Source organism: Poromitra crassiceps (genome assembly GCF_964638095.1).
Source record: "Poromitra crassiceps genome assembly, chromosome: 10".
NCBI classification, from domain to species: Eukaryota; Metazoa; Chordata; class Actinopteri; order Beryciformes; family Melamphaidae; genus Poromitra; species Poromitra crassiceps.
Window position 1 is genome coordinate 47257753 of NC_139631.1, and position 144179 is coordinate 47401931.

The following is a 144179-nucleotide window of genomic DNA, read 5'->3' on the forward strand; positions in this document are numbered from 1 at the left end:
TGTGACCAGCGAGTTGGCCGAGCTGCTGCGTCAGGCCGGCCAGGGCTTCTCCTCCCCCGCTGTTTTATTTACTGCATAAGGTTAACGCGATTGGTTCATTCGCCGACCGGAGTTTGAGCTCAAGTTTATTGGAACACAAATTACAACCAGTTTCACACGGATGTAAACACAGGAAGTCCTGCAGTGCACCGGTTGCGCACAGATTTCCTCGTTGATGGTCTCATTTGATGATGTAGGTAAGATGTGAGGCATATTTCATCACCAGTTAAAAGTTCCCTGTAGCTGCTTTAATTGGGAATGCTAACAATGCTAACAAGCCATTCAATGGAAATTGAAGCACAGGGTAGAACCCCCCCCCCCCCCACACACACACACACACCCCATGTAATGAGAACAAGTGCCTTGTGGGGATAAAAGGCAAATAAAATTCAGAGAATCCGTTTAGCGCACTGAAGCCCAGGAGGCGGCCGGGCGGGCGGAGAGGTGTTTCTGCTGTTTCCTCCTTGATCCAAGACTCATCAGTCTGTGTTTCTGCAGGCTGGAGCACATTCCACCAGTCCTGCTGGGCTTTGTTCCCCATAACCTCCAACAGAACAACAAGCCCCCGAGTCCCGCAGAGCGCAGGGCTTCAAACACAACCAAAACACAATCAGCACTCTGTTCACACCAACCTACTGCTTGAATGGGCTGAACTAAACGGGTAAGTGATAGGTGAACAACAAAAAAATCCACCAAACAACATGGGACCTCAGGTGGGGTGGACCGATCCCCTCCGTCGGGTCTGGGGGGTGGCCCACTGCGGCAACTCACAATAAACGCCCTGTTCTATTTTATTTCTCACAAAAAGTAACTACATTCATTTTTGAATTGGTGCTCGCCCCGTCCTTCCTTGTCTCATTTTGTTTAGTCATTTGTCGTTTGCATTCATTTCTGCCTCTGGGTCATGACCCCTGCTGCGGCGCCCGTGTTGGCCTGACCCGCGGGTGGGTTTGGCTCCTTGACGGGGCTCACAGCCTTAAACGCAGTTTCTACGCCGATTGCAACGATAGGGCCCATAATGTTTCCACCTAGCCCTCGGTCTGCCCCGTGGTCTCCTCCCAGCTGGACATGCCTGGAACACCTCCCTAGGAGGCCACTAGGAGGCCAGTAGGAAGCATGTTCACCCGTGCTTTTACCTCTATACTCCCCAGATGCTCCAATAAGCAGTCATTTTGATGGGGAAAAAACAAATAAAAGAGCAGTTGAACTGCAGATTGGTGGCTTTGGACTGAGGAGGTGCTGAGCAGGTCGGGTCGGGATGGGGCGGTGCAGCGCTCCTCTCCTCTGTAATCTGCTGCTGTGGAATGAGCGGAGCCATTTCCTCAGGTGAAGCGATAACGGACTGTGGGGCCGGCTGTGTGTCCACTGGGTAAACAAGAAAAGAAAAAATGCTTTCATACTGCTCACCTGGCGTAATCCAAGTCACCACAAGCGCTAAGATGCCAAGTTGACTTGAACACCCTGTTTGTAGCTGAAATCTGCACTGTAGCAGTAGGAAGAAGGAAGGACCAAGAAGATGGGGAGTAGCTGTAGCCTGTAGACCTGCCCCCCATCATATGTCATCATATGTCACTTTAAAGGACTGTAGGCTATATTTTGCACCTTATAATTTGAGATTGTTTTTCTGTATTGCTTTGCGTCTCGACTATTGATGTAACCGCTTTGCCTCAAATTCCTCGTTTGTAATCGAATTACTTAGTGCGGCTATTAAAGTGAATCTTGAATCTTATCTGAGCACGACTGACATGTACGCTTGCCTCAGGTCTTTCTCTTCGTCCTCCCTCTTTTCTCTTTGTTTTTCTCCTTGTTTTTTGTTTTGTGCCTCCTCTTTTGCTTTAATTATACCTCTACTCCTTTTTCCTAATTTTACTCTGCTCTATTCTTTTTTCCCCTTCCACCTTACATTTTTCCCAAGCGGCAACCTCCCGGGCTGAAGCCAAAGTGCAAGTGCCAAAAACAGTTCCTTCCTGCAGTCCCTTGAATGGCCACTTGAGGCTGGCCCCAAAAGCGAGTCAATTCCCATAGACCCCCATGTTAAAATGGCCAACTTTAATGCACATGTTCACGGGGGGGGGGGGGGTGGAGGGGTCTATATAACTCACCCGTTTATACATTCTTCGGCAAAATAGACATCAAATAGACGATAGTCCACAAACCACTGGGTGAGGTCACAGTCTATGCTTGTCCCACTTTATAGACTACATGACACAAACTGATGACCAAAGATCAAAAGAAAGATGACCACTGCTACTTAGCGGGATAGAGAGACCTCAATGAACGAGGCATGCACTTCTGCTATTTTTTTATTATAGTGTTTAGGTAGGTAGGTAGGTAGATACTTTATTGATCCCGAAGGTGTTTGTCTTGTCATGCGCCTTATCATGCCTTGTCCTTGTGCCTTGGCCCCCCCGGACCCCTACAGTAACTTAACTTATATAGGCTATTTCAACTCCTAGTATTTTTATTTATTTTATGTTTTATGGTATTTTTATCCTAGTATTTTATGCACCTGTTATTTTGTCTTCTACTCTATTGACTGCATCGTGGATTGAGCGATGCGGCATTTCGCTGCTCTGTATGTCCTGTACATGGTAGTATTGACAATAAAACTGACTTTGACTTTGCATGGGGGGGGGCTACCTGTATGTTTTGATTGATGTTTTATGACTGTTCAAATTAATAAACCAAGCTAAACTGATGACCCCTGTTGTTCTCTCAGGGTTTGTTCCAGGTGTCTGAAAAGTTCCACGACCTGAAGAAGAAAGGTCGACTTACTCACCCTCAGGACTTGGTGAAGGAGGCCAACAGCACCGGCGTGTGGAAGCGGCCTCGCTGCGGCGTCCCGGACTACCCCGCCCAGGAGCTCCACTACCGGCACCGACAGAAACGCTTCGTCCTGTACGGAGGCCGCTGGGAGAAGACCGACCTCACCTACAAGTACGTAGGCTACACTCTCTTATATTACCATTAGCACACTTTGTTGCTTTGTTCAACATGCAATTCTGCCAATGAACGCATTCTGAGGTCTGTTATTGCCGAGTAACAGGCTGATGAGCTGAACATAGCACTCTGCAGCACAGAGGGGGACGTCACTTGAGGCTTTTGAGGACACATCTGAAGTCAAGCCTCAAGTTTCAAAAGACTTGAGACTAAACTCGGACTCAAGGTTTGGGACTCGTGAACAATCTTTATTTATTTATTTACTTATTTATTTATATATTTATTTATTTATTTATTGGTGCGTTAACATTAAGGAAATGTCCACTACTACTACTACTAATAATAATAATAATCAATAATAATATTGAATAATAAGTGAATAATAATCAATGCTGATACTGTATGCTAATAAAAGAGTGAGGCTAATACAGTACATGCTTTGAATTCCTTAGTTTACTTTGATCTATGCAGTGTTCTAAGCAGCAGATAGAACACTCATCCATAAGAGATGTGAGACTTGACTTGGACTTGTGACCAAAGAATTGAGACTTGTCTTGGACTCTGGCTCAAAGACTTGAAACTTGACAAAAAATTACTTGCGAGCATTTCTGTTTCGCAGTCAAAACATACGGTTAATTTTGCTTGACTTCTAATCAAATTAAATTATTTGTGGCTATTACTGTTTGGTTACTGACTGAGGATAGAAACATGGACGATTTAATTCATTCAGAGAGCAGCAAACTTTGGATTGCTGTTTAGAAGCTGATGCTAGCTACAGATGTTTCTATGGTTACCATTGTGCTACAGAGTAGCATGGATGCTATAGCTACAGACATTTATGGTTACAGTCCTGCAACAATTTTTTTTTAGCAAGTAATACCAATATCTTTTGTCAAATTATATTATATTAAGTTAAATATTTTCCCAGAAAATGTATTGGCGTAAGACGTAAGACATTTCCATTAAAAGTGTGATGACAACTTTTCAAAACGCCTGAGCTAAATTTAGACTCTGCATTCTTATCATTCCTATCATAAAAGGGAGCATGTGGGCAATCTCTGTTCTCTCTCTGTTTCAATTTATGTCCCACTGATGATGTCATAAATCACTGATGATGTCATAAGTGATGTCATCAGTGATTTCACTTAAGCAATTGTGCATTGTGACATCAGTGATGTCATAGAGCAAGTGAGCCCGTACAGTGGTCGAGCTGCAGTGTGGGTGAGGCCACGCATCAGCCGAGCTGCGTATGCAAGCTGCAGGGCCAGCTCAGCGAGCTGCAGGGCGGGTGACTCTGCGCAGGGGCTGAGCTAGCGAGCCCGCGCAGCGGCCGAGCCTAGGAATCGAGCGCACGTAGCGGGTGAGATGCTTAGTATTTTCAAAGTTAAGAATAGAAATAAAGAGTTTTGCTCCAAAATGAGATACAGTATCCATGAAAAAAGTGACATATATTAAAGGATAATAGGTAATGTAAGCTCTTGGCAGAAAAATAATGAGCCTGCTATAGGTGAGATCTGCTATAGATTTAAGAGATATTGAATGATTGACTTCAGGAAATCTCTCCTTTTTTTCAATGGGTAGACCTTCTGCAAAAGGGGGCAACCAAAGAAGGTGTTGTTTTTCTTTCATCTGAGGCCTTGGCACCGTCGAGTCTGCTGTCTGTGTCTCCTGGGGTCTCTTTCATTGTAGCTATCCTTCACTTTAACGTAACAGTATATAAAGACAGAGAGAGAGGTAGTTACAGAGAGAGAGAGGGAGAGAGAGAGAGAGAGAGTGAGAGAGCAACAAAGGGGCAGCCGAGAGCTATAATAACAGCGCTGGCTGCAGACTAATAAGATTGTGCTGGTTGAGGGTAATAAAGCTGTCACAGTGACACCTGACAGAGGGATGTGGTTTAGTCTGGATCATGTCAGCACTCTGTCTGTTCCCCTCACTCCGCTCCTGCACGACCTACTGGGCACTCCGCCAAGATTATGGTTATACTGGTCACCTCCCTGCTATGAATGTCTCTAAATGAATAAGTGAGAAGCAGCATGTTGTTGATAAACAGGTTGTCTGTAAATGAATAAGAGAAGCAGCATGTTGTTGATAAACAGGTTGTCTGTAAATGAATAAGAGAAGCAGCATGTTATTGATAAACAGCTTGTCTGTAAATGAATAAGTGAGAAGCAGCATGTTGTTGATAAACAGCTTGTCTGTAAATGAATAAGTGAGAAGCAGCATGTTGTTGATAAACAGGTTGTCTGTAAATGAATAAGTGAGAAGCAGCATGTTGTTGATAAACAGCTTGTCTGTAAATGAATAAGAGAAGCAGCATGTTGTTGATAAACAGCTTGTCTGTAAATGAATAAGAGAAGCAGCATGTTGTTGATAAACAGCTTGTCTGTAAATGAATAAGTGAGAAGCAGCATGTTGTTGATAAACAGCTTGTCTGTAAATTAATAAGTGAGAAGCAGCATGTTGTTGATAAACAGCTTGTCTGTAAATGAATAAGTGAGAAGCAGCATGTTGTTGATAAACAGGTTGTCTGTAAATGAATAAGAGAAGCAGCATGTTGTTGATAAACAGCTTGTCTGTAAATGAATAAGTGAGAAGCAGCATGTTGTTGATAAACAGCTTGTCTGTAAATGAATAAGTGAGAAGCAGCATGTTGTTGATAAACAGCTTGTCTGTAAATAAATAAGAGAAGCAGCATGTTGTTGATAAACAGCTTGTCTGTAAATGAATAAGAGAAGCAGCATGTTGTTGATAAACAGCTTGTCTGTAAATGAATAAGAGAAGCAGCATGTTGTTGATAAACAGCTTGTCTGTAAATGAATAAGAGAAGCAGCATGTTGTTGATAAACAGCTTGTCTGTAAATGAATAAGAGAAGCAGCATGTTGTTGATAAACAGCTTGTCTGTAAATGAATAAGAGAAGCAGCATGTTGTTGATAAACAGGTTGTCTGTAAATGAATAAGAGAAGCAGGGCTCTATCGTTACAACAGCCTTAAATTAGCACTTATCGCCAGGCGCAGCGCATATTAGTGGGCGTGGACCAGCGCACTCGATATTTTCGTGTCCGCACTACACGCGGCCTTAAGCATTATAACCACGCCTTTTAAGCGTAGAATTATTCACAACTGTGCTCATTGGTGAACTGCAGTTACTCAATGACATTCCTCCTTTCGAAGCTCCGATCCACTTGCTCCATGTCCGGGTTTTGGCTGCATGCTGTCATCTCTTCATGCCAATTTGGATATCTCAGCACATCACAGATCATAGCCTGAATAAAACAAGTCAACCTACAGCCAGGCAAATACAGATCTGTTCAGCAGGGCTGATGCGGTCTCCCTGTAGCCCACAATATAGAACGTTAACTATCAGTGACATTCCTGATACCATCCAATTCCATGATCTTTATGTTGTAAACATAACTTTCACAATAGTGAACGAGCACCCCCACTCGGCTCATTCAGGGCAGGTAGTTTTATAACTTTATTATTATGTAAAGTCATTGCACATAAATATAGCCTATATTATGTAAAGTCATTGCATGAATGTGTTTTTATTGTAAAAGTACATGTGAAGTAAGCCAAGTCTTATTGGAGCGGACAGCACAGTAGAACCGTGTTACGGCTGTCACTCATCTAAATCACGTTAACTTTGCGAGGGATACGGTGGTGCAGTGGTAAGCGCTGTCGCCTCACAGCTCGAAGGTCCTGGGATTGATTCCGACCTGGGACGCTGTGAACGCTGAAGGAATGCGTGCCCGTCCGCATGTCCTCGAGTGCCCACCGCCCGGGTGGGGTCGTCAAAAGGGCCTTTCTGCGTGGTGTTTGCATGTTCTCCCCGTGCCTCCCGGGGGTTTCTTTATATAGGAACCCCCTTCACCAAAACATGCAATATCCTGGTTGCTAATGTGGTTCCTCCTCTGGTCGTTAAGGGTGCCTGTTCAGAGGGAGGGGAACTGGTTGGAATAGCGTGAACCTCCCACGTGCTATGTCCTACCAGTGAAGCTTCCTCTGTCAGGTGAAAAGAAGCGGCTGGCTAACTGCCCATGTCTCGGAGGAAGCATGGAGCCAGTTTCGGCTCTCCCCAGATCGGTAGAGGGTGGAGCAGCAACCAGGATAAATAAATTAAAACTAGCACTAATGGGGGATAAAAATGGGATACAAAATCAGGAAAAAAGAGAAGGAAAAAAAAAACTTTGCGAGGGATATACTGTATATACCACCTGGATTACATATATGTTTCACATAGGGTTGTGTTTTAATTTTTATGTTTTATTTTGTCCAATATTGAAATGTTCCAGAATTGCATCTTATGTTAACATACATATTATTTATATCTACCACTTAGCCTATTTAGGCTGATTTGGTTGCTATTTCTTGTCGAAATGTATTCTGTATGTATGCCTCAATGCATGCTGGGAGATTTAGGTAGGGGAGCGCACAGGTAGGATGATGCAACAGCCTCTGAATGACAGGGGCTCAAAACTACGGTAACAACTTTTTTTTCATCGGTCATTGTGCCTGTCTGATGCGCGAGAGAGAGGGAGTGAGAGAGAGGGAGTGAGAGAGAGAGGGGGGGGGGGGAGAGAGTGAGATGGCAGAGGAGAGCTCCGCGCAATTACGCACAGTAATATAAGCGGCGCACTGAATAAGGCCTGGTATTGAAAAGCGCTAAGCACTAAATTAACGCCAGGGGGGAAGATAGCGTTAGGCCGGTATTTAAGGCCGGAACGCCCATTCTGGCCTATTCTGGCACTGCGCCATGCCTCTTCGGCGTAAAGCGCATTTCGGGGCCTAACACCATGATGCTATCGTCCCAAGGCAGGCGCAAGGCGGGTTCGTTTTGCGTTTAACAGCAGTTTAGCGCCTAAGGCCAGTGGGAAGATAGGGGCCCTTGTCTGTAAATGAATAAGTGAGAAGCAGGCTGTTGTTGATATACAATTATACGCTTAAGAAATATTCCTTCTGCAAATAAAGGTTGTAGAAAATATACGAGCTCCTCCCCCACTGAAGTGCCTTAGTCTTTTGTTCAAGTTCAGGTTTGTTTATTTCTATAGAGCTAATTCACCCCATGTCTCAGAGAACTTGACAGAGAATGTCAGCTAATGGTGCCGTGGACGTGTGTATTTCAGAAGCCAGCGTCTTTCTGCAATTCATTCTCTATGTAAGGAGGCGCTAAGCGCACTGCTGGTCAATGTCACTCCTCCTACCCCTTCTCAAAGTAGGTATCGGTATATAGCTAGATTGTTTAGCAAGTCAAACAATCTTGGTATTCTACAGCCTAATCTACCCGGCACGCCAGTCTTAGACCCTAAATGCACACAAGCAAAAACTCTCAAGAAAAAAACTTAGTAGGAGAAACTTGGAAGAAACCTTGAACGGGCCGCATGCAAATAGAGAGACTCCCCTCCTTCCCACCCCTCGAGAAGGCTGATTGTGCACGAGCTGCCGGGCAAAACACTGACAGTCATAGGCAAAAAAAAAAGACAGGAGAAAACAAAAGAAAGACAGGCAGCATGTGGGTGGGAAGGGACTGAGGTCTGCAGTAAAAGTTCAAAAGGACGAGGGCTGCAGATCAACCAAACATCACAACGGGTGAGATGATCTGTAGCGGCTTTGAGTGTGGTCTGGCTGTTGGTTCAGCAGCTCAGAAAGAGAAGCTGCCCTCCTGGGACTTCCACACTACAGTCTGTCGAGTTCACAGAGAAAACAGTTTGTTGAGATGAGATGAGATGAGATGATCCACTTTGGGAAATTCGGGTGCCACAGCAGCAACTCGCTGACAATGCCAAGGAAGTTAGGTATGTTTCAAGTACAGCAAGGTAATATAAGAAGTACATACTTAAAAATAAAAGGTAATGTACATAACTCGATTATCAGCCTTCAAATCTAGTTTGGTGGGATTCCGGCCCCTTGTTGTGTGTGTTTTGTGTGTATGTGTGTGTGTGTGTGTGTGTGTGTGTGTGTGTGTGTGCATGAGTGTGTGTGTGTGTGTGTGTGTGTGTGTGTGTGTGTGTGTGTGTGTGTGTGTGTGCGTGAGTGTGTGTGTGTGTGTGTGTGTGTGTGTGTGTGTGTGTGTGTGTGTGTGTGTGTGTGTCTGTTGTTGTGTTTGTAAGGAGTTGGCACCTCAGGGGTTAATGGGGGGTGGCGTGGTATCGGCTGGGCTGACATTACAAAACGGGACTTTTGTGACACAAATCGTGACTGACAGACACCGCCCGCCCAGTCCACCTAGGCAATTTGATTCAAGATTCAAGATTCAAGATTTTTATTGTCACTCCATAGTACAAGTATCACGTGTGAAATTCTTGTGCTGTAGACTCCGTTACAACATAGTGCAAAATAACAGGGCATATAGGTGCAGGAAAACAAGAGAAACAACAAGCAATACGGCAGTAAAGCAATAAAACAAGCCAAAAAAACAGTGACATATTCACTGCACATAGGTGCAAATAGTATAGACATAATTTAAACATAATTCAACATTCTGTTTGCACAGGTGCAGATAGCATAGGCCTAATTAAACATACGTAATGGTAGCAGCTGCAGTACAGCTACTACATGATTGTTGGGAGTTTATTTGTGTATGTTAAGGAGTCTTGTGGCCTGCGGGAAGAAACTGTCCCTCAAGCGATTTGTGCGTGCTTTTGGGACCCTGTATCTCCTCCCTGAGGGTAACAGGGAGAACAGGCTGTTGTGGAGGTGGTTTGTGTCCTTGATGATCTTCAGGGACCTCCTGAGGCAGCACTGGTTGTACAGTTCCTGCAGTTCTGGCAGCTCACATCCTGTTACGTGCTGGGCCGCGCGCCTCACTCTTCTTAGCGCCCTGCGGTCCATGGTGGTGCAGTACCAGGTGGTGAAGCAGCCAGTCAGCAGGCTTTCAATGGTCCTTAGCCCAAATTTCTTCAGGCGCCTGAGTCCGTGTAGTCGCTGTTGGGCCTTTTTGACAACAGTGGCGGTGTGGCTGGCCCATGTCAGGTGCTGGTGGATGTTGACTCCCAGGTACTTGAAGCTGTCCACCCTTTCCACCACGGTGCCATTGATGGTGATTGGGGACGGGGGTGCGCCCCCCCCCCCCCCTCCTGTAGTCTACAATGATCTCCTTGGTCTTGGAGTCACAGTCAGAAGGTCCTGAGTTCGATTCTCGCCTGGGACACTGTGGGCGCTGTGGTTGTGTTCCCCCCCATATCTTCAGTGCCCACTGCCCAGGTGGGGTATCTCGTCGTAAGGGCCTTTCTCTCTGTGTGGAGTTTGTATGTTCTCCCCGTGCTCCCCCAGGGGGTTCCTCCGTATATAACCCCCCCACTAAAAACATGCAGAAGATCAGATTGTCATCGTCATCCGACCAGTGACGACAACATCCGAAGTTGGTCCCCGGGCGCTGTACGAGAGAAAGCGACCACTGCTCCTGGCCTGCCCCCCGGAGGAAAGGACATGCCTGGATGGGTTAAATGCAGAGGACACTTTTCACCGGCCACCGTCAGCATGAGTGTGTTGTGGCCGCATGCATGTATTGTGGTGTTCGTGTGACAATAAAAGACGGGGACGGGCTTGTCCGTTACGGACGGGCTTGTCCGTTATGAGACGTTTAGATCGAGGAGGTTGTCCTGGCACCATTGTTCCAGGGCCTCCACCTCCTCTCTGTAGGCCGTCTCGTCGCTCCTGGAGATCAGCCCCACGTCTGCTGTGTCATCTGCAAACTTCACGATGGTGTTCGAGGTTTGAGTCGCCACGCAGTCGTGGGTGTAGAGATCGTACCAGAAGGGGCTTGAGATGCACCCCTGGGGCGCTCCTATGCTATGGTAAATGGTAAATGGTAAATGGCCTGCATTTATATAGTGCTTTTATCCAAAGCGCTTTACAGTCAGTAGGTACATTCACCCATTCATACACCGATGGCAGCAGGTTACCACGCAGGGTGCTGGCACACCAACGGGAGCAATTTGGGGTTCAGTGTCTTGCCCAAGGACACTTCGACATGCAGACTGGAGGAGCCGGGAATTTAACCACCGACCTCTTTTATCCAAAGCGATTAGTGGACGACCCGCTCTACCTCCTGAGCTACAGCCGCCCCTATGCTGATGGTCAGTGGGGAGGAGGTGAGGTTGCCCACTCTCACCACCTGGCGGCGGTCTGTCAGAAAGTCCAGGATCCAGTCACACATTGCTGTGTTTAGTCCCAGATCCTTGAGCTTGCGTACCAGCCTGGAGGGTACTATGGTGTTGAATGCTGAGCTGTAGTCCACGAATAGCATTCTCACATAGGTGTCCTTCCCCTCCAGGTGAGAGAGGGCGGTGTGGAGCACGTGTGCTACTGCATCCGCTGTGCTTCTGTTGGGGCGGTATGCAAATTGTAGCGGGTCGTGGTTCGGGGGGAGTGTGGGGCGGATCTGTGATATGACCAGCTTTTCGAAGCACCCAGCTTTTCGAAGCTGGGTGCTGATTGATTATAGGATATACAACAATAGAGACAGTGCAAATAAATGCAAATAATATATGCAAATAATAAATGTCAGTTCATAGTCAAAAGTTCAAGTGAGGTCAGAGTAGAAACGAACAAAGGAAAGGACACAAAGGCTCCAGTAGTCTTGATACCATGTTCTGGGTCAGTACTATGGGTTGGCCATCGAATCACCAAAATTATTATTCTAAAGGAATCTAAACTCCAGAGGAATCGAAAATTGATTCCTAAAGCATTCCTGATTCCTGAGTATATGAAGTCGTGGACACACCTGAGCATATTAAGTCATGGACACGCACCTGAGCATATTAAGTCATGGACACGCACCTGAGCATATTAAGTCGTGGACACACACCTGAGCATATTAAGTCCTGGACACACACCTGAGCATATTAAGTCATGGACACACCTGAGCATATTAAGTCGTGGACACACACCTGAGCATATTAAGTCGTGGACACACACCTGAGCATATTAAGTCGTGGACACACCTGAGCATATTAAGTCGTGGACACACACCTGAGCATATTAAGTCATGGACACACCTGAGCATATTAAGTCATGGACACACACCTGAGCATATTAAGTCGTGGACACACCTGAGCATATTAAGTCGTGGACACACACCTGAGCATATTAAGTCGTGGACACACACCTGAGCATATTAAGTCGTGGACACACACCTGAGCATATTAAGTCGTGGACACACACCTGAGCATATTAAGTCGTGGACACACACCTGAGCATATTAAGTCGTGGACACGCACCTGAGCATATTAAGTCGTGGACACACACCTGAGCATATTAAGTCGTGGACACACACCTGAGCATATTAAGTCGTGGACAAACCTGAGCATATTAAGTCGTGGACACACACCTGAGCATATTAAGTCGTGGACACACACCTGAGCATATTAAGTCGTGGACACACCTGAGCATATTAAGTCGTGGACACACACCTGAGCATATTAAGTCGTGGACACACACACCTGAGCATATTAAGTCGTGGACACACACCTGAGCATATTAAGTCGTGGACACACACCTGAGCATATTAAGTCGTGGACACACACCTGAGCATATTAAGTCGTGGACACACATCTGAGCATATTAAGTCATGGACACACACCTGAGCATATTAAGTCGTGGACACACACCTGAGCATATTAAGTCGTGGACACACACCTGAGCATATTAAGTCGTGGACACACATCTGAGCATATTAAGTCATGGACACACACCTGAGCATATTAAGTCGTGGACACACACCTGAGCATATTAAGTCGTGGACACACACCTGAGCATATTAAGTCGTGGACACACACCTGAGCATATTAAGTCGTGGACACACACCTGAGCATATTAAGTCGTGGACACACACCTGAGCATATTAAGTCGTGGACACACCTGAGCATATTAAGTCGTGGACACACACCTGAGCATATTAAGTCGTGGACACACACCTGAGCATATTAAGTCGTGGACACACCTGAGCATATTAAGTCATGGACACACACCTGATCATATTAAGTCGTGGACACACCTGAGCATATTAAGTCGTGGACACACACCTGAGCATATTAAGTCGTGGACACACCTGAGCATATTAAGTCATGGACACACACCTGAGCATATTAAGTCGTGGACACACCTGAGCATATTAAGTCGTGGACACACCTGAGCATATTAAGTCGTGGACACACCTGAGCACACCTGAGCATATTAAGTCGTGGACACACCTGAGCATATTAAGTTGTGGACACACACCTGGGCATATTAAGTCGTGGACACACACCTGAGCATATTAAGTCGTGGACACACACCGCTACATTCAAAATGTGATGCAAAGAAATTAGAAACTGTTTAAAAGTTACTAATAAACAACAAGCAATGTTATGATAATATGGACATGACTGAATATGACTTGTCTATTTTTACTGCCAGTTCATCACCTTATATGATCTTAAATAAGTAAACCAGCCATTTCAAAGTGATATACATTTAATACATCACAACTTAGTGTTATTATGTTATTGAAAACAATACGTTTAAAAATAATAAAATGTTAAATACTTTACAAATGAGACAAGTTAACATAGGCTCTCATTTCCCCCCTCTCATCAGTAAAATAATATACACATTAAATAAAAGACGATGGAAGAGATTCCTCAAATGTATTTGGTGACCCAAATCACCTGCGACCCACCTGTGGGTCCCAACCCAGTCTTTGGGAAACACTGTGAATACTCAATTCTGATTGGCTGCAGGGTGTCCATTAATTCTTGATACTTGACACCTCCTGAAGGGCATCTGAACACTCAAGTAATTTATCTTTTTTCAACTCTGAATCAAATGTTTTATGCTCACGATTCTCTGGAAGACTGGTTGGCTTGGTTCCTGGCTTAAAGCTTTTTCCAAACGTGAAGTACTCTTCCGGAACGCCACGTGACTGTTGAGCTCTATAGAGGATGGGTCAAATGCAGTGGATAAATTTCCCCACAGGGATAATAAAGGATAACTTAACTTAACTTAACTTAACTTTACCCCCACTTTCAGTGATCATCCTGGGTGGTTTTACCTGAGAGGAAACGGGCTGTTAGAGAGCCTGAGGTCATTGGTAACAGCACAACCATCTGCTAATGAGATGGCTGCAGATATCAGATCAGAGGGAGGCGTGCAAGGCCGGTGGTCCCCGATCTGCCTCTACAGATTCTGTGTGTGTATGTGTGTGTGTGTGTGTGTGTGTGTGTGTGTGTGTGTGTGTGTGTGTGTGTGTATGTGTGTGTGTGTGTGTGTGTGTGTGTGTGTGTGTGTGTGTGTGTGTGTGTCAGAGATGCTCACGTAATTTTTTGCAAGTCCAAGTCAAGTCTTAAGTCTCTTACAGATGAGCGTTCTGTCGTCTGCTGGATGTCATCCGGTCTGCTTAAAACACTGCATAGCTAAAACGAAGGAATTAAAAGCATGTACTGTATATCCCCACTCCTTTATCTGTTAGCATACAGCATCAGCATTGATAGCTGACAATGTAGACATGATAGTAGACATTTTCTTAAAGACGACATGAAACGGGTTTGAGAGAGGGTCAGTGACATATCAGACTGGAAACAAACATTGCTCTCACTGAAACAGTGCAGAGAGGCGGGACATAGCGTGTGGATGATTTGATTTAACCGTTCTGGGGACTGGAGTTGACGTTGGCCAATCCTGGCACTTGTCTGGCGTGTTCTGCCCCCAAATGGAGTGGGATTCAGTGTGTTCTGCCCCGACGCGAGTGGGATCCGCAGAGAACCGGCAGCCTTAGTTAGGGCAATTAATCTGCCATAATAATAAAAAATCCGGCTCCGTCAGGTCACCCGGCATGGGTGCTCTTTACACCCCCTGAAAATTTCAGCCCGATCGCACGTAAAACAGCATAGCTGTGGCCGGCCAAAATTCTTGAACAGAGAAACAGACATTGCCAAATTGATATACTAGCGGACCTGTGGGGACCCCCCTGTGAGTTAGGCCCCCCTGGTCTGGAACATGACATCATCACTGATGACATCATCATTGAACTTATTAGCCTCAGCCAGGAAGGATGATATCACATCATTAGGTAATTAGGCCAATCATCTAATTAAAAAATCTTTTTAAAAAATTAAAAAAGGGTGCTCTTTACAACCCCTGAAAGTTTCAGCCCGATCGCACGTAAAGCGGCACAGCCTGCTCACATGCACGCATGCACACAGACACTTCTCAAATTATAATAAGACAAATAAGATAGATAGATATTAACATTTATGGACTCGAAAAGTCTGCCCAGGTTACAGGCACTACTAGGCAGCCATCTTGCCTGCTCAGAATGTTCTCCTCAAAATGAAGATTGATTGACAGGTGTCATGTCGTGATGTGATTGGTTGAAATGGGGTAGAAATGTGATAGTAGTGAATGATGTCAGAATACTGTAGATTACAGTTATGAATGAAATCCTGAGAAAACAAGTCCCAAATCTCGAGTCAAGTCTCAAGTCAAGTCTCAAATCACTGTGTGTGCGACTTGAGTGCAACTTGTGTCCAAGTCCCCATCATCTGAGCGTGTGTGTGTGTGTGTGTGTGTGTGTGTGTGTGTGTGTGCGTGTGTGTGCATGCATGTGTGTGTGCGGTGTGTGTGTGTGTGTGTGCATGCGTGTGTGTGACACCTGCATACCTCTGCCTGCAGGATAGTGCGGTTCCCCTGGCAGATGAGTGAGGAGAAGGTGCGGCGCGTCTTGCAGGAAGCGCTGAGGGTTTGGAGCGACGTCACCCCGCTCACCTTCACCGAGGTCCGCAGCGGGAAGGCAGACATCGTCATCGACTTCACCAGGTGGGCGATATTTATAGATGTTGGGGGGAAAACACACACCATAAAACAGGGGTGTCAAACTCAATCTCACCCCGGGCCACAGCAGCATTATGGCTGCCCTCAAAGGGCCGATTGTAAATGTAACATGATATAAATGTATCTCATATTACTATTTGGCTCTGATTTGATTATTATTGGTTTTTAGTAATAACTTAATAATGAATAACTCTGGCTCTGAAAGCAGAATTATAGGAAAAAAATAATATCAGACAACTAAGTAGCCTACAATTGTTAGAACTAACTAGAATTAGAATTGTTTGGCGCAAATGTTATTCTTTGCTAGCTCTCACGGGCCACATAAAATGAGGTGCCGGGCCGGATTTGAGGTTGACATTATGTGCCATAAAACATCATCTGATCTGTCTGTCTGTCTGTCTGTCTGTGTGTGTGTGTGTGTGTGTGTGTGTGTGTGTGTGTGTGTGTGTGTGTGTGTGTGTGTGTGTGTGTGTGTGTGTGTGTGTGTGTGTGTCTGTCTGTCTGTCTGTCTGTGTGTGTGTGTGTGTGTGTGTGTGTGTGTGTGTGTGTGTGTGTGTGTGTGTGTGTGTGTGTGTGTGTGTGTGTGTGTGTGTGTGTGTGTGTCTGTCTGTCTGTCTGTCTGTCTGTGTTTGTCTGTCTGTCTGTTAGCAGGAAATACTACTGAGCCTATTTTCATGAAACTTGGTGGGACGGTGTAGCATGGTGCTGCAACAGTGCAACAGTGCTGCTTAATCCAGGACCTTACTTCCTGGAACTCTTGAGAGTAAAAAAAACGGGTCCATTGGAGTGAATGGAGATGTCGCGACTCTTCTATATACACGGCTCTGAGTAGGGGTAGAGGCTGGGGGTGGGTGGTGGGAGGCAGTGTGGTGAGGGAAGGGGGCGGGGCTAGGGTAAAGGGGCCGAAGGTCATAGAGAGTCAGAGTCGGGGTTCGAGGGCTGGGTATGGGGAGTGGCTGGGGGTGTGTGTGGGTGGGTCAGGGTTCTGATTCGACTCATAAAATCTGCATATCACAGCCGACTGGAGGTCTGCACTCTCCGAATGCACTTCTAGTTGTTTATCATATCAGCTTTTTTATTTTCTACATTTTTGTTGTCCTCAAATGATATTGAGGAGACTATGGATCGGCCTCATCCATTGTCCATGTGTCATGAGCATAATCACACAGTGCTGAGTGGATTTTGACCACACCTGATATCTGATGTTTGTGTCATAACAATAATTTTAAAATGACACTGGGGAGCACATTATGTAAATTTACAATCAAAACAAAGCTGACCTTGTTAATCCATCTGCTATTTGTAACTGTTATTTCTGTCATTGAAAAGTGCAATAAAGAAAGTTCATGACATTGTTATTATTATGATACACCTGTAGGTACTGGCATGGAGACAGCCTTCCCTTTGACGGGCCGGGGGGGATTCTCGCTCACGCCTTCTTCCCCAAAACACACCGGCAGGGCGACATCCACTTCGACTATGATGAGTCCTGGACCCTGGGCAACAACATGGGTAAGCCTGGGTCTGACTGGGCAACAACATGGGTAAGCCTGGGTCTGACTGGGCAACAACATGGGTAAGCCTGGGTCTGACTGGGCAACAACATGGGTAAGCCTGGGTCTGACTGGGCAACAACATGGGTAAGCCTGGGTCTGACTGGGCAACAACATGGGTAAGCCTGGGTCTGACTGGGCAACAACATGGGTAAGCCTGGGTCTGACTGGGCAACAACATGGGTGAACCTGGGTCTGACTGGGAGGCAGAAAGTGTGTGGAGGTGGAGCCAAAGTTTGCAATTGAGCAAAGAAGGAACCCAGGTCAAAGTATAAGTCCATGGGGTCAAAGGCGAAGCTATAAGATGCATCAAACATTCCTGTATCTTATACCATGGTCTGGGTGAATACTCAATTCTGATTGGCTGCAGAGTGTCCATTATTTTCTGATAATGTACACCTACTAAGTAGTTCCAGTCAAACTGTCTGTTCACCAAGTCAAGTCAAGTCAAATCTATTACTCTAAATTAATGCACTGCATTGGCTACTAGTAACAGCCTGAATCTCAAATGACTCGATGGGTAACTGCAGTTACCCACAGGTGGCGACAAGCTGCAAGAAGTAGGCTACACTGCACTGCCCCTCTGAACTTACTGATAGTAGCATCACACGTCTCATTCACTAGTCAACTCTGAACTTACTGATAGTTAGCGTCACACGTGTCATTCACTAGTCAACTCGCTAACGTTACTTCAGGCTGCGGCCGACAGCGCCATTGTTGTGCCATCTCATTGTTCATGAAAGTCTTGATGTTGCTTTAGGGTCAATGACATGGCTGGATAGCTAGCTGGTGTTGCTGTTAAACATACTGTCAGATTATATTTAGGCTACTGTTTGTCAACCGTACGCAAAATTGCTAGCATAACATTAGCCTTCTGGACCAGAAGGCTAATGTTATGCTAGCAACCCAACAATCTAGTCTGCTCAGCTCATAGAACCAGAAGTTCTGGTTCTATGAGCTGAGCAGACTAGATTGTCTCTGGTTGTCAACTCGTATCCAAGGTTGGTCCTATTTACTGGAAAATCAAAGATAGCGCGCTCAACTCCTTACTTTAAGGCAGGCTGTATAAACTGGGTGCTGGATCCCTATCCCTATTCCTATCCTAGCAATGAATAATGTTTCCATTGCAGGTGAAGCTGATGGGGGTGGTAATGACAGCCTGATCTAAAAAGAAATTGGGACCAACGTTGCTGTTACAATTTCGGCTCCGAAATTGTAAAATGGTAACGTACGTTTATACAGGGGTGGGCGTGGTTTCCAGAGACTTTAGGCCCCCTATCGTTGCATCGGCGCTGTTTCTAGGCCGAGCGCCTGGCGCAGCGCAAATCAGTGGGCATGGACCAGCGCACTTGATATCGTCGTGCTGGCGCTACACGCAGCCTAAAGCATTACAACCACGCCTTTTAAGCGTAAAATTATGCACCGTCATGCTCATTGGATAACTGCAATAAACGAATCGCACGCTTGCCTTTTTAGCTCCAATTCCACTGGTCCCGCAAAACCAGACGAAAGCCAAGCGCTCTGCCCCCCCCCCCCCCTCCCTTCATCCAGTCTTGTCTGTCTCCATTATAGGCTATTATTCCATATTATTATGCTTCTCAAACCAATCTAACTGCAGTTTAAATACTGCAAGCATGTAAATACACTACACTATAGCAAGATCAAAGTGAAAATAATGTTCTAAATGCATCAGCTAGAAAAATATAGCCTATTAGATTGGTGAAAGTTTGTCCAGAAAGATATCATTTTCTCTCGCCTGCTGCAGGAAGGATGATGCACATAAATATAGCCTACATTATGTAAAGTCATTGCATAAATGTGTTTTTATTGTAAAACTAAATGTGGAGTAGGGCCAAGTTATTGGAGCGGACATCACAGTATAGCAGATGACAGTAGAAGCTTCCGAAACGCGTTCCGCTGTCACTTATCTAAATCACGTTAAATCGACAAGGGATATTTATAGCCCCAGTAGGACATATATGTTTCACATAGGGTGGTGTTTTCATTTCGATGTTTTATTTGGTCCAATATTGAAATGTTCTACAATTGGAGGTTGTCTTACCATTACACATTATTTAGATCCTCCCTTCATATAGGTTTTCGGCTCATTTGGTTGCTATTTAGTAGCGAAATGGAGAAACACAATGCATGTTGGGACATTCACATTGCAGTGAATTTACAGCTTATTTTTTCTATGGGACTCTGAGCGAGGGAGTCAGAGACAGTCGGTATTGTGCCTGGCAGACTGAGGAGAGAGGGAGAGAGTGACACAGAGAAAGGTGACAGAGGAGAGAGCCAGAGGGGAGGGAGAGAGCCAGAGGGGAGCGCTCCGCGCAACTGGCGCGCTCTGAATAGGCCTGGTTTTCAAAAGCGCAAAGCGCTAAATGTAGGCCAGGTCGGAAGATAGCAGTACGCCGGTATTAGGCGCAAGGCATGTTTTTTTGCGTTTAAGGCCCGTTTTAGCGCCGAAGGCTTGTGGGAGAATAGGGCCCTAGGTTTTCTAACCTCTCCCAGACCCTAACCCTAAACCTAAAAGCTCCGGAAACCACGCCCACCCCTGTACGAACCTACATTACCATTTTACTATTTTGGAGCCGAAATTGTAACATAGCAACGTTGGTCCAAAACGTTGCTATTTTACAATTGTCTATGAGACTGTGTTGGGTAATGATTGTTCCAGGTACTAGGGAAACAGAGATATGGATGATGAAATTTGAAAAACTTCAGATTTTGATTGAAAAACAGATAAAACATATAAATTACTGGTCTTATTTTGTGTCTTTGGCAAGTGACCATGTTATAAGCTAGCCTGCTATCCTTGAATGCTTCATAAGGGTCTGGATGCAAGCCTGTCCACCACTGATTCAGCGAGGCATATATATATATATATATATATATATATATATATATATATATATATATATATATATATATATATATATAGGCATATATAGGCATCTTTTAGCTCCAACTTGATTGGTTGCTGAACATTGATTGTTTGATATATATGAAAATTCTTGTATTGATTATTGATTTCTGGAATAATATGACCAAATAAACTAATCAATTCAATTCAATTCAATTCAATCATCAAAGTCTTTGGTCAGTCGTAGTATCAAAGCAGGCCGACTCATAGCTAGAGCAGCAAATTGGATTCATAGGGCCTGGACACCAGGCTAGGTATAAGGGGTTACTACCTTTGCATGTGTCCATTATCACAAATTAATGGACTTTGTGGAGGTAACCGTCCGAGGCGGGTTCACGCCTCCACGTCGTCCAGTATTTTCTGATAATGGACACCTCGTCATGCCTATTATTAACCCTTACTGTACATGTAACAGACAAGTGCTTGGAAAATAAATACGCAAAATAAGAGCCAAGGAGAGTAGAAAGGATTTTTTTAAACTTCAAGATGAGAGTATATCAGAGCGAAGAGGAAGGTAGATAATTGCGAGTGGATATGACTCAGCATGGAGAGGTGAGGTAGCCTACTTCTTGATGGAAGCTTGGATAGTGTGGTGTTGCTTCTGGCATTCATTGTATTGTCTTCCATGGGAACCCCCCAGCACCTGTCATGCACTCCCAGCAGGTCAAAACAAACGCTCAGCACTATTTTCAGACACTCCTTGCTCCAGGTGTGGTTGTGCATGCAGTGAGGCGTGTCCGTCTGTCTCCCCGCCCCGCTGCAGGTACAGACCTCCTCCAGGTGGCCGCCCATGAGTTTGGGCATGTCCTGGGCCTGCAGCATTCCCGCGAGCCGGGGGCCATCATGTCCGCCTACTACAGCTTCTCCTACCCTCTGAGGCTGAGCGAGGATGACAAGCAAGGCATCCAGTACCTGTACGGCACCCGCCCGCAAGTCCTGCCGCCGCCCCCGCCTCCCGCCAACCCAGACAACAACGAGATCGTCAGCACAGTGAGTGGCAGCCTCCTAAAGCTCGTGGCACACAAATCAAACATTCTCCAACAACTGCCAACAACAATGTCGGCAGTTGTTGGAGAATGTTTAATTGGTGTGCCATGGGCTAAACACAGACAATAAAGGATTGTGGAATCTGACCAAACATCTCCAAACAAGGACAGACAGCCATGGCACACCAAACAAACATCTTTGTTTGTCTGTGGTGTGCCATGGGCTTGAAATCGAAAGGAGCAGTCAGGGGGGAAGCTTTATAGGAAGAGGCAGTCCTACCCATAGAAACGGCTGGGCCCCAGATCGGCAGAGGGTGGAGCAGCAACCAGGATAAATACATTAAAATGAGCACTAATGGGGGATAAAAAAAATATTAAAAAAGAAATGGCTGGGCCCCTGAAAAGGTTCAGTGAATGGGCCCTCCCCAAACCTGCTTTACTCATATCATGCGCATCGATTAGCTAGTAGTTTAAATCAGTAAATCTCTCAGGTGATGAGGCTGGTGTTACGCTATATTTGGTCCCATCAGATTCTGTGACTTCCCCTCACCAGCCGCCCACTGTCACTGTGTAGGTTTTCAAAGTGGGAGTTAAGTTATATGATTTCCCCCCGATTTTCTCCCCAATTGTACTTGACCAATTTCCCCCCTGCTGCCCTGGTCGCTGCACCACCCCCTCTGCCGATCTGGGGAGAGTCGTAGACTAGCACCATCCTACCTCCGACACATGCGCAGTTGCCAGCCGCTTCTTTTCACCTGACAGCGCGGAGCTTCACCGGCACGTGGGAGGATCACGCTATTCCCACCAGTTCGCTTCCGCCCCGAACAGGCACCCAGAGGAGGCACTAGTGCAAGTTAAGTTAAGTTATCCTTTATTATCCCTGTGGGGAAATCAATCCTCCTCTTTATTTGACTCATCCTCTATAGCAGAGGTTTTCAAAGTGGGAGGCGGGCCTCCCCAGGGGCGCTCTAAGCAGTTTCAGGGGAGGCTCAGTGAATGGAAGTGAAAAAATATTACTTTAGTTGTTACATTAAAAGGAGATCACATAGAATAACCTAAAGTGATTTGGTTAAAGATAGTCAAGAGATACGGTAGTTTTGGGAATTTTACTGTTTTTCCCACCTTCACAGAGGTAGAAAGTAATGCCATCAGACAGACTCTTTCTATGTATTTTGTGTAGTCTGAAGTATTTCAAACAGCAATATCAAGCTATATTGGCTACAAATTGCCTCCATCGGCCCCCCTAGCAGCTGTGCCCCACAAAGTCAAGAGCCCCCCCCCCTTCCCCCCATGATGGGTGGCCCTGGAAAGAGGAGATATCCACTGTAGTGATAATCTTCAACAACTGATAGATGCTTTCAAAAGGGTAGTTGGGAAGCGAAGTCCTTTGTGACAAAATCCAACACTGTAGATTATATTGTTTATCCCTTCATAATAAAAGGTATTGCATGCATAGCTCCACCTAGAACTTTTTTTAACTCCATGTTTTCCCCCCCAAAGAAACAACAACAAACAGCAACAACTTGTATAACCACTACACATTGTCTGCTGTTGGCCAAAGCAGATCCACTGGAGCAGTAGGGGATTAGGTGCCTTGCTAAACGGTACCTTGATAGTAGTTATTGAGAATGGGCAACCTATCTTTAACCTTTAACCCAGTGATACTCAACCCGAGGCTCTAGAGCCACATGCGGCTCCTTCATGGGTCGTTGTGGCTCTTTTAAGTCCTACTTAAAATACATCAATAAATACATAAAAATCTAGAAAAATAAAGAGAGGAAAGGGACTATTTGTGGATTGCGGCTCTTGCAACAATTTTTTTTGTCATTGTGGCTCCTGAGCATTGTTGGGCAAGTTACTCAGGAAGTGTAATTAGTTACTTATTACTGATTATTCCTTTAAAAAGTAATACAATTACTTTACTTATTACTTGGTTTCAAAAGTAATTTGTTACATTACTCGTTACTTTACTATATTACTTTCGCTACGCCAGTTCCGAAAACTAATGAATAGTTTGACAGTTATTGAGAGTTGATTTGAGTTAATGAGTTATTAATTTGAGTTAGTGTGGACCAGTGATGTCACTGGTCCACACTTTAACACTCAATAACTGTCAAATTAAATGACAGACTTCAAAACCGTTTACAGTTTTCTGATATACTACTGATGTTCTAATGATACAAAGCTGGTTGAAAATGGGCGGAGTGTTCCTTTAAGCTCAAACACAGCCTTCTTCAGCTGTGTCATTTACGGTTCAACTGCTCCACAGCGCAGTTCGGTGCTCAGTGGTGCGAGGGTGTACTGCAGTTTACAATTTAGAGCCTTGGCTGCACTTCCTTGAATATCTGGATATAAGACTCGATCCAGTTGCTGTAGCCCTTTTTTTTATCCTGTACACATTCATCTGCCCATTTATGGATGTGATCAAATGAAATTGGTGCGACAGAACTCAAACTTTTGGTCTACTGCTCCATGTTCACACATGGTTATCAATGGGTTTAGATGAGAGCCTCTCTGGCTTTCCCAACCAGCTGGTGACGTCATCCCAAGATGGCCGCGCTGTGAATATGGTCTATTGCTGCTGCCACCCCCACATTTTCTGTCATGCAACAGTTCACATAGAGGAGAAGTAGTAGGCCTAGTAATACTAGTAGTAGTCTGTTTAGTAGGCCTAGTAATACTAGTAGTAGTCTGTTTAGTAGTAGGCCTAGTAATACTAGTAGTAGTCTGTTATACAGTAGGCCTAGTAATACTAGTAGTAGTCTATGTTGTAGTAGGCCTAGTAATACTAGTAGTAGTCTATGTTGTAGTAGGCCTAGTAATGCTAGTAGTAGTCTGTTTCGCAGTAGGCCTAGTAAAACTAGTAGTAGTCTATGTTGTAGTAGGCCTAGTAATACTAGTAGGCTAGTAGTCTGTTTCGCAGTAGGCCTAGTAATACTAGTAGTAGTCTATGTTGTAGTAGGCCTAGTAATACTAGTAGTAGTCTATGTTGTAGTAGGCCTTGTAATACTAGTAGTCTGTTTAGTAGTAGGCCTAGTAATACTAGTAGTAGTCTGTTTTGCAGTAGGCCTAGTAATACTAGTAGTAGTCTATGTTGTAGTAGGCCTTGTAATACTAGTAGTAGTCTGTTTAGTAGTAGGCCTAGTAATACTAGTAGTAGTCTGTTTCGCAGTAGGCCTAGTAATACTAGTAGTAGTCTATGTTGTAGTAGGCCTAGTAATACTAGTAGTAGTCTATGTTGTAGTAGGCCTTGTAATACTAGTAGTCTGTTTAGTAGTAGGCCTAGTAATACTAGTAGTAGTCTGTTTCGCAGTAGGCCTAGTAATACTAGTAGTAGTCTATGTTGTAGTAGGCCTAGTAATACTAGTAGTAGTCTATGTTGTAGTAGGCCTTGTAATACTAGTAGTCTGTTTAGTAGTAGGCCTAGTAATACTAGTAGTAGTCTGTTTAGTAGTAGGCCTAGTAATGCTAGTAGTAGTCTGTTGTATCACAACATTTTGAGCCACTAAAATATAACAGAAGAATGAAAGTCAACAGAAGATGTCAGCTCTTAATCCCAATGTTTCTCAGACAAAGGTCATTTGAAAAGGTGCCGCTGAAGTTTATTTCGCGTCGTAAATCTTGTATACGAGCGATTTTTCACTTTCACAAATTCCTCGGGCCTGGCTTTGTGGCAATAAACGTGGTCTTGCACTTGAACTTCAGAAGCTCAAGAACTCTCCCTCTCAGCTTTCCTCTGGGTTCCTTTCATGCAATAAAAATGCTTCTAAAAACAGAATGTACCACGTGCCATGGCCCTTAGGAACGTTACATTTGCGTGTACAGTATGTGGAGCGTGAACACGTGATCTCTCTATCTTCTCTCCAGCCTGACGCCTGCCAGACGGACTTTGATGCCGTGTCTATGATCCGAGGGGAGCTGTTCTTCTTCAAGTCGGGCTACGTCTGGCGACTCAGGGAGGGGCACCTGGAGAGGGGGTACCCGGCGCTGGCGTCCCGTCACTGGAGGGGCATTCCAGACAGCATCGACGCCGCCTTTGAAGACCAGTCAGGCAATATCTGGTTCTTTCAAGGTGGGCAGTGGAGACGCTTGCGTCGCTGTTATGTGGTTTATGGTTTCATGTGCAGGATCAGGATCAGGGAAGCCTCAAGGTAATTACACAGTCTGATGAAACAACTTAAGTCAAGCAGCTAAATAGGTATAAGAATGTTAATGAATACAGGGCTGTGAAATTGTTGCAGTCAATGTCTTTCATGTGAATATTTCCATCCAGACGTGGGCAGAATGAGGAGCGTTTGTTTTAAGCACCTTTGAGTGGGATATGGGCGGGTTTTGCCACAGGGAAATTCATGGAGCGCCCACAATGTTTAGACAACCTCTGGGAGGAATTTAAGGTGAATTTACTATCATTTTTGTGATTGATTGCTTATTTTGCTGTGGCTTAATTAATGTGGGTATACCCACCTATCATGGGTGCCAAGAAGTTGAAAACAAACACATTTACTGCTACTAGGATTCCATAGGCACAGCACTATCTTGATTTCTTGAATCTGTATTTTCAAACACAATTTGACTCAAACCTGATTTATATTCATCAACTTATTCTGAAATAGAAAGAGATGAGATGAGATAAGAAGAGATAGATGAACTACACAACAAACTCAATATGTAGATTATTTTTTTAGTACCTTGTCTTGGAGGACACTTCAATGGATTACCAGTTTCCGCATTGTTGGCATATTTGGGTGAGGTCTTGTCTTTTCTGCTTTGATCTTCTTAACGACCAGCTGCACTGTTGAGAGCTGCTGCGTGGTTGTTTTCGTTCCTCATACAGTAGCCTACGCTATAACCTGCACATGAAAATATTCATGTAGGCTACTTAATAGGAGGAGCTGGGTGGAAATGTAATTTGAGGCTACAACTCAAATTGTGCTGAGATGGGATTATTTTCACTGGACTTGGTGACCAGCATCATTTTAAGTTGTCGGACTTTGATTAATTATAATAACGGAAACTCAGCGCCCATGGTTCACGCCTCATTTCAATCCGGGAGGGGTTGATGCTATCGAAGAGGCCATTTACAGCTGGCATTGTGTTTTCTGTGATCAGATTGCAATCAGATTGTGTTTTATCACTTGAAAGTACAGGTGTAAACACCCCCAAAACGTATTGAAGAAGGATTGCAATCTGATCTGCCAAACCACCTCCGGAGGTGGTCAGGGATGCATTGTGTACACATTGAACACAAGTGTAAATGCAATGTGTCCTCTCAATCTGGATACAGCAACTTTATGCGGATTGAGAGGACACCCATTTCTGCCATCAGATTGCAATCAGATAGCAGAAAACGCATGTTAACGCCAGGTGTAAATGGAATCAGGATAATGTGGTCAAGTACAATCTGATTGCAATCTGATGGCAGAAAACACATGTTAATGCCAGGTGTAAATGGCCTCTAAAAGCGGGACTGCTTGGTTCTGTGTACAAGCATTTTGTGTGGCCTTCTGAATGGCAATATTGCAGGATGGCTGTGTCAAAGTGGCTTGTGTCTGTGCCTCGATTGCAGGTGAAAGCTGATCTCTGTCTGTGCCTCGATTGCAGGTGAAAGCTACTGGGTGTTTGATGCAGAGAAGCAGATCAGAGGCCCGGAGTCGGTCAGGAGTCTGGGTCTGTCGGTGTCCGGCCTGCAGGCGGCGCTGCGCTGGGGCCAGGACTCCAACTACAACACCTACTTCTTTAAGTCAGGCAGCTACTGGAGGTTCAGCCCCCGGGAGAACCGAGTGGACTCCGTCTATCCTCGCAGCATGCAGGACTGGAGCGGCATCCCTGACGACGTGGACGCTGCGTTCAAGGACATTTACGGTACGAAAAACACCCAGTGAACGCACCCGAGTTCTGTTTCTAAATAGAGAAACTCTGTAAATCAGAAAAGTTGGCAGGTATGGTAAATCCCCATTGACCCCATATTAAAGTTTCAGAGTTTACAACAGGATTAAACATGATTACAGCCTCATACAAAACACAGTTTTAGTCTATAGTCTATGCACCTTTCATAACAACTGTATGGGGAGTGAATTTTTTTATAACTCACCTGTTTAGAGTAAAGTAGATGATGCAAAAGACTATGTTTTGGGGGTGATTGACAGGTCGACTGTCCAATGATCGTGCAGCTTGCCGATCACGGACCAATATCAGGCGGAGCTGCCGCTCTGTGGGAAACCCCTGAGCTCGTACTGCGCAAGAACCCCAAGATGGCGACACTCCCAAATACATTTTTATAGCATTTCCAAGGAATCCTTAGCTTTTAACCTGCATGGAGTACCGGACCTCATCCAGTCAGTTGAGAATCATTTGATTTCCCCAGTACAATTAAGAGATTTTAATGAATTTTGTATTCAAAATCCAGTATGCTATTTTGTTTTTCCAATCTCCAACCTGATATTTGGGTGTATCTCTGACTGTTCACATCAATTAACTGAGTCCTCTGTCTTTCAGGCTATGCTCACTTTATCCGAGGGAGACAGTACTGGAAATTCGATCCTGTCGGCATGAACTCTCTGGAAGGCTACCCCCGCTACATCGGCGTGGATTTTTTCGGCTGTAAAAATGTGTGAACGTCTTTAACTGCGGAGAACGGGAATAACAGATTTGTGGTGATGAAGAGGATTTTTTTGTATGTTGACACTGTGGATTGAAGCAGACGACGGACGACGAATCACCTCAAAGTCCGCCGATGCTTTTTGATACTCAAATCAATCAATGACACCGTCTTCTCAGGAAAACCAAGTGATGTCTCCTCAGACGTGGCACCTCCTGTGCAGCTATATTCATATTTATTTTTGCACATGTTGTCACCGTGAGGCTGAGGTCTGGGCCCAGATATCATGTTGTGAACTGCATACTTCTCACCTCCTTTGCTTGAGTTGGAAAAGAGGGAACCAGTGTTTTATTCCATGTAGCGGACGCCCTCCATTTCCAGCTGTTTTGTTCAGTCAAAAGAGTGACATCAATACTTACGTTGGCAGCAAGAGGCAACAGTTTTCATTTTGCGACTTCATAAATGCAGAACCTCGTGTAAGGTTAGAAAATTAAGTGCATTCTTTTAAGGGAGCGATCACACCTTGCACTTCATTTAGTTTGGTCTGAGCCAAAGTAGAAATGTTAGATATTAGAAAAGCGAGTCTCAAAAAAAGAAGCCGTTTGGACTTGCCTAACCTTGTGGCGTCATTATCATTTTTGTAAGAAATAATAGACAAACATTTTGATTTTGTTCTTTCAAAGCTGTTGAGCGGTTGTTGTCTTGCTTATTATCGGAGAGCTTTCCCTACTTGTCTCACTTTTCACTCTTGAAACGGTCAGCCAATCAGAACAGAGGGTCATTAATAGTAATGAGCCTTGAAGACGCGGCGACAGAAACAGCCTGTTCTTGGTAAGCAGAGAGATGCTGTGAAATGAAGGTGAAGAAATGGATTGAGAGTGTTTTGGGACATCACACCACACACACACACACACACACACACACACACACACACACACACACACACACACACACACACACACACACACAGCTTTGACACTAAATAAAACTCTGGAAAGTGGGAGAATATGGGACCTTTGAGACTATAATGTTGCCTGTTCATCCCTGACAAAAGAAATAATTTCTGTATGGTGATTGGCTTCAAATCAGGCTGTAAAAGGGAAAAAACTAGAATACCAAGCACAACACCCCAAAGAAATCAGATGTTTTCTCTATTTGATCTGGGAGGAAGAGGCAATAATGTCATAAAGTGACGTTTTGATGTCACTCTTCCAACATGGCAGTATAAATCTCTTAAGTATAAAGTGCTGCAGGGATGGCATGTTTTTGTACTGTAGGCCATCAAGGAAGTTAGCATCACCTGGTTCCCTTGTCTGGAAGTCAATGGGCTCGCTATAGGCCTCACCCAGCCTGCAGCTCGCCGAGCTGGCCCTGCAGCTCGCATACGCAGCTCAGCTGCTATGCAGCCTCGCCCGCCCTGCAGCTCGAACACTTCGCGGGCTCACTTGCTCTTAAGACAACTTTGCATCACTGATGACATCACAATTGCTCTTATGACATCACTGATTATGTCACAATGCCTATGACATCAGTGATGTCACAATGGACAATTTCTCAAATGACATCACGACATCACTTCCAGTTGGCGACATCAGTTCCAGGACAAAATTTTATTTTTTTTAATTTTATATAAAGACTATGCGCGCTCGATTCCTAGGCTCACGCGCCCTGCAGCTCGCTGAGTTGGCCCTGCAGCTCAAATACGCAGCTTGGCCGCTGCGCGGCCTCGCCCGCAGCTCAGCTGCTGCACGGTCTCGCCCACAGCTCGGCTGCTGCACGGCCTCGCCTGCCCTATTGGCGCGTGTGCGATGTCTCCCTCTCTCTCTCCTTCGGTCTCTCTCCCTCAGCCACTCACACCTCTCTCTCTCAGTCTCTCCCTCTGCCTCAGTCTATCTCGCATGTGTGTGTATCACTGATGACATAATCAGTGATGTCACAATGCCTATGTATGACATTATCAGTGATGGTATGATATCACTGATGACATCAACAGTGATGTCACTATGACATCATCAGTTGCCTCAAGTGACGTCACTTATGACATCATCAGTGATTTATGACATCACTGATGACATCAGTGGGACAACAATTTAAACAGAGAGAACAGAGATTGCCCACATGCTCCCTTTCATAATAGGAGGATGCCTGAAATAAGGATTGGTTAACACAAGTTTATGAAACAGAGACCTTTGTGTCCAGCAAAATAATCTTCACAAATGAACACTTTTATTATGTTTGAAGCGTAAATGCCATCACCAAAAATCACGATAAAAAAATCACTTCAAAAATCATAAAAGTTGTGTTTTTGAAGATTATCGTGCTGAACACAAAGGTCGCCTATTTTTTGTTTTTGCTTCAAGTTAAATGTTTTGTGGTCAGTGACGATTCATTATTGGTTGGCTTGGTTCCGGCCTTAAAACGGCCATTTTTCAAGATGTCGGGGCAAGAAATGTCACATGACTGTATTGACTTCCAGACGTCACATGACTCTTGACTTCCAGACGAGGGAACCAGGAAGTGCTAACTGCCGGGTTTTAGGACTGATTCCTGTGGCACTCGCACACAGAGGTTCAATATTGGTAATCTCTCCCATCTGCAATGCATCAGGCGTCTGCTGCAGGGAAGCACCAGTGTGCAGAAAAAGCTCTATGCTGCCATCTAGAGTGCAACACCGGTATAATGCAGGGGAATTGTGATTTTTCTTTTATTTTCTCTCTCAGAGAATGTCCTCATTGTTTTCTCGTCCTGATGAAGTCGTTGCTTATCAATAACATGGTGCTATTCAGGTCCATCAGTAGAACAGATTCAGGGACAGCAGCTGCACTGTAGATCACTGCTTCTCAACCTTTTCAGCTTCTGACTCCCCCCAAAAATACCTTGTTACATCCTGCAGACAGTGTTAATTACGTCTAGGACGAAAAAATGTCATCGACTACCTACTTTCACTGATGAAAACTAAACGTTAACTAGCCTAAATAAAAACTAAAACTATTAGGATTATTATTGACATTTTCCTCAATAAATAAAAACTAGATGAATTGGGAACAGATCCAATCAGAAGAGAAGAAGTTAAACAGTTAAATCTGTGTCTGTATTGCACGTTCAAACCGTAATACCATTCCCCATTCAGATTGATCCCGTTTGAATTGTGCCACGGGAGTACACACGTCATGTTTGTCAATGTAAAAGATAACTGCATGGCCACCTATTTTCCAAGCGTGACGCGTGAAGCTGCCAGGCATGAAGACAATGGGAGTTGTGGGCGGGTTCAAGGCTCGCCGAGCGAGGCGCTGAGAGGAAAAGAGAAGGCTTCTTGTGTGACCGGTTAAGCGTCAGCTCAGCTTGAGCCTGCCTCAAGCTTCAGTTCTGCATTATGTTAAGCGCCATGGTGTGAACAGAGGCTAAGATATCAATCAGAAAGACGACGCACAACCAGTCGCGTAAGTGACATCTCTCCCGCCAGTTCATTGTTGTTGATGGTGTGACGTATGTGCGACACGAGATGTAGTTGATTGACAAAACTAAACCTTACGTTTCAGTTTCAGGACAAACTGCGACTTGCTTAAGATGCATAGTTATCATTTAAATTTACAAAATGTAACCTTTGTACCCCGTGGCACTGGTACATGCTGGTACACACTGGTACAGGGAGAAAATCAGGAAGTGACGTTCACTTTGGCTCTCTATAACAGATTAATAGATCTTTCCAATGAGTTTGGAAATTCTAAAGAAACAATAGTTAAGGTTTTCTTTGACTAAGATGAGACTAAAATACTTTTAGTCTACTAAAACTTGACTAAATAAAAACAGGATGAGGTTGAGTAAATATGATAAAAACTAACAAGGACAGTTGACAAAAGACAACACAATTAACACTGCCTGCAGAGTTTTGACTTTGACTCCAAAGTGATGATTTTGAATTACTAAAAGCAAAGCAAAGTAAATATTGAATATGCGTGAGATTACAGAGATTACAAGCATTAGGCTCTAATAATGATCTAAAAACATGACGGTGAACCCCAAAACTCAACTTGTGACCTCCTGTAGGGTCGCGACCCCCAGGCTGAGAACCTCTGCTACAGGTGACCTGAAGTTGCCTCTGCTGTGTCTGTGAACAAGATGACAGTTTGCCAGTGCAGGACACTGACATGTCAGTAATAACCACCCAGTCTTCAGTATTGGTCTACAGTCTGTTGTTATTTTGTCTTTTTCCTGTAACTGTTATGTGTTAAAAAACATTGTATTTATATGCAAACAATTAAGCAAACATTTGTACATACATGTCTTTTTTTTTTTTTACTTATATGTAGCCCATACCCTGTACATTGAAATGTATGTCCTGCATATTGTTTTCTTTCTAATAAAATCCTAACCTCCAAACCAGACGTGCTGATATTAGAGCTATATAAATAAACACACTTGAAACTTGAACTGTCAGTGGGTGGGAGGAAGATGAATTAATTGAGAAGCAAGTGTGATTGGCTGGTGCGGTGAGGGTGCGTGTGATTGGCTGCTGCTGTCAGCGGGGGCGGGACCAGGCGTCAGTGGGTAGAATGGTTGACATGCGAGGCAGCAGACAGCTATGGCACACAGCTTCACCCAGGAATACTTCCAGATCCCCCTGGTGACGAGAGCTTACACCACCGCCTGCGTGCTCACCACTGCTGCCGTGGTGAGACACTCAACATTCACACCACTATGTATTTACACTACTGAGAGAGGGAGAGCTGCTGCTCTTGTGGTTATGGTGTCGGCCTAGTGTGTAAACTGACTCAACTGTGACCTCAACATTAGGGAGGCATCTACTACTCTAGAATGAACAAAAGTTCTGTGATACTCTCAGAAAAGTATTCGCACAATTCATGTTTCTTTTCCTTTAAAAGAAGCAAACCTCATATAACTTCAATCAGTTACATGATACTTTACATGGCTTTACTTTTGTATTAATTCATGTCCTTTATTTGCTCAATCTTTGGTATGTTGTATTATGGTAGCATGCATGCATATTTTTCATTCATTTCTCATCTCAATAGATTCCACTATTACCAATGCAGCTATTTTGCACACCAACTGTAATCCATGTATTTATATAGTTCTACTTAACATGGTCTACTATTAGGCTACATGTTTACAACACTATTTTATTTTATTTATATAGTTCTATTTAACATGGTCTTTAGGCTACATGTTTACAACACTCTGTTATTTTATTTATATAGTTCTACTTAACATGGTTTACTATTAGGCTACATGTTTACAACACTCTTGCAAATTTCTTAATTTGTATTTCATTTTTGTTTGCTGTGTCCAATTCCATTTCGCTGTTGCAATGGACCAATGTTATTCATTTTGTGTGTTTTTCTTTTGACTTCTCCAAAGTTTTTCAAGCCAACACCATTCAAGTTTTATTTATTTATTTTTATCTCATAAAAACGTATGTCTGCCAGTGATACTCAACCCGAGGCTCCATGCGGCTCCTTTATGGGTAGTTGTGGCTCTTTTAAGTACTACTTAAAATAAATAAATACATACAAATCTACAAAAATAATGTAGGAATCGGAAAAGTAGTTTTTTGGATTCTGGCTCTTTAAAAGTTGTTTTGTTGTTGTCAATGTGGCTCCTGAGTACAGTGAGTAGGGCAAGTTTGTCTAAGCCTTAAAAAGGAGTCTAAACTGGGCGTCCGGGTAGTGTAGCGGTAGATTCCTTGCCTACCAACACGAGGGTCGCAGGTTCACTTGGTCGGGCGTCCATTCAGGCACGATTGGCTGTGTCTGCGGGCTGTCGCTGCACTATAGCGCCTTCCCTGGTCAGTTGAAAAGAAGCGACTGGCAACTGCGCATGTGTCGGGGGAAGCATGGTGCTAGTCTACGGCTCTCCCCAGATCAGCAGAGGGGGTGGGGCAGCGACCGGGGCAGCAGGGGCGGAAATTGGCCAAGTACAATTGTGGAGAAAATGGGGGGGAAATAAAAACAAAAAAGGAGTCTAAACTCTATTCAACAAATAGAAAGTAATCCGATTTGAGTGGGTTTAGCCTCCACTGCATCCCAGTCAGGTGATACACTACAGCATCAGAACTCTTACTGCCTGCATAGGCAGAGCAAGAAGTTCACCTGCCATTTGGTCTAGTTTATGGCTGTTACCTGCAGAGTAGACCAACTTACCAGCCACTTTCACTGCTTCATTAGCCAAGAATGAAGAGAATAAGACTTCAAATGGCAGTTGGTTATGTGCTCACTGTATTTCCCTATGTAAATAAGGCTGTACAAAGCTATGGTGGCTGGTTAACTGCCAAAGAAGACTGAACTATATCGTAGCATATTGTGCGCAAAAAGTTGTTGTTCATTGTGGAATAATAAAAGCACAGTAAATTAATATCCTGTTTGCAGGCACTTTTTGCCTTTAATATTGTTTATATGACTCTTATTTTTCTACTAGCAGTGGATTTAATATGGGGGGGGGGGGGCTTGGGGGCATTGGTTAAAAAAAAGAAGGGGGGAAAAACTCACCATTGTAAATCTCCATGTCACTGTCTGGCTGAATATGAACATAAAATGTATACCCACGTTGACAAGCATCACAGGTATCTCTTTGCTAAAGCAGGGGGCCCTCTGACAGGGCCTTGCTGCAGCTGCCCCTCCCTCTGGAATGCCGTCCCCAGTCACATCTGACAGGCCAAAACTCATTGTCTTTCATACTCATGTCATCTTTCCAAAAAACCCTTCAAAACCCACGTATTCAGTTTTTTTCACCTTTTCACCTATAAACTTTTTCTCTCTCTCTCAATTCTATTTTAATATTTTCTCTTTATTAAAGTTGTTTTATCCTGTGTTTGTAAAGTGTCTTTGAGCACGGTCAAAAGCAACAGTGAAGCGCTATATAATATAAATGTACATTACATGTAAATGTAGTGTACAACATTACATTACTAAACATACAATAATGAGTATTAATGTTCTGTAATTCTACACATATTCTAATATTTCTTATATTTATATTAGTATACTTATTAAACAATAATTACACTGATTGATAACACTAACAATAATAATAAAACAACAATAACAATAATAATGATTTTATTATTAGTAGTAGTAGTAGTAGTAGTAGTAGTAGTAATAGTAGTAGTAGCAGTAGCAGCAGCCTATTATTATTATTATTATTATCCAGAGACTAATTGTTGTAATTATTGTACAATAATTCCCCTCCCCCTTTCAGCCCTGTCCGGTGCCCCCCCCCCCCCCTCCCCCAAGTATGTCAAACTCCGCCCCATAAGCATGAGGTTTGTTTTTGTTAGGATAGGATGCTAAATTAAGATGGGATAAATTTACCAGCCACCGCCAAGATGTTCTCTAGCGATCTGTATCTGTCCCTATTCAAATAACACTGAGTGGATTAAACACTGTGCAGCATTTGGATTTTGGCCTGTGTTGATTTCCTATGATGATAGCATAAATAATAAATAATCCACGTCTGTTTGAGAACTAACCTACTGTAGGTTCTCAAACAGACGTACTTGATTAACCTGTCTTATTTTTCAGCAACTGGAGCTCATCACCCCTTTTCAGCTTTACTTTAACCCAGACCTGATCATCAGAAGATACCAGGTAGGAGGAGGCAGAAACTCAAAGTATAGTTAACCATAGGCTACTGCAGTGATTCTCAACTTGCAGCCCGGGGCCCAGATGCCACCAATGATAGGGTGCCGAGCGGCCCCCCGACCATTTTCTAATTCACAATGAAAACTAACGTTAAATAAAGTTTGACTGAGCTCCAGGTAAATTATCAAATATCACCGCCTGCTTGCCACCCTGGCACTTACAGTATATGTCCTTAACTTAACCTTATAACCTAACCAACTATCCTGTGTGCACAACGTCGACCAACTGACAGTGTTTGGTTCATTCTCTTTTTGGAGAGATGGAACAAGCGGAATCTCTAGCTTTTGCTTTCTATTGTTATTGTTTGTTTTTATCTCTGACATTTTTGGTGAATAACATCTAGTTTGGTTGATTCATTGGACTTGCCTGTAAGGGACTTTTTCTTTTCCGAGTGGTTTTCATTCGATCTCCAATACGCTGATTTATATTGAACTGTGCTTCCATTGTCACTCTGATTATTTGTGATTTGTTTGGATTCTGCTTGATGGTTCAGATTGATGCTATGTGGGTTCACTGTAAAAAAATCTTAAACGTTAAAATTGTCACAATAAACTCCAGCTGGCACCCCAAAAACCTACAGTACAATCCAATACAGAAAATAATATTATCAGAATCACAATCAGAATCACTTTTGATTGAAAATAATATAATGAATGGTTGTTTATTAACTGACCCCTGGCCTCCTGTCATTTTGCAAAAGTGGCCCCCGGCAAAGCAAGTTGAGTGTCTTATATAGATACTACAGTATATACGAGGGATCAGCCGAGCAGCATTTTGGTAAACAAACTGGGTGGCAACAGCAATGGAACCCTATGGAACCCAAGTGGGGCGAGGCTTGATTGTCTCAATCTAGCCGGCTAACTCGGTTTACATTTTAAAAACTGCGACAGTTCACACAACTTTAACACGACACACATATATTCTACATCAAACTCTTGAGCTACTTCTGCTCTCACTCAGAATGTCAAAATATAAGCGATGTGATGTATAGTTTTTGAGATATTAACGTTTGTTTGGCACAACTCATACTATTAACTGCCGCGGGGGTTCCGCATTTCTGGGTGTCAAGTGACGTCACGCTGATTCGTCCTATTACTGCATATACTGTATGTCCTGAACTTGGTTTTAATCTCTCTCTCTCTCTCTGCTTATCCTAGATATGGCGCCTGATCACCAACTTCCTCTTTTTTGGCTCTCTTGGATTCAGCTTCTTATTCAACATCGTCTTTCTGTATCTTTTGTCGCTGAATTTCCTCTGACTGAAACCAAACACCTCAGCTGCTTTGTTCATGTATGAAACAGTACATTGATCAATGCCAGAGGCGTGACCAAGTCCGCTCAAGCCCAAAGTCAGTCTCAAGTCTAAATTTATGCAGATTCCAATGTCAAGTCCATGTCAGTAATGTCAAGTCTCAAGTCTAAATATAGAGCATCGAGTCAAGTCAGATTCAGAAGAAAACCAAGAGTCCAGTATCAATTTAATATCTAACTATCTAGGACTTTTCAATGCAACGTGGTTCAAATAGGATAAAAACTTGGCAAGAGCATCATAAGTTTGATTTCTATCATCAGTTTCAACTTCGATAGACTTTAGAAAAACCTTTTCAAGTCATCAGAGTACAAGTCAAAGTCAAGTCCCAAGTCACCAGAATCCAAGTCAAAGCAATAAAAACTGACTGGAGTGAGACTTGACTGCAGCTTTGATCCTTGACCAAAGCAGGTATCGATATTGCCGGATGCTGGAGGAAGGCTGTTTCCGGGGCCGGACGGCCGACTTTGTCGCCATGTTCCTGTTTGGAGGTGTCCTGATGACTGTATCCTTTTAACACTCACCAATACCAAGTCTTTTGTTTTACTGTAATACTACAGTACTGCACTGTGGCTCCACCCCAGGAGTTGTTTGGAGTTTTTGGAAGTTACCAAGGCAGTCTGACAACTAGATGTTTGAGAGAGGAGTTGGTTGAGAGTATTATGTTAGAACAGGTACATTAGTTGTTCTGTATATTCTGCTGAAACACGACTTTCTGCAGTGGTGAAGCAGGATTTAGGAGGACGTGTACAGTAGCTGCCCCTGTTACACAGTCCTGCTGCAGGGTAGCAGCATGCTGCCTGTCTCTTTCTGATGATGTCAGCAGTTTGTAGCTGTAGCCAGAAGCTCTAGGACACATTCCAGGTTAATGATACGGTCCTGGACTTGTTTTGCACACAACCCCCTGTGGGCTGTTGTGAAATGGTCAGTGTGCCGTTTAAAGAGCTGTGTTATGTTTCATAGACGCGGTGCTAACTATAGGTGTATAAGGACTGATACTGCTGTAATGTCAGCCTGGCACCGGCTCGCGTTTCAACAAGGCTGTTATTATGTCACTGAGATCATTTGCTCCAGCTAAGTTGTTGTCTGAAATGAATGGAATGTCACAATTAGCTGTTATTCTGTAGGAAGTTTGTTTTTCTATGTACAGTCTGTGTGGCAGGTTTATTCCCAAATCACATATACAGCATTTGATGAGATTTTTGAGCATGGGGTTCACAACTGTCGATGAAGTAATTTTTCCCCCTAAAAATGTGTAGCATTTTAAATGCAGATTGGAGTTTTACTTATACAAACGTTTCATGAGGCAGATATAAAATCCTTGGTTGAGTTAAGAATTAGTTTTTGTTGATGTTTATATTTTGACCAGAGTTTGCAGTTAGCTAACTGACGCGCCGAAAGGTGTTGTTCTTTGGCTCCGCCCACTGAGGCTTAACTCAACCAAAGAGATTTTTTCCGCCTGCAGAGCAGCTCTGCCTCTGAGAAAATGTAAAACTCCAGTCTGCTTTGAAACACGTAGTCCATCTGTTTGCCTGGGCTCATCATGTGTAGACTTTCCATGCAGAAGCAACAGGCAGCCTGTCAGCGGTCTGTGTTGGTTGGATTTAACCTGTAGGCTGCAGCTGTTCGGTCTGTTCTCCAACCTGTTCTTCCTGGGCCAGGCCTTCACCATCATGCTGGTGTACGTGTGGAGTAGGAGGAATCCCTTTGTACGCATGAACTTCTTCGGTCTGCTCAATTTCCAGGCTCCATTTCTCCCCTGGGTGCTCATGGGGTTTTCGCTGCTGCTCGGCAACTCCATCGTGGTTGATCTTCTAGGTACAGTACAGACACTTTCCCCAAAAACCCACAAGATCTGATATAACCATACCTTCTTTTATTCAACTAGGATGAGCATTAGGCATGGGTCGATTTCCGGTTTTACCGGTTCGGTTCGGTGTACGAGCCCAAACCGGTTTGATCACTTGCGAACAAAAAAAACAAAAAACAAAACCCAAAAATAAAATAATAATTATGCCAATCCATTCTGATTGGACTATTTTTCGTATTAGCCTCTTCTCAAGTTGCACTAGTAGGCAAAAGTCTTATTTTGTTTATTATGTTGATGTATGAAGAAAAGTTAAGCTGAATAGTTATGAGAAATAAAAACAGTGTGTTGTTACAGTTAAATGGTTCTGCTTATTTTTATTCAGTGTTAGTGCTGGTTGGCATACCAGCTTAGAGGTGCATTATCGCCACCAACTGCAGTCGCATTACAGTCATTTATGGGGTAGCCTACACAATTTTTTTTTTTTGTGTCAAATTCGATATACCGGTTTGATACGGTTTTTGGGGGAATATCGAACCGGTTTCAAAATTTTCAAACCGACCCATGCCTAATGAGCATCTGCTCAGAAACCTGGCTTATATACTGTTGACTGCCAAGGACTAGGTCATATAGGGCTGCACAATCAATCGCAATAAAACTACTTCAATTTCCAAATTGCAACTGGCTCCAATTACTTATCAGAGTGGCATTTGTGTAAAAAAAGGGAAAACGGCATGATCTTGCCAAGTCATAACTCAAAAGAACAACTGTTGGGAAAGGTCTTGTTGCCCAACAACATCCTGTTGAAAGTCAGAGTCAATGGAATCGGCCTTCAGAACAGAGGTTAAAGCGACAGTTCACGCCCAAATCCAAACTACCGTACATATTTTCGTGTGCTATTTATCCATCTAGGTTGTTTTGCCGGGTTTTGGAGATATCCGATGTCTGCCTTCTCTCAAATACAATGGAACTCGATGGCACATGGCTTGTGGTGCTCAAAGCGGTTCTTTTGAACTAGTTCCCACATGAAACTGCTCACGACAAGTTCTGTGGCTTATCTTGATTTCTGGAAAGAGACATTGCTGTTGAGTTTTTCAAACATACTATTTTTTGGCACTGTCCCCTTAAATCCCATACTGTCATATTGGTTTCTGCAACAACAGACACACTGTTGCCAGCTGCACTGATGGCTCCTCCCTTCCTCAGGTATTGGAGTCGGTCACATCTACTACTTCCTAGAAGATGTGTTTCCAAACCAGCCAGGAGGCAGGAAGCTGCTTAACACACCAGAACTTCTGTAAGAACCAGATTCTCCTGTTCTCATTGGAATAATATGAACTGGGAACTGTGGTTGTACTGGGTGTTGCCCAGAACAATGGCCGAGCTGCATGTGTATAGCGTGCGAGGCAGGGTGAGCATGCGGGCCGTGAGCCCGCACCAACGAGGCACGGAGGTAGGAATAGAAATGAGCGCTGCCAGTTGAGTGGGCAAGCACACACAGCGAGGGATGCTAGAAAGGAGCTCGCGAAGCACGCAAGTTTTAGTTAGATTGAAAATGATGCAATCATTTTCATAAAAATTTTACATAGTGGATCTTAAAGCAGCTACGAGCAACTTTTTCGATTGTTATTAAACAGTATAATTACAATATTGATGCATCACATCTTACCTATAATAGTAGCTGAGACCAAAGCCGTGTGAATCGGAGATTGCTCCCTTAGATTATTATTAAGTCTGTGTCTGTCTAAACTCGCGTCAACAGGGGGCTCTCTCTCTCTCTCTCCTTACCGCCGGACCGGCTAAACCCGGAAGTGAAACCCGGAAGTGAAACGCAGCTGCCTGCCTACCCCGTTTGTGCTGCCTAGCAACATAGCATAAACAATGTGAACGCCACGCATACTCTCGCGAACATCTCTCGTTATATTCTAACAGGTTTTTTGGAAGTTATTTTGTGGTTATGGCCGAAGTGGCTGCTGCAAACCGTTTCATTTCACTTCCTGATCTTCCCTGGCCACAGACAGACTACACTGGCCGATTCACTCGGGGTTCAAGCGAGACTACTCTGCGTTGGTCTCGTCTACTATTAGAGGTAAGATGTGATGCATTGATATTAAATTTATACTGTTTAATAACAATCGAAAAAGTTGCTCGTAGCTGCTTTAAAGTGCCTTGCTCATGCAGTGGCCAGGTTCAGTCACAACAGCCACTTGTCCTGTTGAATTTTTATTGAGCTAACCGCTGAAGACACTTCATCCCCACCTGCTCTATCACGTTATTTTAACCCACATATGGGCAAAATACAGCCACAGGCCCGCGATGGAATTGCAAGAAAAAAATCTAAATCAAAATGTACAGTGCACCTGAACGCAACATGCAAGATACCCGCTGCATAAGTGTCCAAATGTTCGTGTCATTCTGGCTAATACTCCACTTCTGTTATAACATTTCAGTCTGGAATATGGAATATATTTCAATAATCTTCATGACTAAAAGGCTAAAAGTAATCTCATGTGTAAGAAATGTCTGTACTGATCTACAGTCATTTCTTGCGGCCATGGGGCCGCATTTTGCCCATGGGCCAGACTCAAAGAAAAACAAAACGACCCCCAAAAACTCAATAAAAGGCAGAATGATGTTAATAAATCTCATCTGCTACAGCCATTGGATTTGTATCACTATTATGTGAGGAGATTAACAAGAAATTATCAATCACAATGGGAGAGAGGGTTAAAAAAAATCAGGAGTGTTGGCAGGTATAATCTCCAATGTGTGGCCCTTCGCTTACTTGATGTAAGTCAGTCTGGCCCTCAGGATTTTTTGTTTTGCCCACCCCTGAAAGACAAATTCTGTAGAACATTCCGTGTCCCATATCATGTACTGTGATTCATACTGCAATATTCAGTAAATACATTATGACTTTCTGTCACGAATCACGATCATGACATGCGACCCTGTTCTCTCCTGCCAGACGGGTCATATTTGACCAGCCAGAGGAACCAGACTACCATCCTGTCCCGGAGCAGTGGGCAAGGGAACGTCAGCCAGATCAGGAGGACGACGAGGAGCCGGACCAGTAACACCGACACACCCAACATCCAGAGACAGCACCAACATCCAGAGACATCACACAACATCCAACATCCAGAGACAGCACCAACATCCAGAGACATCACTCAACATCCAGAGACATCACTCAACATCCAGAGACATCACACAACATCCAGAGACAGCACCAACATCCAGAGACATCACTCAACATCCAGAGACAGCACCAACATCCAGAGACAGCACCCAGCATCCAGAGACATCACTCAACATCCAGAGACATCACTCAACATCCAGAGACAGCCCCAACATCCAGAGACATCACTCAACATCCAGAGACAGCACCAACATCCAGAGACAGCACCCAGCATCCAGAGACATCACTCAACATCCAGAGACAGCCCCAACATCCAGAGACATCACTCAACATCCAGAGACAGCACCCAACATCCAGAGACATCACTCAACATCCAGAGACAGCCCCAACATCCAGAGACATCACTCAACATCCAGAGACATCACACAACATCCAGAGACAGCACCAACATCCAGAGACATCACTCAACATCCAGAGACAGCCCCAACATCCAGAGACAGCACCCAGCATCCAGAGACATCACTCAACATCCAGAGACATCACTCAACATCCAGAGACATCACCCAACATCCAGAGACAGCACCAACATCCAGAGACATTACTCAACATCCAGAGACATCACTCAACATCCAGAGACAGCACCCAGCATCCAGAGACATCACTCAACATCCAGAGACATCACTCAACATCCAGAGACATCACTCAACATCCAGAGACAGCACAAACATCCAGAGACATCACTCAACATCCAGAGACATCACTCAACATCCAGAGACAGCACCAACATCCAGAGACAGCACTCAGCATCCAGAGACATCACTCAACATCCAGAGACATCACCCAACATCCAGAGACATCACTCAACATCCAGATACATCACTCAACATCCAGAGACATCACCCAACATCCAGAGACATCACTCAACATCCAGAGACAGCACCAACATCCAGAGACAGCACTCAGCATCCAGAGACAGCACCAACATCCAGAGACAGCACTCAGCATCCAGAGACAGCACCCAGCATCCAGAGACATCACTCAACATCCAGAGACATCACTCAACATCCAGAGACAGCACCAACATCCAGAGACATCACTCAACATCCAGATACATCACTCAACATCCAGAGACATCACCCAACATCCAGAGACATCACTCAACATCCAGAGACAGCACCAACATCCAGAGACAGCACTCAGCATCCAGAGACAGCACCAACATCCAGAGACAGCACTCAGCATCCAGAGACAGCACCCAGCATCCAGAGACAGCACCAACATCCATAGACATCACTCAACATCCAGAGACAGCACCAACATCCAGAGACATCACTCAACATCCAGAGACAGCCCCAACATCCAGAGACAGCCCCAACATCCAGAGACATCACCCAGCATCCAGAGACAGCCCCAACATCCAGAGACATCACCCAGCATCCAGAGACAGCACCAGCATCCAGAGATTTCACCGGGCAAAACACACTTTTTTGCTTAGCGCTACAAAGGCCAATGGATTTGGGGAGTCTAAGCCTTTGTTCACACCATACGCCAAAGCCACGCTGAAGCGGAGTGTCACGCTAAACCGGTCACACAAGAAGCACTCTCTTTTCCTCTCTTTGCCTCGCTCGGCACTGCCTTGCCTCCGCCCACAACTTGCATTGACTTCATGCCTGGCAGTTCGGGTTCAGTGCGCGGCACGCTTGGAAAATAGAACAGAATCCTGAACTCTCGCTTGAGTCGCTTCAGCGCAGCTTCAGTGTGGCTTCAGCGTGGTGTGGCATGCGGCTGGTGTGAACAGCCTCGCCTGTTAACAAGGACGCCAAAATGAAACTGCGTGGCTTCAGCGTAGCTTCAGCATGGCTTTGGCGTATGGTGTGAACGAGGGCTAAGGCTGCGTTCACACCAAGCAGAGACATTTAATCAAACTCTGTGGCATTTCATCCTTTACTAGTTAAGGAACGTTTGTCCAGGTGGCACCAAATAACGGCACAGAGAATCTCAGTCCTCTAACAGGAGAACTGTGCTGCGGTTTGTTAATCCAACTACAGGAACCACCCCAAATACACAAGGGATCATGGATAGGAGACAGACGCGGTTCCCCATGCTTGGAGAGCCTTGCAGAAGTAAATGAAGTCTGGACTGATGCTCATACCTATATATGTAGCTACTTCTTCATGTTCTTAACTGACATGAACACCACAGAAGAAGAGACAGATGAGTCCATCATGTAGCTACTTCTTCATGTGTTCTTAACTGGCATGAACACCACAGAAGAAGAGACAGATGAGTCAATCATGTTAGACTGATTCCCTTTGCTGTCAAAATCTCTAATCTGTAGGATGACAGGTTTCCAAAACTCTGTCCAATAAACAAGCTACTTGTGAGTCACGTGACGTTTGTTTCACTTGTAAGTGGGCAGTGTGAATGTTAACATTCCAACCACAAAAACAACAAAGCAAACTTGTCCACTGTGCTAAATATAACTGCTATTTCATTGTGTGATTTGGAAGAGTCTAAGTAAAGTCACAGAGGGACATTTTGAAATCAAAAGAAGAAGGGACACCCGCAACTGTCTTCACTTGCTCAAACAGGAATGTAATACGTTTTGGTACAAGACCTTTTTCAAGTATATGCTGACAGGAGGAATAGACAACTTTATATCCAAAAGGCTGGCTTCACACTGACCAATCAGACATCATATCAGTGGCAGAAGCCTTCACCTTGTGGCTCACAGTGAGCTCCTCTTCAATTACAAGACCTCAATTGGCCTCAATTAAATAGGTATATGTTCATCTTGGAAAAATCACATCTGTCAATTTAAATAGCAGTAAAAGTAGATACACCAAGGCATCAAACAACACTAACAATATATATAGAAATATAGAAAAAAAAGTTGAACAAAAGTGAACAAGATACATAACATTATTTATAAAACAATTCTTCATTTCATAACATTGAAGTCAGATAAATAAGACGCACAAGTGATCACACTTTCAATGTGGATGCATATCTTGAGTTCGGATCCTGAGTTAGCACCTAGTTAGCACAGTGCTTACCTTCGGTATGTTTTCCGCATCGAGTAATCCACAATTTGACTGCCTGCAGAAACTCCGCCCCCACCAGCTGGTATGGCTCATTAACGCTCGTTAAGGCTCTCCATGCATTCTGGTGCACGTACAGAAAAAATAAAAAGAAACAGTAACAGCCGACTTGAAGCTGCCCTGGAGCAACATCTGTTCACTTCCACATCCAGAATGTCCAGAATGATGCATAACGTGTGGTTCTGGACATGGAAGTGCTGGAATAAACTGCAGAGCTCTCGGTGCAGGAAAGACAAGATAAAAGCTGCCCATCTTACCATTACTGACACTGTAGTGATACATAGCGGGTTGAAAATCGGCAAAGCATCCCTTTAAAGACCCCCCACTTTTTTCATTTAGACGGGAAAAACCTTCGAGATCCAGTCAGATTACTTAGTTCATGCTGACTTCCAGGTTCAGAGCACTGCAGCACAGAGTCAGACACTGATAAATCCACTTCCAAATGGAAATGATCGTCTGCATGACCCAATGTGGAAAAGTTTATCTGACTTCAGTGTTATGAGATGAAATGAATTGTTTTGTAAATGTTCTATTCCTCCTGTCAGCATATACTTTAAAAAGGTCTTGTACCAAAATTTATACAATTCCTGTTTGTGCAAGTGAAGCCAGAGTTTATTTCGGCAAGTAAATAGACTCTGGGACAGCCGTACTTTTTTTTTAGGCTTTCTGTACAGCGCAGATCTTCCGCCCGGGACTTCCACTTCCGTGGAGCGCTGCCTTTTATAAACATACATTGCATCGCTTTTATTTTGAATGCTAAACGTCAAAATCCTTGTATATTCACTAGCGTTCACTATATATATATATATATATATATATATATATATTATATATACTGTATATATATATTCACTAGTGTTCGGAACCGGTACAACAACAAAGCGGCACTGCCCGGAGGAGGAAGTCCCGGGCAGAAGGTTCGCGCTGTACAGGAAGCCTCAAAAAAGGTACGGCTGTCCCAGAGTCTATTTACGTGCTGAAATAGACTCTGGGTTCCCAGATTGGTGTGCAGGTGTCCCTTCTTCTAAGTGCATCTACTTCACCTCAGCACCTGCCATTGGACCATAACTTTGCCTGACTAGTGTTAAAACCTGAAGCGGTGTACCTGTTTTTGTATTTTGCTTGGGGAAAAGCAAAAAGGAGGAAAACAGAATCAGGGTTCCTACACATTTTCGATTAAAAAAAAGTCCAAACTTTTTCCAGACCTTGATTTGTTTTGTAGATGTTTATCTGTTGTTCAATATGATGTAGGCTATGCAGATAGACATCTTGCACCTGCTATATCAATGTATAGTTGCAGATTGTTCTTCACAGTGACAAATATCAGAATATGTGAGGTGATTGACAGGGTTCCTAGTTCCTACATGGTCCTCCCCTCTTTCAAATTCCCCAAATTATTCAAGACCTGGGAATGATCACATTCATTTCTTCATACTTTTCCAGACTTTCCAGACCTGTGTAGGAACCCTGCAGAATGCTGTTGTGTAACTGCCGCCAGGCAAACTCATTCACAGAACTGCCGACTGCCTGAAATCCACCAGGGCCGTCTGCACCGTCTGCACTTTAATTCCCCCACTGCCATTGTGGCTGGAACACCACTGGCCACATAGAAACTGCTTAGTACACAACACACAACCCAGTCTCTGTAGTACACAACACACAACACAGTCTCTGTAGTACACAACAACACACAACACAGTCTCTGTAGTACACAACAACACACAACACAGTCTCTGTAGTACACAACAACACACAACCCAGTCTCTGTAGTACACAACAACACACAACACAGTCTCTGTAGTACACAACAACACACAACACAGTCTCTGTAGTACACAACAACACACAACCCAGTCTCTGTATAGTACACAACAACACACAACCCAGTCTCTGTAGTACACAACACACAACACAGTCTCTGTAGTACACAACAACACACAACACAGTCTCTGTAGTACACAACAACACACAACCCAGTCTCTGTAGTACACAACTACACACAACCCAGTCTGTGTAGTGTAGTACACAACATGCAACCCAGTCTCTATGGGACCAACAAAACACACAATTCAACATCGCTCATAATCCACAACATCATTACGTTTATGTTTTTAAAGGCAGATAAAGATGCCAATCTTTTAGACGGAAGCTGCTGATAGCCAAGATTTTGTACTGATATTCAGTAGCTTTAAATTGGACAGAAAACAGCTATTCAGAATTCAGAGCTTCCCGGGGTGGAAAAGTCTCTGAAACAGCATTTAAGAGCAACATGGGACACTAAAACTGAGGTGGCGTTGAGCAAGGCCCTTAACCCCAACCGCTCCAGTGGAGCTGATCAGTGGCCAGCAGATCAGACTGTGGTTGTAGTTGTAGTAATCAGCTCCCAGGTGTGTGTGTGTGTATATATGTGTAATGTATATATACATACACATATATAGCCCCCCCCACCCCCACCCGCAGTGCATGTGCGTGAGTGTGTCTGTCTGTATGTTGGGTTTTGGGATTGTTTTTTTGTCTTGTATATTATTTAAAAATGTATTAAAAAATATAGTAAAACAAATCATACAAGACTCATACAAACATTCAATGATCAGGATTCAAGTGTACAGGACCATTTCTCATAAACACGAGCCTTACCTTTTGAAAATAAATGTTGTGAGAGCTTAACTTCATCTAGCTGCAGGAGCACGAGCACATCAGCCTGAGCACAGCTGGTAGGCCGAGCCGATCTTCCACCCACACCACCACAACAATGTTCCCTTAACATTAAGAGGATATCTCAGCAAGGAAATGCGACTATATATAGACCAGAACAGCAATATGGCCTCACCCCTTTTAGGGGGAAAACACAAGCCACTCACCGTTGACTTGACAATGTAAAAAGTAAAAAAAATAAAAAAAATAGTAGAAAAAAAAGCAGAATTAATTTACTTTATAAATGGCCCAAAGACACCATGACATGACAATATATTACAACTCGGCCGGCCATAGAATCGGAAATCTTCGTAGTTACATGAACGCTGTATCCAGCCCACTGATGAGTTTCCACCAGGTTACATGCATCCATATCCACATTGACTGTCACCCCTACTCTATTAAAAAACATCACAGATCCAGCTTTTTTTTTAATATTGTTAGTGAAACCAACAACACAACAACTCTTCGGCATACCGATATTAATTTCAACCATTTTAAATAGTTTGTTTGTAGTATTTTCCTGTAGTGGGTTTCCCTGTAAAAGGGGCAGTGGCGCAGTAGTAAACGCTGTCGCCTCACAGCTAGGAGGTCCTGGGTTCGAGTCCCACCTGGGACGCTGTGAGCGCTGAAGGAGTGCGTGCCCGTCCGCATGTCCTTGAGTGCCCACCGCCCGGGTGGGGTCGTCAAAAAAAGGGCCTTTCTGTGTGGAGTTTGCATGTTCTCCCCGTGCCCCCTGGGGGTTTCCTTCATATAGGAACACCTCACCAAAACATGCAATATCCTGGTCGGTGAAGTGGTGCCTCCTCTGGTCATTAGGGGCGCCTGTTCGGAGGGAGGGGAACTGGTTGGAATAGCGTGATCCTCCCACGTGCTATGTCCTACCGGTGAAGCTTCCCCTGTCAGGTGAAAAGAAGCGGCTGGCTACTGCCCATGTCTCGGAGGAAGCATGGAGCCAGTTTCGGGCTCTCCCCAGATCGACAGAGGGTGGAGCAGCAACCAGGATCAGTAAAATTAAAATGAGCACTAATGGTTATTATAAAAAAATATATGCCGTTTTCTAAAATAATTAGCATTGTGGATATAGTCTTTTTATGTGAATAACATTTTGGGCATGGACGTAGGTTTAAGGTGGGATGGGTGGGACATGAGTGCTCTCCCATTTGTTGAAGTGCTCTGTCGCTCAATAATCCGCTAATCTGATTGGCCGCAATGTTGTTTTATGGTCATCACGATTCTCTAGCCTAGCTGGTTGGCTTGGTTCCAGGCTTCAGAAAATGAATGAGGAATTACCTTCCGGAACCACGTCACGAGTGTCACCTGCCCATACTGGCATTGGTCTAAACCTAGGCACCAAGAATTATTCAATCACCACTTGTTTTTGTTGTGTTTTTTAACGATACACAATATAACAAGAACGCAAATCAAGCTCATTGGCTTTTTATTTTGTAAGAATCATTAAAATGTACAAAAAGACAACAAATACAACATAACAATATATTATCTGAGACTGGCTGTGCGGTCGGGTGAAGAGAGTCAGTGGTCAAAGTGAGAGAACAGCTTCTTCTCCACACTGAACAAAATGTGGGATATCTTCTAGCGGAGTTTCGCCAAATAGAACAGAACAATAATAATAACAATAATACAAAATCAAATAAAAAGGTGGGGAGTTTTGTGGCTGGCTGAGGACACAGTCAGAAAAGGAGGCAGCTCGTTGGAGGAACATCTTGAACGTTGCTGCTGTTTGGTATCGACAGCCTCATAACCTCACCAGAGGCTGCTGTTCCTGTAGGGGGGGGGGGGGGGGGGGGGGGCGCTGATGCTGCTGTTCCTGTAGGGGGGGGGGGGGCGCTGATGCTGCTGTTCCTGTAGGGGGGGGCGGCGCTGATGCTGCTGCGTCTACCATGCGGGCGCCGTGTTCGCCAGTCGCCTCATTCGCCTGTGAAGCAAACGTAAGCAGAGTATGAATAACCATGACAACAATAACAACATCAGGGAGAACAACTCACTAAAGGCCTGCTTGCTTACTGCACTTTGCTCGTGGGGGTTCCTTCCTACACTTTTTGCAGAGTTTAAACATTAAATTAAATTAAATCACATTTAATGTGAGTGGGTTTGATGATTTTGATCACAGTGGTTGACAGGGTTGTCACCATTTTGTAATGATAGATTTCAAGCACTTTTCAATGATACATTATTTCAAAATGGCGGGCCGATAATTCACAGAGATGGTCACATACCGTATTCCAGTCTCCAGTAAGTCCTCTAATGCTAATTTGTTTCCAGTCATGCTTACACATTGGAATTACCGTAAATTTCGGACTATAAGCCGCGGCTTTTCCCCCGTTTTTTGGCCCTGCGGCTTATATAACGGTGCGGCTTATCTATGGATTTTTTCGAAAAAAAAAAAAAAAAAAAAAACGGAATTCTCTCTTCTTTAGCACTCTTTCTAACTATAAATCCACTTGTTTTAATTTCCTCTCTTGCCCTCTTTTCACCACACCGCGGACACTGTGTGCACTGTAAAAAAAAAACACAGGTGGTGTTATGTTGTTTTGTTGAAATGTTAATAAATGGGAGCTTCCTCAAACAGCCATCTCTTTCCCGACAATCCCCTCTGTGCATGAACCCTTACATATGGTAATTAAACATTAAAACACAAAAAAAAGAAAAAACATTAAAACACCTGCGGCTTATAGTCCGGTGCGGCTTATATATGTAACAAACAGGCAATTTTGCTGCTGCGGCTTATACTCCGGTGCGAAGACATGCTGTGGCATGTGTGTAGTGGCTGCAACTCATCCGTCTCGGTCTCGCTGCTTTCGGGAGCGCGCACGTCAGAATCGGCTATTTAGAGTGACCGGCGCAGATCACCGGTCGAGGCCGATCACGTGGAAATCGGCCATTTCCGGTCACGTGCCGATCGATCGGTGCATCCCTACTCAAAAGCAATCTTGACCAGCAGGGAGCCAGTACAGCGCAGAGAGTGATATGGTAAAGCAGGGGTTCCCAAACTTAAGAATCCCCCTTTAATCACAACTCTGATCAATACATGAGAGTAAGATGGTTTTTGACGATATTTCCCTATATGTTTTTTTATATTATATATTTTTATTTCATTAACAGAGCATGTGAAAAGGGGAAGGGAAATTAATAATTAATCCACATACAAAAACATGTCGGCAAAATACCCAAAAGCAGATTGCCAACATTTTCTCCCCCCTTACGCATCAGAAGTATTTGCATGCATAACACATTTGTTGAGACAAAATGTGATGAGCAACAGAACAAATCAATCCACAAGCTATTAATGCTAGGCTGTGAAAAATGCTACCTTATCTGTAAAGGGGAGACTTGTGGGTACCCATTGAACCAGTTTTCAAATAAATTGAGCTGAGAAGTCAAAGGAGCCCATTGAAATAGTTTTCCCTCAGCAAAATTTAACCTACGGTTTGGAGCCTGATTTAGCATAGTATGCTTGGTACCAATGGATGCCTTAGGTCTTCTAGGTTCTTCTGATAACAAGATCTTCACTGTAGTTTTAAAAATGACCCTGCTACAGCCATTTGATTGCCCGTGAAAGTCGGGCGTGTTGGCAGACCACTCGCGGCCCACCTGTAGTACCTCCTCGGCCCACTAGTGGGCCGCCCGCAACCCACAGTTTGGGAATCACTGCAGTAAAGAAAGTGTTATCGAGCTTGGCACAGCACGAGCATACGAGGCTCAAACTCACACATTCCAGCAGTAGGCTTTATAAATGCTGTATAGAACATGTTCCTCTGCAGGAAGCACCTCAAGCAGACGCTCACCTTGTGTTCCTGTCCTGGTCTCTGATCTTCTTCTCCATCTCTGCGTCTGTTAGCGTCTCCAGCAGGGGGCACCACTGGTCGGCATCGCCTGTGTTTCTGATGGCTATCTCCACAGTCGGCAGGGGGTTCTCACTGTAAAACACCACAGAGAAGAAAAACATGTCAATCAGTTCAGATGGAGTTTTTTTTAGACTCTTTGGCTCCATTTTCATAACCTTGTGAGGCAGCTAGATGCGCACAAGATCACGATCACATGACAAATGCATCTTGCCACATGATGCTCCAATTGGTTTGAATCGGAACCACTAGCGGTTTGCACCAATCAGCGTCCTTCGAGGCAGCTACGGGCGGGCTTTCGTGTGAAAAACATCTGGCTGCACTGGTAGCGTCAGTTTATCATTTTCCATTTTCGCTGCAGCTCAGAGTCGCAATTGTGATTTTCAGATGCGAGTCAGCTCCAATGTTTTCTAACCAGAATGAACTTGCACTTTTTCAATTACGATCTGGATCAAATGGATGTGTGGTACAAAATCAGATCCGAGGCATGCAACCTACATGTGTCCTGTATTTGAATGTTCAAATTGGATTTGCCAATCAGCGTTACCATGACAATATAAGTCTTACGTCATTCACCTCATCACTTCAGACTAGGGCTGTGGCGATTCACTTATCTCCCGATTCGATACTATCACGATTCTTGGGTGCCGATTCGATTTATATTGCGATTCTTAAGTATTGCGATTCTACGATTATTGCGATTCGATATTACGATTTATTGCGATTTTTGTTTATTTTTTTATTTTTTCAGTTTGTTTGCTTTTTTACACTAGATTAGAACATGGGAAAAGTTGAATGATACACTAGAGACTGTATATTATATATCATGAGTAGGGCTGGACGATATAGTTAAAAACAGGGGCGGACTGGGATCATAATTCAGGCCGGGCATTAGATACCAAGCAGGCCAGGCCGATATGGGCCGACGCACGTGAAATTTGGGCCGTTTGAAGCCCAATTTGGGCCATTTGAAGCCAGATTTGGGCCGTTTGAAGTCCAATTTTACAATGAGATGCACCCACTTTAACCCTGAAGTGTAATTATTACTTCAGACTAACTAATAAAGTAATAAAACCACTAGTAAACCAGTAGGCGGTGCCTGGCCTGCTGTTCAGTGAGTGGCCTGACTGCAAGCACCCAAATTATTATTATTATTTTTTTGCGATTATTGATTCTGGAATAAAAGATCGATTCAAAAAATTGTGACATTAAAAATCGCGATACTTAGGTGAATCGATTTTTTCCCCCACCCCTACTTGAGACCCTTATCAGAATGTGACAGCTTGTTTGAACAGTGAGCAGTGGTAATAATATGGAGGACAATGAGACAACGATGGAAAGAAAGACAAACAACTAGCGACTATAACGTCTCAATTCAGTCAGAACTCAAAGGCCTGGGGCGCCTGGGTGGTGGAGAAGGTTCAACAGTTGCAGCAGTGTTGCAATACTTTAGTTAGGGTTGGGCACCGAAACAAGGTACCAATATGGTACCAGTACCTTTTACAACCAATACTACCGGTACCGAATGGCAACCCAGATTTAGGTGCCTCATTTAGGTGCCATGCCCGAGCTGCTGAGTGAAACATCCGCCCTCCGGTGCTCCGAAACGGGCGCTGCACGCACCTTCACTAACATTCTAGAGCTTAACACATACAATTGTTTGAAATCCTCTTTACAGCCTCTTTAAATAAAAAATAGGTTTAAATATGCTTTAACTTTTTTTTTTAAGTACCGTTTCAGGCACCGTTTAGGTACCGGTACCGTTTTAGAAGTATCGTTTTAGCACCGGTATCGAAAAATATGAAACGATACCCATCCCTAACTTTACTGCGGCGGTTTTCTTTTTTTTTTTCATCCCATTTTTATCCCCCTTAGTGCTAATTTTAATTTATTCATCCTGGTTGCTGCTCCACCCTCTGCCGATCTGGGGAGAGCCGAAACTGGCTCCATGCTTCCTCCGAGACATGGGCAGTTAGCCAGCCGCTTCTTTTCACCTGACAGAGGAAGCTTCACCGGTAGGACATAGCACGTGGGAGGTTCACGCTATTCCAACCGGTTCCCCTCCCTCCGAACAGGCGCCCTTAACGACCAGAGGAGGAACCACATTAGCAACCAGGATATTGCATGTTTTGGTGAAGGGGGTTCCTATATGAAGGAAACCCCCGGGAGGCACGGGGAGAACATGCAAACTCCACACAGAAAGGCCCTTTTGACGACCCCACCCGGGCGGTGGGCACTCGAGGACATGCGGACGGGCACGCATTCCTTCAGCGTTCACAGCGTCCCAGGTGAGAATCGAACCCAGGACCTTCGAGCTGTGAGGCGACAGCGCTTACCACTGCACCACCGTACCCCCCAGTGCGGCGGTTTTCAAAGTGTGGGGTGCGCCTCCCCCGGGGGGCACGAGACAACTTGGGGGGGGGGGGGGGGGGGGGTGATGTGAGTGACTTGGGGGGGGGGGGGGGGGGGGGGGGGGCGTGATGTGAGTGGGAAACATCTGAAAAGAAAATGCAGAGGCACGTGGCTGTGCTGCACAGTGGCACGAACAGCTTCCACCGCACGAATCAGCCGGGGGGGCGGAGCCCCCGCAGTCTGGCTGCTGACTGCTGCGGCGAGTGAGGTGAGCTGAGGCTGTTGGAGGAGAAACCTACTCCAGGGAGAAGGAAATCGTGATTTTTTTAAAATGTGTGTTTCACAAATCAGATTACGGCAGTTCTTTGTACATCAAACGCATATAATGCTCATGTTTTTGTATCTGTTGGGGAACTATTTCAGACGAATTTTACAAGATTTATGGGGCTGGGCCAACCTGCAGACACAGTCCATAGGGGATGAACGTGCAGAGAACTCGACACCCTGCATGGGGCGGGTATCCCACTAGTTATAATAAAGATGTGTTGTTATTGTCCTTCGGAGTGGATAAAGATGTTTAAAAGAAGATATTTGCAAAAAGCAGGATAAATATGTTTACAACATTTTTATGCCCGAGTGGAGTATACAACAATAATAGTAATAATGACAATAATAAATGTGGGGGATAGCGCATCTGTTATGTTACATATACAGTATGTTCCAGGGCTTAAAATTCACTTTGCAAACTGGGGGTGTTTTATCTGCAGACTAGGAGCCATAGGCTTTTGGTTCTATCAAAGCCTTTATTTTTTGTATTTGAGTGATACACTTTAATAAAACACTCATCATATTATCAGAAGTTCTTTGTTTTGTGCTCACAATAGTGATGTCAGTTAGATTTGGTTAGGTCAGAGCTCTGGAATATTAGTTAAATCATCCATCTTTGCTCACTACATCTGCCTTTCTTACTGTCATGTGATGTTACTGGCAAAGCTGTAACAGATTTGGCATTGGGGAGAGTTCTATTGAAGTGCAGGCAAGTCTGTCCCACTATAAACCATTAGGCTGTCTGTGTGTTTCCACCTGATTAAAGAAAAAACATTATGTGATGTTGACTGATGTTTTATGTATTACATAAAATCACGTGTTTTCTTTAATCTGGTGGAAGCGTTTTTCAATCAAAGGTGAAACAGCACAGATATCATGGTTTGTAGAGGGACTTACCCCACACGCAATTTAACGTTAGCTCCGGTTAGCCACTGTAACGTTAGCCGGCTGTTCCAAAGCCACCGACCGACACAAAACCTGGACGTTTCATTTCGGGTTTTTAATATGGATTACGCCAGTTCTGGGAGTATGAATTGCTTTGAATGCGCGATATTTGGTCACAACAAATATGCTGCTTGCCAAGCGGGGAGGCTACACTGCTGCCTGAGTTAACGTTGAGCTAACAGTCCGCCCTCTAAATGTGTCCGACACGGCGACCACTCGTCCGTATGCAGCAAACATTCGTTTCCGCTCTGTCGGCTTAACATTATAGACATTGGTGCGCAAAGAATTGCGGGACTTCTCCTGCATTATAAATTACAAATCTGCGGGAATTGGCAAAAATATGCGCGATTCTCGCAATCCCGCGCCAAATTTGAAGCCCTGTGTTCTTTGAGGGGAGGCTCACTCTCGCACACTCCTGCTTTAGTGGATTTCCCCTGCCCTCAGTGTCTTGCTTAACGGCACTTCAGCTTCAAACTTGCGCCTTTTGGCTGAACTCCTACCAGGTTCAACTCAGTTCAACTCCATTCTTCGCTGAGAAGGGAAACTTTCTTTGCAGACGTCTATAATCAGAAAATATTACAAATCACCAAATCATCTAACAAGTGTGAAAACACGATGGTGTCCTAAAACATTTGATCCACCTCCAACTGTTTGAAATTGAAAAGCATAAACAGCAGATGGTAGATTCTGAGTTTCCAACTGTGACAGAGATCGCTGTCTGTCTGTCTGGGTTTCTCAATTCCACATGACTTACTTCACAACTTGGGAAACAAACTCAGACTGCTACATTTCACCCAGAGAGAGCCGTCAGCACAGCAGCAAACTCCAAACAAGACTTCAAGGAGAACTCCATTGAAAAACAATGCTGATTTACTTTGCACATGTTGTCACACACACCCCAAAACCAACTCTCAATAACTGGCAAACTAAACGAATGCCTGCAAAACTGTTGACAGGTTACGGACATGTGAGAGATCATGTGTGAGATCATGTGTGAGATCATGTGCAAAATAAATCAGCATTGTTTTCCAGTGGAGTTCTCCTTTAATCCTCTTGCTATAACTCAATCATCAAGAAAGACTAGGGGCTATGGATGCTCCGTATCCAGGTCCATTCACACCTGTGTACATTGTGCGTTTTCTGTACCACTTGTATATGCTGTATAGCAATGAAGCTGCTGAAATAAAGCTCAGACACACTGACTGACTGACATGTGATGTGCATCGTTTTTGGAAATATGACTCATATACAGTCGCTAGAAGTGTATTATTCAACTTTTTCCCATGGTCTACTGTTAAAAAGGCAAACGAAAAGTCCATTAAAATCTAATATCGTATCGCAATACTTGTAGAATCGCAATACTTAAAGTTTTAATCTCAAAGATTTTCATCTAAATAAATATGTGAGTTAACACAATGGTGATTGAGCCTATGGCCCATTGATGGAAGCCTTTGGTAGGTAGGTAGGTAGGTACAGTTAGGTCCATATGTATTTGGACATTGGACACAATCTTCATATTTTGGCTCTGTACACCACCACAATGGACATGAAATTTAAACAATCAATATGTGCTTTAACTGCAGACTTCCAGCTTTAATTCGGGGTGTTTACATCCAGATCAGGTGAACGCTGTAGGAATTACAACAAGGGACCAAAATAGTTGGACAAACTGACACAATCATGCAATCGTCCGAATGGGTTTTGAAGCATTTGACTAAATATGAGCAGATAATATTGTCTGAAACAGTGCTACTGTTGTCAGCAGTTGCATCATCAATAAATACAAGGGAACCAGTTCCATTGACAGCTATACATGCCCAAGCGTGGACATGAATGACTGTCAGTTCAATTTCCATTGACACACACACACACACACACACACACACACACACACATGTATATACTGTATATTAGAGATGTGCGGATGAACTTTTATGCCATCCTAATCCGCGTGTATGCATGAACCGTCCACCCGCCATAAATCCGTGCAAATTATTTCATACTATTTATAGATCCGCACCTGCCATGCACCCGACATTTCACAACGTTATGAAAGGAGCGAATTTACGGTTTCTGCTGCCGTTGGTGGATCGCTGCAGTCCAAGACTAAATGAATAAAAGACAAATAAACTTCCATGCTGTATTATGTCCAGTCCACCACTTGCCCTCATGTAGCTTACTCGGCTAACACTATAGCTTTAAGTTTAGTTTACTGGATTAACTCATTGTATGGGAAAATACGAACGCGTCTTCTCTTCAAACACGTCTTCAGCGGAGACTCCTCTTTGAGGGTGACATCATTGACCATATATGGACCAAAAGTGGAGTCTAGCGACCTAGCACATGGCTATTGTTTTGTTTACGTTTACCACTGCAGTGGGTCCTTTGTAGCGACTAAGAATGTGCCTGACGAAAAATGTAGCTTAAAATACGTTCATAGACTAGAGAACGTAATTAATATTATTTTCCTCATTACTGATACATCGTTTCAACCACCCGCAACCCATCCGCTATTAATCAGAATGTTTATTTTTATGATCCGGCCCGCCCGCGGGGCCGAAATATCCGCTGTCAGCGCGGTTATAACGCGGTGTATACTGTATATACACGTATAAGTGTATATATGTATATATATATATATATATATATATATATATATATATATATATATTGTATTCGAATTTATATGTTTTGTTTAGAGGGAATATTCGAATATGATTTTGGGCCAATTTTGACAGCCCTACTAATAGATACGTTTGGATCGCACCTGCAATTACCACTCATCGCCAAAACGGAAATATTATGGATTCTAACTTTAAGAATCGCAATACAAATCGAATCGGCACCCAAGTATCGTGATAGTATGGTATCATATCGAATCAGGAGACAAGCACATCATCCCAGCCCTTGGAAAGAGGGATCATCAATTTACATTTCAGGAATGTATCTGATGCTCTTAACACATTCACTGCCAGCCGTTTTTTTTTTACTGTAGGTAGCTTCTGCCAGAGGGTTTTTTTGAGGATTCTGGCTCATCTTTCAAGAGCCGAGGATTCTTTTCTGCTAAGATTTTGTGAACACAAAATATCTCAAAAGAACTAATAGAATGTGTGCTTTCTCTGTCTAAAAGAGTTAGTCTGTAGAGTTAGTAGTTATGTAGATATTAGCCGTTGAGTACAGCATGGTTTCAGCGTCTGAGACTGAAAGCTGAGATAATCGCAGTTTTCTGAAATTCAATCAAACAGGCAGAACAGTCACTTTAACCATTTATTTTTGGCATCAGTGAGACATCAGACATCTAAACAATATAGTTCTGAACCCCCTCTCCTTCAAACTCCTCCCTCCGTGGGCGTGTCTCTGGTGGCTTTCAGCAGCGTTTGTCACAAGCGAGTTTTCTGCTGCTGCTGCTGCTGCGAGTTTGAGCAGCCTCCCTCCCTGGCGGCCCCCTCGTCGGCGAGTCTGGATGGGGCTGCTCGTTTCTTGGGTTTTCGGTTGAGAGCTTTGATGAAGCTTTGTGCGATTCTAGGCTTTATGCTGCGTGTTTCAAAGTGTGTTTTGCACCCAGTCTATTTTTGGAACCCCCCACCGTTGTGCGCCCGTGTGCACCAGCGCGAAAGCGTTTTCGCCTACAGTATGAGAATGAGGCTTGTTCGTTTTCGGTTGTGAGCTCAGCTGGAATGAAGCTGCTTGCGATTCCTTTCTGCTGGTGTTTCAAAGGTGTTTCAAAGTGTGTTGCACCCATAATCTATTATGCAAATTTGCAATCCCCCACCGCCAGCTCCCAAGCGAAAGCGTTTTCGCCAATCCATTTTCATGAGAATGGCTTCCTCACACTGCTTTTTGCTTGGCTTCCTCTAGTCTGGAGAGCACTGTCGCCACTTAGTGGGTCGGTGGAATGGGTTGTACACGTTCGGTGGCTCCAATATTTATATAAGAGATGTAAAAGGGTTAGATCAACGTCCCACCGTCAATTTTTTTTTTTTTTTTTTTTTGACGTATCAACACGTCATTGGCAGTCAACCGTTGGATTTTTTTTGACGTATCAACACGTCAATGGCAGTGAACATGTTAATCAGAGACTCACAATAGTAGAAGCTTCAGCTGGGAGATTATGAACATTGCAAGCAGCCAGGAGGTCAAGTGTGAACACGGTGCGTTTGTTTTTCGACAAAGAGTTCCTCATCTTTGTTCTGTTTCACTTCCTTCAAGCTTCAGGCCTCCACTTACATAAACAAAGTCACAAAGGTGCTCCTCGCACTGAAAAACAAGTACTTAACTATCTTGCAACAAATGACAAAGAGCTTGACTGTAAGTTTATAGAAGTCAATATGCAAAGATTGGCCGACTCCAGGTTTCTGACTCATCTGGTAGAAACAGTCCAGGCCAAATCTTAACCCTGACACACATTCCTACCAGTGTATCATTTCTACACTGTTGGGAGGGTTACTTTTAAAACGTATTCCACTAAGGATTACTGAATACATTATTATTATATATTATATATAATTATTCTATTATGGGAGGGTTACTTTTAAAACGTATTCCACTACAGATTACTGAATGCATTATTACTATATATTATATATCATTATTCTATTATGGGAGTTTTTTTTATATATTCCACTAAGGATTACTGAATACATTATTATTATATATTATATATCATTATTCTATTATGGGAGGGTTGCTTTTAAAACGTATTCCACTACAGATTACTGAATGCATTATTACTATATATTATATATCATTATTCTATTATGGGAGGGTTGCTTTTAAAACGTATTCCACTACAGATTACTGAATACATTATTACTATATATTATATATCATTATTCTATTATGGGAGTTTTTTTAATATATTCCACTAAGGATTACTGAATACATTATTATATATTATATATCATTATTATATTATCGGAGGGTTGCTTTTAAAACGTATTCCACTACAGATTACTGAATACATTATTACTATATATTATATATCATTATTCTATTATGGGAGTTTTTTTTATATATTCCACTAAGGATTACTGAATACATTATTATTATCATTATTCTATTATCGGAGGGTTGCTTTTAAAACGTATTCCACTACAGATTACGGAATACATTATTATTACTATATATCATTATTATATTCCATTCGATTACTCAAGTAACATAATTATTCTAAATACTTTGGATTACTTTTGGAATATCGTCTTGGCGAGCCCATTTGTCTGTCATGGTTCGGTACGAGTTCGGTACAATGGGGGGAAAAGGCAAAAAAAAAAAATCCAAATGCATAAGGTTAGGTTTGTTTTCATTAATTTTTGAACCTGTGGCATTGATTTTGAACAGACAGTACTGGTGTTCCACCTAGTGTCATAAATTGGTACAGCATCAGAATCAGAATCAGCTTTATTGGCCAAGTATGTACACATACAAGGAAATTGGCTATGGCATGGCCCTGTAGTGTATTAAACCAGTCAACACTAACAGTGAACATAGACTCTTTTGCATTATATCTTTATGTAGGGCTGGCTCTACGACTGCATATGGGGATGCAGGCAACTAGTCGGTTAAACGTTTAAACATCCACTACCCTCGCTAGTCGTCACCAAAATACTAGTCGGTTAAACTAATAATTAAATGATCTGAATAATCAACAGCCACTAACAGCACCCCTTCTCTAATGCCTGGATGTGAATTAAACAAAGCAGGCTGTTGTGTCCTGCGCCTGTAAGAAGTAATGACGTAGTGACGTGTGAGACAGGAGAGGAGAGTAGAACTGTTATTCTGCGTGCATGCTGCTGTTAGGCTGTGAAGTTGCTGCTGCTTTTGAGAATTAAACAGCGTTCAAGATCATGCTCCGTTGTTTCATTTACTACACAGGTCAAAGGGAGATGGCATCTCATAAAACCAGCGCAGTTTGGCAGCGTTTTGATCCAGTCAATGAAAATATGGTTGTATGTATGTAGGCTGTGTCAGATCAAACTGGCATATAACGTTAACCACTCGACCGACATTCAGCACAGGCATGTGGACGCCAGGAGGACAGCAGGACCGCTATAGCATTGAACGCGTTAGCCACACAAGCTAACACGATTAGCCCTTAGCGCATACAAGATGGCAATGAATGAGCGCGCAAGACGCTTCCACTCAACTTTGTTGAAGGCAAAGTTAAATGGACTATATTTAGCCTGAATACACGGTGCTAGGGTGAGTTGTAGAGGTCGACCGACTTATCGGCCGATCCGCGATCCGATTAATTGGGGATGATTTTTGGCATTTTTAATTAATCTGCATCGGCCTCTGCCTGACAAGGCTGATTTTGTATTATTATTATTATTATTTATAATATCTCCTCCTATGTGGAGGAAACGAATATAAAAACTCTGCACAGAAATGCAGGTTTACAAGAGTTTTTAGATGCTTAATGTAGCCTTGAGTGTGGCTGCAGTCACCCCTCCCCCCATTGACTCGTTGCTTGAGACGGAAGAGATCAGATTGAACTGGCTACGTTATGTTATTATTCTTATCAACCCGAGCGTTTCACAGTACCAGTAGGCTACATGCAACCCTCCCCGCAATCATAACGTTACAGACAGACAGTATACGTGAGTTAGTAGCCACTTTCACACACAGATCGCGCAATATTGCAGTTCAGAAGGCCCGCAAAGCCGTCCGCCTCGCCACAGAAATTGCTTTCACACACAGCCAAGCAGCACCGCCACATTCGCGTCCTGGGGTGTGCTTTCAGCCTCCGCTCCCGGATTGAAATGAAGCGAGGGGAAGCATTTCCACCAAGCTCCTCCTAGTAGCCTAAATTAATATTTTCATAGGTTAGTGTAGCCTAGGCTACTGTATGATGAACAAATTCATTCAACAACCCAACATCGCCGATGTGCGCCAGCCAACATGCAGCTGCGGTCGTTAAGAACACCAAAGTTATAAAACACGAAAGTGTTGTCCACATGCAGCATGGTAACAAGGCTTTCAATATTCATCTGATCGACTTTATGAATCACAGATGCACCATCATGTAGCATATTAGGTACAAGGCTCATTCTTATCTTTTGGTTCCAGTTTTTTGTAAAGCAAATTATTCCCATAAAGTAGCCTAATTAGCGTCCGTTCTGAAAGACGACGCCCGCATATCAAACAGCTGCAGTCTGCATAACATTCGTCGGGGGAATAGTATAGGCTATAAATGCACATGACTACTATAACGTTAGTAGTTTTTGTAAGGGAACGCACAACTGGCTAGCTAGACAGATTGCAGTTCTGGAGCTGGTTTCCAGAGGGAATATCCTCAGACCAACTCGCCACAGACAGCTATGCACGCCTAAGATATGTCCTCTGAAGCTTATTATTATATTCGTTCATTCTACCTACTAATGTCAACATCGTTTGAGCATAAATCCTAACCTACTTACTCATAGTGTAGGCACAGAGCATTCCTCCTGGCGCCCCTGCAGTCATGATTGTATAGGCAACTTTTTTTTTTACTTTCACTTATGCCTTTCTTGCTGCATGAGGTGGTTTCCCCTGTATTTTTTTTAAATAAATGAGTTGACCATTCGCACCGTTCCGTGCGAATGGAGTGGAGGGTAATCCGGCGCTGTGACTAGGTCCACTGGCGGAACGAAAGGCGTAACACAATTATCCACCACCCCACTTTCACAATTTTCACATCGGAGGTGCGGATCACATTTTCCGTATATTTTACCGCTTTCAAGGCTGGTGTGAAAGTGGCTAGTGAGAGTATATTGAGCTTTGAAAGCCAGGAATCTTCTGCAAACACACTTCTCCAATCAAATGAGAGCAAATCTAAACAGCTACATTATTTAATGTATAGAATAATGCAGTTGAATGAGGTCTCTGACATACTGCTCTCAATATAGCCTACCAGTCACTACTGAAATCTATACTGCATACATAACCCAATGTATTTTTCTATTTCATTAAAAAAAGATCAAACATGTTACTGTACTGGCTAAGATAACCATCTTATATTAGATGTACAGTATAATGTTATTGTTATATTTGATTTTCAAAGTGCATGAATGGATAATGGAAATATAGGCTACTTGATTTTTTTTGCCAAATACTCATACTCATACATTCATTATTATATTTAAATCATATTTTATCAAATAAAAAAAATTATAATCTGCATTATATATCGGCCATCGGCCGCCCTGCTTTCTAAAGATCGGCATCGGCCATTGAAAAACCCATATCAGTCGACCTCTAGTGAGTTGTCGATGTTTTCTGATGTGCAATGTTCATAAACAGTGCAAGATGATTTGAATATTGACGATTATGATGAACGTAATTAACGGAGTGTATATTGACGTATTCGTCGTATAGCTACATGCACCGAACCGTGACGCCCATGCTGTGACGTTACGGGACGAATACACGTACCGTGACACCCCTAGTGTGTGTGTGTGTGTGTGTGTTCCCAGCATGCAGCTGCTACCTGAATGCGTAGGTCCTCTGGTGCCAGCTGAGTTGGCCGCGGATGCTGTAAGCGATGGTGGTGACGAACTCGCCGCCCAGGCCCAGCTCGGAGCACAGCTTCAGGGCGAAATTCTCCGGAGAGTTCTCCCTCTCCGACATGTCCCACTCAAACTGGTCCACAAGGGAGATGTTCCCAACGTGGATGTTCAACTGGAAAATATAATAGTAACAGGAGAAACAGGACATGGTTATGTCGGGAAATTTCTCATGCCAAACAGCCGACTGGTGGTGAATTCTGGTTGTGTCTGGCAAGCAGCCAATTCAACAATTAACCAACCATCACTTAGAAGTCCAATTAACCAACCATCACTTAGAAGTCCAATTAACCAACCATCACTTAGACATCTAGTGCAAATGTAGCAAGCTGGTAAAATAGTGAGAGTGCCAGATGCATTCTGGGATATACCACCAACTGGGAAAAGGACAAAAGAAGGTAGGCCCACAAGTAGCCATGTGGGCCACAAATGTCAGGTGCAGTTACTGTAGCCTGCTACAGTCCAGATTTCAGCTAAAACTGACTCAATAAATGACGGCTTTTCAAATCAACTTGGCATCTCAGGGCTTGTGGAGACTTGGATTACGCCAGGTGAGCAGTATGGAAGCATTTTAAGTTTTTCTCTCTCTCATTTTCACCTGTCCTTCCATGGGCGTGGGGGGTGAGGAAATAATGACTGAATTTTAATTTTTGGGTGAACTGTTCTTTTAAATATCAGATACCAGCCAGTTATGTCATCCATCTCTGATGGAGTGCCTCCTGAACACAGCTACAGAAAAACAGTCAGTATGCCTGCATTGATATTGTGTTTTCTTTTGTCATTTGTTTAAATGTTCAGTAATGTTTTTGAAAAGTAATTCTTCATTTTAAAGCCTAATGTATCCAAGACTTTCTCCTAGTTATTCAGCAGAGAGTTTTAGTCTGCTGTCAATTCTGGGGGGAAACCGGATCCGTTTAAGCACTGAGAGCAGAAGGTCGCCCTCGTGACCGGGAGTGGAGCTGTCTGCTCTGCTCTTGTGTGAAGATGCCAGGAGAGACCTCTGGAGTCTGTGACCGGGAGTGGAGCTGTCTGTCCTGCTCTTGTGTGAAGATGCCAGGAGACACCTCTGGAGTCTGATGAAGAGCTTGACGCTCAAAACGTCACTTTTTTGGGCGTTAAAATAAAAACAGTGGAAACTGGACTATGCAATGCAGTGTGCAAGCTTCTTTTTTTTTTTTTTCCACTGTCTGTTCATTCACCTTTGAGCTCGGCACCTGCCCACTTTGGACTTGTGTGTTTTCTCCTTGATACTGTGCCAGGAGACAAACAATAAATATGTTGATGGGATCGATTCATTTCAGCTATTCAAAGATTTTTGGTTGACATGAGTGATTGTGTAGATCAGCGCTTCCCAACAATTTCCCACCACTTGATCATCTCTAAAATGTTGGCGGCCCACATCAGTATGGAGCCCAAATAATGAGTTCTCAGAGGACTTCTTATTTTTAGAGCCCAACCGATATATCGGTCGCCTGATATTATCGGCAGATATCGGCCAATAATATCAGGCGACCGATATATCGGTATCGGGGGGTACAGACGGAGGTAGGGGAGGAATTTCGAGGTTTGACTGACAGATTGAGGGCGAACGGCGTTATGAGAATTACTCACAAGCTCGTTTTAATGGTTTTCCATTGGTTGCATTTGGTAAAACCCACACAGAGAAGTGAAGGGTGACCAATGGCATTGATTCATGACAAAAAATAAAAATCTGAAAAAAATTGATATTCGGGGTCCTGCCGCAACAGCGACGATATGTATTTGTTCTATTTGTGTTTTTGTATTTCTAGTTATTTATAATTATTCAATTCCCAGTGAAGTTTACCATTTGGACAATAACGTTGATTGTTAAACTGTAAAATATCCTGCCTATACATTACATATGTATAGGCATCAAGTCACATCAAGCCATATCTTTGTCAAGTGTTTGATATTTGAGGGATCATTCCAAAAAAAGGTGTACTGTGTATATAAAAATATTGGCCGATATATCTATATCGGATTTTTTTTTACTCCCCAATATCGGTATCGGCATTGGTCCCAGAAATCCAGTATCAGTCGGGCTCTACTTATTTTAATGATAAAAGCTGTCCATCATCACCACACAGAAACCAGAAACTAAAAGTCAGGGCCTATCTGCAAGCTAATTAACAAATAATTTATTAAAAATTAAATAATACCATTCGACAATGGAGAAACGCATTCTTATACATAATGTTTTTTTCTACAAAGATTGGTCAGGGTTCATTATACCTTTTGACCAGTGGATTCCATGACTTTTCCATGACTCTAAAACCAAATTTCCATGACCAAACATTTTGTCTCGGTATATCCATGAAAAAGTGAGTATGTGGCATTCTAACTTTAAAATATAACAGATTACAATAATTGAAAAACTAACATGGTGGTCACTTAGTACTCTAACACATTACCCCAACACTGAGGACAACAAAGATCTTGAGTAGGGCTGGGTGATATGGACCAAAAATCATGTCTCTGTATTTTTAGGCTGAATGGTGATACATGATATAAATTATATTTTGATATTTTCTACAAAATGGGCTAATGTTCAGTTGTAAGGCTGAGCGTTACGGACAAAATCACTCTCACAAAATATATTTACACAATGATATTTTTGATAAATAATCATAAAATGACTAAGTGGTTAAAGGCAAATAATAGAACAGCTATAAGAGTCTGGTCTGTAATGCAGCCTTCAAAAGCAGGAAAAGACAGCACCATTGTCATATCACCATATTCAAAATGTAAGACCATCTACTCATATCACAATATCGATATATCGCCTAGCCCTAACTTGAGTGGTAGAATCAACCGCCCAATGCTGAGACACAATTTGCAGAAAACATTATTACTAGATTTAATTGATTATCAATCACTGCTTCAAATGGTATAGGGACGATAAATTACATTGTTTGAAATTGTAATTGAATTAAAAAAAGTGCATTTCTCTCTCTCACAGGCGGATTGTTGATTGGCATTTTGATGGAGCTGTTCTGATTCACTGTGGATTTAGTTTGACTTCTGGAAATCCCTTTGATACCTTGACTGCATTTATGCACATTGTTGTTATTGAGTCTATAATTTCTGCAATAACTGCACTTTATCGACGAACGTTGACGTTACTGCTCAAGGCGGACAGCCACGGAGGCAGCCATTACTGTTTTGCCAGGTGCGTTGCTGATTGGCCAGTTACAATGTCAACTACGAGGCGGGTCGCTGATTGGCTAGAGCACTTTGTAATTTCTGCAGACACCCTCCCAGGGCTGGAGGCCAGACGGTCTGGTAGAAAGAAATGAAATGTGAGTTCACGTGAGCGGCTGGTTTACCAGGCGAGTATTCCTAACCTTGAAAATATGACTAAAAATTAAGCATTTTCCAAACTTTCAAGACTTTATATGAACCCTGTCATTTACGGCATTGTAATGTTGAAATGTAAAGATGCTGAGATGCAGCAGATGTCACCTTGATGATAACCCTCTGGTCTGTCTGCTCCTCCAGGATAGGACTCACCTTGATGATAACCCTCTGGTCCGTCTGCTCCTCCAGGATGCTGTCTGTGGGATAGGACTCGATCTGCTGACGGATGGCCGAGGCGATGGCCGGGACGAAGGCCAGCGGGTTCAGGTCCAGGTCGTCACACAGGATCTCAGCGAACATCTCCGGTGTCATCAGCTTCTCTGGAGAGACCCAGGAGGAACAATGATCAGAAATGATTGAATACTGAATCTGATACCTGTTCAGTGTTCTGAAATGATTATGTTTGATGCTTTTCTTTGTCACGTGAAAGCACATTTCATTGTCAAAGAGAGAGGGGGACGATGACACTTTAGGAGGGGGACAATGACACGTTACCGTTCATGTTCCAGGTGAAGGCGTCTCGGAGCTTCTGTCCCTCGATCTCCATGTCCAGGCGGATGGGAACCAGCACTTCAGACTGGGTGGCGTTCTCATGGATCACCGCCGGGTCGTGATCGTCGAAGCTGACCGAGACAAACACACGCACACACAGGACAGGACATTTAAATGAATAAGTCATTACCAATACAACCAGGATTACAAGTTCTATTCCATTTCAATAACTCAATTTAAATGTATATAGCGGCAAATCATAACAAGACTTATCTCAAGACGCTTAACAAATAGAGCAGACCTAGGGCTGTTCGATTTGGCCTAAAAATAAAATCTCCGATTTTTTTCTCTCAAAATTTGATTTTCGATTTTGATTTTTTTATTCTATTATACTTCTCTAACAATGTGTTGCCCTGCACAGTTCTAACCCTAAAATACACATAAGTGACACAATTTATGCTTTTACTCTGAAGGCAGAACAACCCAACTTCCTGCCTCAGTTTGGCGCAGCTATGCCTAACTTCCTGTCTGTTGCTTGCTAACCTGCAGTCTCTTGACACAGGTATGAAGGGTAACTGTGCTAGCAGGAGGAAATTCAGACAGACAGGGTGAGTCAGGCTGCTAACATATACAGTCAGAAGCTGTAAAGCTACTCGTTGATCCCACGTGTTGTTTTATTGTTACGTGTCCCAAAGGCAATGTTTCACCATCCGGTGATAACGTCTGTGTTCGTGAAAAGTGTGTGTGTGTGTGATGTGTGGGGCTCTCGTTATCTTCTGCAAATACAACCTAGACTACTAAATACTACAATTTACACTATTCAGTCTATTAGAGTTTTCTTATTGAAAGACTGTGTTTTTTGTCATACCTGACAGTTTCGACTGCTGCTTCCTGCAGTCTTCCTCAGAGACGTCACGTGATGTTGTTGTGACGTGCTGTATGGCTGGTTTATGAAGGGTTGGCCATCCCACCTGGATAGGTAGGATGACCATGCCCCCTGCTGGCCAGTAGTTTATGGAGGAGGACTGTGTCCAAGGTGTGGGATAGCATGCCAGCCATACAGCACGTCACAACAACATCACGTGACGTCTCTGAGGAAGACTGCAGGAAGCAGCAGTCGAAACTGTCAGGTATGACAAAAAACACAGTCTTTTAATAAGAAAACTCTGATAGTTAATAATAGATAGACGAAATTAACTTGTTTGGATTACTATTCAGTCTAATCAAAATGCTCCACAAATCAATCAATCAATCAATCAATCTCTCTCTCTCTCAATTCTCCACACTCCATAGTCCCAGCATGGTGTGCAGCCACTTTTATAAACTTTGGCTGGGAGGGGCCTAGGCACGAGAGATGGGCGGGCTGGGTTTGGTAACGTCACTGATCAAGCTACATTACTGATCAAGAGCTCAGCCAATAGAAAGGGAGGAAAATTGGAGTCTTTGGTTTGTATGGAACTGGGGGAAAAAAAAGTGGAAAAAGTGTTGAGTATCTCTTTAACAACTATATAAAGTAAAAAGATAAATAGTAGTAATAGTAAATGCACAGTGATGAGAGCTAATTATTTTCTGTTTGTGCTAGCAGGACGGCTAATACGGCGCTTCTGACACTGACACTGCTGGCTTGCAACAGCCCGCACGACAGGCAGGCAGCTATTAGATTGTCTATGCTACCGGGACCACAGATACTGCTGGCCACTGGGGCTTTCCATGTGAAGAGATACGTTTCCTGTTCAACAAATGTGGCCATAAGCAGCACATAGTGTGAGTTTGGTTTAATTAAGTTTTGAAATAGGCTTTCATCTTATACACACCATTTGTTTTTATGATAACTTGTAAATACAGGGGCACAGTGCACCCAAAGTATTTGCAGGTCAATAATGTCAGACCAAAACTCCCAAAAATCAATCATTAGTGAGGATAGATAATAAAAAACCTGGCATGTGACTTGCCAGCTTCAGAGGGTGAATTTTTAAATACAGCTCCCTAAAAGGAAAGAAACTAAAGACATGGGTGAAAGCGACGTCTGATCTCTGAATAATTTGAATAATTCTCTGAACCCATGAAAAGCAATTGAAATGCTTATGTCATAGCTCAGAGATGTAAGAATTCATATATGAAAATCAAATGTGAGGAGGCAGCTCAGTTTGTTGTGAGTCGGTGTGTTTCTCTTCTCTCTACTGAGGCAGGTGACTTGTACTGTTACTCTGCTCTGGCCCTGTAACCTGAATAACGGCAGTGTCTCAGTTCCAGCAGTGTGTGCTCAGTCAGTACGCACATGGGACACGTTTACTTGCCTAACCCGAACCATAACAAGCAACATCCTTAAAACAAAAATAAAAATGCAAAGAAACATGTTTGAAGAGTTGTATGGCGATTCCTCGGTTCTGCGTCATGGCTTTCTGACAGAAAGGCTTCAGGGCTAACTTGTCCCATGTGCGTTCAGCACTCTGCTCTGGCCCTGTAACCTGAATAACGGCAGTGTCTCAGTTCCAGCAGTGTGTGCTGCTCACCACAAGGGGAAGGTCCTCTTCTTGTCGCGACCCAGCCGGCTGCGGTTGATGGTGGTGGAGCAGGGAACGGCATCCAAGTGGTGGGAACTGTTCGGCAGGGTGGGGACCCACTGGCTGTTCCTCTTCGCCTTCTGTTCCCTGTTGGTGGACCAGGGCAGAAGATGCAACAATCATACTAAAAGTGTTATAGTGCGTTCATGTGCTGGCGGGATCAAGGACTTCCAAGTGCAGTTTGACATGGACGTCCTGCAGCTTAACAAGCTAATTTGATGAACCTCATTGAAAAATGCTACTGTAGGGTAGTCTGAACTACAAAGTTGCAGTAAAGGTCTTTGCTCACACAGTCCGAATTGTTCGCTGTGTTTTCTTAATCCGTCATCCGGAAAAAAAAACATACCTTGCACACTGAGTCTGATGCGTTAATTATCCAATATCCGTTGCGAAAATTCGCAGTACAGGTTAGGGCTGTGAATCTTCACTGGGCTCACGATTCGCTTACAATTCAGAGGGCTACGATTCGATTATAAAATGATTATCGATGCATCTCGATGCCTCTTAAATCGATGCATCACTGTTTTTTCCCAATACATGATTTTTTTCTCACTGTGTGGCTACTTTTAAAATAAAGTGCATTCGGAATTGCATTGTATTATGATCCATAATTAAAATAAACAAATGCATTTACTTCCATTATTTTTTATTAATACAAATGCTGCCCTCTGTTAGAAGAGTTAGACACCAGGTGGCAGTCAGGGTTCCAAGAATGCAGGAAAGCCACAGTAAAAGCGGAGAGTGCAGAAGAAGCACAAGTAACAGATTGGAGAGCAATAGACCCTTTTCATGGGGGCCATTTTGTGTCGAAGAGGCAGGATAAACACAGGTGCAAGCAAAACACTAATGAGGGTTTCCTTCTTCCATGAATGGAAGTTGGAAACCCTCATTAGTGTTTTGCTTGCACCTGTGTTTATCCTGCCTCTTCGACACAAAATGGCCCCCGTGAAAAGGGTCTATTGCATCAAGCTGGAGTTAAAAGAACTATTGCAGTTGAATTTAGGGAATGTGGGGTATAGTAGGGCTGTCAAAAATAATCGATTATAAGATGCACCGCGATGCGGACCTGCACGATTCTGCATCGATTCACAAATGTCAAAAATCGATTATTAAAAATAAATAAAAATAATAATAATAATAATAATAATAATCAAATAAAATATAATGGAAGTACATGCAGTTGTTTATTTTAATTGTGGATCATAATATAATGCAATTGTAAATGCACTTTTGTTTTAAAAGTAGCCACACAGTGAGAAAAAAGAAAGTGAGAAAAAAAAAATCATGTACTGGGGGAAAAAAGTGATGCATCGATTTAAGATGCATCGAGATGCATCGATAGTCGTAATCAAATCGAATCGTAGCCCTCTGAATCGTAATCGAATTGAATCGTGAGGCCAGTGAAGATTCACAGCCCTAGGGTATAGGGCTATATTTTCATTTTTAGACGAAACTGGAATAAATAGAAGAATATAGCCAGGATAGTGTTTTTAGAAGTCCATTCTGAAAAAACTGACACTGTGCGCAAAGACTTTTAGGGTGTGTTTTCTCACTGTGGACGGACACAAACCTTCATATTTCCACCTTGTTAAGTAGTTTAAAGGTCATCATTACGTCATAACTCAGGTTTGCAAAATGTCCAAGTGGGAAAGTAACCCCCCCCCCGATATACTGTATACATAGCACACAAATACCTTCAACCCAAAGATATACTGTATACATAGCACACAAATACCTTCAACACAAAGCTCAGTTGACAGAAGCACAGCTCGAGCTGGGACATGAGTGTAAGCAGGTGAATTACCTGAGGTAGGCAGGCGGCTCTGTGCTGATGGAGATAGCTTTGTACTTCTCATCGTTTCCCTCAAAGATCTCCTCCACCTCTGAAGCCTTCAGTAGCGTCACACTGGTGGCCAGCGTGGTGTAGCCATGATCTGAAACATGTCCACGCAGGCGCACACACACACACACACACACACACACACACACACACGCTGCATGGGTGGCTCGAGTATGCAGAAGCTACCCCTAGGATAGCCATAGCACCCCCCAAGAAATGTGTGCAGTTTATTTCGAATTTTTGTGTGTGAACACTATCATTTATAATTTGAAAAATGAATACATTAATAAAACAAATCCATTATTTTTAGACTAAAAAAACAAAACATGAAGCCAACAGAGGTGATCTGGTTCAGAGCAGTTTGCCTATTATGAATTTAATGCAGTTGGTGGTTGAGGCAAAATGATGACTCCTTATAACGTTCGTAATTATGTCTATGCGATGCTCATTAAAGGTCGAGGTGTTGGTGACTGGCAGCAGAATCTGAGGATGAAATGTGCACAAACTGACTGTTAAAATTTGTAAAATCTTATATTCAGAGAGGTGTGTTTACATAGGCTAGGCAGGCTTGTTACAGAGAGGTGTGTTTACATAGGCTAGGCAGGCTAAACTTGTTACAGAGACGCGTGCTTACGTAGGCTAGACAGGCTTGTTACAGAGAGGTGTGTTTACATAGGCTAGGCAGGCTAAACTTGTTACAGAGACGCGTGCTTACGTAGGCTAGACAGGCTTGTTACAGAGAGGTGTGTTTACGTAGACTAGGCAGGCTAAACTTGTTACAGAGAGGTGTGTTTACATAGGCTAGGCAGGCTTGTTACAGAGAGGTGTGTTTACGTAGGCTAGGCAGGCTTGTTACAGAGAGGTGTGTTTACGTAGGCTAGGCAGGCTTGTTACAGAGAGGTGTGTTTACATAGGCTAGGCAGGCTAAACTTGTTACAGAGAGGTGTGTTTACATAGGCTAGGCAGGCTTGTTACAGAGAGGTGTGTTAAACATAGGCTAGGCAGGCTAAACTTGTTACAGAGAGGTGTGTTTACATAGGCTAGGCAGGCTTGTTACAGAGAGGTGTGTTTACATAGGCTAGGCAGGCTTGTTACAGAGACGTCTGCTTACAGTACGTAGGCTAGGCAGGCTTGTTACAGAGAGGTGTGCTTACGTAGGCTAGGCAGGCAGGCTAAACTTGTTACAGAGAGGTGTGTTTACGTAGTCTAGGCAGGCTTGTTACAGAGACATGTGCTTACGTAGGCTAGGCAGGCTAAACTTGTTACAGAGACGTGTGTTTACGTAGGCTAGGCAGGCTAAACTTGTTACAGAGTAGGGTTGCACGGTATACCGGTATTAGTATGGTACCGCGGTTCCCTGCCGTTAAAAAGGATACTATACCACGTTAATTTAGTACCGATACTTAAAAAAATGTCATGGGTTGCGTCAGTGTGCGACCGTGGTGTTTGTTAGCGGAGGAGAGAGACACAGCGGCATTACAGTTGAGAGCCTGTCTCCCACCTCACGTGAAGGCAACACAGCCTTGCCTTGAACCAATGGTGACTCGTGAAAAGTGAAAAAAAGCTCTGCTTCATGTGGGGGCGTGTCGACTTTCCTCTCTTCCCTCTCTGCTCGCTCTCTGGCCACAGTCGTCCTCACTACAGCACCCCGACACACAGGACAGACGCAGCGAAAATGGCAGCGGCTTCTTCTAGTCTTGCAAGCCGACCAACGCTTGTAGAAAAAGCAGATGCACGAAGCGAAATATGGAAATATTTTGCTTACGTTGCCGACAGCGAAGGCAAGCCCGTGGACACATCCAAACCAGTGTGTAAAAGGTGCTTCAACGTGACGCAAGCGAAAGGATCAAACACATCGAACCTGGCTAAACATCTTGCCGACAGGCACCCCGACCTGTTCAAAGAGTTTAAAGACCGACAGGTTAGCGAACGTGAACGATAAACATACATGCCCTCAAATAAGTCCAACGAGTATTGTGTGACAAGCGAACTTGTTTCACTGAAAAAGTTCGCTTGTCACAATAGCCTACTCGTTTACAGTGAAACACGAGGCAATGTGCTGGAGCACAGATCTCTGCCAAGGAGAAAGTCATGACATGTAACGTTTAGGGGAGGGGACATCAGATGACTGCATACCATGTACAATATTTAATAACACTATGGTCCTCAATGCCAGTGTTATTAAAGCTTTTACATGGTAAGCAGTCATCTGATCTCACCTATCCTAATATTTACAATAATCCCAATTATTAATGATATACGAATTCATTGTAAAAAACACCTAGCCTACACGTATGGGGGGGGGGGGGGCTGGGAATACACCACATAATAAGCCTACATTTCAATAGCCTACATTTATGTGTGAAAATAATATATATTACTAGATTAACCATAAATCAGGCACTTCATGTTAATGAAGCTTAGGAGCTGCAAGTACAGAGTACTTTTTTTGGATAAAACAAATAGCTATAATAGTGTAGCAGCTGTGTGAAAATATATTTTATTTATATTATTTATAAGTTTAAACGGTTGACATTCCTTTAAAATATGTTTACAGGAGAGATTATGTTAATTTTACACTAGATAATAAAAGTTCTAGCATGTTCAGCGCCACACGTGGTGGCAGTACTACCAGCATGTAGTAAAATGACTACATGGCTGTGCATTACCTTGTTAAATCAATAAAATAAGTTTTAAGTTCCATGTTTTGTCCCCTCTATTTATTCCAATACTTTTCCTGATGTTTTAGTTTTTTGCCGTGGTATCGTTTCAGTATCGGTATCGAGATACTTAGGCAGGTATCGGTATCGAACTCATAATTTTGGTATCGTGACATCCCTATTACAGAGACGTGTGTTTACGTAGGCTAGGCAGGCTAAACTTGTTACAGAGACGTGTGTTTACGTAGGCTAGGCAGGCTAAACTTGTTACAGAGACGTGTGTTTACGTAGGCTAGGCAGGCTAAACTTGTTACAGAGACGTGTGTTTACGTAGGCTAGGCAGGCTAAACTTGTTACAGAGACGTGTGTTTACGTAGGCTAGGCAGGCTTGTTACAGAGAGGTGTGTTTACGTAGGCTAGGCAGGCTTGTTACAGAGAGGTGTGTTTACGTAGGCTAGGCAGGCTAAACTTGTTACAGAGACGTGTGTTTACGTAGGCTAGGCAGGCTAAACTTGTTACAGAGACGTGTGTTTACGTAGGCTAGGCAGGCTAAACTTGTTACAGAGACGTGTGTTTACGTAGGCTAGGCAGGCTTGTTACAGAGAGGTGTGTTTACGTAGTCTAGGCAGGCTAAACTTGTTACAGAGACGTGTGTTTACGTAGGCTAGGCAGGCTAAACTTGTTACAGAGATGTGTGTTTACGTAGGCTAGGCAGGCTAAACTTGTTACAGAGACGTGTGTTTACGTAGGCTAGGCAGGCTAAACTTGTTACAGAGACGTGTGTTTACGTAGGCTAGGCAGGCTAAACTTGTTACAGAGACGTGTGTTTACGTAGGCTAGGCAGGCTAAACTTGTTACAGAGAGGTGTGTTTACGTAGGCTAGGCAGGCTAAACTTGTTACAGAGACGTGTGTTTACGTAGTCTAGGCAGGCTAAACTTGTTACAGAGACGTGTGTTTACGTAGGCTAGGCAGGCTAAACTTGTTACAGAGACGTGTGTTTACGTAGGCTAGGCAGGCTAAACTTGTTACAGAGACGTGTGTTTACGTAGGCTAGGCAGGCTAAACTTGTTACAGAGACGTGTGTTTACGTAGGGTGTTTCTCTGATAACGGCCTTCATCTATTTTATATAAAGGATGCTGTTTACATGACACTTGAATAATCAGATAACTAGAAATCCACTATGTGCATGTAAACACACTCAGTGACTCACCGTGTGATGATTCCACTATCTTCTTCCGCTCCTCTACCGACGCCAGCTTCCTCCATAACGACGGGTATCTCTTGTAGAGGGAGCCTCTGAACATACGAAGGTAATTCCCAACCTGAACACACACACACACACACACAGGGAGAGAGAGAGGGGAGAGAGAGATGGTGGGGAGGAGAGGGAGAGACAGATGTCAGTTTGGCTAAACAAGCAAAATTATCCAAAAGTAGCTGAATAAGGTCACTGTTCTCTCTCCCCGGCTTAATTCGCCTTTTTCACTTGCCAGCAGATTGTCAATTCACCCATTTTACGTCTAAAAGGCAGGAAAGTAACTCCCATCAGGAAAGTAACCCAGGTGCAAGCAAAACATTAATGAGGGTGTCCAACTTCCAATCCATTTAGGTGATCCAGTGGCGGGGCCCTTGTGTTTTGCTTGCACCTGTGTTACTCCCTGCCTTTTATACACAAAATGGGTGAATTGGGTGGGAAGTGAAAAAAGGCCTAATAGCGTCATCTAACGTTAGTTGTAATATAACTAAGTTAAGCTGACGTGAAGAAGGACACATGCAGTGGAGCCTAGGTAACGTTAAATCTCTCAAAAACAAAAAAACATACGTTGTTCCTAAATGTAGCACACACAACACCACGAAATACGGTGAATGTAGTTTTTAAATTCGGGTTATCTTCAATTTATATCCCACGTCAATGAATGAGTGACGCGCTGCCTCACTTGTGCTGCTAGCACCATAGCTGGCAGCTAGCCAGGCAGGCGTCAGTCACGCGCTGTGACTTTATCTCTGATCGATCAGCACAGGATCAAAGCAACTGTCTGTCGGAAAGATCAAACACTAACCTCCGATCCAATCATATAGAAGTCTCCATCCTCCTCGAGCTGAAACTTGACAGGTTTCTGGCCAAACGTCTTGCACAGCGCCATACTGAAATGCAATAACAAAGCTCTGTGGCACTGCGCATGCGCAAACGAAAACGCGACGTGTCGCTGCGAGATGATGTCGCTGTGACAAGACCCGCCCTGCGCAGCATTGAAGCGCGCAGATTGGCCAGGCTAGGCGCCCGTGCGCGCACCAGCCAATCAGCGACCGTCTGTGTGTTGATCCCTACAGCCATGGATCTCAGCAGAGGTCTGCGCTCAACTGAAGAAGAAAAACGGTAAATTAACAATAAATTCACTCGTTTTCCATCCATTAAACTACTTTCTTAGCTAAACTAACGCTCACTTTCCTAGTAAGGTCAAGTTATTCACGTGGTAGTGTTATATTAAAGTTACTGTCGTATAGTCATGGCCATCTTCTTTTTCCCTTCTTCCTCTTCTTCTTCTTCACTGAGGCTTTACGGCAGCTTGCTTGGATCCTTATCGTTGCACTACTGCCATCTTCTGGATTTAACTCCTACAATGTCTAGTTTGTCATAATATGACATCAGTCCAGTTGTCATAGAGTCGAGCTGAAATGAAAACATATTTTTTTCTATTTTAGATCACATCCCTGGGCATTCAGTGTGAACCTATTTAATAATGTATGCAAAAAAGAAATCACAAAAATCTAATTTATTTAGTTTTTCACATTTTTTCACACCAAAAGTTATTTTTTCAGGATTTCAGAATCAGAATCAGAATCAGAAAGACTTTAATGATCCCCGGGGGGAAATTGGGACAAGTTACAGCTGCTCGCACTCAGGCATGAAATATCCACATAACACAACATAGCACAACACAGTATCACACAGTATCTCCCTAAACGTAAACAGTCAATACAATAAAGTAAAATGCAATAGAGTAAACCAAAATAAAGTAGAGTAAAGTAGAATAAAGTATGACAAAGTAGAATGTACGGTACGTGTCAAATTGCAGTTATTGCACACTGGAATTATATTCAGTCAACTTGCACATTACATGTGGCTCAGCTAAGGCACAGTTAACCTATCGGCTGACTCAGTCTCAGGGAGACTGAGTGTCTCCGAGGTGCTCGTCTTAGTGAGGCGTTAAAGAGTTCATTCATTCATAACTGTTTAAATTACTACAGTATGCCGATGTCATTCAGTACGATCAAATTTCTACCCCATTTCAACCAATCATATCACGACATGACAGCTGTCAATCAATCATCATTTCCAGGGCAAATTTCTGCAAGTTCGTCCAGTTAAGAAGTACATGATGCTCTGCTGTTTCTGCTGTTTCACAATGATCACACAGCCCAGTTGGATGCTTCTCTATAATGTGTTAAAATTTCTGTGTCCTATTTGTAATCTGAGCAGCACTACCTCTTCTCTTCTGTTCCTCCCAACACCCACTCTACTCTGTAGGCTATTGAATGTAAATGTCTTCCTCGTATCTCCTGGTCCTCCCTGTACTGCTGCCGCTCTTCACTGATGTTCTTCCATGCAATACCCCTTCCCTCTGATGTTGACACTTTCATCATGGCGTCTAGATGTTCTTTATTAACAGCTTGTTGGGCTCGTTTGTCCACTCTCTCATTACCCATAATGTCCATGAGTGCAGGAATGTGACCACCATGCCTTGTCTTATTATTGGTGTGTTTTCATGATATCAAAAGCTCTTGTCGATTACTAGATCTACCTACTAGCCTTAGGCTGCACAGAGCACATGCTGACTGAGTCACTACATATCAATACTCTGTTAGGTTTGGCTTTCTCAACCCCCCCCTTCCCAAACCTATCCAAATGGCTTAGTTACAACTCAACTGTATATACGTTAGACGTCGGTTTGCATATTGCAACTCTGTAACTCTTTTGATCAGTCCCTAAACACCCGAAGATAGTCTGTATATTTACTTTCTGTATAACTATAGAATTCATGCACTAAATCCACACTTTCCCTCCTTGCCTTGATTTGAAGCAACTCCAAGTCTACCACCAGAGGTTCTAGTACCCACACAGGAGTCGCAGGCCACATCACTGACAGGCTAATTGCAGCTCATTAATTTTAACCGGTTACGTTCTTTCTTAACGGCAGTTAACCGACTTCCGGTTAACTGTTTACATCCCTAGTTGTACACACACAGCACTGTCTAACTTCTATCTGTGTGGACATGTTGCTGCAATGTGTGTATGCGCAAAATACTGTGAAATACGTTATCAACTGTTATTGCTAACAATGGCTAGCCTGGCTAGACCTAGTCTCTCCCCAGACTCAAATATTACGTTGAATCGCTGCGCTCCGCATACTACATAAATTAGTCTGTGCCACTTCACACAGCCACTGCTGGTTTTTGAAGGCGGGTTGAAATTGAATGAGTGACAGGTCGTAGCACCGATGAGAGAGCGGTTCGAAAAATGGGCTAGTATAGTGTAACGTAGTGTATCAGCGTAAGAACTCTCATGGGTCTGGCCTTGAGACTAGGCTAGACCTAACCATGGCTGGTTTCCCGACTGTTTAAATGGAACGTTGACAACTTGGGTGTGACGTCACTCAACTGGGAAATCCCAAACTCCCAGTTTAAATGGAAGGCAGATCAGATGCAGCATTAGCTAACCTCAACACATTTACGTTGTTCTAGGTAGCACCTGGGCCTGTTGCACACAACACCTTGAGTGAAGATCTTCCTTAAAGTCCAAGTTAAGGTTTCCTTCAAATAAAATTGATTGCACAAAACACCAAGTCTTCTCCTTAAAACCGGGCCCACTGGCATTTTCATATCACCTCAATCTGATCTTTGAAGTCAGGTGGTGGAAGTGTCATGTCATACCTGATATTTCATTACAATCGCCTGTTTGCCTGCATGGTTTGCCTGCCTAGATATCTGCAATAATGTTACTGCCAATAGTCTAAACATCTGATCTTTCTCCTCAGACAAGCTGCCCGGAGTGCAAGAATCTGCAGACTGAAGCCCCGTGAGAAGAATGAGAAGAGGTTTCCCTGCATCAACCCCAAGACCAACAACATCTTCTTAGGACTTCTTCCTGCTTTAAAGGTCTGTCTGTCTGTCTGTGTATCTGTCTGTCTTTCTGTCTGTCTGTCTGCCTGTATGTCTGTCTGCCTGTCTGTCTGTCTGCCTGTCTGTCTGTCTGTCGTTCTGTCTGTCTGTCTGTCTGTGTCTCTCTGTCTGTCTGTCTGTCTGTGTCTCTCTGTCTGTCGTTCTGTCTGTCTGTCTGTCTGTGTCTCTCTGTCTGTCGTTCTGTCTGTCTGTCTGTCTGTCTGTGTCTCTCTGTCTGCCTGTCTGCCTGCCTACCTGTCTGTCGTTCTGTCTGTCTGTCTGTCTGTCTGTCTGTCTGTCTGTCTGTCTGTGTCTCTCTCTCTCTCTGTCTGCCTGCCTACCTGTCTGTCTGTCGTTCTGTCTGTCTGTCTGTGTCTCTTTGTCTCTCTGCCTGCCTACCTGTCTGTCTGTCGTTCTGTCTGTCTGTCTGTGTCTGTCTGTCTGCCTGCCTGCCTGTCTGTCTGTCTCTCTGTCTGCCTGTCTGCTTGTCTGTCTGTCTGTCTGTCTCTCTCTCTCTCTCTCTCTCTCTCCTTTACTCCAACCGGGGCAGGACCTTAATGCCTATCTTCTGTTAAAACAAATAGCGTATACCGGTACATTTAATATTGAATTGATAATAGTATGTATGTACACAACAAGCATGTTTATGTAAAGAGTAGAGTAACTTAGACAATCTTACGCTGCATAATACACACACACACACACACACACACACACACACACACACACACACACACACACACACCTACGCCTGTGTGTCCACATGCACACATTCCTGTGTTGTTTCATTTCTTGTGTTTCACAGGACTGTCTGCCAGACGGCTACGACTACCATATCTGCGATTACAGAACCATTAGTAAGACCGGTGACCATGAGAGCTTCAGGGCCACTCTTCGGATGACCTTGTCAACGGCAGATGAAATCAAGCTGTGGCTGAACTCTCACAAAGTGGTGTGGAGAATAGACCGGACGTATCCAAGAAAGGGCCAGAAAGTTCTTTACAAGGTAAGACACTTTGCATTGCACAACTTACACTCATAGCATTCTCACAGGTTGCGTAATGTTCTAGTACAAAAATAGATATTAATATATACTTTTTGGTGGAGGAAATGTCAGTAATTAAAGTATAAGGCCTTTAAGCTTTAACGGTCAATTCTGAATTTTGGACACTTAGCCCAATTTCTCATTCATCGATGTCGATGGGTAGAGTCCTTTCTCAGCACAATCAATGCTGTGCCTCATACAGTGTATATAGAGCCATATGAAATCCACATTCACGGAATCGCGGAATTTACCAATAAAAATGGAATCTACTGTAAAACGTGGAATACTGCAGAATTTGCCATAATTGGGCTGAAATTCAATATATAATGACGTTAATAAGGTGACGTCACACACACTCTCTCCCTCGTCTCCCACACACGCAGCTGCCTGTGCTTACAGTAGGGTGACCAGACGTCCCCGATTTCGGTGCTCTGTCCCCGGCTGGAGCTGTCCCCGAAAATGTCCCAGATTTTGGCACAAAGTCAAATAATAATACTGGAAAGAAACTCGATAACAGAGCATTTGCGGCACCACAAAAGCCTGTCGTTGTGCACGTTGTGCAAAGTGCTGCCTGTGTGTGACAGAGTAGATCACAGAGTAGATGTCCTCCCTCTGCCCGTGCCGTGGTTTTCCCAGGACCCAGCCGCATGCAACTGAAGCCCCAGAGGTGGCGAACGAGAGGCGGCGTCTGCTTGTTGCTTTTGCTACCGTCCTTGTTTACCGGACCCCATTCAGCGGGTTATCCATCCCAGTTGTTTTGAATAATTAAAAGTACAGTAAAACTACCTGGTAAGTAATGGATCATTGTTATCTAGTCATTAGCCTACTGTTCCCTAAATTGGCCTTCAGCCATCAAAACTTTGATAACCCCTGGTTTAAATTAACACAATAGGTCATATTTATCTCTAGATTACAATTTTAATCATTAAAATTGCCTTTTAGTATTAACATGATTTTTTTAATTATTTTGTCAGCATTTAATATTAAATTAGCAGTTAATATGGTCATGTGGCCATTGAATACTTGAAACTGGTGGTGAGCGACACCCTAAACTCAAGGAAAGTGTTTATGAGGTAATAAATCACTACTGTAATGTTTTTGTTTTGTGTAAATAAATTATCCACCAGTTGGTGAGGTCAAAGAGAGAAGTTGTCCCTCTCTATGTTCCTGCCACTCTACACAATACACCAGTAGCCTATTTCCCATGAATTACCTAGGCCGTCTAATTTGTGGTAAAATGTGCCAGATAACTAGTAACCATTGTAAACTGCTTTTTTTCCAATTGTTTAAAAATCACAAAGTTCTTCATAGATCTAGCCTCTTACTTTTGCTCTCAAAGTGCACCAGATTGATGCATTTTACTGTAAAATGTACACAATTTTCTAAAAGCCGGGGGCACAGCCCCCCCTGGGCCCCATAGCGGACCTGAAAATGTCCCCGATTTTCATTTGAGAAATCTGGTCACCTTAGCTTACAGTGGACTCTGCAGTAACGTTATAACTCGTTAACTATAGTTAACGAGTTATATACGAGTATAGGGTTAACGGGCATTCCCCCCGTTCAGAGACAATAATATGCACGTGTCGATAACCCTGTCTGAAGTGTGTGAATGTGAAGTAGCCTACATAACGTTAGATGTCAGCTGTGAATGATTCTGCCTCCTTAGACCTTCTCACTCAGGCCTACACATTCTATTTAATTCTGATATGATGTTAATTTAAAACGTTAGGATAACGTTAACTACTTGCAGAGGTCTTGATCACGTTGGCTCAATTGACTGACTGTTTAAATACTTTGTAGACGCAGTTATGAGTGTTGTTCATGTTACTTGTAGTCTAGATGGCAACAGGGAATGAAAGACGAAATATCCACTTTTGCACATGATAAAGCTGGAAAAGTTTCCTTTGTGGCTGTGTATTCTTATTCACTTGACTCATGCCGTTTTTACACAATTTCTCCTTTCTTTAGCAGCTACACGTTGACCAATGTCAAGTTAGCGAAGATAAACACCACCACTTCCTGTTTAACTTTCAAAATAAAATAACCTTCGAAGGATTTTCTGATGTTTGAAGTGAATGTTTTGTTCACAATTGTTTTTTCTTTACTTGAAGCACACAATGAGACGCATGAAAGCACTTTACAAACAAACAAAAATATATAGAATGTTTTGTACAGTCATCTACTGTATTTCTGACTTGAAGCACTTGTTAAAAATAGTGCACTGTTGTGTAAATCTTATTAAATTGTGGACATTTATTAATCCACACGTATTAGACACTATTTCTGATGGTAAAATGAGCATAAATAGCAAAACACAGAATTCAGAAAAATTTAAACGGAAAAAACTGAATTTGGGGAAAAACTAAATGGAATTTGGAAAAAAAATAAAAAGCATTTCAGCTGTATCGTCCTTTTAAGGTGGTCTTCAGATGCCAGTATAACACAAGACCTAAAATAACAGCTGTATTGTCATTTTAAGGTGGTCTTGATTTTCAGATGCCAGTATAACACAAGACCTAAAATAACAGCTGTATTGTCATTTTAAGGTGGTCTTCAGATGTCAGTATATAACATAAGACCTAAAATAACAACTGTATTGTCCCTTAAGGTGGTCTTCAGATGCCAGTATATAACATAAGACCTAAAATAACAGCTGTATTGTCCCTTAAGGTGGTCTTCAGATGTCAGTATATAACATACTATAAGACCTAAAATAACAGCTGTATTGTCATTTTAAGGTCAGTTACAGATGCCAGTATAACACAAGACCTCGGGGCAGTGAAAAAGTGCCAGGCAGAAGCAAGAACACAAACTGCCCTACTAAGATGTCTGTGACACTCGTGCGCGCTGGTGAAGTGAGCAGAGGCAGGCAGAGTCGGTAAGTAAGGGCCTGTGTCCACCTAGCTTCTTTTTCCGACGTTAAAAGCTGGGAGTGCGCTGGGGAATGCTGATCCCAGCGCACAATATACAAGGAAGCAGTCTGCAAGTAACGTTAGTTCAGCTTGATAGCTGACAGCTAGCAAGCTAACAATTAACACAGGTAGGCTACGCTATTAAAAGCAGTAAGCACAACACTCACCAGAAATATTAAGTGTCTAGCCGATCTGCTCCCACAATTGAGCCGTTCTGTCTCTGTTGCGATAGTTTTTCCATATGATTAGTTACCAGAAAAGGAGCAGCCGACACCAGCGTCTTTCTGAAAAGTTAAAATATTTTCAGCTGGAAGCGCTGGGAGCGCTGGGAGCCGGGCGCACAAAAACGCCGAAAATATACGCTGGACGCAGCGCACTTTCTCTAGACGTCCGTGTGCGCTCGCATACGCTCTCCCCCCATTGGAAACAATTGAAAATAGACGCTGGAGCTGATGAAAAGACGCTAGGTGGACACAGGCCCTAAGGCTTCAAGGAGAATTCCGCGTTTTACAACCTATACCTTATTTCCTATCTGGATTTATGTTTTTCAAGTCAGCCTGAACAGAAATGTCTCAAAACGATTCAGTCTAGAGCCAGAACGTGCCGCACAACGGCCTGCAACAGAGGCTGTAGGGCACTGATACTCAACTGGCGGGCCGCGGGCCGCGCGCCCCCTGTGTGGCCCGCGATGGAATTGCAACAAAAAAAATAAAAATAAAAAATTACAGTGCACCTGAACGCAACATGCAATATACCCGCTGAATAAGTGTCCAAATGTTCATGTCATTCTGGCCAATACTCCACTTCTGTTATAGCATTTCAGTCTGGAATATGGAATATCTTTCAATAATCTATTATTTAGCTGCTAAATTGTCAAATACCGCCGTCTGATACCCAGGCACTTATGTATGTACTTAACCTAACTAACTATCCGGTGTGCACAACATTGTCAGACTAAACTCTGGCTGACACCCCAAAAACCTACAATCCGCTACAGAAAAATGTATATTGATTGTTTATTAACTGGCCCCTGGCCTTCTATCATTTCACGAAAGTGGCCCCCGGGCAAAGCAAGTTGAGTATCCCTGCTGTAGGGGCACCTGCTAAGCGTGCATTTACTGTACAGCCTGTAAATAGCTTATTTTCTGCCACGCACCGGCTCATATCCTTATTATATCATAGAGACAATGATCAAATGAATGCTGTATTTACCTTGCTGCAACAGCGTGTTCACCCTGTCTCTGTCCGTCACATTGGTAGAGACAGACGCTCCCGTTGCCCCCGCTCCTCCTCAGTTTGTAATTCATATGACGTTAGTCTGATTCAAATAAATACAGGCGACCATCGCATTCAAATGCATCGTCCATATTCTCCAAATCAGATAAATATCCACGGTGTTTATTCCACATGAAACATGGCAGCTTGATCCACTGCAGCTGAACTCTCAACTCTCAACTGATGTGAGCCTCTCCTCTCGCAGGACTTGGTTACACAGTCAGTCCCCGGATGTGGAACCTACAGACAGTTGGCTGAGAGAGGTAAATCAAGCGACTGGCATTTATGCCACTATCATATAATAAGGATATGAGCTGCTGCGTGGTAGAAAATAAGATATTTACAGGAGATAAATGCACGCGTAGCACATGCCCCTGGCCTACGGCCTCTGTTCCAGGCCGTTGCGCGGCACGTTCTAGTTCTGTACTGAATCATTTTCAGACATTTCTGTTCAGGCTGACCTGTAAAACATCAATCCAACTGGAAATAAGGTCCAGGTTGTAAAAAAAAAACTGAATTGTCCTTCCAGGCCCCCTCCAGTCAGCTCTCCTACCTGTATAAGCATTGGTGTTCTATGAAAACGTTCTAATATCTATCTCGTATTCACCTTATGTAGAAGAGACAGTCTGGCTTGAGAGACTAACAGGAAGTGTAAACACAATGGGAAGTTCTGATTGTGTTTACACTTCCTGTGACTCATAAACCTACTCTGACTCATATGCGAGTCAAACTAGGTTTGACCAGGTGAGTCAGACTAGTTTGAGCAGGTAAAACAGCCGGCGTTTTGAACAGGAAGTCGTGACACAATGGGTCAAGTGGGCGGGGCTACATGAGATGAATTTAAGCACGTAATGTGATTTGTCCAACGAACTTACATTGATAAGAACCGAAGGTTAATAGTTTGCTCCACTGCAACATCATGACTGCAGCGCTGTTGTAAAAAAAGCAGAACAGTGTCACCTCTTGACTTCAATAAACTCTTTGTCTGTGATACAACGGAAGTGGGCAGCCATACTGTTTCTGGTCATATCTCCAGAAAAACCTTTGTTTAGAAGCCACAATATTGTGGGGCGTCTGGGTAGTGTAGCGGTAGATTCCCTGCCTACCAACACGAGGGGTCGCACTCGCAGGTACGCGCCCCCACGTTACCTCCGGCTTGGTCGGGCGTCCATACAGGCACGATTGGCTGTGTCTGCGGGTGGGAAGCTGGATTGAGGGTTTGTGTCCTGGTCGCTGCACTAGCGCCTCCTCTGGTCGGTCGGGACGTAAGGGAACTGGCGGGAATAGCATGATCCCTCCCACGTGCTACGTCCTGCCGGTGAAGCTCCCTGCTTTCAGGCGAAAAGAAGTGGCTTTATGGAAAGAACCTAACTCAAACTGGTTAAAGGTGATTATCGGCAGCGTTTTGAGGCTGGCGAACACTGTCTTAGTTAAAGAACGAAGCTAGCAGCTAGCTAACACAAGGGCAGGCTAGCTATTTATATCAGACAATATTTCTTACTTATTAATTATTATCAGTCATGACATGAGTCACATAGACGTTTTAATCACAAAATGAAGTTATTTGTAAAAAAATAATAATAATAATAATAATAATAATGGCGAACAGTTTGGCTAATCAACAGGTCAGGCAGGACTCCGCAACATAGGAAATATCTTGAAAATTACAAAATGGAGTACCGCAGGGATGACCTATTTTTGTAGGCTTAACCAGAAATCGCCGCCATGTTGGTTCTTAGGGGGAAAAGGTTAACACAAGCTTATGGGGTTGGAAATTTGTGTTCAGCAGGATAATCTTCACAAACGAGGACCACTTTTATGACTTTTGAAGCGTTTTTTGCATTAAGCACATTTATGCTTCAAAAGTGATATAACTGGTCCACGTTTGTGATGATTATCTTGCTGAACACAAATTTCCACTCCCATAAACCTTTGTTAACCACAGACGTTATTTCATGCATTTACCTGAGATCCCCATTCTAAAATCCCATTCACTTTTCTCCTTAGGAACCAAAGTGCTACTTCCGGACTCATTCCTGCGGTACTCTATACACTGGATACTTGGCTTTGAGGCCAGATTATGCTCAACGTTAAATACGGATACGCATAATGGATGAAGCCTTCTGCCCGTACTCTGCGTTAATTTCCTGTGTAATTCTGCACGTCTTCTGAAAGCTTATGGATACGGATGAAACAGAGCAGTACCACACACACTCTTTTGTGACTCTCTACTGCACAGACAACATTTGACTCTCTACTGCCCACTAGTGGATGTATTGCTTAACATGATACCAACATGAAAGATGCATGGAAGTATGGGGCAGTGACGGTTACACCGTTTGAATCGGACACATTTATTTTCACAAAAACAAAAATGGACAGGGGGAAAGCATAGTTTGCTTTATCATCTATTTCACTCTAATTGGGACCATAACTTACTAAATTAACATAATGCTTTATTGTAAAAGACTAGTGATTGAGACCATAAACTCATTAGGAAAGTGCTTACTGAGGTCATAAATCAAGTAAGACGTAGGGTCATTTTCCTATTGATTTTTATAGAATCAGACTGCAGAATCAGAATGCACTCAGTGGAGTCACCCTCTGCTGGCCATTAGAAAGAATGCAGGTTTAAGGCACTTCATTGGCTTCATTTTTCAGCCGCAGAGGTTGCCCCTTGGTCTTACACAGTAACGAACCAGCATTTTTGTCTGAAATGTCTCCTCAGAAGCACGGACCCTCACGTACCTTACTTTCCTACAATAGTAACCATCTGCAGTGACCACAACCATGACATCAATGAGGCTGATGATGCACTGAGGCACCGCAACGGGAAAGGTATTCAGTCAGAACGCACTATTTCAACTCTGCTCTATGTCAGTGGATCACAGAACCAGCTAGTGACCTGCATCACTGACGTGAGTGTTTCTCTTGGAGACCTGATGAAGGCCCAGTCTGGTTGAAACGTTGTCTCGTTTTTAATCATTAAAGGTGGTTCTGCGCCTTCTATATCTTGATCCAGGGTTCCTTCCCATTGTCATGGAAAACCTGGAAAGATCATGGAGTTTCAACATCTAATTTTCCAGCCCTGGAAAAGTCATGGAATGTTGTTGTGTGTAATGAAATTGTTACAGTAATCTTCCGTGGATAATCTCCCATGTGTTGATTTTAGTGCTTCTTGTATTATTATTATTATTTTTTTTTTAACTTTTTATTGACAGATTATTATACATACCGTACTTGCATTGTATACATTGTAGATATGTACTGCCATAGCTTTTTTTTTTTATTATAGACAAATAAAAGAAAAGACAAAACCACAGCAGCCGCAACAGCAGCAACAAAACAAACCAACAAAAACAAAAGACAAACATACAAAACAGGGAGTCGACTTTTCACTATACATTCATCTTGGATCCAAAAAAATGAAATCTGGCCTAATGGGTGTTATATATTGAACCCAGCATTCCCATCTTGAGGTAAATTGTTCTACTTTATGATTGATAACAGCAGTTAGTCTTTCCATCTTATATATATCCATCGTAATATTCATCCATTCTTTCACTTTAGGGCTTTCCTGTGATAACCACTTCCTGGTGAGAGCTTTTTTACCAGCTACCAGCAATATATTAATCAAATATCTGTCTTCTTTCAACCAGTCTTCCGATATACCAAAATACATTGTTTTACTAGGGGTATTACACATTCGAAAACGCTTCTTGTATTATTAATACTTTTATGGAGAATTCCTGTCTTATTTCATTAGCTTCCATGTAATGTGACGCAGTGCCTCTAAAAAGCACTAAAATCTAATTAAGAGGTGTGTCCTATTTGGCCGGTGTAGTAATCATTTCTGGTATTGATTCAGAGTCACTGCCTCACATTACATGGAAATCATATTATGATCCTTGTAAAAGTCCTGGAAAAGTTTTGACATTTCCTCCATGAAAATGTGTGGGAACCCTGTTGATCTTTTCATCTCTAGGCACTTCCTTTCTTGCCAAGCCCTGTCTTAAGCCTTTGACACACTTTTGTGATTTTGCGATTTTGAGTTGTCCCAGACGAAAAGACGAAAGATGACCAACGTGAATGAAACGTGGAGATATCTCTGCACTTGGCTACAAAAATGCTGGTCCTGCGACCTGCGTCGTGCAGTGAGAGAGGTTCAAAGATGGCTGTTGTGACAGTCTGTGACCAAAGATAGCCTAGGACGAATTCTGACAGTGTCAGAAATTTAGGGTGACCGCTACGACGACATCTGATAACAACCAATAGAAATGCTGCATTATCATATCAGTATAGATGCTAAATGCTAGTAGAGGCTAATAGATAGTTGACGTTACCTCAAGCTCTCTCGCAAAATTCGCAAAATTGATGTTTCTCCAGACACACAAATTCCACTTTGGAAGGGCTCCATTCTTGCTAAATGTGTTGACAACTGTGCGTAGCTTTGGCGCGTGCTGCCGACGTTTGATTCTTGTGTATTCACTGCTCATTGACTGGTATTAATCAGGGTATCCGCGGGGTCTTGAAAAGTCTTGAAAGTTGGGAATTCAATTTAGGGAAAATCAAGACCCTTGAAAAGTATTGAAAAGTCTTAGGTGGATTTCAAATTCAAGACCCTTTAAATGTGTTATTTTTTCGATGTGAATATGTGTTTTCATGACAATGACCATAAATCGCTGGACTCTAAACTGCCTTTAAGTAAGATCGCCTGGAATTCAAATGGGGTCGTTTTATTTTTCTTTTCTTTTTTTAATCAAAATTTAAAACTACCGAAGAGGAGGATTCTGAGAATAAAGTCAGAATTCTGAAAATAAAATTTGAATTCTGAGTTTACTGTCAGAATTCTGGGGGGGGGGGGGGGGGGGGGGAAGAAGTTAGAATTCTGAGATTAAAGACAGGATTCTGAGTTTACCGTCAGAATTTTGTGGGGGGAAAAGTCACAATTCTCAGATTAAAGTCAGAATTCTCAGATTAAAATCTGTCTGGGGTCCCTAGATTTTTGTGACGTCAAAGTGGGGTCACAAGCTAAAAAATGTTGGGAACCCCTGGTCGACACCCATCAAATCTGATGTCGTAGCCAATTTGATTAGGTCAAACATCGCACAGTGTGGCCTGCAATAAACTAATACGATTACAAGATGAAATCTTACAGAGTTTCTAGTCAGCTCAGCGGCTTGATAGGATTACAGTATGGATCTTTTTGTTATTGTTGCTTAAATGACTATCGCTGTTGTTTTCCAGGATCACATAAAGCTGCTGCAGCAGACTTTGCTGAGATGTGCCAGGAGCTGTCAGCCATGGTGAAGAGCAGCACGTCTTTCAAAGCAGCATCAGTGGCTGCGGTCAAGGCCTTTCACAAGATCAAAGACGACCCGGCGAAGGTCATCAAAGCCTTACGTTTGTTCGGCCGCAACGCAACCACAGACTTGCCATCCGTTAGGTCTCATGCCATCGGGAAGGCTGCAAAGCGTGGCGGCGCTGCTGTCCGTGCACTGCCAGCAGCAGTGGCGAGACGGCGGGCTCGATTGGGTGGAAGACGTCCTGGACGCCCTACCAAGGTCACGACAGGACCCGGCAAGGTTAACGGCCAATCAGACAAGGTGACGACAGGACCTGACCATGTTAATGGCCAACCGGAAAAGACAGTGCAAACACCAGCTCCCCACTCTGTGTCGGAGGGCGAAAACCACCCGAAATGAACGTAATAGTGACTCAGGACCAAGTGTTAATAAAGTTTATTCTATGTCTTCAGAATGTCTTTATTGTCAAGTACATTTTTACATTTAGCAGGAATTACTCCTCTGGGGCCGTATTACAGAAATGTCCTAATCTTAAAGGGACATTTCACCGAAAATCAATGCGGACATATTTAGTGATCTCACACATATACATAAACAGTTTTGCATTTAGTTTGATAGTTTTTGAGAGTTGACTTGAGTTAAGTGTGGACCAGTGATGTCATCACAGTACTGTACACAATGTTTCAGTGCCTTCTGATGACATCACGGGACCACATTGAACTCAAATCAACTCTGAGTAACTATCAAACTAAATGAATGTCTACAAAACGTTTTACAGTTTTTGGATATATGCTGGCCCGCCCCGCAGGAGGTCTGGGTTGGCAAATTATGAAAATATCACCGCGGAGGCAATATCACCGCCTCGGACGGTTCACGCCTCCACGTCGTCCAATAATTTCTGATAATGGACACCTCGTCGTGCATTAACCCTTACTTATAAATCACGTTCATATGTAGTTACATTGTAACGGACCTGTAAAGAAGCTCTGGCCTGGGACAGAGATTGCTAAAACCCAGTGGTGGATTCGAACCACTGAACTTTTGATTGCAAAGCAGTCGCGCGGCAGGCGACTATGGATCAGACTAACTTCCTTAAAGCCACAACCAAACGGCCCAGGTACCTGTCAGGTGTGTACCTGGTGTCCCACAGAGACCACCACCAAACTGCCAAGGTAAAGACCTCTCAGGTGTGTGGTGTGCCTGGTGCCCCATAGAGACCACCACCAAACTGCCCAGACCTCTCAGGTGTCTGCCTGGGGCCCCATAGAGACCACCACCAAAGTGGAGCGATTCATTGGAAAAACCCACAAGTGACTTATTTTTTTTCAATTATGATTTGCAGAGAGTTTCACTTTCACACCAGCAGTTATTTTGGAGCAAATCAGCAAGATTGTCAGCGTTAATTGATCTCTGAGAGTGTAAAACTCACACCCATCACAGTTCATTTAAACACTTTGTAACAGTCGCCCCCCGACGGATAATCCAACTCCAAATAATCGTTACTGAAAAATCACTTTAAAACACTGGAAAATGATCTTGTGTTATGTTATGTTCATGTGTGGAGACATGATCATTTTATTTCCTTAGACAAACTGGATAATAATGTTCCTGCAAAGTGGACAAAGTTGGCTTCACGTGTTGTATATCAGGACCCCCCCCCCCCCCCCCATTCACATTTTAAATGATGGCTTTACCGATAATCAACCCACTCTGTATCATAATAATCTTGGTATCTCGGCTGCAAGTCATTAAGGCTCGATGTGATTGTCCTTTGATGTGCGCATGGGGTTACTTAAAAACTAAAAATAAACAATAACAGGCGCCCTCGGAGCAGGTTCACTGTTCATGTGCTTATATTACAGAGACTAATTAATGATACAAAGTGGGTTGATTATCGGTAAAGCCATCCTTTAAGATGCAGTATGGCTGCAGTGAAGTGTGTGTGTGTGAGTGTGAGTGTGAGTGTGAGTGTGCGTGTGCGTGTGTGTGCGTGCGCGCGCGTGCGTGTGTGTGTGTGTGTGTGTGTCGTGCAGACCCGCCCTACTGGCAGCAGCAGAGAACTTCACCGTCTTGATCAAGAACATCAGATTCGCCTCGTTCAACTTCATTCGGTGAGGCCGCTGCTTTGATCTTCTAGACCAGGGGTGCCCAAATTATTTCCCATGAAGGGCCAAAACTCAATCTGGGTGGAGGGCCGAGGGCCAAAAATAAACGTTGTGGAATTACATTAAAATGTATTGTGTTTTATAGAAAATTAACATTCTAAATCTAAAATAACATTTCAATATAGGCTAATAATCTACTTTTTATCTGTTTGGTAATTGTAATAATTTGCAATTGGTTATATATATAAAAAAAAACATCTGCATTTGTGTGGAGCTTAAACTTTTAATCAGTAAACACCCAGTTAAAAACAGTTGTATTTTCAGCCAACCAATCAGGAGCAATCAATCCTCAGATAGCAATGCCTCACACCCGTGTGATAGAGTCGGGGAGAGAGAATACAGCTGCACAAAATTAACGTTAATTGTAGATAGAAGAGTCCCGACATCTCCATTCAGGCGCGGACTGCATAATCGGGCAAGTCGGGCAACTGCCCGGTGGCCTGGCCTGCAAATTTATTATTATTATTATTTTTATTTATTTTTTCACCCCCAAATCCGTGGCGGGCCAAAAAAAAAAGAGCGCGCGCCGGGCCCCAAATTGGGCACCACTGTTCTAGACGCATTAAGATGACTGCAGTTACCAAGCTGCATGAGATGATACCTGCTTTGTTAACCTGCTGTTCTGCTTACGCCCTCCACAAATCCATTTATATCAGATATATCATATCATATATCATAGCAATATCAGATCAGATCATATATCATATATTATATCATATCATATATCATATATCAAATGTTTCATTCTCATTAAAACTGAACAAGGCTAAATATCAGCAACTAACTGAGTATTTTTTAACACTTACTGTAAATATTATATGGCTTGTATTGACCTATTTGAAACCAGTAGGAATTACATTTCCTTTGCCTCCAGAGGGGTATAGAGTGACAAAGTTATACTCAATTAACTTTGCAGATATCTACAACTCATGTGTAAAACTTAATTTAAGATATCTAAAAAGGACAATGGAGATACTGTATCTTGAATTTAAGGGAATTACAGTAATCAAACTGGAATTACTACTCAGAATTAAATTTAGATACCAGGCCCATATTCACAAAATATTGTATCTTACCACTAGGACTCCCAAACAGCACTAAAGGTTCCTCCAAATTAACGAGGGCTGGCACTGGAACACTTAAATGGAATGGAAGTTGGAAACCATCATTAATGTTATTGGTTACACCTGTGTTTACCTTGTTAATACACAAATTAGCTGCTGTGAAAAGTGTCTATTGGTGAGCCTGGAATGAGGAATCTATATAATCAGTCATCTCTGGTTGCTTGCTGCAGGAGGAACATCCTGACGGAGATGAACGATGCGTACCTGAGGAGCTGTCAGAGGAGCAACGACTCGCTCTGTCCCATCTTCAGACTGGGAGACATGGTGCACGAGGCCCGCGAGAACCTCTCTGAGATGGCAGTCGAGGTGAGCTTAGCTTTTGTAAAGTTTCTACCCTTAAAGTCTACTATTCCATACCTGGGGATGCGCACGCCACAACTCCACGCAGACTTTCCAAAAATGCTGATAAAAAGCTTAAATTAGGGAAAATGCTCAAATCTGCTTTGCATCCTGCATTTTCGGGTATTCGCATTATGTGGTCGCCGCTATAGTGAATTCAAGCTTGTTTTTATATAGTAGGATGTCACTCGTGTCCAGTGTGGCCTGGATAACAGCATGGCTAATTCCCAAAAATGACTCAAGCTGAGGTTACACTACAAGACTATTCACCCGATTTTAGCAAGGATTCCCAGTTGGGCAGAGTCTGTCTTTGTCTACACTAGTCATCAGTTGTGGGCAGTCAGCACCAACATCTGTAAGTGTATGATAGGTACAGATTCTAATCGTCAGGGTGTGTGATGGGAACAGACTGTCCTGACAACCAGCCAGAGCCACAACGAGTATATCAAACATGCTGACTGGACGCAGTCGTGTAGTGTAAATTCACCAACAACTCCAATGCGTATAATCCCCCGTCAATAGCCATTGACAAACTATTTGACTGATGCAATAACAAGCCAATACAGTGTTAAGTCCACACCAAGAAGCAGTCAACTAGCTAGTTATTCTTCATACAATACATTTATATTTCTGATACCAAGGCACACGGGAATAAAATACAGGGAGGAGTCAATTACAACATCAACGACAACACTGTGTAAAAACTAATAAATAGCACCGTTAGCACGGCTAAGCAGTGTCAAGCCAGCCAGAATAAACTGAAACTTACGGTTATCCCCTTCGGTAACACTTTACTTGGATAGTCCACCTACAGATAATCTACAGAGTATTAGTAACATTTCAACAGCTTATTAGTTGACATTCAACAATTCATAAATTCAGCTTCATCTGTAGATGTTTAACAGATTATCCATATGGGACAATTGATGAACACACTCTAATGATCAACTAATGTTCAAGATTATATATTAATGTTCCACAAAGTTTCAACAGCTTATTAGTGGGGGGATTCAACTGTTGTGTTGTGTCTGTGTCACAGTTCAGCCGTGTCGGTCTTCAATGGCACTGCTGAACCTCATCAGCTGTTCCGCTTCACTGGTACCGTCAATGGTAGTCACCCTCTTGGCTGCTCCATACAGTTTACCTGAGTTTTCACCCTCTTGGCTGCTCCAGACAGTTTACCTGAGTTTTCACTCTCTTGGCTGCTCAATACAGTTTACCTGAGTTTTCACTCTCTTGGCTGCTCCATACAGTTTACCTGAGTTTTCACTCTCTTGGCTGCTCCATACAGTTTACCTGAGTTTTCACTCTCTTGGCTGCTCCAGACAGTTTACCTGAGATTTCACTCTCTTGGCTGCTCCAGACAGTTTACCTGAGTTTTCACTCTCTTGGCTGCTCCAGACAGTTTACCTGAGTTTTCACTCTCTTGGCTGCTCCAGACAGTTTACCTGAGTTTTCACTCTCTTGGCTGCTCCATACAGTTTACCTGAGTTTTCACTCTCTTGGCTGCTCCAGACAGTTTACCTGAGTTTTCACTCTCTTGGCTGCTCCATACATTTTACCTGACTTTTCACTCTCTTGGCTGCTCCATACAGTTTACCTGAGTTTTCACTCTCTTGGCTGCTCCATACAGTTTACCTGAGTTTTCCCAGTGTTTCCTTGTGCCTGTATTAATCATGTTACTTCTGTGTTGAAGATTCTTCTCCTCTCTGCTGCACCACATGTCTGTCAGCCCGTCTGCCTGCTCGGCCTGGATCACAAACACCCCGTGGCTTCCAGCTTCCATCCATCTTATCATTCACATCCCCTTTGACCACCATCGCTTTGCAAATAACCCTTTTTATCTCCACTCACCTCATGTCTGCGTCCCCCTTTGGGTCCAAGCAAACGGTAAAAGTATGTTTAACAGATTATCTATAGAGTACTGTAATAACAGTCCATGAACATATTTTCAGAATAAATTAGTTGAACTTGAACAAACCACGAGTGGAGTACTGTATGTATGATGTAGTGCATTCATAAACCTGTTGCTTTTACTACAGAATTTCAACTACATAATGTAAACGTGAAGTTGACCATCACTTGCATAACCACTAACCATCTGTAGATTTTCATCTGGACTACCCAAGTAAAGTGAAAACTATTGAGAAAAATGGGGGAGCTGGCGTGCTCTGTCGTATGTGTGTCTGTTTGTTTGTTTGTTTGTTTGTTGGTTTGAGGTGGTCTTGGTAAGGGAACAATTATAAAATAAAGTGCCAGAGGCCACTTACTTGGACAGTTTGGTGGTCTCAGGCGCAACCAAGGCGACACTCGTTGAGGGAGGTAAGAGGAAGGAAAGTAGGAAAAGTAGGAAAAAAGTCTAGTTGCCTACGCGTTTCGGCCGCTGTGGCCTTCGTCAGGGCAAAAGTTGTGTGCTCAGGTGTGCACGGAACTTGTAGTGGTTTATGCTTCCGGTTAGGAAAATAAGTGTTTCCGGAATACGTGAAAAAGATTGGTATCCAATTCCAAAATAAAAGTATGGAAAAAGATTGCGTGAAATAAATAAAAAATATTCTTGGTAATGGGACAGTATTTATAAAAAAGGTCTATAATCGATCTCTTCATTTAAGCCGGGGAGAGCCATAGCATCAAATTTGAATATCCAGAAAGTTTCTCTCTGAAGAAGTTTCTTGAGGCCCTCTTGTGGTGGTCTGCTGTATGTGTTCAATTCCCTCTGCTCTGAGTAAAGTGTCATTGCTGTCATGTGATTCACTGAAGTGTCTAGCCATAGGGTAGTCTGTGTTCTTGGATCTGATAGCATATTTATGCTCGCTGATGCGGTCTTTGAGTCTACGTTTTGTTCGTCCAATATAGAAAAAACCACAAGGGCAGGTGAGACGGTATACAACATAAGTAGTGTTGCAGTTAAAGAAATGTCTATGTTGGTAGTATTGATGTTTACAAACGGCCCAAATTCTAATCAATAGGGTGATCATATGTGATTGCATACAACCCATGTGTTTGGGATTGATGTTGAGAAGCTGCCCATGTGCCCATGTGCAATTGAGAACAGTTAGTGTGAGAAAAGCACTGAATTATGTAATCTGCAGTTCCCACCAAAAAAGCTCTTGAGGTCTAGCTTAGAACAAAGACGGCCTTATTTTAGTATCAAGTGCTGTGTAAGAACCACGTAAGAACTGACGTATTTCGACCTTGCAGGTGGCCGTGCTATCTGTAAACATGAAGACGGGAGTAAGTTTCCCGTCAGAGCTTATAACAGACCATTGTTTAAAAGTTTGAAGTAATATACTGGCTCCCATATTACTCATGAACATTAAGCAACTGGGTTGAGATATATTTGTATGTAATGTTTTTTCTAACCAATTATGAAAATGCAGTTTGAAATATGCTTTGTGTTGTGTTGTGAAGAAGAAATGTACTATCATGGATGTGTGTGTGTCAATCCTGCGCGGACACACACACACGCATACACACACCCCCCGCACCCCACACACACACACACAAGCACACCACCGGCCCCCCCCCTTCTTGAGCTCTCTCACACAGAAGACATGTCACTGCATTGCAGAGTGTACATATATGTTATTGTTTATAGTTAATATAATGCACACTTTATATGCATTCATCATGACACATACACATACATACACACACCCCCCCCAAACACACACTCACTCACTCACAAACACTATCTCTCTTCTTTCTCTTCCTCTCTCTCTCTCTCTCTCTCTCTCTCTCTCTCAAATACAAACACCCACATGGCCTGCGTCGGGATACGCCCACTCGAGGATCCCAGGAAGTCCGGCAACGGTGGCTTTGCCTCAAGACTCAGGGCTTCTGGGAAATGATGTTTTTGGCTTCGAGACTCCTCCTGTTTTCAACTTCAGGACCAATCAGAAAGTCACATTTACTGTATAACATCTCAGAGTGAGAGGGGTGCGGTATCCTTTCATCCCCTGGCACTTGGTGTTGAGGAATGACAGGTCACTGCTGCAACGATCGTTGGAACCTGGGAAGAACTTCACATTCTATCCTCTTTGGGTCAATGTATCGATGAGTTTATTCAGTTGTTTCTGACTTGTACCAATTTTAATATAATGCTTTGATATAACTATTCATGTCTGATAGTCTTAAATAAACATGTGACACTGTGCACTTAACCTTATCCACCTGTCTTGTTGTCGAATGTGTCCTTGTCCCCAGTCTCGCTGTGTTTCCCTCCCATTCAACGAATACTCCTGAGTTTCTTGCTGACAAAACTCTATCAGTAGGTGTGGTTGGTTTTCAAGTCTGTGAAGGTTTGGGTACGTATGATGTTGTCACAGTGGTTGCAATGTCCACATCTGTAGTTGCCCATAGGTCTTCTGAGCCATGACTCTTTATGTTCGCCCGGCAGGTAGGTAGCTGTGGACAAGTTTATCTCTGAGGGAGGGAGCTCTTCTGTAGGAAAACATGGGAGGGGTGGGAAAAAGTTGTCTGAGCGTGCTGTCACAAGTGATGATGTTCCAATTGGATCTGATTATTTGGTTGATGTGAGGGGCCTGGGTGCTGTATGTTGTAGTGCAGAAGGTCCGGTTCTCATTCTCCTTGGTTGTTCTGGTGCTATATACTAGTGTGTCTCTGTTTAAGGTGGTAGCTGACACTCGTGCTCTTAACACATGGTGAGGTTTGTAATTGCATTCAATAAAACGCTCTGCCATATTGTGAGACTGTATAGTAAAATCTTGATCTTGATCACAAATCCTTCTCAGTCTTAAGAACTGGCCCTGTGGAATATTTTTCTTGAGATGGGGAGGGTGGAAGCTGTCTGCATGTAGAATGGTGTTACGATCTGTGGGTTTTTTGTAGATGGTGGTGTGCAGCTGTTGATCTTCTCCCCTGGAAATAGTGAGGTCCAAGAAGTTAATCTTTTCTTTTGAGTATTCGAGGGACAGTCTGATGTTGTTGTTGGTGGAATTCAGGTATTTATGGAAATCTAGTAGATCAGACTCACTGCCTTTCCACAGAATAATGATATCATCGATGTAACGTCCCCCTAGTGAAAACTAGTTGACCTGCTTCCTGTGTTTAGCCGACTGTGCGTGCATTTGCAGCCGCTGTGTTCAAGACATGTAGCTTGTGGTTTAGACAAGGTTTCCTGTTTGCAAACCTGTTACAGCTGCCTGCTCTCATGCAAATTGTTTCACCAGAGAGGATTAAGGAGAAGGCATAGAAATACTTCATTATCACTTAATCAATCAATCAATCAATCAATCAATCAATCAATCTTCACCCACAGGGCCCTTGAAAAAGTCATAGCCCTGGGGCCCATGGCTACTTTAATCCACCCTTGTGGACTACCCGGTTTGGCCAAAACTAAAAAGTATAGTGATGCCCTGGGATACCATACCATTTTGTTTTTATTACATCCATTAAAACCATCATTCCATCTTTTTTGGCAGACACGTGTCACAATTCTCTCTGCCTAATGTGCCTTATAAGGTATGTGTGTGGAGAAATAACAAAACTGTACAACTTTGTACTTCTGTTTCATCTGTACATGTTAATGTTTTCATGAATAGTATGGATATATATTGATTGTAGACTGTCAACTAGTTTTCACTTTACTTGGGTAGTCCAAATGAAAATCTACCGATGTTTAGTGGTTATGAAAGAATCAAGTTCCATATATGCTTATTCACCTTATGTAGAACAGACCGTCTGGCTTGAGAGACTAACAGGAAGTGTAAATACAATTGGAAGTTCCAATTGACCTATCGCTAAGTCCCGCCCCGAATGCAGATGAGCAAATCACAGCGCGCATAGGCAATTGTAGGCTTTCCAAACAGGGGTTGCACCACCAAGAAGATAATAGGACTCAGACTGGGGGGTATCAAAGACATTTTGTATATTTTAAAGTAAAATGCATTAATCTGGTGCACCCTGAGAGCAAAATGAAGAGGATAGTAGATATGATATAACTTGTCGCAGAAAATCAATTTTGGTTTATTTGGTAAAAGTGGAACTGTAGCCTATTCCTTCTGGTTTTCTTCATTGTTCATGATTTTGTGGAAAGTATTCACTAAAGAGTCTATAGTGAATGCTGCTATTAACTTGTGTTTACTTTTGCTACTAAACCAACATCAGGACATCCAAGCAAGTTCTGACAGAGAGCAATGTTATTGGACCCATTGGACAAACACATTTGCATATCTCCCAGCATGCATTGTTTCTTCCAAACTTTTGACCACAAAGTAAAGTAACCACATTAAATAAGTGGTGAGTGGAAATAATCATTAGCCTTTTCTTAGTTAAACATGCAGTTTTGGAACATTCAATAAAGACAAATAAAAAAAATAGACTATGACTCGACACCCTAAGTCAGTGATCCTCACTATTTCTTCGATGAGAGCCGCACTGGCAGGACAAAGTCAATAGGAGAGCCACTTTTACCGCAAAACACCAAAAGCCACCCCAACCAAGCACATCTGCCTACCATTTTTTGTGTTTTATTGTTTTCCACACACACATACATACACACACACACACACACACACACACACACACACACACAGGCCCGTATCTAGCTATGAGCACAGGGAGGTCCGGACCTCCCTAATAATTTCATAGAAAAAAAGTTTTTTTTTTTTTTTTTTTTTTTTTTTTACAAATGTAATTAAAAATATTTTGCAGTGCACTATGTTCCTTTCTTGTTTAAGAATGTTTCGGGAAATGAAAATGTAGCCTATTTAAATAGAATTATCATCAATAACAATCAAGGAAGTTACATGCTTGTAGGCTAGAGAAGAAGAAGAAGCGCGCATGCACGCACATGTTGTGTTGAACCAACCAACAACCAATAGGAATTGTTTAATCTGGCAATAAAGAAATGTGAACTTGACATGCTATTTTAATAGCCTACTCAAAAATGCACCTCCCACTATACAGCAAAGAGAGGAGTCAATGTTTCTTGATATATGCCATTCAGATCAGAATAATTAGTCTAGTCATTAAGTTTGCTGATAATATTTCTATCATGTTAAGTCTGTGTCATGTTAACTGGTGTAGGCCTATTCAGAGCAAATAGGGAGATATAGAGCATTATCATCATGTTATATATCTCCCTCTTTGCTCTGAATGAGTGAGAAAAGGAGAAAATACTGAATAATTACATCACAACAGTATCCTAATGTTAATAAAAAATGAGATATTCCTCTAAATATGGCTAAAAAAGGTAAAAAAAAATATTTTATTTGTATTTAAAATGATATATTACTCTAAATATGGCTAGAAAAGGGGGGGGAACTCAAAAAAAATTCCACCTCCCCTTGCCATGTCTGGACCTCCCCAATTTCGAAACCCTGGATACGGGCCTGCACACACACACATACCAGTTTCTCCTAGAAAATCTTTCAGGCCTGGAGGGATTTCGAAACGTACCCCGACCGCAACGGTGGGGGCCGTCGCTGGCGACGCTAAAGTTTTAGCTAACCTGTTCACATCTATGTTCGCAATGGCATCCCAAGTATCATCATACTATTATGGGATGCGATGCGAACAGTTGTATTATGGGATGTGCGTTTCCCAGGCAACGACACACGTTGACACGTTTTGGAACAGCGCTGCACGCTGGCACAATACTCCTAAAAGCAAAATGCTTATTGTTTTGAATGATTTGGCACCTTCTATTACTGTCAACACCAGTATTGTTGTATTGTAATAATATGCCATAAAGGTTTATTGAAATTTTGGGGAGAGCAGGGGGGAAAAAATCTTAAAAAAAAAATATTTTGCAATTTCTTAGAGCCGCCAACTAAAGCTTCGAGAGCCGCCAGCGTCTCGCGAGCCGCGCAATGAGGAACTAGGTGAGTAAGTGATACACATGTTATGAGAGTGGTATATATATCCCTCACACTAATATCCGTTTTAGTGTAGAATGGTTACTTCCTTTCTCTGCTCTTCCCTAGAGTGCACAACCATGTTCAACCCTGGCGCCAGGCTGTTTCGCCCCTCATCAACATAAAATAAAAAATAATCTGGCCACTAGGGGTTGCACGTGCAGCCAGTGCACCAACGTACAATCGCGCATGACAGCGCGTGTAGCTCCACAATACACTCGGACAACCTGAGCCTGGAGCTCCATAGAGAAGCATAGAGAAGCAGAAGTTTTAAGATGTTTAAGGTGTTTCATACAGTTATAAGTAGAAATAAGTGTGCATGGGGGTAAATGCAACATTACGAGGTATCCTGGGAGGTCAGGCAATGGATAATAAGAAACTAGTAAACGTAGATCCACTCACATCCACAATGATGCTGCTGTTTGGACGTTAGATCTGCAATCGTGAAGACAGCGAGATGAGTCTTCTCCCTCATGATCTTCCATGATCCAAAGGTATCATGTAATCATCATGGTATTCAGAAAGTCGGCAAAAGAAAATGCTGAATTATGCGAGTTTCCAGCCATTACGTTATGCGCGTAATGGAGTTGGTTGAAGAGGAGAGGAGACGCATTGATTGATGTGATTAAAACATCGCCAGACACCAGTCAAACCATAAAACGAGGGAATTAATCGCATTCCCCAAATAAATGTGAGGTAGTCTAAAGAGAAAAGAGATCCAAGAGGAAAACTGTTTTCCTCCAACATGATGGAAAAAGTGTTCTGCTGTAGGCTATGCCTCTGCTGATCTGCTACACTGCTACACCCATACGTGCGTGCTGTTGTCTCGCTATGAAAAACATCGACACTATGAATTTAAAGTTTCTTGATTATACAGAGGTAGGCCTATGTGAAATATATTGCCAGGCCCCACTCTTCAATTCGGCATCTACAGTATATAATCCACAGAGAGGTTACTCTAAGTGAATAAAATGTCAATTCTGGATGTCAGTCGCCTGTTATCCCCACTGGTTATCTTGCTGTCTTCCTTCGTTAAAAGTGCATGTTTTTGAATGGAGTTCGGTTAAAGATTCGCTAAAGCCGTTTCCATGCACTTAATCGCATTTATTTTTGTCGATTGCTTTAAATGTTGTACATCGCCTTCCATGGCATAGTGAAGTACTTTCTGATGGCTTCTAGACAATATCAGGCCTCAAAAAGTTGTTTAGAGCCTCTTGGGATATAACTTTGACAGTGACGGCTGCCATTTATTCTAGTCAGCGTGCCCTGTGTTTGTCCGAGTGAGCACGGGGGGTGGGGCTTAGCGATAGGTCAATTGTATTTACACTTCCTGTGACTCATAATGTGAGTCAAACACGGTTTGACCAGGTGAGTCAGACTCGTTTGAGCAGGTAAAACAGCTGGCGTTTTGAACAGGAAGTCGTGATACAATGGGTCAAGTGGGCGGGGCTACATGAGGTGAATATGTAGGTGAATTTGTAGACGGTCAACTTTTCACTTTACTGTCCAGATGAAAATCTACAGATGGTTAGTGGTTATGCAAGAATCAAGTTCCATATCTACTTATATGTAGGTGAATTTGTAGACTGTCAACTAGTTTTCACTTTACTTGGGTAGGCCAGATGAAAATCTACAGCTGTTTAGTGGTTATGCAAGTTATAGTTTAGTGGTTATGCAAAATCCTATTGGTAATCAGTTATATTACTGAGTTACTGCTAAAAGTAATATATTACATGTAATATGTTACTTTTGTAATGAGTTACCCCCAACATTGGTCACCAGAGACCTCCTCAGATCCACAACTAGTTCTTTTGTCTTTGTCATGTTAAGCTGCAGATGGTTTTGCTCGCACCATGTGACAAAGTTTCCCACCACCGCCCGATATTCAACTTCATCACCATTGTTGATGCATCCAACTATAACAGAGACATCAGAGAACTTCTGAAGGTGGCAAGACTCTGTCTGATAGTTGAAGTCTGTGGTGTAGATGGTGAAGAAGAAGGGAGAGAAGACTGTCCCCTGCCCTGCGGCGCCCCAGTGTTGCTGACCACTCTGCCGGACACACAGTTTTGCAAGTGCAATTAATGTGGTCTGCCAGACAAGTAGTCAACAATCCAGGACACGAGGGGGCATCCACCTGTATCACTGTCAGCTTCTCACCCAGTAGAGCCATCCCGATGTGTTGAAAGCACTGGAGAAGTAAAAAAAAATGACCCTTACAGTGCTCGCCAGCTTGTCCAGGTGGGCAAAGGGGCGGTTGATCAGGTAGATGACGGCGTGCTCGACTCCAAGTCGGGCTGGAATGGTGAACTGGAGGGGGTCCAAGAATGGCTTGACCATGGACCGGAGCTGCTCCAGGACAAGTTTCTCCAGGGTCTTCACGATGTGGGAGGTCAAAGGGTGGGGAGGCTGTTAGCAGGCTGCCAACAGATGAGCCAAGGGGGGTCTGTGCAGGGCCAACAGCATCAAATCTATTGAAAAACAAATTAAATTCATTGGCCACCAGTCTGATTGTAACTGCTTGTTACGGGGTGGTTACTGGCCAAACATAGGTGTCACCCAAAAGAACAAAACTGAAATCTGACAGATTATCACTTTAAAATCAGAAAGAAAAAGAAGAAGAAAAAAGTAGCCCTAATCCTCTTCAGTTGTTTTAAATTGTGTGTAGTGTTAAAAAAAAACTAGAATCACTTGGAAACCACTGCGATAACTGATCATTTCCCATTTTTGTATTTTTAAAAGAAGTTCATAATAACCTGTATTTTATACACAGCTGAGGTTGAGAAAGGCTTAACATGTATTGAGCAAAGATGGATGATGTAATATTCCATAGCTCTGACCTAACCAAATCTAACTGACATCACTATTGTTAACACAAAACAAACAACACTTGTGACTCTTCAAATGTTAATTTATTTATTTGACTAAAGTAGATAAAAAATGTCACAAAGAAACTGGCTTTTAAAGAGCATTTTGCCTCAGAATCCAAATTAAACGCTTTGACATAATCTGTCAAATCAGACATATCAATGCATTAAATACAGGTTATTAGTACTAAAGTGCATCAGTCAATACAAAAATAAAGGCTTTTATATAACTATTATAGCAGATACTGATAATAGCCAATAAAGATACATTTCCCATTATCGGTCCATCAATTATCGTTTTGATATATATCGTGCATCCCTAACATTTACTGTTATTTTGTTTGATGAATAACATACTGATCCTGAGCCAGAGGAGATATGAAGATAAAATAAGAAAATGTTATACTATTGGACCTTTACCATTGTTTCTATTTGATCATTTTGTTAATTTCATTTGGCTTAAATATAATCCATAATAAATCATAATTAGTAAGCATCTAAAAGTATTGGAAATTGGTTTCAATTTAAGTTTCTTTACTGTTCTTGATGTTGGCTTTAAAGTGGGCATGCTGATGCTCCAGACTTAATAGACACAAGCTCCAAAAACAAAACACACACACACACACACGCGCGCGCGCATAGTGTGTAGCACTGGCTGGGGCGGGGGTCACTGTGGTCACTTCAGTAGACAAAAGGGTCATGATATTATATATAGTATGTAGTGTTAAAGTTGTGTGAACTCTCAGTTTGGGGGGAGGAGGAGCACATAAAGAAATGCATCAGAATATATCAGGTTGTGCAGCACTCGGTGGGGGGGTGGCACTAACAGCACTTCAGCAGAGACACACCCACAGTTTCTGAGCAGAGAATACTGCTTAGTTTCATTATTTTATACTTCATATACTTGGCAACATTTGTAATTGTTCAAATTTCGCTCGGTAGTTAATAGCACATTAATGGTGTGACAAACTCAACACATTTTATTTTTTGGCTTACAGGGGCCATTTTTTATTTACTCTTAAGTCAATTCTTAGCAGTGTTCTTATGAGTCATTCTGATAAGCTTGATAAATGGCTGACAAACTCCTGTCACACACTTAGAGTGTCACATGACTTGCGGTTAGCTAGTGAGAGAGTTTGCGGCCTGTCAATACCATTGCTTAGCAACCAAAAACAGGCCATGCTCTGATTGGCTGGAAGTACTGGAATAGCAGGTCCATCCTTGTGGTTACAGACACAGAACTGACAAAATAACAGGAAGCAACGTCTCTCAATGTCTCTTCGACAGATGAAGGCAGAAAGTCTGTTCGTCTTGAGGCGGACGTCAGCTGAGAGGTAAGAATCCTACCAATAACATTCGATATGTTTGATACAAGAAGTAGGGAATTGTGTTGTGTTTGTATGACTGTGTCTATCACTCATTCCCAAAGTGGCGTACGTGTACCCCCAGAGAGACTCGAAGTTACATCGGGGGTACCCTCCGGAGGTACAGGGGGTACCCACCAGGAGTTTGAGGGGTTACATGGACTTTAAAAAGTTTTGGAACCACGAGTGTATATGATGATCTTGTCAAATCTTTCAACATGTTGGAATGCGTTTGGTCGTGTCGTAGCTTAAATTAGCTTTTTGCTAGTTAGCTTTAGGGAAGTAGGCTAACGTTACTCCAGGATAGCCTGACATTGCCAGACCCAGTATTGGGATTTCACCCATACACCACTTTATTCATCTAGTGACAGTTTCCCCGGAATTCTGTTACGAGGGAACAGTTTAGACTTTGGTTTCCTGACAGTTACACTGCAACAGGAAGTAGGGCTAGGGCCAATTTAGAATGTTTGTTGTCAAGTTAAAACAATCTATACCTGTCAACGATACGATGCCTGGTCTCTACAGCATTAATCTCTCACATACATGTAGATGGATATAGTTTAACATGTACCAACTCCTTACTGAAGAGACAAGCTACTTGTCCGGTTGCGGACTGGGAGTGGCACTGACTCAAGCTGTTGCTCTAGCAGTCTCAGTTTAAACAAGGAGTGCCACCCAGTGACTTAATCTGTTACTGCAACTAAACAATGCTCCAACTAAACAATGCTCAAGCTAGGAATAAATTGATGAGGGTAATTCTGAATCTGAGCCTTCAGTCACATATTGGCAGGAGCCATTTTCAAGAGCTTAACCACTCCGTCCAGACTTAGCTTGGTTCACAAGATCATTCATGGTGCTGTCCCTGAGTTTTTAGTTTATTTTGCTCAAATCAGGAAAGCGCATAGTATATTTACAAGATTAGCATTGGCAATTTGTGTTTGTACAGATTTAAAAGTCTTGTTGGGTTGTTTTGCTTACATTGGTGCTTCCGGGAGTCTGGATTTGCTAATTAAATCATCTCACTCTCTATTAAACGGCTAACTAAAGCATGGCTGATGGTAAAGGTCCCTCTGTAGTTAAACCTTCTGTCCCTCTGGTTTGGAATTTGATTTGTGTTTTTGTAGTGCTGCTTGTGCTTATTAAATGCAAATTTTATTAGAATTTATTATGTGTAATTATGACCCCTTCCATATTGTGCTGGTATTGTACTATTGTATTGTGTGTGTGTGTGTGTGTGTGTGTGTGTGTGTGTGTGTGTGTGTGTGTGTGTGTGTGTGTGTGTGTGTGTGTGTGTGTGTGTGTGTGTGTGTAGGTATGTTTATATGATTTGTAATGTACACTCTTATTTACAATCCAATAAACTCAACTGAACTCAACTAAAACATAGAAGGCATATTTGTGACTGTTACAATGTAGTCGATGCTCACAATCTAGATATTCTCAGATATCCAACATTTGACTTTACAGCCAAAATTTACCTTCTTACAGGGTTCTACATGTTAACTCATTGAGTGCCAATGACGTCGATCGGCGTCAAATGCGTTTTTTGACGGTGGGACATGAATCAAAGCCTGATCCATCTCCTGTAAAAATATGGTGGATGTCGAATGTGTATAAGCTATTTTACGGACCCATTAGGTGGCGACAGTGCTCTCCAGATTAGAGAAAGGTGAGGAAAAAACATGAGAAGAAGTCATGGGGAAACGGAAACCGCATCGGTATGCATCGATATACATGAAGCACAGTTAGCTGTGCCTGTGAACAGCAGCCAATCTGCTGCCACAATTGAGCCCCTCCGTCTCCGCTGTGATAGCCCCTCCACATGATTATTTGCCGACACCAGCGTCTTTCTGAAAAGTTACATTATTCTCAGCTGGAATAAGCTCTCAGCTCGGCGGAACGCTGTGAAAAAGCTGGGCGTAGCGCACTTTTCAGTGCAGAGCAAACGCAGCAGAGAGCCACCAGAGACACTCCCACGGAGGAGGAGGAGGGGGGTGGGGCACGCAGGGCAGCATACAACACAGACCCAGACAGCAGGCTCGATGGACAGATTGGCAACAAACACAATCTAGAATATCTGATGCCCACCAGCAGTAAATCAAGACCAGCAAGAAGGTGTAGGGTCTGCGCACACAGGGGCCAGCGCTGCGCTGGTTGCAGCTAAAAAATATTATTTTGCCAAACAAAATTCCTTTGTTTTCGCTGTTTTATTGAAGGAAATTATTTTTGAGGTGTCACTACATCAGAAAATATTAGCTTCAGAGTCAGTGATGTGCTTGAAATGCTTCATTTCACAAAAGGCTGATTATCTCAGCTTCTAGTTTGAAACGTCTGTTTTTGGTGAAATCAACCTATCTTCTCCGGCTGATAACTAAAGAACGGAAAATGATATCAATAAACTTTTTTTTGCTGATGATAGAAGAGAGTCTCATCGTTCTTTGGGCGTGTTCGGTGTTTACATAGTAATATCACACAATATTCTGTGGGCCTCGAGATATCACTGAAAATGCTCTGAAACTCTGGCACTGGGAGCATCCGTTTTCCAAAAGTGGCTGGCACTCAATGAGTTAAAGTACAGAGTTCACTTTTATTGACCCCCCCCCCCCCTCCCTCCCACACACACACACACTGAGGGCCTTATCGTCGTACGGCGCCATCGTTTGCGCAGCCGTTTGCGCACCTCTTATTCTTCTTCCCTGCGTCTTAAGCTATCGTCTGGCTCCACCATCCAGTTTTGCGCTGGAATCTAAGCACAGACACAGGTGGAGGTGTGGGCCGCGTGGGCCTCTTAGCCTATCATCTGCCTCCAGCAAGTGTCATTTTGCGCACTGGCGAAGATACCATCGCCATGTTCTGAGCGTAAACACAGAACACAGACAATTCTGATATAGGCTATAATTGAAATAGGCTAGAATTAAAATCTCACATATCCCTACCTTATTAAAGAAACAAATATTTTTAAATGTGTATGTTATAGCCTATATGAAAATTCGAAGGAAAACTCCGCACATCTCTCTTGGGGCAGGTGCGTAGGACAAGGATATAATTCACACAAAAATAAAGAGAGTCCCGCACACTGTCCAAACTTGCAAAAATAAATTTAATTGTAACGTTTCGGTCTCAGACCTTTTTCAAACAAATGGTTATGGCCATTTAGAAGCCATCTTAAATAAGGAGTGGCTGTTTTGGCTGAGCCAATCACAGCCCCACATGAGAGACAGGCTGAGAGGCATCACAATTTACACATCAATTAGCACACAGTGAAATACATTAACAATCATGTTTAGAAAATACTTAGATAGTCTATAAATAAGGTGAGGTTCACACAGAGTACTCAGCTATGAGTCTGTATCAGGTGGGTCACTGTGAGCCTCACAGGAGGAGTCAAAAAAGAGATCAACATTTACATTCAAGAGAATATTATAATAGTCTACAAAAAACAACAACAAATTATGGCTTATGTGTCGTTCCAGAGATTCCTATGGCAATACACAAACCCTGCAAGGACAAAAATAGTACAAGTTATTAGAATACATAGTTCAATATAGAAAAATAGAAATTTTTTTAAAAAATTTATAAAAGTAAGGAATAGAAGGGGATCATAGAAACATGTTAAGTAACAGTTCATCGTTTAGTCCTTTTGGTGCCAGTGTTTGAAGTGTGTGGATCCAGTGGGATTCACGCTGTTTTAACAGTCTATCAAGGTCACCGCCTCTGAGTGGCAAGGTGACCTGTTCCATACCACAAAAACGTAACGTGGAAATGTCATGGTGAGAGTCGTTGAAATGGATTGCAATTGGATAGTCACGATCATTTCTACGTATTGTGCTTTTATGTTCACTGATCCTTTGTTTTAGTTTCCTGGTGGTCTTACCAATGTAAGCCAGTCCACAGGGGCAGCGTATCATGTAGATCACGTGTGTGGATGCACACGTGATGACGCTGTTGATGGGAAAAGTTTTACCTGTGTGAGGATGGGAGAAATGATTAATTTTCACTGTGTTATTGCACTGTGCACAACTGCCACATCGGTAGTTGCCGTTGGGAAGAGGTTGCAATCTTGTTTGTGTAAATCCACTGGATCGTTTTTTGGGGTTAAAATCGGCACGGACCAGGAGATCCCTAATATTTTTCCCCCTTTTACTCACAAACAGTGGTGGGTCCACAAAAATGGGGGAAAGTTCGGGGTCGGACTTCAATATATGCCAATGTTTATTGAATATGGATCGTATAGCCATAGAGTGGACAGAATACTGAGTGACACATGTAACAGAGAATTTCTTTTGTTTTTTCGTGCTCTTTTTTAGGAGATCAGAGCGTGTCTTTTTGAGGGCCAGATCGTAGGCTTGGTCGATCCAGGGGGGTGGATATCCCCGCTGAAGGAATCTGTTTTTCATGTCACCTGCCTTCTCTTTGAAGTCCTCCGTGGAGTGGCAGATCCTTCTCAGCCGAAAAAATTGGCTGATAGGGAGACCCTTCTTTAAGGGAGTAGGGTGAAAACTTGATGCCAACAAGAGTGTGTTTTTGTCAGTCTCTTTCCTATACAATGTTGTTAAAACGGAGCCGTTATTATTTGAAACCCACATATCCAGAAAACTCACTTTGTTATTGCTGTAATTGGACGTAAATTGTAGGTTATTGTCAAAACTGTTGAGTAAAGTGACAAATTCTGACAACTCATCAGGGCTTCCATTATAAATACAGAAAACATCATCTATATATCTATACCACTTAATAATTTTGGGCAGATGTGTATTCATATCAGGGTTAAAGACATACTTTTTTTCAAAAAGACCAACAAATAAATTTGCGTAATTTGGTGCACAAATAGTGCCCATGCTCGTGCCTGAGACCTGTAAATAGAACTCATTTTCAAAACTGAAAAAATTACATTTCATAACAAATGTCGCCAGGTCAATTATGAGCTGGTTAGGGGGGTTTATTGTGCTGTCACGGTCTTGTAAATAGAACCTCACCTTATTTATAGACTATCTAAGTATTTTCTAAACATGATTGTTAATGTATTTCACTGTGTGCTAATTGATGTGTAAATTGTGATGCCTCTCAGCCTGTCTCTCATGTGGGGCTGTGATTGGCTCAGCCAAAACAGCCACTCCTTATTTAAGATGGCTTCTAAATGGCCATAACCATTTGTTTGAAAAAGGTCTGAGACCGAAACGTTACAATTAAATTTATTTTTGCAAGTTTGGACAGTGTGCGGGACTCTCTTTATTTTTGTGTGAATTATATCCTTGTCCTACGCACCTGCCCCAAGAGAGATGTGCGGAGTTTTCCTTCGAATGTAAGCCACACCTAATTTGGCATTTTTACTTCAGCACTCTTTTTGACTTGCAAGCGCAAGATTTTTCTTAAGCTTCACTATGGAGGCTTTTCAAGAGATCAACGCCTTGACGAAAAATTGTGCAACCACCTTCGAGTTCTCCAATGAAGACGCAGAAAGAATATTATTCCCTGCCGTCCAGCTGGAGGGTATGATACCTTCCGAGGACTTAAGAATTAAGCTGGAAAGACTGTACCTGAAGGAGACACGTCTGAATATGCATGGCTCAACGTTGAGCACATACTGGAGAAATAAGAAAATCCCCAGGGGCCTACGTATTCAAAAAGCACCCACAATAGGGAAATCTGATGAACAATTCATTAAACGATGGGGAGAAATTCTAAACAAATGTTCCCTTGATCTCATGTTGCTGATTATCAACCAAGTCTCCACGGAAGCACGCACAGTCAAAGCCGACATCGAACAACAAGAGGTGAACCTCAGAGAAAAGTTTGGAACCAACTTCCCTGCAATCGAGAGCTCCATAAAAGACACAGTCCAGCAGTACAAGGAGAAGCTTCTCAGCATTAAACTGCAAAAATACAAGAGGGATACCGACGACTACCAGAAAAATGAAGTCTACAACTGGGAATTGAAAGAACCTCCATCTGGCACGGCCGCCACTGCAGCACCCACTGCGCATTTACGCACAACCGCACCAAGGAGGCAAACGCGACATCGGCAGAAAAAGCCGGCCAGATACAACGATTCATCCATGGAGAGTGATTTTACATTCGACAGTGATTCCGAGATTCCACCAAGCAACCCCCCTTTTTTAGGCAATCGCGACCGCGGGAGAGGCCGCGGAAGACAAAATGCAGGCGCGGCAAGCGCGCATCCAAGCATCCAACACCGGCCGTGGACGCGCAGCTACACAGGGACACGGTAATAAACATTTCCTCAAAGGAATTATCTGATGACCAGTTTTCCCTCTTGTCAAAAGGGCTTTCTTTTGTGCCTAACAGTGGGATTAATCCTTTTGGCCTAAAGGTGGACTTATTCAAGTGTTTTAGAAAGATCAAGTTACGTCACCTTTTTTGCAAGAATAAAGATTCCTCCGTTGACACCAGTGCTCCTATTTTTAAAGCCAAAAGCACATTCTGCCCAAATACTAATAATGCGTCTATAAATACTTTTTGCAGAATTGTGGAGCAGGAGATTATGCAGAGAGTTGCCATACCACACACCAGCCCACCCAATTTAACTAATAACGAAAGAACCGCCCTAAACGAACTGATCAACGACAAAGACATTGTTATTAAACCGGCGGATAAGGGTGGTGGCATTTGTGTGCAGGATGCCGAAAAATATCGAGATGAAATTGTTGCTCAATTGTCAAATACAAAATTCTACAAAAAATTAAATCATGATCCCACCTTCTCCTTTCAACAAGAAATCCTCACTTACCTGGAGGACGCCAAAATGAAGGGCTGGATTTCTGAATCTGAATACAAGTTCTTATACTGCAAGCATCCTATACGACCTGTAATGTACACTTTGCCTAAAATACATAAGTCACTCACCAATCCCCCAGGCCGTCCAATTGTGGCACAGACAGACTCACTGTGGTCTCCATTGTCTAAATTTGTGGATTTTTTCATTAAGCCGTTTGTCCAAACCCTGCCTGCCTACATAAAGGACTCTACTGACTTCATTGATAAAATGTCATGTCTGAATAATTTACCAGAAGATATCCTCCTGCTAACCCTTGATGTCACGAGCCTCTATACTAATATACCCCATGAAGGTGGTCTGGAGGCTTTGGGTTTCTATTTACAAGACCGTGACAGCACAATAAACCCCCCTAACCAGCTCATAATTGACCTGGCGACATTTGTTATGAAATGTAATTTTTTCAGTTTTGAAAATGAGTTCTATTTACAGGTCTCAGGCACGAGCATGGGCACTATTTGTGCACCAAATTACGCAAATTTATTTGTTGGTCTTTTTGAAAAAAAGTATGTCTTTAACCCTGATATGAATACACATCTGCCCAAAATTATTAAGTGGTATAGATATATAGATGATGTTTTCTGTATTTATAATGGAAGCCCTGATGAGTTGTCAGAATTTGTCACTTTACTCAACAGTTTTGACAATAACCTACAATTTACGTCCAATTACAGCAATAACAAAGTGAGTTTTCTGGATATGTGGGTTTCAAATAATAACGGCTCCGTTTTAACAACATTGTATAGGAAAGAGACTGACAAAAACACACTCTTGTTGGCATCAAGTTTTCACCCTACTCCCTTAAAGAAGGGTCTCCCTATCAGCCAATTTTTTCGGCTGAGAAGGATCTGCCACTCCACGGAGGACTTCAAAGAGAAGGCAGGTGACATGAAAAACAGATTCCTTCAGCGGGGATATCCACCCCCCTGGATCGACCAAGCCTACGATCTGGCCCTCAAAAAGACACGCTCTGATCTCCTAAAAAAGAGCACGAAAAAACAAAAGAAATTCTCTGTTACATGTGTCACTCAGTATTCTGTCCACTCTATGGCTATACGATCCATATTCAATAAACATTGGCATATATTGAAGTCCGACCCCGAACTTTCCCCCATTTTTGTGGACCCACCACTGTTTGTGAGTAAAAGGGGGAAAAATATTAGGGATCTCCTGGTCCGTGCCGATTTTAACCCCAAAAAACGATCCAGTGGATTTACACAAACAAGATTGCAACCTCTTCCCAACGGCAACTACCGATGTGGCAGTTGTGCACAGTGCAATAACACAGTGAAAATTAATCATTTCTCCCATCCTCACACAGGTAAAACTTTTCCCATCAACAGCGTCATCACGTGTGCATCCACACACGTGATCTACATGATACGCTGCCCCTGTGGACTGGCTTACATTGGTAAGACCACCAGGAAACTAAAACAAAGGATCAGTGAACATAAAAGCACAATACGTAGAAATGATCGTGACTATCCAATTGCAATCCATTTCAACGACTCTCACCATGACATTTCCACGTTACGTTTTTGTGGTATGGAACAGGTCACCTTGCCACTCAGAGGCGGTGACCTTGATAGACTGTTAAAACAGCGTGAATCCCACTGGATCCACACACTTCAAACACTGGCACCAAAAGGACTAAACGATGAACTGTTACTTAACATGTTTCTATGATCCCCTTCTATTCCTTACTTTTATAAATTTTTTAAAAAAATTTCTATTTTTCTATATTGAACTATGTATTCTAATAACTTGTACTATTTTTGTCCTTGCAGGGTTTGTGTATTGCCATAGGAATCTCTGGAACGACACATAAGCCATAATTTGTTGTTGTTTTTTGTAGACTATTATAATATTCTCTTGAATGTAAATGTTGATCTCTTTTTTGACTCCTCCTGTGAGGCTCACAGTGACCCACCTGATACAGACTCATAGCTGAGTACTCTGTGTGAACCTCACCTTATTTATAGACTATCTAAGTATTTTCTAAACATGATTGTTAATGTATTTCACTGTGTGCTAATTGATGTGTAAATTGTGATGCCTCTCAGCCTGTCTCTCATGTGGGGCTGTGATTGGCTCAGCCAAAACAGCCACTCCTTATTTAAGATGGCTTCTAAATGGCCATAACCATTTGTTTGAAAAAGGTCTGAGACCGAAACGTTACAATTAAATTTATTTTTGCAAGTTTGGACAGTGTGCGGGACTCTCTTTATTTTTGTGTGAATTATAGCCTATATGAAGAAACGACTTATTACTGTATAGTAAGCGCACACTTTGGGACATATCACCATATTCATTGCGTAACTGCGCGGCAGCCCTTTGGTGTGTTTCAAATGGATCGTTCCATCAGCACTAATTTTCGTTAGTTTCTAATGGTTTATCTGAATCCTAACTGGTTCATCCTCCAATTCTCTCCCTCTCTCTTCCCTCTCTTGTTCTCTCCCCTCTCTCTCTCTCTCTCCTGCTCTCCCCATCTCTCTTTCTCTCTCTCTCTCACTCTGTCCCTCTGCTTGCCGACGGCACTCAGCAAGAAAGAAGCTGCTGTCATAGACGTGACGCTGTGGCTTATAAGGGGAGTGGACATGATCAGATCTCACACTTGTGAATACTGTTTTGGGCATAAACACGCCTATATGGAGGTTCCTGCGAGATGACGCCAAGCGCTGCGGGCCGGCACGCCCACAATTAGGGCTTTGCACGGCGATATTCCAGCGCAAAATGGGCGCTAACGCAAAATTACTGCCTTTGCCCTGAATTCCATAGTAAAGTTAGAGAAGTGAACGTGCAGTCAAAGTGTTCGCTCTGTGTTCTCAGAGATGTTTCTATTTAGTTTGAATCAAATCTCCATAAGTGCCTCTGGTATTCCAGCCCAGGCCCGCCGCACCCCATTACGCAGAGTACGCAGACTGCGTAGGGCATCATGTGACTGAGGGCACCAAAAAAAAAAAAAAAAAAAAAAAAAAAATTTGGTGCCCTCAGTCAGGCCACTCACTGAACAGCAGGCCAGGCGCCGCCTACTGGTTTACTAGTGTTTTTATTACTTTATTCTGGGTTAAAGTGGGTGCATCTCATTGTAAAATTGGACTCGGCCCAAATTGGGCTTCAAACGGCCCAAATCTGTCTTCAACCGGCCCAAATCTGGCTTCAACTGGCCCAAATCTGGCTTCAAACGACCCAAATCGGGCTTCAAACGGCCCAAATCTGGCTTCAAACGGCCCAAATCTGGCTTCAAATGGCCCAAATTGGGCTTCAAACGGCCCAAATTGGGCTTCAAACAGCCCAAATTTTTCGACGCCGGCACGCACGTCGGCCCGTATCGGCCTGGCCTGCTTGGTATCTAATGCCCGGCCTGAATTATGATCCCAGTCCGCCCCTGCTTGCATGTACAGTTTAACAATCGCTTGTTTGCTGACATGTACAGTAATTCTAACAATTGTTTGTTTGCCACATGTAATGTAATGTGAGATACACTAGTATCGTTCATAATTAATGAATTTGCAGTCTTTCGTTTGACAGTTATTGAAAGTTTTGCGGGGGGGGGGGGGGGGGGCACCACAAAACAATTACGCTTAGGGCACCCAAATAGTCGAGCATCAATCCCCTTTTCAAACATGTGAAAATGAAATTCTGTTACGTTATTATAGGCATAGTTTGCATAGCAAGTTAGTTGGCTACTTGTACCAGGCAGCTAAGTTAGCATTGTAAGGTTAGCCATCCCTCAATCATGTTGTTTAGCTACATGTCATGAGGAGCTGTTATGGCAGTGAGCTGTTAGTTTTTACCATGTCTTGTTGGTAAGGGTTGTTTTACTAGTTTTTACCACGTCTTGGTAAGGGTTGTTTTGCTTACATTGGTGCTTCCGAGTGGAATAGTCTGGATTTGCTAATTAAATCATCTCACTCTCTATACGCAGCTTTAAACGGCTAACTAAAGCATGGCTGATGGTAAAGGTCCCTCTGTAGTTAAACCTTCTGTCCCTCTGGTTTGGAATTTGATTTGTGTTTTTGTAGTGCTGCTTGTGCTTATTAAATGCTCATTTTATTAGAATTTATTATGTATAATTATGACCCCTTTCCATTGTGCTGGTATTGTATAGTCATCATTTGGGTTGGATTAATTGCACTACTTTGCATTTTATATATTCTGTGATGCATGTATGTGTGTGTGTGTGTGTGTGTGTGTGTGTGTGTGTGTGTGTGTGTGTGTGTGTGTGTGTGTGTGTGTGTGTGTGTGTGTGTGTGTATAGGTATGTTTATATGATCTGTAAACTTGCTTGTTGGTATGTTGGATTGCCTCCTTGTTCTAGAGGACCACAATGGAAATAAGTCCTGGGGCCCTATCTTTGCAAAAGCGATAATTTAGCGTTTGCGGTCGCTTAACGCCATGCACAATGCAAATTGGGGTCGGGCACAAGCGCATGCCTGTTATAATTGTACTGGGCATAGACATGCCACATGCCAAAGCAAGTGTTTCAGCGCTAAAATGTGGGGATAGATGGCATTATTCTATCGTCAGCAGCGTGCAATTACTTTGCGCTAAGAGCTTTGAAAACCACCTATTGATCGCGCACCATAATCTCCACTGATTAATAGCAGGTGTGCCTGAATGCTGCAGTCACAACAACAGTGATCAGGCACACCTGACATTAATCAGTTCATCCAATAGTGTAGGACAGGAAACCAAGATGCCCTACTCATTTCAGGAAGTAGTGGAGTTGTGCAAGTAGTCTATTGAGTCCACTGTAAATCCTCCAATCTTTTCTTTTGTCTCCGCCGTTTACCCGCTGCAAACACGTTTCTATTGTCCCACCGCAGTCAACAAAATAACCCGAATTGCATCAAAACACAGATGTTTTTAACAGGTATATGATGTGATGGTGTCATTATGAGATAGGGATAATATATACAGTCAATAGGCCTACACCTATCCAAATTACGCATGGGGAGAAGTACAGGATGCCTCACACAAACTATTACAGGGACTGCAAGACGGGAATCTGATTGATGCAACTCCCAGGCATTGCCAGGCCACACCTGTGAATAATTCTCATGGTTAACACTGCCCAAATCCCGTTTGCGCCGTGCATAAATGATTTGGCATGCTTCTAATCTGCGCTTGTGCCCCTTGTTGTGATGAGTTATTGCATCCTCACGATATTTTGGGGCTGTTTTAACTTAAAAACAGGGAGGTCACGTCTACCCAAACAATTATATTATTTTAAACAGTTATGTTTCTGTATAAATCATTACAATTATGCTCCGTGAGGTGGGGGTGCGTTTAGCTGCTGCTGGGCGGGGGTGCAAAACTCTGCATAACACCTGGACAAATGTGCAAGGAGGACTTTTGTCTTGCCTGCCTTAAGGCACGCGCAAACAGGTGCGCAAGCGCAAATAGGGGATATCGCCTGTACCAACAGGGCCCCTCGACTTTATTGTGTGTATCCTTGATTGTTCTTTTAACCGTTTGCCTTGTAATGTACACTCTTTACAATCCAATAAACTCAACTCAGCTACACTAAAACATAGAAGGCATATTTTGTGACTGTTACAATGTGTAGTCCATGCTCACAGTCTAGATATTCTCAGATTTCCTACATTTGACTTAACAGCCAAAATTAACCTTCTTACTACATGTTAAAGTACAGTAGCCTGACAGTACAGATGTAGTAAACCCTAGTACAATCATGTACTTAAAAGCTATCATTATTATTATTATTATTTCTAAGATCTATTGAAAACTTTCCTTCTCGCTGTCGACTGATTCTTGCAACTATCTTATTTTTTGTTTTTGAATTTTGATGTAATAAAATGTAAAAAAGGGTAGGCATTTATAAGCTGCGGCTTCAGCCTACACCTTTTCGGTCTCCTATATGTAAACGCACATTATTACTGTAATGCATTCATGTGAAACTGAAAAATTGACCGAAATAAATTATTTACTTACTTACTTACTTACTTACTTACTTAATGGCTCTGTATAGACAGCTGGAACTCCAGTGCCTCTGGTATTCCAGTCTGACAGCCTGTACAGATGTAGTTATGGCCCCCTGTATAGACAGCTGGAACGCCAGTGCCTCTGGTATTCCAGCCTGACAGCCTGTTCAGATGTAGTGACGGCTCCCTGTATAGACAGCTGGAAATAATTTAGTTGAGGAACACTTTGTAGTTTGTGCTGCAGTGCTTCTAAGTGCCGACTGCTTCTGTTGGCTTGTGGATGCATGGAGTCAGTCCCTGTTCACCTGCATGGGAGGAGCTTCAGTAACAGGTACAGTTATGGTACAGTAACACTGATCATAATTGTTTTGAGGCTTTTAACAGGCTACCTTACAAGTAATTAATGATACATCAACAAATTATATGCAGATAATTTACTAATGATTTGTTCATCATTTGTTCATGATTAACAAATGTGTAAAGTGATGAGATACTGATAGACAGAACAGATGCTTGGAATATAAAGACTGAATGACTTAGAAGTGATTTATAATGTATCAACTAATTACTTATAAATCATTTACTAATGATTTGCTCATCATTTGTTCATGATTAACAAATGTCATAAAAGTGGTCCTCATTTGTGAAGATTATCTTGCTAAACACAAACCGCTGTTTCATAAACTTTTCTTAACCAGACACCTTATTTCATAGCCTGACTCTGCCAGATGGGGGCAGCATTGTTCCACAAATTCACAATCCCACCTCTGTCTGGTCCCGGCTCAAGATTGGAGTTTATATCGGCCGCCACCCAGGCGAACCAATCAGCGTGAGCTACGAGCGGGCTTTGGCGAGACCGGGTGTGACGCCACCGAGAGGCGCCTGTGCGTTTGTAGTTCTTTCACTATTCAACATGGCGGCGGCTACCGAGGCTAGCTCCAATGGGCTAGTCAAACATTCTATTCAAAACAATAAGCTAACATAAACTTTAAACACTTGATCTTACAGTGAGTACGAAACCGTAACTGTATTGCTGTAACGTTATCAACTATGAATGTTAGTAAACAAGACATTGTTGTAGAATTTGGGGAGATAGCCTTCAGACCGTTGCTAGGCTGGGAGAACTTATTAGCAGCCATCAGCTAGCTGTAAGGCTAGTGAATGGCTAGCCGTTAGCCATTCACACAAGTCACACAAACACAAAGCCCTTCTCACCACTGCCCAGTAAACATGCAATCTGTTAAACCATCATTTTTGTTCCAAATAGAAATAAATCATAACGTTAATCAAAATGCCACTGAAATATTAGCTAATCAACACAGAACTGCAAAGATCAGTGTGATGTATTGTCCCTTTACTGTTAGCTGAACGCAGTGTATTCTGCTATGATTGGAATGTTGGCTGCTGTTTAATAAACCACGTTAACTCACGTTGGTGTCCGAGTGACATATTATGTTATACAGGCGAGATTAAAGATCTCAGGTATAACAATCAGTTTATCTGATATTTTCCCCCGGATGACGCTTGCATAAATTATACTGTTAAGTGTGAATATAGCTCTTATAAGCATATTGTAGTCCTTTATGTCCGATATTCTGGAGCTGTTACTCGAGAAATTGGTTTATCGATAGAACATAGCTTAAGATTTTGCACTTGTACTTTAGATAGGGGGTAAACAAACGGCATGGGAGCCAATACTAGGAATAAATAAACAACATTGTGTCTGACAATAAAGTGATGATGATGAAGGAACCATTCTTAAAGTTTGAGATTATATCCAAATACATGCTGCATGGTGTAACCTAAGGGTGTTTTCCCTCTTCTCTGTGAACCTTGGTACCTTGACGTCCTCTGGGCTCCAGGCAGCTCCCTTTCGCAGATTCATCTGACATCAACATCTTTATGAATTTACATCATCTTATCATTTTACCCAATCGTGCCTCAAGACCAGCAGATTATGTAACAACACCACCACACGGCCGTCTTTTCTCCGTTTAGTTTATTATCACAAAAGTAAGCAAATAACATTCTCCAGTCATGCGTAAACATCTACCATTCCACTGACAGATATGCTAAAATTCACCAGTCCTTAATGCTAAATAGTAGCGTTAAATCATAGCCTGGCTGTTAACGTTAACATTAATCATCAATCATCAGACGTAGCACCCCCCCCCCGGCCGCGGGCACCCAGCACGCAAAGAGCCCCTTCGCGTGGGCGGTGGCTGCCCTGGGTGTCCGCGGCCCGGGAGAGGAGGGGGGGGGGCGCTGCTAGCTAGTTGTGGATTGCTGCTGCCAAGCTAACTCGCAAATGTTGCTAACGTTAGCGTAACATCAGTTAATCCAATCAGTTACATTTAACGTGCAAAATGGCCTACCTGCACTTCATCCTCAGTCAGACATCTGCAGTAATTCTTCTTTCTTTTGGCAAATTGAATAGTCAATGGTTGCACCCAATATTCACCTTACAAAAACAGCAAAAAATCTGCGACCTCCATGCTAACTATTTAGCAATTGTAGTCCTAGCTGTTCGTGTTTACCAGGCGCTGCTACGTCATGAAGGGAAGTCGATCTGATTGGTTGGCGTTGGCAAGCCCAGACGGTGACAGACAGACGGTCCATCCAATCACCTGCCTAGTAGCTTGAAAAAAGTGACCGCCCTCTTCAGCAATGTAGCTTGGCCGAACCCAGATGGATGTTGGTTGTGAAACAAATGTGAACGAACTTACATCCATCTGGCAGCGTCAGCTTACTTATTTCATGCATTTAACTGAAATTCCAATACACAAATTCCACAGCCTTTTCCCCCTACGAGCCGGTGTTCATGTTAGCAGCCATGTTTTCCAGACTCATTCCTGCGGTACTCTATTCAGTCCACATTAGGCCCACAGACCCCATTTGACAATATTTTATCTCTCAAACCCAAATATAATATTTTTATTTGTCCATAATTCCATGCATTGTAGAGATAACAGAGAAACTATCACATCAGTAATTCTGCTACATTCTCTAACTGGGGTCCACCCGCTATGCCGACCACCCGCAATGCCGACCTTAGGTTTAGGCGTGGGGGTGGGAGAGGTTAGGGTCAGGGTTAGGGTCTGGGGGAGGTTAGGTTTAGGCGCTGGGGGAGGTTATGTTTAGGCGTGGGGACTGGGAGAGCTTAGCTCCAGCCGGTCCACACCGACACGCTGCACGCCGCCTCGCTCAGCTGGTTCTGCTTGTGGGCTATCGGCATTGTGGCCTGTCGGCACATAGATGCGGCACCCTCTAACTGTGTTCACTTCTTAAAATTAAATAATGTTGAAGTTTAACAATGAATCAGTTTGCTGGGGACCCCCTGGAACCCCCTCAAGTACCCCTGGTGGTCCCCAGACCCCACATTGAGAACCACTGCTCCGGGGCATCACACTGTGAGAACCAGTGACGGCGATAAACCGGGGCAAGGGGGGTCTAAAAGCCCACTCGCAAATTGCTGTAGCCCCAGTTAAGCCCCCTCAGGTGTCATTTGAGTAATCTGGAAAATGAATCAGACTGTAAAGCATTATTTTGGAAATAGCTATGAATTTGCTAATCCTCTACATAATAAAATTAAATATAACAATTGTTCTTTGTAGTGTCTGTTTCACATTACAATTTAAAAGCTCATGAACACACCAAACAACATGAACAAGTTTAGAATCTGAAAGGGTAAAATCCGAGGAGCACATGAAGGCAACATTAGTCTGCCTGTCAGCTGTCACCGGCAGACAGTGAAACTGAAAGATGCTACCATGCTACGTTTTCTGAAAAGAGTTGAGAAACAAAAAGTAAATACAGATCCTGTCGCCGTCGAGGACGAGGAGGACAAAGAAAAAGATGGAGATAATGATGATGATTTGGCTTTTATTGAGGAAAAAACGAGAACCTATTGTATAGCCTATCAATGCAACTTCCAGTAGGGACCGTCATGTCAAAATGCCAGGTTCTCAATGTTAAGTATCTCTATATATGACCAAATCTGTAGTATTTGTAACTAATTCCGTGGCCTAATGGATAAGACACCGGACTGCGAAGCGCAGGATCGAATCCTCCATGAGGTGCTATCTTTTTTCTTTCGATGTAGCAAAAATCGTTGAATCTGGACACGTTGTGGGGAAGTAGAGGAATTACGTCGCTATATATACCATTTCGGTATATATAATTAGACCCTGACTAGATGTAGTGGTTTGACGTGCAGCCCATATGGAAAAATAAATAGAAGAAACATATATGAAGTCCTGTTGCCTCCAATAGCAAATCTTTATGTTTTATATGTATTGTATGTCTTATATGTAAACTCTTGAAAGTGGCCCCTTTCATATTCTTCTCATATAAGTGAATTAAGCTAATTATATATAAATCAAGTAAACATCATGTATGTAGCATATAAGGAAAGTGCATCGGAAATTGTATTTTCCATACATGTTCAATATAATGTTTGTCATTTTTAATTATATGAGACATATGCTTTTTATAGATGAATATATGCCATTATATCTATGTTTTTTGTATGTAAAATGCATTTAATTTAAAAGAAAAGTATGCTTTCTTTATATGTTTTTTCTAAGATTGTTATATGTCAGCCAATTAATATTACCATATAGGTATAAAAAACATATACATTATATATATGTTTTTAGTATGTTAACACATTGAGTGCCAGCCATTTTTTCAATCCTGTAGGTAAGTTGTGCCAGGTTTTTTTTTGAGGATTCTGGCTCATTTTACAAGAGCCGAGGATTATTTTCTGTTAAGAATTCGTGAACACCAATCATCTAAAAATAACTAATAGAATGTGTGCTTTCTCTGTCTAAAAGAGTTAGTTTGCAGAGTTAGTAGTTATGTAGATATTAGCCGTTGAGTACAGCATGGTTTCAGAGATTTTCAGAGAGTTTGGAGATAAATGGATTTTTAGAACCACCTCACGTGCCTGTGATTATGGGTGCCCTTGTCTCCCACTCTGTGCGCTCTCTCTCTCTCTCTCTCTCTCTCTCTCTCCTCTCTCTCTCTGAGAGAGAGAGAGAGAGAGTGTGTGTGTGTCTCCAAACTCCTCCCTCCGTCTGTGCTGCGGAGTGCTCTGCTGCTGGGAGTTTGAGCAGCGAGTTGAGCAGCCTCTCTCCCTGGCAGCGAGTGTGGATAGGTCTCACTGTCTCTTGGGTTTGAGAGCCCCGATTAAGCCCCGTGCGACTCTAGGCTTTATGCTGCTCACCCAGTCCATTTCTGGAACCCCCCACCGCAGCAGCGCGAAGCGTCCCCGCCTACAGTATGAGAATGAGGCTCGTTCGTTTCTGACTGTAAAATCGCCAAGCCATTTCCGCGGGAGGCGGCTGCTTTTGGTCCACGGGTCCCGTGGCTGTGGCTTTCTCTCTGTCTCTGTCTGGAGAGAACTGTCGCCACTTAGTGGTCGGTAAAATAGATTATACACATTCTCTTGCTCCAATAGTGATATAGAAGATGTAAAAGGGGTTGATTGATGTCCCACCGTCAAAAAAAAAAAATGTTTATGTAAGACGAGATAGCTCGTCTATGGCACTTAACCGTTGGATTATGTAAGACGAGATATCTCGGCTATGGCACTCAACGTGTTAAGTGTATGGTAAAATATACTTTCTTTATGTTTTTTTAATACAATTTTTATATGTCTGACAATAAGAAATTACCATAGCAGTATAAAAAAATATATACTTTATTTATACAATTTCATACAGGTTTCTGTTGTCAAAAACGTTGTTAATAATAATAATAATGATAATAATATTTGTGCTTTTCATACAACTATTCACCTTATGTAGAAGAGACCGTCTGGCTTGAGAGACTAACAGGAAGTGTAAATACAATCGGAAGTTCCGATTGTTCCGATTGTATTTACACTTCCTGTGACTCATACACCTAGTCTGACTCATAATCCAAGTCAAACTAGTTTGAGCAGGTAAAACAGCAAGCATTTTGAACAGTAAGTCGTGATACGATGGGTCAAGTGGGCGGGGCTATATGAGGTGAATAGCAACAGTTTTCTTTTCACACTTGGAGCAACTGCAATGTATGACACCACACAAAATCAACGAGTAAATAGATGAGACATGAAAGTTTGTTAGTAACTAGGAATTGGCAGATAATTTACTAATACATTTAAATTACACAAGATTAATAATGAATATACAGTACATTCATTTGAAAGAATTCTGACTAAATAAATGGCTTAAAGGGGATTAGGGAATGTCACAAAATATGCCCAAGGACACTTAAGGACAGTTGACAGTTGGACAGGCATTATCTACTCACCCACATGCCAGTGGAAGGTCAGGTGAAGTTTTTTAGTCCACAAAACATTCCTGGAGCCGACACAATTTCTTTTCTTTTTTTTATACAGGGGTAGTCTCACTGAGAGCAATGCTCTCTTTTTCAAGAGCGTCCTGTTCACATTCACACACACACACACACTCACACACACACACCTGGAAGCTGACCAGTACAAGCTGTCCAGTACTGATCTGTTGGCCACTGAGCAGCTCCACTGGAGCAGTTGGGGTTAAGGGCCTTGCTCAAGGGCACCACAGTGGTGGTAATGAGGGAGGGGCAAGTGCTGCCTTTTCACTTTCCCCACCCAGATTTATCCTGCCGGTCCCGGAGATTGAACCGACGACCTTCCGGTCACAAGCTCGCTTCTCTATCCATTGGGCCAACATTGAAGTGGATGTGACCAACTTTCAAACTTTCTCGTAATCCAAGTGTCTGAAAGCCCTGAGATGCCAAGTTGACTTGAAAAATACGGCCTTTCCACAATGTTTTTCGCTGAAATGTTCATACTGTAGCTACATAGCTCCCAGTCGTGTCCATGTTAACACATTGAGTGCCAGCCATTTTTTCAATCCTGTAGGTAAGTTGTGCCAGGGGGGTTTTTGACGATTCTGGCTCATTTTACAAGAGCCGAGGATTCTTTTCTGTTAAGACTTCGTGAACACCAATCATCTAAAAAGAACTAATAGAATGTGTGCTTTCTCTGTCTAAAAGAGTTAGTTTGTAGAGTTAGTAGTTATGTAGATATTAGCCGTTGAATACAGCATGGTTTCAGCGTCTGAGAAGGAAAGCTGAGAAAAATGCAGTTTTGTGAAATTCAATCAAACAGGCAGAACAGTCACTTTAACCATTTATTTTTGGCATCAGTGAGACATCAGACATCTGAACAATAATTGTTTTCAATAATGGAGGAATAATACAAATAATAAAATAAATAAATGTCAAAATAAATACAAAACAAGAGCAGACCACAGGTCACTCAGCTTTTTTTTTTTTATAGGTTTTTTTTTTTTATAGGTTTTTTCGGTTAGTGATCAAACCGGTTTGGGCTCGTACACCGAATCCAGAACTGCTCCAAAATGTAATGGGTACTTCCTTGGCCCATGTTACACCCATCCACAAAGTTACATGAAAATCGGCAGGTACTTTTTATGTATTCCTGCTAGCTAGCAAACAATCAAACAAAGAGCAAAAACAATCCCTGGCAGGTTTTTTTTTTTTACGACCCATGCCTACTCAGCGCCAGCGCCGCTGAGCAAGGTTCTTGTCTGAGTGGTACTCCTCATAGCAGCTACCCCTGTGTAATGAGACCCTACATTTGACACACATGTAGCGTGTCTCTCTTCTAAGATCTTTCCTTGCACAAACGCTACACCTCCTCGTTGGGGCATCTTTTTTGGGTGTGGCTGGTATGAGGACCATTACATGGCCCGCTAGATTGACCTCCAGCCTGCATTGAGGGTCCAGGTATGGTCGCCGGGGCATGGTTGCAGGTTGGTCACTGCCCCCCGCCCCCACCTCCTCCCCGCCACCCCCCACCTCCTCCCCGCCACCCCCCACCACAGGTCTGGTCCATGCACCGACAACACTCAGGATGAAATCCAGCAATGTTTCACACTTTCTCTGGCGTTTAGCTGGGTGTTTAGCTTTGTACAGAACAAAGGCGTTATAAAAAGAGATCTGAAACATGTACATGACAAATTTGAAGGGCCACCTGGATGTCTTCCTGGCAAACGGATAGTACGCGATGTTCTGGTCCAATCTGTCGACCCCATTCATGTACTTGTTGTAGTCTACCACACACTTGGGTTTTGTGTGTGCGACCCTCTCTCTGCTGCCTTTCTGCCTGACCTGCACCGTCTCCATCGTGTCGTCGTGCACCGTGGAAACCATTTTCACGATTCTTTTATCTCGCCAGGCCAGAACCATGGTGCCACCATTGTGGCGCATGACCGTTTCCCCCAGCTTCACGGTGTGGTTGGTGACCATGGTAGCAGGTGGCTCGCCCCTGTTCTTCCTCAGAGTGCCACAGACATGTGTCTGACACTCCAGCAGCTGTGCACACATTCCAACAGAGTTGTAGTAGTTGTCCATGTATAAATGGTACCCCTGCCCTGCCAAGTCCCCGAGGAGGAACTCCACCGTCTCGCCTAGGGTGGACCGCTCACCACAGTACGGCTTCATGTTGTAGCAGTAACCTGTCTGGGAGTCACAGAGGATGTAGGACTTTATCCCATACTTTATGGGTTTCTGTGGGTTGTACACTTTGAAGGCCAACCGCCCACGCCACAGGAGCATCCCCTCATCAATACTGATGTTTTGACTCGGTGTGAACATGTCTCTGAACTTTTCTAACAGGTCGTTCAAAACTGGCCGGACCTTGAACAACTTGTCTGCACCATCAACATCAAAATTGTTACTGAAATGGAGGAATCGTGTTAGCAGTTGAAAGCGGTTGCGAGACATGGTTTTGTTGAAGTGGGGGGTAGCAGTCAGTTCATTTGTGGACCAGTACATGGCCAGTTTAGGCTTCTGGACGATCCCAGTGAGGAAGTATAGTCCCAAGAAGCTCTTGAGTACTGCCACTGTAGTGTCCTTCCACCTCCCGAGCCTTGAATGTGGCAGAGCCTCACTGACCTGACTGATGCACTGGTGTGCATACAAGTTAGTTTGGACTACAATGGCCTGGAGCAGCTCATCGTCCAGGAAGAGCTGGAAGAAGTCAACTGGTTCAGCAGCACCACCACTATGAGGACCCGGTTCTGCTGTGAAGGGGATGTGGGTTGGCTCCCAGTCAACGTCACTCCAGCCTGGACCTGCAGGCCGTTTCCCACTTCCAGCTCCACTGCCACAATCTGCAAATTATAGAAATACATAATTACCATAAAATAGTGTTTTTTATATGTGTGGTACTGAATGCTGGCTGGAACCTGTGATGTGAAAATAAACCTGATTCTGAAGTGTGCTCTTACCCATTTTCCTGGCACCAGAGGCTGTAGCACCAGTACCGCTACAGCTGGCTGCTACAGGCTCATCTTCAGACTGTTCAGAGTCTGAAATAAAGTAAAATGAATTGACTGACTGCTGGCTTTTGTATAGTCATAGTAATTACATTTCCACAAGTTACACAAGTCATCTCAAACATCGTCTTACCACTGCTCTCTGGAGCTTCGCTCCTCGACGGGGCCCACTCCTCCTCAGAATCCTCCGCGTCTGGAGAAGACTGGAGGTCACTCGACTCGGACTCAGTCGTGAGCCCTGCAGCCGCAGCCGCGACATGCAGAGGCTCACCCCGTTCATCATCCGAGACCTCGGAATCGGTCTCCGGCACAAGCTCGTTTCGGACGGAAAAGAAATCAAGCAGTGATCTCTGATCGGCCGATCGCTTGCGTGCAGCTGCCGAAGACCGCTTGCGTTTGGCCGGCATGGCACAAACACGCCACCCGCTCCCAACTAAACTGAAATAAAACAACTACTGCTACAACTAGATCAAACTGAACTGAAATAAGGCTAATCTACCGGCTACCAACTCGATCAAACTGAACTAGAATAAACTGAACTAGAATAAAGGCTAAATACTAAAATGAACTGACGCTAACGCTAAATGTGCTCAGCTAACTACAATGAACACTAACTGTAACTACCCGCTAACTAAGTATCTAAACTAAGTCTACTATAAAGACTATACTAAACACTACTACTGTACTAACAACTAACAAACTAAATCAACTACGCTAACCAACTCGCTCTAAATCTGACTCTAAATTGCTAAATTGCTGAAATTCTCTATCTATAAATCGCTATGTAATTCTGTCTCTGTCTTTCTCTCTCAAACTTACCTACTACCCACGCTGATCAAAGAGCCCGCCTTCCTTATATAGAAATCTTTGTTAGAGTACTTCCGGGGCAGCGGGAGAGGTCGGATCCACATTCACATATTGCCCAAGGGCGCCAGCTAGTGGAAACCACTGAAAAAGCTGTAAGACGAGATATCTCGTCTATGGCACTCAACCGTTGGATTATGTAAGACGAGATATCTCGTCCATGGCACTCAACATGTTAAAGGAGAATTCAGTTTTTTTACACCCCGGACCTTATTTCCAGCTTAAAATATTATGTTTTACTCACCCAGATAACTTTGGTATCATTCGGATCCCCATAGAAAATATTCACATCCGAGTAGAGTCCTGGAACAGTCCAAAATTGGCGAAAACGGGACATACAAAGTACACACTGTAACTAACAATTTCTGCAATGTAGCGGTTCATATCCTCATATCGTCCATAAACGAATGTGAATCTGTCTATTCTCCTCCGGGCTGCCTCGGTTTCCTAATCCGGGGTCTGTGACTCCAACAGAGGCATTCCTCGTCTGTGGGCATACAGTGGGTTATAGCGTCCACAGGAACACCACCACCAGTCACCATTTGTTCTCGGCCGTGCAGCGGCTTGTTCGTCCTTGGCCTGTTGTTCCTCTCTCCTCGTCGTCCGCTCTTTTCAAGAAATGCCGCCAGTGCGCGGTGACTCCCTGGTAGACAAATCAGTCAGCAGGAAACTCACGAGACTTCAGCGGGACTTGAGCAAGAGTTGGATTCACAGACCCCGGATGAGGATATTGAGGCTGCCCGGAGGAGAATAGATGGATTCACATTCATTTATGGAAGATATTATGAGGATATGAACCGCTATGTTGCAGAAAATACGTTATTTACAGTGTGTACTACATATGCCCCGTTTTGGCCAGTTCCAGCACTCTACTCGGACCTGAATATCTTCTATGGGGATCCGAATGAAACCAAAAATATCTGGGTGAGTAAAACATCATATTTTAAGCTGGAAATAAGGTCCGGGGTAAAAAAACAGAATTCTCCTTTAAAGATCTGAACTAGTGCACAAGCTTGAAAGTGCATACATGCTGCATGCACTCTTTGTCTGGATCTCAACTGCTCCGTTGAATTCCAGGTGTGTAGCAAACACTTTTCACAAAAATCCAGGAAAGAGAAATGGAATTACTCGCGCACCCACGTTGCTCAAGAAGAATCTGCAGGTTCTGGTTGTTTGAGGTGATGTGAGAAGAGACGTCCAGCGGTCGTCAACGAACACACCTCGGTTCTTGGCAGTCGGGGATGGAGCCACGGCTATGTTCTTCATGTAGCCACAATGGAAGAACAGGATCTGCAGGGGTCCTAGTGAGAACAAGTGTGGAATAGAGAATAACCAGAATTAAAACTTTATATGGGTGCAAGGGCCTACCAATAACACTGTGATCATGAACCATAGATCGCAAGAACAAAATTAAATTAAAAATAAAGTAGCTTGAGAAAGAACATATATCTGATCTGTGATAAACCATTGACTGAGGTATAAATATAACAAATCACCATAAATAAGTCATAGTGAATATTTTTCATCAAGTTGAATTTTAGTTGAATACAAAATCAAACTTACGAGGTGCTCTTTGACTGGTTTGCCCACATCCTCCCTCAGGCACATATGAGGCACTTCACCAGGGACTCTCTTCTGGTATTCTAGTCCAGGCGAGCTCTGCAGCTCTCCCTCTCTGATTCTGAAAGTATTTTCTCTACGGCTGTAGCCTCTGGTGAAAGGGAAAATTAGGATTAGCGACAATAATGTTACTAACACAGAAACACGTTGGCCTCTGACATTGTAAAGCAGTTGCATAGGTTTCCTTTATGCCTGTTGAAAACAGGATTAAATATGATATTTTAATGGCCATCATGTTCATTTTAAATGGTATACGCAAGTGTTGCACAATCTAAGACTGCATGCATAGCTTGTAAATGGGCAAAACAATGGAAATATGAGTGAAAATGGCTAACAGCAACATATTTGTTGTTTTTTCTGTCTCCCCCCCCCCCACCATATTTTCTCCCCAATTGTACTTGGCCAATTTCCCCCTGCTGCCCTGGCAGGACGTAGCACATGGGAGGATCACGCTATTCCCACCAGATCCCTTTTGCCCTGACCAGAGGAGGCGCTAGTGCAGTGACCAGTACACATACAACTAATCCGTCTTCCCACCCAGACACAGCCAATCGTGCTTGTATGGACGCCCAACCAAGCCGGAGGTAACACGGGGACCGCGAACCTGCGACCCTCATGTTGGTAGTCAGGGAATCTACCGCTACACTACCCAGACGCCCAACAGCAACATATTTGTTGAGCCTGGTAGTTGGTAATAAACACAAGATCAATAGTATTGCCATGTACATGTACAGACTGACAACAGGCAGTTCAGTTAAGTTGTGGACCAGTGTTGTCATTCATGCACAAATTACATCAATGGTCCACAACTTAACTCAAATCAATCAAATAAATAACTGTCAAACTAAATGAATGTCTGGAAAAACTGTTTCCAGTTTTCAGATGTGTGAGATCATGTCCAAAATAAATCAGCCTTGTTTTTGGTGACTTTCTCCTTTAAGCTTGAGTATAAATTCCAGTGTGGTCATATTACCTTTGTTGTGCTAGCCTATGGAATTTGTTCGGTCTGTTCCGTCACCTTCTGGAGAGATGTCAGCAACAGGACTCCTGTGTTCCTGAGGATACCAAACGACAACATAGCAAATCAGCAAAAAAGCACAGTATACCAGGATGCATTGTACAATACAAACTATAACCTGATTACACTAAGTCTACTGTGTACAGTAGACTGTGTAATTAAAAATGATAATGTAACACAGGTAATCAGTGATGTTGGTGTTAAGGGCAGTTTATAGTAGTGATTTATGATGCTTGCCACCAACCATGATCATATTAATTAATTCTCTCATCAATGTCCATTGATAGAATATGATCATGGTCAGTGGCGACATCATAAATCACAGTAAATTGCCCTTTACACTGTAGGTCAAGAGAACAGTGGAAAAAAGAACTAAGAAAAAACACAGGCTATTTAGTTGAAAGCAGCCAATCCTAAATTCACCTCGGTTTCTTATCTTCTGACTTCTCTAACATGCCTGCTTATCAATGGTTCCTAAACATACATTTTAATAATTATGGCCAATGACATGCTATTTTACATGGACGACATCAGTACATTATACTGTAGACTTGAGCTAGCTCAACATGCTAGCTAAACTAAACAGGCCGTCATCAGCGCGAGGTACATTTGCACTGGGGTAATGGCGTTAGCTACTAGGTTACTCAATATTCAAACTAGCAAAACTATCTAACAGAACACTAACCTGGCCTTACCCTGCTAGCTGGCGCTCAGTATAAACGAGGAGCGCCCGGCGGCTAGCAGGAAAGCCTGGCCCTGGTATGTATCAGTCCCACTGGCTAATTATTAGCAACATTCGGCAACATTGGCTAAGCGGCTAAGGGTTAGCCTACAAACTAAACGTTTTGCAATATCCTGCATACAGTTAAAATATAAAGGCATGATCGTGTAACACTCACCCAAGCAAGGGCTCCAGACTGCGACCATTTCGCCGTATTAACCATTTCTTGACTCTGGGGACAGCTAACGTTACAGCATGCCGCTCAAATTCAAACAAACAGTCCTGTCAAAGCGAGTCAAACACACGGACCAGACTTCCGTTGTTACCCTTCAAAATAAAGGCGTAAAATGCTCTGTAGTGTAACTGAATTTAACCTAAATCACTCTGAGACATATTATTACAGACGGTTTTAACTTGCCAACATAAACATTCTACAGTGATGGCTCTGAGGTCTAACAAACCACACCGTTTTACTTAATATGAAGCTAGCTAGCTACAGGGCCGTAGCCAGGGTTCCGAAATAGGGGAGGTCCAGCAAGGGGAGGCGGATTCGGTGGCGCCCGTCAGGGCGCCGCCGAAAAAAAGTTTGAGGTTTTTTTTCCCCCTTTTTTAGCCATATTTAGAGTAATATATCATTTTTAAATCAACATTAGGATTATACTGTTGTGATGTCATTATTCAGTATATTCTCTTTCATGTCACCACCTGCTCAGCTCTCCTGTCAACATAATTGTAACTAACAAACACAAACTGTTTTAGCCAAATTCATATCAAAATGACACCTACAAACACAGGTACACAACCCAAGCCGTACACAACACACAAAGTCATCATCGATAATAAAAAAAACATACAGAGGGACATTTATTTATTCCTGATAGGAACGATTGAAAAATAAAATAAAATATATTATGTTGTTTTTAACTTTACACCACCTCTTTTTGTTACTTATTGGGTCATGAAACTGAAACCATGCCACCTGCATACCTGACTTCGGGAGCTTGGCAATTGGCATCATGCATGATTAGCCAGTAGCATCCCAACGTGTCACACAGGTAACATTACTTAAGAGACAGACTAGACACTTACTTTCTTGGTTGTTGCTAAAAAATCTGTCAGTGTCACTCACTGTCTGTCGTTCACTTCGCTCACTGTCTCGCAGCTCGCTCACCTTCAATTATCTCGCCAGGCAGACAGAGAGTCATCACTCACCACCATGCTGCTGCTCTCTCAGAATCAAGTTACCGCGGACGCGGCGTCAGATGACTTCCTGCCTGACCTGCCTTTCGTTTCAAAATAAAAGAGATCCCGTGTTTTTCATGCTTTTCCATGCAGATTGTTTTATTTTTTTCTCTGAAATATTAGGGGAGGTCCGGACCTCCCCATTCTCATAGCTAGCTACGGCCATGGCTAGCTAGACAAATTGAATGAGATGGCCTAAAAGGCTTTTCTTTTGAAAACGCGCAGTGTGTCGTGAGTGTGTATCTTTCCATTCGTCATGATGTTCTCATAACGTGTGTGTGTGTGTGTGTGTGTGTGTGTGTGTGTGTGTGTGTGTGTGTGTGTGCGCGCGCGCGCGCGCGCGCGCGTGCGTGCGTGCGTTTGTTTGCTTGTTTGTCTGGTTTTATTTGTCAACCAAGCTCTTTGGACATGTAATGTTTTTTTTGCATGTTTTGGCATGCTTGGAGATTTATTTTCATTTATTGACAGCTAGATTTTTACTGAAAATATTTCCCCCAAAATGGCCAGTCCTACACATAACATAACAGCAGGTTAAATTATATAATTAAATTAATTTTTTAATTAATTTTTTAATTTTTAATTTAGTTGTGGCAGTGTGGTAGAGCCTCTGGAGATGATCCTGAGGGCCCTCCATCCATTGATTTCAATGCACCCCTGGTCGGATTGGGCTGAAAATTAGCATGGTGGTGGGTTATGATCCGGGGAGGGTCATGGGCAAGGCATCAAGTCCTGGAACCACGTAGAAAGTCCTGGAAAGTTCTGGAAACCACCTGGAAACCACCTATACGCCCGCACTCTAGGTCAGATGTCGTAACCTCTCATTTTACTTTTTAAATATACTTTATTAAATTATTCAGTCAGGGGTAACAAACATTTACACTAATATATATTTTATATATATATATATATATATTATATATCTATATATCTATATATCTAATAGATCTATATATATATATATATATATATACAGTATATATATATATATATATATAGTCTATTAGAAGGTGAGCAGTTGCCAGGTTGTGGGTCTTTTTGTTCTTATGTCCAGTGTTCTTTGTCTTTTAAGTTCTGATATGATTTGTTTATAGACCACTTCACCTGGGATGACAGCTTAGTGGATAACTGTGGCACACCTCGTCTTCCACAATTTTGCTGCGACCACACAAACAATTGTCCAGAAAAAGTCCTGGTGTGGTCCTGGCATTATTCCATTAAAGACACGATACATCACGGCATTATAATTCACAGTAATATTAAAACCAATACTTTCCATTTTCCCCCACACATATGTAGATCTCTCACATTTTAGGAGCAAATGCTCTATATATCTTAAATGATAGAAAACATACTGTGCACTTATTCTTCAGTATTTATTATATTTGAAAATCACTCCAAACAGCCAAGATGATCTCATTCGATTTTTCTAGTTTCATAAGTAAAATGGTATGGTTTGTCTTAGACCTCCCAGGCCAGGCAGAACCATCAGGAGGACCAGGTCTGTCCCCCGGGCCACATAATGCCCAGGTCTGCGTTAAAGTGTTGAATGAATGGACGGATAGACTGACACATGATATTGGGGCAATACAGCTGACCAAAAATCTATATTAATTCAATGTTGTCTTTTCAACATTGAAAAAGCACAGAATTAGACTATCAACATTGATTCAATGTTATTATAGCCTTGAATATTCAACCAACAAAAAATATTATTATGATGGAATTCCAACATTGAATCAATATCATCTTGCTATCTATCCATCCATCTATCCATTTATTTTAATGTAAGATGCAGGATGTCCTGCACACAATTTTTTTTTTTATGGCAAAGGCATGACCTGCCCTACTCTGCCTCTGATTGGCTTATACCCTGATATTTTACCCTAAGCTTAACCAATCATCACTCCTCATGGCTAAACCCAGCCATGCCTTCACCATCCTAGATGCCTTCTAAAACAATCCTAAGATGGCAAAGGCATGACCGTCCCTATTCTGCCTCTGATTGGCTTACCCTAACCTTAACAAATCTCCTAATGCCTAAACCTAACCAACCGATCTTCCCGTTTGGAGGCGGATCCAGAGTCAGCTGCTATCTGGGTACATAATGTCTTATACGTTGTTTTTTTTAAATATCAGGTGGCAAGCTCGGGCTTGGGCAGATGGAGCCCCGGAAGTGATACTAAAAGCTGTAGTTCCTCGAATGGCCACTTGAGGCTGGCCCCAAAAGGGAATCGTTCCCAATTCGCCCCCATGTTAAAATGCCTGACTTTACAACTAGATTAAACATGTTTACAGCCTGATGCAGCTACGGCTCTGTGGGAAACCCTTGATCTTGTGCCGTCTCGTGCGAGCTGCGCAAGAACACCAAGATGGTGATGGCCACACTCCCAGCTTCAAAACTGGGATGTCCAAAAATCAATGGGTGATGTTACGATGACTTAATTTTTTGAACACTTGCAAGATTTCGGTTTCACTATGGTTGCCCAACTCATAGAAGTTTGATAGTACACAAATCTTCTAAGGATCTTGTATGTGGATTTACTGTTATATATATTTCTTACGAGTTCCCAAATCATATAAGTTTCATTTTCCACAAATTTACTAAGAATATTGTATGTAGATTTACTGTCATATATAGTTCTTGTAAGTGACCAAATTATATAAGTTTCACTTTACACAAATTTACTATGGATCTTATATCTGGTTTGACTGTCATATATATTACTTACATATTACTTACAAGTTTCAGGTAAAACATATACAAATTTAGTAAAATCTTTTCCATATGGGAGGAGACGGTCGTTATACGTGAAAATGTTTGCTGGGAAGTCTGTCGAAGTCATGAAACTTGATTATTTTCTTAGCACCCTCACAGATTGGTTTAGCCCCGCTTTAGCACCGGTAGAGAATTCATCCTGGCGCCGTGCCTGGTGAGAACCCTGCACCTCAGTGAGAAACTTCTGATACTGCAGTGTCGTGTGATGTTAGTAGGTTTTAGATCACTCTCTCATTCTGAATTTTAAAGCCATATAAATGTCATGTGTGTGTCTGTGCTGCTCTGCTGTTTAGTTGACTGATGTGGTTAATGTGACACACAATATAACTACATCACCTAACCTGTGCTGTCATGCCTCAGACCTGGTTAGAGCACTTTGCTGTCAGACTAGACTTGACTGACACCGTGAAGTTATGAGGCCGCACCCTCAGATCAAATGGGGAATTCACTGCCTTAGGCCCCATGGGCAATCTCATGATCGCAGGACTTATAAGCAGCGTGTGTCTTGTCTGTGTCTCCTCTTCAGATGAAGGCAGAAGGTCTCTGGGACTTGATGTGGATGCTGTGAATTCACCAGGCAAACCCATCAAACCCATCTTCCAGTAACATGACTGTTTGATCAGTTCCTCCAGGAAATTGTGATTTTCCGATCGCAGATTAATGCATATTCAACCACAATAATTAATGCAAATTCAACCAATCTCCCCAATATTTGCCAGGGCAACTTTTCAATTACTCCACAAAAACGGCAAAGGCTCCTCAACTTACAATGTTTGGCAGCCTGAGATTTTACATCTGTATAGTCCACTGTTGTAAGACCAGCTGCTAGAGTCCTGCTGTTTGCACCCTAACCCTAAACTCTAGTCAGGTTGAAAGCTCAATTCACTGCATTGATGAAATTATGCAGGAAGCATTGTTGTAACAATTGTTACATTGTGGTACAAAGTTACTTAGTATAATGCATTTGTAGCCTAATATTATTACTCATCTGAGTAATGAAGTAAGTAACCAGATACTGTTTTAAATCCCATCCAGGACCGAGATGAGAAATAACCAATCCAGTGCATTTATTACTTGTTCACATTGGCTACTGTCAACCGCAAAAACGCCAACAATAACACCTAGTTAGCTCCACAGTCCTAGCTCTCGCCTGCCCATGGCAACCACCACCACCCAGGCTTCCTACTTCCTCAACCCGCCTCTCCCGGTCGCCCCAACCAACCACAGGAGGACATAAACACAGGTGATTAGCACACACAGCTTGAGGTGTTCACGGCCCATCATTATATACGGGCATTATATTACAAACTAATTATAGAAGCGACCCAAAGTTGTGGATGGCTTTTGGAAAACTGGATATTTGTTGGATCCTCTCTACCTCGGCCTATCTCCCCTGCTGAGCCTGAATCAGTCTAAGCCAGGTAACAACAACAATGGCTTTAATCATCTTCAGAGTCTTACTACTCCTCTGCGTGGTACATATGTGGAGATTTGTAAATGACACTAGCTGTCCATGTTTTGGAAATGAGAGGTCTCCCGGTATCTCTTTTGAGAAAGGACTTTCTCCTGTTTTGGGTGTAACTTTTGGCCATGGACAACTATACAGCAGTTTGATATCACCCTACATCCAACTACAGAGCCTAAGTAGGCAGAAGCAAAGACACCCACAGTCAACTGCAGTGCTGGTAAACACGAACAAATTGATGTTCACCCTGAGCCTGCTGTTATGTGGGGATATTCACCCCTGTCCAGGGCCCATTAACTATATGAAACCACCCTACCACCCCAGCAGTAGCAGGCTAGCTACCACCAACCCTGGCTCTAGCAGTAGCAGGCTAGCTACCATCAGCCCTGGCTCTAGCAGTAGCAGGCTAGCTACCACCTGCCCAGGCTCCAGTAGTAGCATCCCTGCTACCACCATCGGCTCGGGCAGTAGCTTCCCTGCCACTACCCCCAGCCCAGGCTCCAGCAGTAGCAGGCTAGCTACCACCAGCCCTGGGTCTAGCAGTAGCAGGCTAGCTACCACCAGCCCGGCCTCCAGCAGTAGCAGGCTAGCTACCACCAGCCCTGTCTCCAGCAGTAGCAGGCTAGCTACCACCTGCCCAGGCTCCATCAATGGCATCCCTGCTACCACCATCGGCTCGGGCAGTAGCATCCCTGCCACCACCACCAGCCCAGGCCCCAGCAGTAGCAGGCTAGCTACTACCAGCCCAGGCTCCAGCAGTAGCAGGCTAGCTACCACCAGCCCGGCCTCCAGCAGTAGCAGGCTAGCTACTACCTGCCCGGGCTCCAGCAGTAGCATCCCTGCTACCACCATCGGCTCGGGCAGTAGCATCCCTGCCACCATCTCCAGCCCAGTCCCCAGCAGTAGCAGGCTAGCTACTACCAGCCCGGCCTCCAGCAGTAGCAGGCTAGCTACTACCAGCCCGGGCTCCAGCAGTAGCAGGCTAGCTACCACCAGCCCGGCCTCCAGCAGTAGCAGGCTAGCTACCACCAGCCCGGGCTCCAGCAATAGCAGGCTAGCTACCACCAGACCTCTGCCTAACAACAGCATCAGCTTCACAACAGATGCTGAGATGCCAACACCAGTGACTCTCAATCCACGTCCAACGGTAAAACCACAAGCAACCAGACAGAGACAATTATATGAAATTAATCTCATGAAATCACTGAACCACGCTAAAGTTATTTGGGACAGTCAGTCTAAACCTAAAGGTCTATTGGGGGGCCACCTCAATATACGTAGTATCACATCTAAAACGGAGCAAGTGGAAAAACTAGTCACTAATATAGATTTTCTCTGTCTGTCAGAAACCTGGCTAACCGCAAATTCTCCACGGGCTGCTTATGTTATGCCCGGGTTTAATGCTTTTAGGAAGGACAGAATGAATGGGAGAGGTGGGGGGTTACTTTTGTACATCAAGGATACTCTACAGTGTAGTATACTTGATGTACAAACCAAGCTAGATGCTGAATTTGAACATTTAGCGGTGTCCCTGACTCTGTCCCCCAGCATGTCTTTTATAGTGGTGGGCATTTGCCGCCCTCCTTCCGCAGATAGCAATTTTTATGCTAACCTTAAAGCAATCTTAAAGGAACTTCATAGCCATGTGCTTCAGCTGCGATTTGCTCCCTCCATGATGAGACTAGCTACAGCATAACTCCAGCTCTTCTTCTGCCTTTACAAAACAAACTAAATCTCAACACTGCAGCACAGCTCTGTTTAGCCAGCTATAGTTTGTCACAGTGCGGCCACACTGCAGCCCAGAGGGAGCGCTTGTAATTTACCCCGGTGCACCCTGAAACTAGCACGAGCGGGCAGAGTTTTTTCTTTCTTTCTTCTTCCATAAAAATGAACGGTGTTACCGGTGGGCATGTTATGTAATCGGTGTATGCCCCACCACCGTGTAACACCAGTAACACCGACTACCGCGGCAAGCCTACCTAACAGCTATCATTACTGTAACATTATCAAGAAATATAACTTTCTAACATTCGAGAATTTCCTGCTGATGGCAAATGTCAGTTTGTTGTATAGGATCTTCCACGGCCTTGCGCCCCCCCCCCCCCCCCCCTTCTTAACCGCCCCCAGTAGAACCCCTGGCGAAGGCAGCAGAGGGTTTTGGAGATTCCAAAATGCCCTGCCCCAGTGGTGCCATGAGAGCTCCTCACAGCCTCTCTCAGTGCTCTGGGGACAACCACCCGCCATCCAGGCTCTCTGCAGCACTCCATCGTCACCTTATTTAGTGGTCTGTAGTCCACACATAATCTCATCTTCGAACTCTGTTTTTCTTGACCATCACAACCACCAAGGACAAAGGCCTGTCACAGGGCTCAATGATGCCCGCCCGCTGCATCTCCTCAATGCCACTGTCTGCGGCCACCTGATATGCCATGGAAGGACGGCGGGGCCATGTCTTGATGCCTATGATGCACCAGGTGTGTCCAGCCCACTTCATCATCTGTCAGGGGCAAAATGTCCTTGAATTCAGCTAAAACCTGCCACAGCTCCTCTTGCTGCCAGGGCTCCAAGGTGTCCAGCCCACCACCATTGCCGACTCCACGGTGTCATCTGTTTCGGGGGGGGGGGAGGGCGACGACAGACACACACAACACCAGGGGTCCACAAAGTCCCGTCTATATGAACCCCGAGCCGTTTCCCTGATCCCTAGCAGGATCTGCACTGCCTGAGATGTCTGGGTCGGCCACACCCCCAGCAGAGCAGACGGCCTTGGCGAGGTAGAGTGGCACTGTGTGGAGACACAGCATGGATCAGTTCAGTCATTTCAGCATGCTGGCTTCTCCTGGGCCGGGTTGCTCTCCACTGAGGTTATCACAATAGGGCTGATCTCCTTCTCTCTGTAGTCCACAATCTCTCTCAAGCACCAGCTCCACCGCCTCTTGTAGTGTACGTGTGTGTGGCAGTTGGCAGTTTGGATGTGCAGCTCTCTCGGGGTTATAGCTTGAATAAAGTGATCTCTGGAGAGCTCACTCTGCACTGCAGGGGGCATGTGGGCATTATGCCCTCCTTGAGTCCATTTAGAGGTGACCCCTCATAGCCATGAAGGTCCTCTACAGTCTCCTGTTCTGCGATCACGAGCCCAATTGGCTTGAAATTCAGACACTGATCTTTCTTGTGGCCTACTTTATCACACCAGTAGCATTGTACCTCTGGCATGTCCAGATAGGACTCATTCTGCTGCCGCCTCAATTATCAAACCTCTGTTCAGCCAGTCGCTCCACGTCCATAGCCTTCTTTCGGTCAAGCTCAGCCAATTCTTTCTGAAGCACTCTGTCGTGGGTCTCCTTTCCTCGCAGCAGGCCTCTATCCTTAACTTTCTCAGCCTCAAGCCTAGCCCGCAATCCCTATCTTTTTCAGACTGCTGCTCAGCTTTCTGCTCTGCTTTCTCCCTCGCTTCTTCCTGCTGTTCCCAATGTTCCTGCAGCCCTAGCCCATCAATCACCAGGAGATCTATGGTGGGCTTCAACATGTTCTCTTCTAGCACCACCTCTTCTCACTTGGCCAGACCAATCAGGTCCTCCTTTTTCAGCCCTTGGAACTGATCCTGTGTCATATCATAAAGTTTAACCGACGCCATGTTGGCAAATGGTTGAAAAACACGGCAATGTCAAAAATGTAATCGCGACTAGAGTTATGCTACCTGTATTCCCAGACCAGCAAACCTTACCCAATTCTCAGTAATGTTGCACACATGCAACCAAATTACTATTCCAAAATTGGAAAAAACCTTCCACAAAATCCTCAACGGCGCCTACAGCCTGCAGCCCGATAACACACAGTCCCAAACACTCTAATATCAACAGGGAGCTTCACCAAAAACCCAGAGAACAGCATCGAACCTGCAAACGTCAATGCCAAGGATAACCATTACACCAATACAAAGGTTCAAGGTCACTGTGACCTCACGAATGCCATTTTCTAGCTCGCTAACACGATATCTCAGCAACGCCTTGACAGAATTTCGTCACATTTGGCTGAAACGTCCACTTGGATTCAAGGATGAACTCATTAGATTTTGGTGCTCAAAGTTCATGGTCACTGTGATGTCACGAACGCCATTTTCTACCTCATTAATGCGATATCTCAGGAAACGCCTTGACTGAATTTTGTCACATTTGGCTGAAATGACCGCGTGGACTCAATGATGAACTGATTACATTTTGGTGCTCAAAGGTCAAGGTCACTGTGACCAAACGAATGTGATGTTCAAGCTCGTTAACACGATATCTCAGTAACGCCTTGACGGAATTTGTTCGAATTTGGCTCAAACGTCCACTTGGACACAAGGATGAAATTATTAGATTTTGGTCATCAAAGGTCAAAGTTCAAGGTCACTATGACCTCACAAACGCCATTTTATAGCTTGTTAATGCAATATCTCAGGAACGCCTTGACTGAATTTCGTCACATTTGGCTCAAACTTCCACTTGGACTCAAGGATGAACTGATTAGATTCTGGTCATCAAAGGTCAAAGTTCAAGGTCACTGTGACGTTAATGCGATATCTCAGGAACGCCTTGGCGGAATTTCGTCACACTTGGCTCAAGGATGAACTGATTTTGGTGGTCAAAGGTCAAGGTCACTGTGACCCCACGGATGCCAATTTCAAGCTCGTCTCAGTAACGCCTTGACAGAATGTCTTAAAATTTGGCTCAAACATCAAAGTGTGGACAGACATGGATGTTGATTGCTCACTTGTTGGCGGAGGCATATATCTGTGGTGCGGTCGTTCTAGTTTAATTCACGATTTTTTATAATTTTATCATTCTGTTTTTATCATCCTAAACTCTGTTCATGAGAAAACCCTGAGCAGCATCTAATCTGCCATGTGAAGCTCAGTTGCCAGCCTAGTGCTTACATGAACCATCTGGGTAGACAGCCAACACAATGCACGGCGTTATCCTCGGTAGAGAGCCTGAACTAAACGTTGAAACGCACGCAACCGTGAAGAAATGATGAAGGTATAGCAGCGCTCCATACAGTCAAGTGGTAATGTGTATCATTCCAAAACACTCGACGATAGCAAGCGCTAATGCCAGCAGGGTTATCTGCCCGCTAAGCTAAAGCTAATCAGCTAAACGCTAGCAGCTTAAAGTTAGCAAACACCGCGTAGCTATCGATTCAATCCTCGGACTAGGCCCCATTATGTGACGGGCAGGCTCACTAGCTTGATCAATAATGATATCAAGGCTCATGTCTAGGGGTAGCTAGCAACAATGTCACCGTAACATATAATATGAAGGCTGTCATCAAATGAGAGGTGTTCACGTGTAGCCGACTTAGGTAGGGGCGAGGCATCTATCTAGGTTTAGGGTTAGGGTCTGGGGGAGGTTAGGTTTAGGCATGGGGGCTGGGAGAGTTTAGCTCCAGCCGGTCCCCCGACATGCTGCACAATGCACACTGCCTCGCTCAGCTGGTTCTGCTTGTGGGCTATCGGCATTGCGGACTGTCGGCACTGCGGTCTGTCGGCACATAGACGCGGCACCCTCTTTGGGTAGGGGCGAGGCATCTATCTACGTCTCTTGACCAGCTTAATTTGTTTGGGTTTGAGGGCTCCGTTGCAGCAGTCCCCGGAACATTTAGTTTGGACATACATCTCACAGGGACAAGACACTAAAACAAGAAGGTCTCCACAAACAGATACCCTATCCAGCAACAGGCGATGCAACCAGGTGCCACCATCTTGTGAAAGGGCAAAGATGGAGAGCTGACGCTGCCAACCGGAGCCTATTATGGACATAAGCATCCCCTCACTAAGAGCGAACTTCCACTCCTTTGATAGACAGCCATATGAATCATGAATGAGCCGAGACGAGCTGACTGTAACAGTCAGATCAACTTAACCCTAACCTGGGACAAGTTGAGCCAGAGAAAAACTTTTTTAAGAAGTCATATTTCCAGGGCCATTTGTCATAGACATTCTTATAATTTCAATTGATAGGAGACATCCTGAAATAAGGGTAGATGTGTTCATTGTACTTCTGTCTAATTTTTTCTTTGCCTTTAGAGCAACATAGGTAAAACGTGACTCGTCTTACGCCACTCTCCCCTATACTTGTGTGACCTGGCTGATCAACTGATCTTGTGAATATTTCCTGTGATTTTACCAGGCAGCAACGATGGCGACAGATAAAGAGAAGGTAGAAAGCACGATAGGAGGTAGGTGAAAATGTTATAATCCTTCAGAAGCAAAGTAGCCTGATACAAGCTGATTTTAGCCTGATGCTCACTCAAATCAATCACCTAATAAACAGTCATTTTTCATTCCCTTTCTCCTCAGAGCACTTTGTGGATAAACACCGGGCTGAGCTGATCCAGAGAGTGGACATGGTCGCACCAATATTGGATAAGCTCCTGAACAATAAAGTTATCTCG

At 43.2% G+C, this 144179-nt stretch overlaps 5 protein-coding genes and 1 long non-coding RNA gene across 6 annotated transcripts in view; 4 read left to right on the top strand and 2 right to left on the bottom strand.

The window, feature by feature from the left end:
• The window catches only part of mmp11a (matrix metallopeptidase 11a), a gene marked incomplete at its 5' end in the record, with an annotated part of 52665 nt that extends 24734 nt beyond the window's left edge, over positions 1 to 27931 (top strand). Inside the window, 7 exons of the mRNA XM_083645469.1 lie at positions 2783 to 2976; positions 15630 to 15773; positions 17167 to 17300; positions 21031 to 21257; positions 25121 to 25325; positions 26855 to 27115; positions 27749 to 27931. Coding sequence (XP_083501595.1) covers positions 2783 to 2976; positions 15630 to 15773; positions 17167 to 17300; positions 21031 to 21257; positions 25121 to 25325; positions 26855 to 27115; positions 27749 to 27867 — 1284 coding nt within the window. The 3' untranslated portion in view covers positions 27868 to 27931. The remainder of the gene's footprint in view (positions 1 to 2782; positions 2977 to 15629; positions 15774 to 17166; positions 17301 to 21030; positions 21258 to 25120; positions 25326 to 26854; positions 27116 to 27748) is intronic.
• A 4502-nt stretch (positions 27932 to 32433) lies between these two features.
• Positions 32434 to 39926, top strand: derl3 (derlin 3; the record flags this gene model as incomplete). The annotated part of the gene is made up of 6 exons (XM_083645065.1): positions 32434 to 32523; positions 35390 to 35455; positions 36667 to 36740; positions 37230 to 37323; positions 38441 to 38636; positions 39832 to 39926. The coding sequence occupies 6 exons, from the start codon at positions 32434 to 32436 to the stop codon at positions 39924 to 39926; spliced, it is 615 nt and encodes a 204-aa protein (XP_083501191.1).
• Positions 39927 to 48986: 9060 nt separating this feature from the next.
• LOC310784088 (SWI/SNF-related matrix-associated actin-dependent regulator of chromatin subfamily B member 1) lies at positions 48987 to 76705 on the bottom strand. Its single transcript, XM_083645062.1, has 9 exons — positions 76592 to 76705; positions 75742 to 75853; positions 71834 to 71963; positions 69979 to 70116; positions 67469 to 67596; positions 67127 to 67293; positions 63520 to 63710; positions 51372 to 51503; positions 48987 to 49501 (listed from the first exon to the last, which is right to left on the bottom strand). The coding sequence occupies exons 1-9, from the start codon at positions 76673 to 76675 to the stop codon at positions 49462 to 49464; spliced, it is 1122 nt and encodes a 373-aa protein (XP_083501188.1). The 5' UTR covers positions 76676 to 76705; the 3' UTR covers positions 48987 to 49461.
• Positions 76706 to 76864: 159 nt separating this feature from the next.
• LOC310784483 (uncharacterized protein) lies at positions 76865 to 90640 on the top strand (the record flags this gene model as incomplete). Its single annotated transcript, XM_083645470.1, has 6 exons — positions 76865 to 76908; positions 79568 to 79688; positions 80497 to 80697; positions 83475 to 83614; positions 87652 to 87761; positions 90171 to 90640. The coding sequence occupies 6 exons, from the start codon at positions 76865 to 76867 to the stop codon at positions 90626 to 90628; spliced, it is 1074 nt and encodes a 357-aa protein (XP_083501596.1). The 3' UTR covers positions 90629 to 90640.
• Positions 90641 to 130077: 39437 nt separating this feature from the next.
• LOC310784092 lies at positions 130078 to 131580 on the bottom strand. The gene is made up of 3 exons (XR_014553122.1): positions 131499 to 131580; positions 130469 to 130616; positions 130078 to 130206 (listed from the first exon to the last, which is right to left on the bottom strand). It is a non-coding gene; the product is annotated as an uncharacterized lncRNA (long non-coding RNA).
• Positions 131581 to 143923: 12343 nt separating this feature from the next.
• LOC310784484 (protein NLRC3-like) overlaps positions 143924 to 144179 on the top strand; it is a gene marked incomplete at its 5' end in the record, with an annotated part of 67493 nt that continues 67237 nt past the window's right edge. Inside the window, 2 exons of the mRNA XM_083645471.1 lie at positions 143924 to 143963; positions 144085 to 144179. The exon at positions 144085 to 144179 is cut by the window's right edge and continues 175 nt beyond it. Of these exons, the coding sequence (XP_083501597.1) occupies positions 143924 to 143963; positions 144085 to 144179 (135 nt within the window). The remainder of the gene's footprint in view (positions 143964 to 144084) is intronic.

Excerpts from the sequence above, each read along its gene's own strand:
- LOC310784088 (XM_083645062.1), bottom strand. The coding sequence starts at position 76,675 with ATGGCGCTGTGCAAGACGTTTGGCCAGAAACCTGTCAAGTTTCAGCTC. Across the intron at positions 75,854-76,591 it reads TCTATATGATTGGATCGGAG|GTTGGGAATTACCTTCGTAT; the intron begins GTTAGTGTTTGA and ends GTGTGTGTTCAG. Across the intron at positions 51,504-63,519 it reads CAGAGGACCTACGCATTCAG|TGAGAACCCCCTGCCGACTG; the intron begins GTAGCAGCTGCA and ends GGTGTTTTACAG.